The sequence below is a fragment of the Panthera pardus genome, unplaced genomic scaffold (genome assembly GCF_024362965.1).
Source record: "Panthera pardus isolate Hobbes unplaced genomic scaffold, ASM2436296v1 HiC_scaffold_27, whole genome shotgun sequence".
NCBI classification, from domain to species: domain Eukaryota; kingdom Metazoa; phylum Chordata; class Mammalia; order Carnivora; family Felidae; genus Panthera; species Panthera pardus.
In genome coordinates this window covers 66,167,179-66,311,357 of record NW_026526843.1, presented here as the reverse complement: position 1 = coordinate 66,311,357, position 144,179 = coordinate 66,167,179, and the positions used below count along the sequence as shown (strand labels likewise).

General features: G+C 37.5%; 1 protein-coding gene across 3 annotated transcripts; it reads left to right on the top strand.

Annotated features, from left to right (window-relative positions):
* The first annotated feature begins 33,322 nt into the window (after positions 1-33,322).
* On the top strand, positions 33,323-101,654 carry CHIC1 (cysteine rich hydrophobic domain 1). Of its 3 annotated transcripts, XM_019438469.2 has the most exons (6): positions 33,324-33,758; positions 51,453-51,507; positions 62,705-62,860; positions 93,523-93,579; positions 93,837-93,896; positions 95,460-101,654. In XM_019438469.2, exons 1-6 carry the CDS (start codon positions 33,472-33,474, stop codon positions 95,508-95,510), a joined length of 666 nt encoding a protein of 221 aa, XP_019294014.1. In that variant the 5' UTR covers positions 33,324-33,471; the 3' UTR covers positions 95,511-101,654. The 3 variants fall into 3 exon arrangements, with proteins under 3 accessions (XP_053747457.1, XP_019294014.1, XP_019294016.1); XM_053891482.1 differs by lacking the exon at positions 93,837-93,896 and having other exon boundaries at positions 33,323-33,758; XM_019438471.2 differs by lacking the exons at positions 93,523-93,579; positions 93,837-93,896; positions 95,460-101,654 and adding an exon at positions 65,857-66,634 and having other exon boundaries at positions 33,325-33,758.
* The last annotated feature ends 42,525 nt before the right edge of the window (positions 101,655-144,179 follow it).

Genomic DNA, 144,179 nt, shown 5'->3' with positions numbered 1-144,179 from the left:
ACTATATTCCAACGCTAAAGTAATTAAAACAGTGTGTTACTGCCATAAAAACAGACATGTAGAGCAATGGAACAAAATTAAGAGCCCAGAAGTAAACCCATCCGTGTATGGTCAACTTATCTGACAAGGAGGGCAAGAATACTTGATAGAGAAAAAAAGGTTTCTTCAATAAATGGATATTTAGGAAAATTGGATATTCACATACAAAAGAATGAAATTCACAACAGTTTACTTAAAACGAATTGAAGGCTTAAATGTATGACCTGAGGGGCGCCTGGATGGCTCAGTTGGTTAAGCATTCAACTTCTGCTCAGGCCATGATCTTGCAGTCCATGAGTTCAAGCTCCATGTCAGGCTGTGTGCTGACAGCTCAGGGCCTGGACCCTGCTTCAGATTCTGTGTCTCCATCTCTCTGCCTGCCCCTCTCTCTCAAAATAATAAATAAATATTTTAAAAATTTTTAATTAAAAAAATGTATGACCGGAAACCATAAAACTCCTAGAAGAAAAAAGGGAAAATATACTTGACATGGATCTTCACAATAGTTTCTTGGCTATGATACCTAAAGCACACAGAACAAAATAAATAAATAAATAAATAAATAAATAAATAAATAAATAAATAAACAAACAAATGGGAATATATCAAACTAAGAAGTTTCTGCACAGCAAAAGAAGCAATCAATGAAATGAAAAAGCAAACTATGGAATGGGACAAAATATTGCAAACCATATATTTGATAAGGGATTAATATCCTAATATAAGGAGCTCATAAACTCAGTAACAACAAAAATTATCCGATTAAAAAATGTACAAATAACTTAATAAACATTTTTACAAAGGAGATATGCAAATGACTAATGGGTACATGAAAACATGCTAAACATTACAAATCATCTGGGAAATGCAAATAAAAACTAAAATGAGGCATCACCTCACAGTTGTTAGAATGGCTACCACCAAAAAGACAAGAGATAACAAATGCTGGCAAGAGTATGAAGAAAAGGGAACCCTTGTACATTGTTGCTGGGAATGTAAATTGGTGCAGCCACCATGGAAAACAGTATGGAGGTTCCTCAAAAAATTAAAAATAGATCTACCATATGATCCAGCAATCCCACTTCTGGATATATATTCAAAGGGAATGAAATCAGTGTCCTGAAGAGATATCTATACCTACATGTTTATTGCAACATTATTTACAGTAGCCTAGATATGGAAACAGGCTAAGTATCCACTGATGGATGAATAAATAAAATGTTGTGGTATGTGTACACAGCAGAATACCATTCAGCCACAAAAAGAAGGAAATATTGCCATTTGTGACAACATGGATGGCCCCTAAAGGCATTATGCTTAAGTGAAATAAATCAGACAGAGAAAGACAAATACTGTATAATCTCCCTTATATGTGAAATCTAAAAAACAAAAATAAAAAGTTAAAAGCCATAGATATAGAGAACAGATTCTTGGTCACCAAAACAGGAGTCATGGGTGGGGAAATTAGGTGAAGATGGTCAAAAAGTACAAACTTCCACTTATAATATAAGTAAGTACTGGGAGTGTAATGTACAACATGATGACTATAGTTAACAATACTGTATTTTATATTTGAATGTTGTTAAGAGAGTAGATCTTAAAGTTCTCAACTGAAGGGAAAAATTGTAACTATGTGAGGTGATGAATGTTAGCTAATTTTATTGTTGTAATCATTTTTCAATATATACATATATCAAAGCACTATATTTGTATACCTTAAAATTGTACAATGTTATGCATCAATTAAATTCCAATAAAACTTTTAAAAATTAAAATGTATGTAACATCCTTTCATGATAAAAAAAAAAAACCTTCAACAAATTTGGTATAGAAGGAATATACCTCAACATAATAAAGACCATGTCAACAAACCCACAATTAACATACTCAAAGGTGAAAGGTTTATAATGTTTCCTCTAAGATCAAGAAGACAAGGGTGCCCACTCTCACCACTCTTATTCAATATGGTACTGGAAGTCCTAGTTTGACAAGTGTATCAAGATGAATAAATAAAAGGCATCCAAATTGAAAAGGAAAAGTGAAATTATATTTTTGCGAATGACATAATCTTCTATAGAGAAAATCCTAAAGACTCAACCAAACAAACCACTGGAAGTAACCAACAAATTCAGTGAATTTACAGAATACAAAATCAAAACAAAGAAATCAGTTGTGTTTCTACCCACTAATAAGGAAATATCTTAACAAGAAATAAAGATGCTTCACAATAGCATTAAAAATAATAAAATGCTCAGAAATAAATTAACCAAGAAAGTGAAAGATCTGTACATAGAAACAATGAGATTTTGATAAAAGAAATTGAAGAAGACAAAACAAATGAAAAGATATACTGTGTTCATAAGTGAGAGGAATTAATATTGTTAAAATATCCATACTACCCAAAGCCATCTATGGATTCAATGCAAACTTTATCAAAATTCAAATGGTATTTTTTCACAGAAATGGAAAACAAAACCTTACAATATATATTGAACCACAAAAGACCTTGAATAGCCAAAGCAATCCTGAGAAAGAACAAAACAGGAGACATCAGACTTCCTGATTTCAAACTATACTACAAAGCTATAGTAATAAAAATATTGTGGCATAAAAATAGAACAATGGAATCAAGAACCCAGGAATAGGGGCGCCTGGGTGGCTCAGTCGGTTAAGTGTCTGACTCCTGATTTTGGCCCAGGTCATGATCTCACAGTTGTGAGATCAAGCCTTGTGATAGGCCCTATGCTGGGCATGGAGCCTGCTTAAGAGTCTCTCTCCCCCCTGCCCCCGCCCTCTCAACTCTCTCTCTCTCAAAAAAAAAAAAAAAAACAGAACTCAGGAATAAACACCTACATATACGATAAACTAATATTTGACAAGGGAACCAAAAATATTCAATGAGAAAAAGATAGTCTCTGAAATAAATTGTGTTATAAAAATTGGATAACCACATGCAGAAAAATTAAATTGAACTCCTATATTACATCACTTACAAATATTGATCTGAAGTAGATTAAAGACATAAAAACATAAAACAATGAAATTGTAATACTCCTAGAAGAAAAGAGAAACTCTCCTTGATTGGCAACAATTTTTTGGATATGACATCAAAAGCAAAAGTAATTAGTAGGATTACATCAAACTAAAAACCTTCTCCATAGCAAAAGAAAAACAATCAACAAAATGAAAAGTCAACCTACGTAATGGGAAAAAATATTTGCAAATTATGTACCTGATACATGTTTAGTGTCCAAAATATATTAAAAACTCATACAGCTCAATAGCAAAAAACAAACAAAGCCATTTTAAAATGAGCAGAAGACACATTTTTTCAATGAAGACATACAATTGGAGAACAGGTACATGAAAACATGCTCAACATCACTAATCATCAGGGAAATGCAAATCAAAACCACAATGAGATGTTATCTCACACCTGTTAAAACAGCTATTATAAAAAAGGACAAGAGATAACAAATATTGGGGAGGATGTGGAGGAAAAGGAACCCTCGTGCACTGTTTGTGGGAATTTAAATTGGTACAGTGACTATGGACAGCAGCATGAAGATTCCTCAAATAATTAAAAATAGAAATACCAATATTTGTGGGTATAATCCAAAGGGAATGAAAACAGGACTCAAAATTATATATGCACTCCCACATTCATTGAAGCATTATTTACAAGAGCTAAGATATGAAAACATCCTAAGTGTCTGTCAACAGATGAGTGGATAAAGAAGATATGATATTTAATGAATTATTATTCAGCCATAAAAAAGAAGGAAACCCTCCCATTTGCAACAACATGGATAGACCATTTAGGGTATTATGTTATGTGATATAAGTCAGACCGAGAAAGACAATGTATTATATCATTTATATGTAAAGTCTAAAAAAGCTGAACTCACATGGAATAGAATGGTAGTTACCAGAGGCTGGGGGCTGAGGAACATGGGGAGATGTTGGTCAAAAGTTACAAAATTCCAGTTATAAGATAAATAATGCCAAATCTAATTTGTAACATGGTAATTATAGCTAACAATATTATGTATTTTAAAGTTGCTAAGAAAGTAGATCTTAAATGATCTTACCACAAAAACAGAAATGACAATTATGTGACAGGATGATGGTGTTAGCTACCACTATGATTGTAATCATTTTTCAATATATAAGTGCAACACATTGTGCACCTTAAAGTCGCACAGTTTTTTTTTGTAATTCATATATCTCAAATATATTTTAAAAAATAAAACGATTGCACCACCAAGATGACAGTGATATTAGAACTATCTAATTATTTTATTTTATTTTTAAAAATTTTTTTTAACGTTTATTTATTTTTGAGACAGAGAGAGACAGAGCATGAATGGGAGAGGGCCAGAGAGAGGGAGACACAGAATCTGAAACAGGCTCCAGGCTCTGAGCTGTCAGCACAGAGCCCGACGCGGGGCTTGAACTCAATGATCGCGAGATCATGACCTGAGCCAAAGTCGGCCGCTTAACCGACTGAGCCACCCAGGCGCCCCGAACTATCTAATAATTTTAAACCAGCTATTATTAAAATATTCTTTTTAAAAATTTTGTGTTGTTTTCATTTTTATTTAAATTCCAGTTAATTAACATACAGTGTAATACTAGTTTCAGGTGTAGAATTTAGTAATTCATCACTTACACACAATACCAAAGTATTCTTTTTTTAATTTTTTAATGTTTATTTATATTTGAGAGAGAGACAGTGCATGGGCAGGGGAGGGGTCAGAGACAGAGACAGAATCTGAAGCAGGTTCCAGGCTCTGAGCTGTCAGTACAGAGCCAGATATGGGGCTTGAATTAACAAACTGTGAGATCATGACCAGAGCCAAGGTCAGATACTTAACCAAATGAGCCCCCAGGTGCCCACAACACCAAAATATTATAATGAGCAATTAGGAACATGCTTTTATTCTTTTTTAAAAATTGTTTTATTGTTTATTTTTGTGAGAGACAAGGAAAAAGAGATTGTGTGTGTGAGCAGGGGAGGGGCAGAGAGAGAAGACAGAGGATCTGAGGCAGGGTCTGCGCTGACTGCCGTATGTGGGGCTTGAATTCACGAACCATGAGATCATAACCTGAGCCAAAGTCAGATGCTTAAATGACTGAGCCACTTAGGTGCCCCCAACACCAAAATATCCTAATGAGCAGTTAGGAACATGCTTGAGAAAAGTGAAGAAACAAAAGTACCTGCAAATAAATAGAAAATTGAGCAAAGAAAAAAGGGTGGAGGCAAACCAAGAAACAGACTCTTAACTATAGAGAACAAACTGATGGTTATCAGAGGGGAGGTGGGTGGAGGGATGCATTAAATAGGTGATGGGGATTAAGGAGTGCACTTGTGATGAGCACCAGGAAGTGCTCAATCATGGAAGTGTTCAATCACTATATTGTACACCTAAAATGAATATAACTCTGTATGCTAACTGGAATTTAAATAAAAATTAAAAAAAAAAGAAGTACAAGATATAAAGAACAACCAAACTGAAATTTTAGAACTGAAAAATATAATAATTAAAAGTTAAAACACAATGTATAAACTCAAGAGCATAGTGAATGAGACAGAGGAAAGCATCTGTGAACTGGAAGATAGAACAATAGAAATTACCAACGTGAGCAACAAGAGGAAATAGACTTTAAAAAAAAAGACTAGATTCTCAGGGACCAGTGAGACTACAACATTTTGGTTACCAGAGTTCTAGAAAGAGAGAAGACAGAGCATGGGCTGAACAAGTAATCAAATTACAAATATTCATAAATTGGGGAAAATATCCAAACTTACAAATTCAAGAAGCTGATTAACACTTTGTGGAAGTCCACAACAGGACACATTATAAACTTTCAATGATGAAAGGTAAATAAAATTAAATAAAATCATAATAAAAATCTTGAAATCAATGTGAGAAATTTCTCCTTACCTATACAGGGAAAACAATTCACATGAACCATTTTAGAAACTATGGAGGCTAGACTTAAGAAGTGGTACATTTTCAAGTGCTAAAAAAAGTCAATGCAGAAAACCTATATCCAGCAAAAATATTCTTCAGGAATGAAGGAGATCAAGACAGTTTCAGAGAAAGAAAATCAGGCAGAACTTTTCATCAGCAGACCAACTCTAAAAGAATGGCTAAGGGAACTCCTTTAAACAAAAAGGACATGATAAAAGCAGGAACCTAAAAATATCAGGAAAAAAGAAAAAAGCATCATAGGCAAAAATATGGGTAAATCCAATATACTTTCCCTCTCTCTGGACTCTTTTAAATTATGTTTAATGGTGGAAATAAAAAGTCCAACACTATCTGATGTGGTTCTAAATGTATGTGGAGAAAATATTTAAACAATTATATTTTATGTGGGAGGTATATATTTTGTGGGTAAAGAGAGGTAAAGTGAGGTAAGGTTTCTCTACCTCACTGAAACTGTAAAATTTCAAAGAAAATACACTTTGACAGTTATGTGTGTATAATACAATACCAATAGCAACCACTAAAAAAGCTATACTAAGAGAAACACTTCAGAACACTATAAATAACAAAACAAAACTCTACAAATATGTTCAAGTAACCCAAACAAGAAAGACAGAAACAAAAAGCAGAGAACACGGGGCACCTGGGTGGCTCAGTTGGTTAAGTGTCCTACTTCGGCTCAGGTCATGATCTCACAATTTGTGGGTTTGAGCTCTGCATCAGGTTCTGTGCTGACAACTCAGAGCCTGGAGCCTGCTTCTGATTCTGTGTCTCCCTCTCTCTCTGCCCATCCCTCACTAGTTCTCTCTCTCTCTCTCTCTCTCAAAAATAAGTAAAAATGTTAAAAAAATTAAAAACAAAAAGCAGAGAACATACAGAAAACAAAAAAATAAAATGGCTGATTTAAGCTGAAACATATCAAATATTATAAGAAATATAAATTATCAAATTATACCAATTAAAAGACTGAGATTGACAGAGTGGATTAAAATATATTATCCAGGGCCACCAGGCTGGCTCAGTCAGTAGAGCATGCAACTCTTGATCTTGGGGTTATGAGTTCAAGTCCCATGTTGAGTATAAATATTATATATGTATGTATGTATGTATATATATATATATATATATATATGTGTGTGTGTGTGTGTGTGTGTGTGTGTGTGTGTGTATTCCAACTATATGCTGTTTACAAGACACTGACTTCAAATATAATGATATCAGCAGGTTGAAAGTAAAAGAATGGAGAAAGACATATCCTGTAAACATTAATAAAAAGAAAGCAGGAGTAGCTATATTAACATCAGGTAAAGTTGATTTCAAAACAAAGGAGTCTATTAGATAAAGGGAAATTTTACAATAATAGAGAGGCTAATCCACCAAAAAGATATAACAATCCTAAATGCCTGTGCACCAAACAGCAGAGCTGCAAATCATGTGAAGGAAAAACTGACCGTTTTGAAAGGAGAAATAGGTAAATCCACAATTTTTTTTTCTAGTGTGGTTTTTATTTTTTTATTTATTTTCTTTAATATATGAAATTTATTGTCAAATTGGTTTCCATACAACACCCAGTGCTCATCCCAAAAGATGCCCTCCTCAATGCCCATCACTCACCCTCCCCTCCCTCCCACCCCCCATCAACCTTCAGTTCGTTCTCAGTTTTTAAGAGTCTCTTATGCTTTGGCTTCCTCCCACTCTAACCTCTCTTTTTTTTTTGTTTTTGATAAATCCACAATTATAGTTGGTGCTGGAGGAAGCAATCTAGAGAACCTGACTGCCAGTTGACATGGAAGCTGGACCTACACAATTGGAGGCTCCAGACCCCCTCCCCTGTCCTTGGAATATATATTCTGCCCACCATTTTCACAGTGGGAGCCATTTTCAAGCACATAGTATTGAGAGAGAATGTGTTGTTGAGACCATCAATGGTATGTGGAACTGAACACAGCTAAGACCTCTATATAAACTTTTAAGATTCTGGCAGGGGGGTGCAGAGATTTTTAATCTTGCAGTCACTCAAGACAAGCCTTGTATGTAAGTTCCTTTTTTTATTAAAACTGCCACCAAAGCCTGGAGTAGTCTGCCTCTTTCTTCAGTCTTTTTTTGCCTTCCATATGCAGGTACCAGTTTGCAAACCCACAATTGGCAAGCCAGGCAGGAGATCAGAAAAATGAATCTTGGGAAGGGCTATCATTGAGGGAAATCCTGAGTTGGCCATCAACCTCTGTGTGGGAAAGGATGGCACATATGTTAGATGCTTGTAGTCCAGAGATTCCTTGAAAACATCAGCAGATTTGATGTGCTTGTTTGAGGACTGCATAGAGCACACTGTGGCCAAACAGGAAAGCAAATGGCTGCCACGGTGTGTTGTCCTCTACTGTGGGCAGTTCAGTTGGCCACCGATGCCCAACTAGAGGCAGAAACTTGAGTTAGAAAGTTGGAAAAAGAGTTGAGGCTAGAGAAGGATATGTGTTTATCCACTGCTCTCCTAGCTTCAGGGCTGGCAGACAAGGTGGGAAAGAAGAACAATAAGTTAGAGATCTTGGTGTGCCATTTTGAAAACCTAGAAGGGCACAAACCTGATAAGGGATACTAAGAGGTGGAATCTCTGGGAAAGGGAGGGAGACAGAAGTACATTGTGGGAATTGAGAATGAAATACACAAAATTCCCCTGCTGTTCAAGCCCCAATACAAAGGAAAGAAAAATCAAAGCAACAACCCCAACTAGCAGTGCAGCTCCCAATTTAGGAAATGTTCATGATGAGAGAATATACTCCTACTGAGCTTATTGATATAGTTACCATACTCCAGCGAAAGGCCAGGGAAAGTATCCAGGCATGGTTAGTGCAGCTATTGGATCCAGAGGTCAGGGAATCAGAAATGCAAAGGCATTTCTCTGACAGGGCAGGAAACAGAGAAAATGACCAACATCACCACATATCCTGCATACCACTAGCATGGTGCTTAGGAAGTTCAAGGTACTTACTTCCTTATAGATTGGATTATTCTAGCCTGCAGGGAATCTTGGCCCAATAAAGGGGAATCTCCATGAGTACAATCTATAGATGAGTTAGAACAAATTTTTAGGGAGTTGAAAATGAAACAAGCAATCTAAGCCCCCATCTTTGAAGGCCCTAATTGGGCCACATTCACTGCAGAAATTAAAAGCCAAAACACAACAGAACAAACAACAACAACAACAAAAAGAAATGAAAGCCAAGATATTCCAGTTTAATCCTAGCACCTGGTATAGGATGCTGATATCCATGCTTAGCCCAGTAATGATGCAAGAAATTTATGATATTGGGTAATCAACTACTGTTATGAGGGAAACTGACAAATTCCAGGAATGAATATGGGCTGTGGGAAAGACCTGAAACAGAAAGGGAGCTTGGAAAGTGAAAAGGTTATTCCAATCAGCTGTAAAGTATCCATTAAAAGTAACACAGAAGTAAATGTGATTTACCTTGCTACTAAAACCCTACCTGAAAAGATAGACCAGCACCTGTTGGGATGAGCACCAGGTGTTGTATGGAAACCAATTTGACAATAAATTTCATAATAATAAAAAAAAAAAAGAAAAGAAAAGATAGACCAGCAACCCAACGCTGTGTTGGTTAGTCTCTGGAAAGCCTTAAAACCTGAACAACAGTTTAGACCTGTTCCACCTGCCCTTACCATTCCTGATGCCCTACCTTCTCTAGGAGAGGCCTCAGAGATACAGTCCTATTCTAGGTGAGTGCCTCACATGCCCCAGATAAAGGATACAGGTCAAGACTGCCTCCAGGTGAGGACCATTGAAGGTGATGGGAGACTTCATGTTAAGTTCACCATTCACTGGTCCCCCAGAAATAAACAAAAGGTGACATTTGAGCCAAGTATACTCTAATACATGTCCATAGTGCTTTCAACAGCCTGGTATGGCCAGTTAAAGGTAAATGACTCATGGCAGATAACCATGGACTACCAAGAACTGAACAAGGGAGTGCCCCACATCCATGTGGCTATGCCCAACACTGCATCCTCCAGAGTATGTTCTCTAACTACATCTTAGATAATTTGGCCATGGTCCTAGGAGTATACCATGTTGTCCTGGACTTGGAAAGGGTTTTTTTTTTCAGTATACCCTTGGCCACAAGATCAATTTGCCTTCATGTAAAAGGAGCAACCATAAATCTTTCAACTGCTTCCCCAAGGCTACTGTATATCCTTACAATGTGTTATGTGATGGTAGCTCAAGATTTGTCCCCATTCTCCTTCCCTACATCAGTAAAATGGACCCATTACATTGATGATATAATGTTAATATGTGAGGACTTGACTCTGCTGCAGGACACTCTGCAAACTTTGCTGGAACATCTGCAAAGGAGAGAATGAACAATAAACCTACAGAAAATGCAAGGCTTATGCACCTCCATAAAGTTTTGGGGAGGAGTATGGTTGGCTAAGATATGCATTGTCGTTAAGCTGTAATTGACAAGATGCAAGTCTATACATCCCTTAAGAATGTGAAAGAGGTATAGCTTTGGTCGGGATTTTGAGGCTGGGAAGGACTTTTATTCCCCACCTGGTACAGTGCCTCCATCCCTTATTACAACTGGTGAAGAAAGGTCACATGTAGGTCTGGGGATCAGAGCAAAAATTTTGTATTTTGAGAACACAAAAATACTAGTGAAGCTGATTAAAGCTCTGGGCATCTCCCAAGGAGGGCTATCATTTGAGTTAGATGTATCCATGACTCCAGAAGGTATGAGTTGGGAACTGTGGCAGAGACAACAGAAAACAATGCCCCTAGGATTTTGGTCACATCTCTGAAAGGGGGCAGAAATTCAATATACCCCCATAGAGCAAACAGCTTTTCCACAGCGTACTTAGAACTTCCTCAGGTAGAGCCTCTCACGAAGGAAGAGTTTGTCATAGTAAGAACTCACTTCCTATCATGGAGTGGGTTGATCCATGGCTCATCATGGCCATCAACCCACCTCTGTCATGGCTCAAACTCCCACTTTGACTAAGTAGCATGCCTATTGACAGCAAAAGAAGCACCATGTTCACCAGCACACTGTCTCTAGAAATTCAGGAGCTACTAGGCCCTGTGGAGTACATAAGTTTTCCAAATGCCCTCACATATTCCTGTGGTGGGAATCCTGTAGAGGGGAGTGGGGGAAATTCCTGCTGATGCCTGGTATACAGATAGATCTAGTCAGGGCATCTATCCACATGGACTGCAATCACTATTCAGCCCCAATACTGACACCATCTGAATGGAAACAGGAAAAGACCACAGCAACCAGTGGGGCTGAACTCAGAGCAGTTTGGCTGGTGATTGCTCATGAACCTTGGCCACTAACCCTGACTGACAACTGGGCTGATCTAAAAGAATTAAACCAATTTCTTGGATAAGGGAAGTTGAGGAGTGAGTAATCATGAATAATCCCTTGTGGGGATGTATATGTGGAAAAGACATCGGGTTTGCCTACAAGAGCCTGAGGCAGTCTTCATTGTCTCCCACATCACATCTTATAACGCATTCTCAATGTTGGAATGTACATTTGGCTCACCGTTCCCATGGTAGGAGTCATTATCAAGGACATAGCTTTGAGAGAGCAATGTGTAATTGAGACCATCTGGACAGCATATATGCCAAACCCTGTTAAGGCCTCTATATAAACTAAGATTCTAGCAGGTGGATGCAGCAATCTACTCATTTGCGGCCACCCAAGACAAGACTTATATGTAAGTTCCCTTATTATCAAAAATGTCACCTACTGATCTGGAGTGGTCTGCCTCTTTCTTTGATCTCTCCTTGCCCTCTAGGTATAGGGACCAGTCTACAAACCAACAGTTGAAGATTTCAATAGCTCTCTTTCAAAAACTGATAGAATAACTAGGAAGAAAATCAACAAGGTTATAGAATTCAACAACAATATCTAATCAAAGTTTACAGAACACTACAATCAATAGCAAAATGAATATTCTTTTCAACTTCCTACATAATTTATCAAAACAGGCTATATCCAGGGTCATAAATCAAACCTTGACAAATTTAAAGAAATCCTACAGAGTGTGTTCTCTAACTAAAATGGAAGCAAACTAGAAATTAATACCAAAAACTTAACAGAAAAAAACTCCAAATACTTGGAAACTGAAAAATACACTACTAAATAATCAATGGTTCAAAAAGGAAGTCTCTAGAGAACTAAAAATATAATGAACTATGCAGAAAATAAAATATTCTATATTAAAATTCATGACACAAAGTTAAAGCACTGATGAGGGGGAAATTTATAGCACTAAATGGATATATGAGAGAAAAATAGCAATCAATAATCTAAGCTTCTACTTCAAGAATCAAGAAAAAGAAGAGCAATGTAAACCTAAAGCATACAGAAAAAATTAAATAATAATAACAACAGAAATCAATTAAACTGAAACAGCAAAGCAAATAAAACAAAGAGCTCACTCTGAAAAATGTCAATAAAATTGACTCCAAGAGAAGAGTTAAGATGGCAGAATAATAGGGGGACCTATGCTTGCCTTGTCCCTTGAACACAAGCTAGATAAATATCAAATCTTTCATGGGGCACCTCGGTGGCTCAGTTGGTTAAACGACCGACTTCAGCTAGGTCATGATCTCACGGTCCGTGAGTTTGAGCCCCGCGTCGGGCTCTGTGCTGACAGCTCAGAGCCTGGAGCCTGTTTCAGATTCTGTGTCTCCCTCTCTCTCTGACCCTCCCCCGTTCATGCTCTGTCTCTGTCTCAAAAATAAATAAACGTTAAAAAAATTATAAAAAAAATATCAAATCATTCTGAATGTCAAAGAAATTGATCTGAGGACAGATTAGACTGCACATCTAGAGGGAGAAAAATGGCCACATAATGGAAGATAGGAATTGTGGAGAGTTGAATTGGGGGAGAAAAGAACTGCGGGTGCTGTGGAGGGTAGGGAGCCCTGATCACAGAGGGAGAGAGAGAGTGCCGTGCACAGGGGATTGCACAAGAAAAACACTTTCCCAAAATCATTGACTCGGAAAAGGGAGGGACTGATTATCACAATTTTTACAAGCAGTAGAGCTCAAAGTCTAAAGTTTTAGAAGTCCGTGCCATCACAAGAGTCAAGCCTGGTGGGCTCAACAGTGGTCCTATGGGGAAGGAGGGCAGAGACCTGAGAGTGGACAACATGGTCTGAGAATCACCTGGGTTTCACTGGGAAAGACAGTTCCCATTCTTGGAACATGTTTGGGAGAGGTGGCACTGCCTCAGCAGGGGACAAAAGAGACAGAGGGTGCCATTGAGCTGCACCATTAATTACCATAGCAGCAGAGGCACCTGCTGAAGGCAGCTAACCTGGAAGCGAGCTTTTGGCTGCACTTTACCATAAACTCGGAGCCCCTGCATGGTCGTGTGACTGCTTTTCTGGGAGAAATCAGTACCAGACACAGTACCAGACACAACTCTAAAATTTGGAGTTTTGAAACCCAGCCATGCACTAGAGATAAAACACAACATCACTATGCTGCCAGCCAGGCAGACAGCTTGAACAAAGATAGGGTGAAAGCAGGGTTCTGACAGAAGCCTGAGACACAAGAGGGGAGAATGTTCACTCTTTTGTGAGGGCTTCCTGAACAGTGGAAGGTGCAAACTCAACTTTCCAGGGAAAAGAGAGCAGGGTGACATGATTTCCCCCTGCCCATCAGCAAGTCCAGACTTCAGTGAGGTACACAGCACCCACAGTGGAGGCTGGAGATTCTTACACCAGGGCAAGTTGACCTGAGCACCAGTGCAGCAGGGCCCTCCCCAAGAGGACCAGCACAAATGCCCCTACATACACCAACTCTACTGATCATAGAGTGCTGCAAAGCTTCAGCTCTAGGGGAAATAGGATCTAGCCTTTTCTAACAAGCTGACCAAAACATATGTAGTTAAAACTCACCACACACTGGACAAGGTCCAAACACTCCCCATTGCAGGCAAGGAGAATCACAGCAGAGGATTGATCTGAGGGAAAGAGCAGCCAAAACACAATAGCAGAATGCACACAGCATACACCAATATGCTACCTGAAGCATCAGGCCTTGGACAGTACAAGACTTCTTTTAATATAACCATTAGTCTCAGGAGCAGGAAACATAACAGGCTTTCCTAACACATGAAAGACAGAGATCTAGGCAAAATGCCAAGACAGAGGAATTCATTCCAAAAGAATGAACAAGAAGTCCTAGCCAGGGATCTAATCAAAAGAGGTATAAGTAATGTGCCTAAACCAGAATTTATTTTTTTTATCTTTTTTTTTTCAATATATGAAATTTATTGTCAAATTGGTTTCCATACAACACCCAGTGCTCATCCCAAAAGGTGCCCTCTTCAATACCCATACCCAAAGGCAAGGGAATTAAAACCAAAAATGAATTACTGGGACCTTATGAAGATAAAAAGCTTCTGCACAGCAAAGGAAACAACCAACAAAACTAAAAGGCAACCAACGGAATGGGAAAAGATATTTGCAAATGACATATCGGACAAAGGGCTAGTATCCAAAATCTATAAAGAGCTCACCAAACTCCACACCCGAAAAACAAATAACCCAGTGAAGAAATGGGCAGAAAACATGAATAGACACTTCTCTAAACCAGAATTTAAAACAACAATCATAAGGACACTAACTAGGTTTGAGGAAAGCATAGAAGATACTAGGGGGTCCTTTTCTGCAGACATAAAAAGAATTAAACTAGTCAGTCCAAAGTAAAAAAAATGATATAACCAAGATGCAAAACTGGCCAGTGGTATTGACAACAAAGATTGAAGAAGGAGAGGAACAAATCAGTGATATAGAAGATAAAATTACTGAAAATAATGAATCTGAAAAGAAACGGAAAAGGAAAGTATTGGATCACAAATGTAGAGTTAGAGAACTCAGCGACCCCATAAAGTGTAATAACATTCATATCATAGGAGTCCCAGAAGAAGAAGAATGGGAAAAGGAGGTTTATTTGAGCACATTATAGTTGAAAATTTCCATAACCTGGGGAAAGAAATAGACATCCAAATTCAGGAAGCATAGAGAACTCCCATCAAAACCAACAAGAGCCGACCAACACCAAAACATATCACAGTAAAATTTACAATATACACAGATAAGGAAAGTATCCTGAAAGCAGCAGGGGGTGGTGGGAAGCCCTTAATCTACAAGGGAAGAAAAATCAGGTTCTCAGTAGATCTCTCCACAGAAACTTGGCAGGTCAGAAGGGAGTGGCATTATATATTCAATGTGCTGAATGGGAAAAATATGCAGTCAAAATACTTTATCCAGCAAGGATGTCACTCAGAATAGGAGAAATAAAGAGTTTCCCAGACAAAAACTAAAAGAATTCATGACGACTAAATCAGCCCCACAAGAAATATTAAAGTGAATTCTTTGAGTGGTAAAGAAAGACCAAAAGCAACAAAGACTAGAACAGAGAAAATCTCCAGAAACACTGACTTTATGGGTAATACAATGGCACTAAATTCATATCTATCAATAATCTCTCTGAATATAAGTGTACTAAATGCTGCAATTAAAACATATAGGGTGTCTGAACGGATAAAAAAAAAAACAAGATCTGAAGAGACAAATCATGAATAGGGAGATTGAAGCAATTAACACAAGCCTCCCAACAACAAAAAGCCCAGGACCAGATGACTTCACTGGTCAATGCTACCAATTTTTTAAGGAATTAACACAAAACTCCTCAAACTCTCAAAAATTGAAGTGGAGGGAACCCTTCTAAACCCATTCTTATGGTGATACCAAAGCCAGGCATGGACACTACAAGAAAATTGTAGGACAACGTCCCTGAATGAACATAGATGCAGTAATCCTCAAAAAAACCCAAAAAAACAAAAAACTAGCAATCAAAAATTACCAGCAGATTAAGAGGATTTCCCAACACAACCAACTTGGGTTTATCCCTTAAATGTACAGATGGATCAACTGCAATATTAATAATTGTGATACCACATCAACAGTATGAAGGATTAAAAGTTTATGACCTTCTTAACAGATGCAGAAATAGAATTTTCCAAAATTCAAAATCCATTCATAATAAAAAAAAATATTGTCAACAAATTACTTATAGAAGAAAAGTAGCTCAATATAATAAAGGCCATAATCTACAAACCCACAGCTAACATTGTAATCAACAGTGAAATACTCAGAGCCTTTTCTTTAGATCAAGAACAAGACAAAAGTGCCTGCTTTTGCCACTTCTATTCAACATAGTGTTGAAAATCCTATATAGAATTATCTGTCAGGGGGAAAAAAGACATCCAAGTCAGAAAGGAAGAAGAAAATTTTTTTGTTTTCTGATGATATGATCTTATATATAGAAAACCCAGACAACTCCATCAAAAAACTGTTAGAACTAGGGTGAGGAGATGGGAAGATGACAGAGTAGGAAGACCCTAACCTCACCTCATCCCATGGATACAACTAGATAACACTCATATCAGCATGAATAATCCAGAAAATGATCCAAAAACTGGCAGAACAAACTCCAAACTATATCTCTGAGCCTCCATTTCCTTGCTTTAAAATAATCATATAATAGTGTACAACTTATAAAATTACCATGAGGAGAAGGGGTAAAATGGTGGTGGAGTAGGAAGACCCTGGTCTCACTTAGTCCCACAAACACAACTAGATAACAATCAAATACCTCCAGAAATCTGCCTGAAGACTAGCAGAACTCCACAACTAAAGGTAGAGAAGATGCCACATTGAAGAAGGTAGAAAGGGCAAAGAGGTGGTTTCAGAGCTAAATGGACTATGACTGTCCATAGTGGGGAGGGAGCCAGTGGCATGGAGAAGGGTGGAAAGCAGAGCTTCACACCAGGGAGGCTGCATGAGGAAATTAATCCTTGGCTTTTGAAGCAAGATGGGTTGAATCTCATGACTTCTTACAATCTGTGGGACTTAAAGATTGGTACTTTAAAAATCAGTGGGCAGAGCTCTGGGAGATCCCAGAGAGTGATAGGAAGGGGAATTCACACCCTTAAAGAGACAACACAACAAACAGACCATGCAGATAGTGTATAGAATCAACAGTTTGAAAACATGGGGGGCATACAGGAAGGAGAGTGATTAACTCATCTCAGACCATGGCCTAGAGAGGCAGGGATCACAGGGAGATGCCTCCAGGAACAGGGGATCTGGTAGGCAATATTTCCCTCCCCAGCTCCCAGCATGAACACAAGACCATATGTGGGGACCAGCACAGTGCCAACACTCACTATATAACATGCTTATATTGAGCTTCACCCCACCCTTGTGCTTCCCAGTCATGTTTGCCTCAAACTCAGTGTTGTCGGCCCCCTCCCCCAGAAGACTCATACAAACACCATCAGCATTTCATCTCCAACCCATGTGTTTTGTTGAAGAAGCTCTACTGGCAGGAGAGGGTGGGGATGGTCTCATTTGTACAAGCAGACCAGCACACACCTTGTTAAAATGTGACCAACCAATCTGCAGAGCAAACACTGGCAAAAACAAGCAAAGACAGCCTCTGCAGACAATAGAACGGAAGGATAAAGAGGCCATGACTCAACAGCAGGGCACACACACACACACACACACACACACACACACACACAGGAGATACTCCATGCGGGCCTAGGTCCTGGAGAACAGGAGACACTGCACTGCAGGGCACTACAAGACATCTTCTTCATAAGGCCATTACCTTCAAAAGCCATAGACATATCTGATTTTCCTAACACAGAGAAACAGACACGGAGACTTAGACAAAATGAAGAGACAGAGAAATGTGTCCCAAATGACAGGATAGGACCAAACCACAGCAAGAGACCTAAGCAAAACGAATGTGACTAATATGCCTGATAGAGAATTTAATATAAAGATCATAAAGACACTCACTGGACTTGAGAAAAGAGTGGAGACCCTTGGCAAAGAGATAAAAAACAAAGAACCATTCAGAGATGAAGAACACAATAAACGAAATTAAAAATGCACTTTATAGAATAAATAGCAGGCTACATAAAGCAGAGGAACAAATTAGTGGCCTGGAACACAGAGTAATGGAGAGTAACAAACAGAGCAAATGAGGGGGGAAATATGCAAATTATCTTAGGGAATAGTCTTAGGGAATGCAGTGACTCCATCAAGTGAAATAACATTCGCATTATAGGCATCCCATAAGAACAGAGAGAAAAGGGGGAAGAAAATTTCAAGATACACTACAAATCTATAGTACTCAAAATAGTATGGTACTGATACAAAAATGTACATATAGACCAAAGGAATAGAATAGAGAGCCCAGAAATAAACTCACACCTATATGGTCAATTAATATATGACAGAGGAAGCATGAATATACAATAAGGAAAAGACAGTCTCTTCAACAAATGGTGTCAGGAAAACTGGACAGCTACCTGCAAAAAAAATGAAACTAAGCCACTTTCCTACACCATATACAAAAATAAACTTAAAATGGATTAAAGCCCTAAGTGTGAGACCTAAGCATAAAACTCCCAAAAGAAAACATAGGCAGTAATCTCAAACATAGGCAGTAATCTCTTGGACATCAGCCTTAGCAACATATTAATGGATTTGTCTCCGCAGGCAAGGGAAACAAAAGTAAAATTAAACTATTGGGACTACACCAAAACAAAAAGCCTTCACACAGCAACCAAAATTATCCACAAAACAAAAAGGGAGATGATACTTGCAAATTATATATCCTATAAGGGGTTAATATCCAAAATGTATACAAAACTTATACTACTCAAAATAAAAAAAAAAAACACAGCCAATTTGATTTAAAACTGTGCAAAGTCTTTCCAAAGAAGACATCCAGATGGTTAACAGACACATGAAAAAATTCTCACCTCACACCTGTCAGAATGGCTAAAAGTAGCAACTCAGGCAACAACAGATGTTGGTGAGGATACTGAGAAAGAGGAACACTTTTGCAGTGCTGGTGGGAATGCAAACTGGTGCAACCACTCTGGAAAACAGTATGGAGGGTCCTCAAAAACTTAAAAATAGAACTACCCTATGACACAGCAATTTCACCACTAGGATTTTATCCAAAGTATACAAAAATGCTGATTCAAAGGGGCACATGCACCCCAATGTTTACAGCAGCACTATTGACAATAGCCAAAGTATGGAAAGAGCCCAAATGTCCATTGACTAATGAATGGATAAAGAAATATTGTTTGGCGATCAAAAAGAATGAAATCTTGCCATTTGCAACAATGTGGATGGAACTAAAGTGTATTATGCTAAGCGAAATAAGTCAGTCAGAGAAAGACAAATATCATATGATTTCACTCATATGTAGAATTTAAGAAACAAAACAGATGAACATAAGGGAAGGGAAGCAAAAATAATATAAATGAAATATTGAAATATTACTTGGTGATCAAAAAGAATGAAATCTTGCCATTTGCAACAATGTGGATGGAACTAAAGTGTATTATGCTAAGCCAAATAAGTCAGTCAGAGAAAGACAAATATCATATGATTTCACTCATATGTAGAATTTAAGAAAGAAAACAGATGAATATAAGGGAAGGGAAGCAAAAATAATATAAAAACAGAGAGGGAGGCAAACTATAAGAGAATCTTAAATACAGAGAACCAACTGAGGTTTGCTGGAGGGGAGGTAGGTGGGGGATGGGCTAAATGGGTTATGGGTACTAGGAAGAACACTTGTTGTGATGAGTACTGGGTGCTACATGTAAGTGATGAATCACTACATTCTATTCCTGAAATCATTATTACACTGTATGTTAACTAACTTGGATTAAATTAAAAATAAATTTAAAGAATGTGCAAAGGCCCTGATAGACATTTTTTAAAAAAAGACATACAGATGACCAACAGACATATTAAAAGATGCTCAACATCACTAATCACCAGGGAAATGCAAATCAAAACCAGAATGACTTCACACCTTTTAGAATGGCTATAATCAAAATGACAAATGATAAGTTGGCGAGGACGTGGAGAAAAGGGAACTTTCATGCACTGTTGGTGGGAATGTGAATGCAACCACTGTGGAAACCAGTAAAGAGATTCCCAGAAAATTAAAAATAGAAATATCATATGATTGAGAAATTCCAATTCTGGGTATTTTTCCAAAGAAAACAAAAACACCAATCTAAAGAGATATATTCATATGTTCACTGAAGCATTATTTATAATAAATGAGATATGGAAGCAACCCAAGTAACCATCAAAAGATGAATGGATAAAAAAGATTTGGAATATACACACACACACACACACACACACACACACACATACATACATACACACCAAATAGGGATACATATATAACATATATTACATATATATTTATTACATGTAGCAATATATGGAGTATTACTAAGCCATAAACAATAATGAAATCTTGCCATTTGCAATAACATGGATGGACCTAGAATGCATTATGCCAGGTGAAATGAGTCAGATAGGGAAAGAAAATACTGCACCGTATGGTTTCACTTATGTGGGAGGAATCTCAAAAACAAAACAAATCAACAAACAAACAAAGCCTTAATTACAGAGAATAAATTGGTGGTTGCCAGAGGGGAAGTGGTTGGGTGATGGGCAAAATAGATGAAGGGGATTAAGGGTTACAAACTTCCAGCTATAAAATAAATAAGTCATGGAACTGAAAAGGATAGCATAGGGAATATCATCAATAATATTGTAATAACGTTGTATGATGAGAGATGGTGACTACATTTATAATGATGAGTAATATATAGAATTGTCAAATCAATATGTTATAGACTGGAAACTCATATGACATTGTATGTTAATAATACTTCAATAATAGGTTTAAAAACTTGGGAAGGATGGGTAAAATAGATAAAGGGGATTAAGAGTACACTTATCTTGGAGAAGATGGCAGCGTAGGAGGACGCTGGGATCACCTTGTCCTGCTGATCACTTAGATTCCACCCACATCTGCCTAAATAACCCAGAAAAATGCCAGAAGACTAGCAGAATGGCCACTCCAGAGCCAAGTGCAGGCAAGAGGCCCATAGAAGAGGGTAGGAAGGGCGAGAGGCGGTGCATGCTACACAGACTGGTGGGAGGGAGCTGGGGCGGTAGAGGGACAGCCCGCCAGGCAAGGCAGAGCCCCCAAAGTCTGGCTTGCAAAAGCAGAGGGGCTGGACTCTGTGAGTTCTGACAGCCAGCGGGACTTAACATCTGGAATGTTACTGTGCTCTTGGAGAGCGGGGGTGGGGGGGGCGGTGAGAGGACACCGGGATGGAGAGTTGTTGACCCCCAGAAGACAGAGCTCAGCTCAGCAGGGGAACAAAGATGCTGGCAAGCACCATTTCCCTCTCCCATCCCCCAGCCAAAATTCCAAAGGGAACCTGTTCCCGCCACTGAACTTTCTTGCACCCTGCAAATGCCCAACACTGTGCTTCTGTGGATTCATCCCTCTGAAGGTCCTGCCTCCTTCCTGGTGCTACAGGGCCCCTCCCCCAGGGGACCACCATCAGGAAAGCAAGCTAAGCCTGCCCCTCCTGCCCCTGTGCACCTTACAGATCCACCCCAGCTAATATGCCCTTGGACAGATCCCATCAAAGCAGCACCACAAACCTGGCAGTGTGCAAGCAGCCCAGACAGGGGCCACACCACTCCACAGTGAGTCCTACCCCTGGGAGAGGGGAAGATAAGGTACACACCACACTGACTGTGGCCCCAGCAGTGGGCTGGGGGAAGACATCGGGTCTGACTGTGGCCCTGTCCACCAACACAAGTTACTCCGGCCAGCACAGGGGAATTGCCCTACAGTTTGGATCTACTACAGGGACTACCCAAAATGACAAAATGGAAGAATTCTCCCCAAAAGAAACTCCAGGACGTAGCAACAGCTAATGAATTGATCAAAACCAATTTAAGCAATATAATGGAACAAGAATTTAGAATAATAGTCATAAAATTAATCGCTGGCTTGAAAAAAGCATAGAGGACAGCAGAGAATCTATTGCTACAGAGATCACAGGACTAAGAAATACTCATGAGGAGCTAAAAAAAAAAAAAAGCTATAAATGAGGTGCAAAATAAAATGGAGGTGGCCATAGCACGAATTGAAGAGGCAGAGGAGAGAATAGGTGAACTAGAAGATAAAATTATGGAAAAAGAGGAAGCTGAGAAAAAAAGAGATAAAAAAAATCCAGGAGTATGAGGGGAGAATTAAAGAACTAAGTGATGCAATCAAACGGAACAGTACCCGTATCATAGGAATTCCAGAAGAAGAAGAGAGGGAGAGAAAGGGGCTGAAGGTGTACTTGAAAAATCATAGCTGAGAACTTCCCTGATTTGGGGAAGGAAAAAGGCATTGAAATCCAAGAGGCACAGAGAACTCCCTTCAGACATAACTTGAATCGATCTTCTGCACAACATATAGTGAAACTGGCAAAATACAAGGATAAGGAGAAAATTCTGAAAGCAGCTAGAGATAAACAGGCTCCAACTTACACAGGGAGACCCATAAGAATAGTAGCAGACCTACCTACTGAAACTTGGCAGGGCAGAAAGGAATGGCAGGAAATCCTCAAAGTGAGGAACAGAAAAAATATGCAGACAAGAATCCTCTATACAGCAAGCCTGTCATTCAGAATAGAAGGAGAGATTAGTTTTCCCAAAGAAACAAAAACTGAAGGAATTCATCACCACTAAACCAGCCCTACAAGAGATCCTAAGGGGGATTCCTTGAGTGAAATGTTGCAAGGACCACAAAGTACCAGAGACATCACTACAAGCATGAAACCTACAGACATCACAAGGACCCTAAACCCATATCTTTCTATAATAACACTGAATGTAAATGGACTAAATGAGCCAACCAAAAGACACAGGGTTTCAGAATGGGTAAAAAAACAACACCCATCTATTTGCTGTCTACAAGAGACTCATTTTAGACTTGAGGACACCTTCAGATTGAAAGTGAGCGGATGGAGAAGTATTTATCATGCTACTGGAAGTCAAAAGAAAGCTGGAGTAGCCATACTTATATCAGACAAACTAGACTTTAAATTAAAGGCTGGAACAAGAGATAAAGAAGGGCATTATATAATAATTACAGGGTCTATCCATCAAGAAGAACTAACAAATATAAATGTCTATGTGCCAAATAAGGGAGCCCCCAAATATATAAAACAATTACTCACAAACATAAGCAACCTTATTGACAAGAATGTGGTAATTGCAGGGTACTTTAATACCCCACTTACAACAATGGATAGATCATCTAGACACATGGTCAATAAAGAAACAAGGGCCCTGAATGATACATTGGATCAGATGGACTTGACAGATATATTTAGAACTCTGCATCCCAAAGCAACAGAATATACTTTCTTCTCCAGTGCACATGGAACATTCTCCAAGATAGATCGCATACTGGGTCACAAAACAGCCCTTCATAAGTATACAAGAATTGAGATCATACCATGTGCACTTTCAGACCACAATGCTGTGAAGCTTGAACTCAACCACAGGAAAAAGTCTGGAAAACCTCCAAAAACATGGAGGTTAAAGAACACCATACGAAAGAATGAATGGGTCAACCAGGCAATTAGAGAAGAAATTTAAAAAATATACGGAAACAAACGAAAATGAAAATACAACAATCCAAACGCTTTGGGACGCAGCGAAGGCAGTCCTGAGAGGAAAATACATTGCAATCCAGGCCTATCTCAAGAAACAAGAAAAATCCCAAATACAAAATCTAACAGCACACCTAAAAGGAATAGAAGCAGAACAGCAAAGACAGCCTAAACCCAGCAGAAGAAGAGAAATAATAAAGATCAGAGCAGAAATAAACAATATAGAATCTAAAACAAACTGTAGAGCAGATCAGTGAAACCAAGAGTTGCTTTCTTGAAAAAATAAACAAAATTGATAAACCTCTAGCCAGGCTTCTCAAAAAGAAAAGGGAGATGACCCAAATAGGTAAAATCATGAATGAAAATGGAATGATTACAACCAATCCCTCAGAAATACAAGCAATTATCAGGGAATACTATGAAAAATTACATGCCAACAAACTGGACAACCTGGAAGAAATGGACAAATTCCTAAACACCCACACTCTTCCAAAACTCAATCAGGAGGAAATAGAAAGTTTGAACAGACCCATAACCAGAGAAGAAATTGAATCAGTGATCAAAAATCTCCTAACAAATAAGAGTCCAGGACCAGATGGCTTCCCTGGGGAATTCTACCAGACATTTAAAGCAGAGATAATACCAATCCTTCTCAAGCTATTCAAAAAAATAGAAAGGGAAGGAAAACTTCCAGACTCATTCTATGAAGCCAGCATTCCTTTGATTCCTAAACCAGACAGAGACCCAGTAAAAAAAGAGAACTACAGGCCAATATCCCTGATGAATATGGATGCAAAAATTCTCAATAAGATACTAGCAAATCGAATTCAACAGCATATAAAAAGAATTATTCACCATGATCAAGTGGGAATCATTCCCATGCTGCAGGGCTGGTTCAACATTCACAAATCAATCAACGTGATACATCACATTAATAAAAGAAAAGAAAGAACCATATGAACCTGTCAATCGATGCAGAAAAAGCATTTGACATAATTCAGCATCCTTTCTTAATAAAAACCCTCGACAAAGTCGGGATAGAAGGAACATACTTAAACATCATAAAAGCCATTTATGAAAAGCCTGCAGCTAATGTCACCCTCAATGGGGAAAAGCTGAGAGCTTTCCGCCTGAGATCAGGAACACGACAGGGATGTCGACTCTCACCACTGTTGTTTCACATAGTGTTGGAAGTGCTAGCATCAGCAATCAGACAACAAAAGGAAATCAAAGGCATCAAAATTGGCAAAGATGAAGTCAAGCTTTCACTTTTTGCAGATGACATGATATTATACATGGAAAACCCGACGGACTCCACCAAAAGTCTGCTAAAACTGATACATGAATTCAGCAAAGTTGCAGGATACAAAATTAATGTCCAGAAATCAGTTGCATTCTTATACACTAATAATGAAGCAATAGAAAGACAAATAAAGAAACTTATCCCATTCACAATTGCACCAAGAAGCCTAAAATACCTAGGAATAAACCTAACCAAAGATGTACAAGATCTGTATGCTGAAAACTATAGAAAGCTTATGAAGGAAATTGAAGAAGCTATAAAGAAATGGAAAAACATTCTGTGCTCATGGGTTCGAAGAATAAATATTGTCAAAATGTCAACACTACCCAAAGTTATCTACACATTCAGGGCAATCCCAATCAGAATTGCACCAGCATTCTTCTCAAAGCTAAAACAAGCAATCCTAAAATTCATATGGAACCACAAAAGGCCCGAATAGCCAAAGTAATTTTGAAGAAGACCAAAGCAGGAGGCATCACAAACCCAAACTTTAGCCTCTACTACAAAGCTGTCATCATCAAGACAGCATGGTATTGGCACAAAAACAGACACATAGACCAATGGAATAGAATAGAAACCCCAGAACTAGACCTACAAACGTATAGCCAACTAATCTTTGACAAAGCAGGAAAGAATATCCAATGGAAAAAAGATAGTCTCTTCAACAAATGGTGCTGGGATAACTGGACAGCAACATGTAGAACAATGAAACTAGACCACTTTCTTACACCATTCACAAAAATAAACTCAAAATGGATAAAGGACCTGAATGTGAGACAGGAAACCATCAAAACACTAGAGGAGAAAGCAGGAAACAACCTCTCTGACCTCAGCCGCAGCAATTTCTTACTTGACACATCCCCAAAGGCAAGGGAATTAAAAGCAAAAATGAACTTTTGGGACCTCATGAAGATAAAAAGCTTCTGCACAGCAAAGGAAACAATCACCAAAACTAAAAGGCAATCAACGGAATGGGAAACGATGTTTGCAAATGACATATGGGACAAAGGGCTAGTATCCAAAATCTATAAAGAGCTCACCGAACTCCACACCCAAAAAACAAATAACCCAGTGAAGAAATGGGCAGAAAACATGAATAGACACTTCTCTAAAGAAGACATCTGGATGGCCAACAGGCACATGAAAATATGCTCAACATCACTCCTCTTCAGGGAAATACAAATGAAAACCACACTCAGATATCACCTCACGCCAGTCAGAGTGGCCAAAATGAACAAATCAGGAGACTATAGATGCTGGAGAGGATGTGGAGAAACGGGAACCCTCTTGCACTTTTGTGGGAATGCAAACTGGTGCAGCCACTCTGGAAAACAGTGTGGAGGTTCCTCAAAAAATTAAAAATAGACCTACCCTATGACCCAGCAATAGCACTGCTAGGAATTTACCCAAGGGATACAGGAGTACTGATGCATGGGGGCACTTGTTCCCCAATGTTTATAGCAGCACTCTCAACAATAGCCAAATTATGGAAAGAGCCTAAATGTCCATCAACTGATGAATAGAGAAAGAAATTGTGGTTTATATACACAATGGAGTACTATGTGGCAATGAGAAAGAATGAAATATGGCACTTTGTAGCAACCTGGATGGAATTGGAGAGTGTGATGCTAAGTGAAATAAACCATGCAGAGAAAGATAGATACCATATGTTTTTACTGTTATGTGGATCATGAGAAACTTGACAGAAGACCATGGGGGAGAAGAAGTGGAGAAAAAAAGTTAGAGAGGGAGGGAGGCAAACCATAAAAGACTCTTAAAGACTGAGAATAAACTGAGGGTTGATGAGGCATGGGAGGCAGGGGAAAGTGGGTGATGGGCATTGAGGAGGGCACCTGTTGGGATGAGCACTGGGTGTTGTATGGAAACTAATTTGACAATAAATTTCATATTACAAAAAAGGGTACACTAATCTTACTGAGCACTGAGAAATGTATAAATTGTTGAATCATTATATTGTATACCTAAAATTAATATAACACTCCTGTTAATTATACTTGACTAAAAATTTTAAAAACATATATAGCATGCAAACTGTAACCAAAAGAGGGTGAAGGTGGCTATACCAATAACAAACAAAAGAAGCTGTAAGTCAAACATGGTTGCAAAAGACAAAAAGGAAATTATATATTGCCAGTAGTCAATTCGCTTAGATGTTATAATAATTAAAAACATATATATAGCAACTATCGAGGCTCAAAATATATAATGCAAACATTGACATAATTGAAAGAAAAAATAGACAGCCCTAAGTATAATAGTTGGAGCCTTTAATACACCACATTCAGAATGCATAGAATAATCAGACATTGTGTAAGTAAGGAGATAGAAGGCTTGAAGTGCACAGTAAATCTACTAGACCTGGCATATATATAACACTCCATGAAACAACAGCAGGACACACATTCTTCTCATGTGCACTTGGGACATTTCCCGAATAGATGTCTTCTAAGTGCACAAAACAGTATTAACAAATTTAAAAGGACTGCAATCATGAAAAGTATTTTTCTGGTCACAAAGGAATGATAATAGAATCGATAGCAAAAAAAAAAAAAACGTGAAAAATTTTCTAATATATGGAAATTAAATAACACTGAAATAACGGGCACAAAAAGACAACACAAGAAAACCTTTTAAAATATTTTGAGAGAATCAAAATAAAAGACATGATACAAAAGCTTAGAGGATGTAGTGAAAGCAGTATTCATTCACAGATTATGTAAATTTATATGTAGAAAATCCTAAGAATTTTACAGACACAGGCACAGATACATACAGACACAAAAAAACACATACATTGGAACTAGTAAATGTGCTCAGCAAGTAAGAGGCTACACATCAATATACAAAAACAAATTGTGTTCCCATAAAGTAACAATGTGCAATCCAATAATGAAATTAATTAAATAATTCCATTAACAATAGTATTAAAAATAAGAAAGACAGAGATAAATTTAACAAAAGAATTGCAAGATTTGTGCACTGAAAAGTATAAAACATTATTGAAGGAAATTTTTAAAGCTTTAAATAAATGGCGAAATATCCCATGTTCAGGATCAGAAGACTTAACATTGTTAAGTTAGCAATATTGCCAAATTTATCTACAGATTCAATGTGATTCCTATCAAAATTCCAGCTGGTTTTTCTAAGAGAAATTGATGATATGATCCTAAAATTTATGTAATAATGTGAAAGATTCAGGGAGGTCAAAATAGTAGTCAAAAGGAGCAAATTTGTTGGATTTACATATTCCAATTTAAAAACTTACTACAAAGCTATAGTATTCCTGATGGTGTGGTACTGACATGAAGATAGACCTAGAGATCAATTAAATAGAATTAAGAGTCCAGGAACAAACCCATAATTCTGGTTAATTGATTTTCAACAGAGGTATCAAGGCAATTCAATTCAGAAAAAGGACAGTCTTCAACAAATGGTGCTGGGACAATTCAACAGCCACATGCAAAAATGTGAATTTAGGCCCTTATACATACCATAAACAAAAACGAACTCAAAATGGATCACAGACCTAAAAAATTTTTAGAAGTAAGCATAAGAGCAAATCTTTTTGATATTGTGTTAGGCAAAAATTTCTTAGATACATCATTAAGGGCACAAGAAGGGGTGCCTGGGTGCCTCAACCAGTTAAGTGTTCAACTTCAGCTCAGGTCTTGTGGTCCATGGGTTCGGCCCCATGTCAGGCTCTGTGCTGACAGCTCAGAGCCTGGAGCCTGCTTTGGATTCTGTGTCTCCCTCTCTCTCTCTGCCCCTCCCCTGCTTGCTCATGCTCTATCTCTCAAAAATACATAAACATTCAAACAAAAGGCACAAGCAATAAAATTTGATGAATTGGATTTCATCAAAATTGAAAACTTTTTCAGTTCAAAAGACACCATGAACAACATAAAAAGGCAAGCCACAGACTGGGAGAAAATGTGTGTACACCATATATCTGATAAAAGACTTCTATCTAGAACATGTAAAAAGCACCTTGTAACTCAATAAGTAGACAATCCAGTTTTTTTTTTTTAAGTAAAAAAGCTGTACACAAATGTTCATGGCCATTTTATTTATAAAAGCCAAAAATTAGGAAAAAACCCAGATGCCTGTCAGTGGGTGAATTGCTAAATAAACTGTTGTACATCTGTACTATGAATACTATATGGCAATAAAAAGGAATGAACCATGGATACACCCAGTAATGTAGATGATTCTCAGAAGTATGCTGGGTGAAAAAGGCCAACTCTCAAAGGTTACATACCATATAACACAATTTACATACTATTCGTGAAAGTGCAAAAATTATAGACCATAAACAGTTTAATGGTTGTCAGGGATGGAGGGAGAAATTGTTATAAAAAGATAACAGGAGGGGCGCCTGGGTGGCTCACCTGGTTAAGCCTCCAACTCTTGATTTTGGCTCACATCATGATTTCACAACTGAGCCCTGCTTCACTTGGGATTCTCTCTCTCCCTCTCTCTCTTTCTGCCCCTCCCCCAATGGTTCCCCCCACCCTCTCTCTCTCAGAATAAATAAATATTTTTTTAAAAAGACAACAGGAGCAATCCTTGTGGTGATGTAACCGTTCTTTATCTTGTCTATAGTGGTAGACATATAAACCTACACCTGTGCTAAATTTGCATAGCACTAAATTCACACACACACAAATGAATACATGTATGACTACAGAACTCTGAGTAAGTTGGGTAGATTCTATCATGTCAGTTTTGTGGTTGTCATAATGTACTAGAGTTATGCAAGATTTTAACATTGAGGAACACTGAATAAAGAGTAAATAGGACATCCCTGTGTTATTTTCTATAATTATATATGAATCTTGAATCTATGTATAATTATCTTGAAAAAAAGCTTAAGTTAATAAATAAGACAAAAGATTTGAATAGACATTTCATCAAAGAAGGTATATAAGTGAAACAAGCACATGAAAAGATGCTCCACATCATTGTTCATTAGGGAAATGCAAAATAAACCTACAATGTGAGATATTTCATACCCAGAAGAATAGCTATAATAAAAATGAAAATAACAAACGTTGGAAAGAATGTGGAGAAAATGGAACTCTCATACATTGCTGGTGGGAATGTAAACCGATTGATCCACCTTGAAAAAGTTTGGCAGTTATCTTAAAATCAACAGTCTTACCATATGACCCAGTAATTCCACTCATAGATATCTACCCTTGAGAAATTAAAACATATGTTCACACAAGGACATGTATGTGAATTTTCATAGAAGCATTTTCATAATATCCAAACTGTGGAAGCAGCCCAAATATCATCAATTGGTAAATGGGTAAACAAAATGTGATATATCCTTACAATGGCATACTATTTATCAATTAAAAGTAATGAAGTACTCATACAAGACACAACATGGATAAACCTCAAAAATATTATGCTAAGCAAAAGAAATTAAACAAAAGACTCCATATTGTATGATCCACTTTATTTGAAATGTCCAGAAAAGAAATCTATAGAGACAGAAAGTAGATTAATTATTGCCTGGGGCTAGGGGTCAGAATGGGGAATGACTGAAAATGGGACAGTGATTTCTTTTGGGTGTGACAGAAATGTTCTAAAATTAGTTTGTGGTGATAGTTGAACAACTGTAGATTTACGAAAATCACTGAATTGCACACTTAGAAAAGGAAGAAAGGTGTCTTTTAAGCTACAGTCCCTTTCAGCTGTTCTAGATTGTAACCCCCTCAGATGGCTAAACCTGTGACCTCTGGCTTCAGATCCCCATTCAGACAGGGTAATTACACCCATGCCCTGCTTACTTCATCAGATGGAAGGTTATATGGCCTGCTTTCTTCTCCACCCACTGCTAGCTTTAGTATTCTTGATGCTTGCTAAAGTATTATTTAAAAAGCATGTTGTTCCTTGTGTTTACTGATAAAACGTGTTTTTCTTGGCTTCCCCGATTCCAAATTCTCCGTTTAGAAAAAAAAAATACTTCTGGAATTATATATGCATTTTCAGCACACTGTATATGCAAGAAAGCAGACAAGCAGATTTGACTAAACTTGTGAGTTTCTTGAAGCATAGCACTCCTTTGTTCTTTTGACATCTGACTAAATGTCAGAGACCTGTTTCTATTTTGACAGTGTAATTTCCCCCTCCCTATCCTTCTCTCCATCCCCCACACCCATCATTTCTTCATTTTTACCATAGTTCCAATATCTCACTTGCACTTATCACAAAGTCCACCCCTTATATTCCTTTCCCTTTCTCCCTTTCAAATATCCCTTCCTAGCCTAATCCTGACTGGTGAAAAAGAGAAAATACCATTTAAGTAGTAATCAGCAAAATACTTCTTTCTAGAAAGTAATTTAGTGGAACTTTATGGATAATATAGTATGTTTGGAAAATTTTTAGTATTTCCTATGGCTTTTTTTGCTGTTGTTTCAATGTTTACTTATTAATTTTTGAGAAAGAGAGAAAAAGAGAGCACACACACAAGCAGGGGAGGGGCAGAGAGAGACACACACAGAGTCTGAAGCAGACTCCAGGCTCCAAGCTGTCAGTGCAGAGCCTGACACAAGGTTTGAACCCACTAACTATGAGATCATGACTTGAGCTAAAGTTGGACACTTAGCCAACTGAGCTACCCAGGCACCCTGGCTTTTTTTGCTTTTTGAAAGGGAAGAACTGGTGTGAAATACTGATTTGATCTCAAGTCTAAGGTATTTCATTTCCATAAATGACATATGACATGTTTTTATTAATATCCAAGAAAACAGATATATTTTATCTGTCTTATCAGAAGGCAAAATTATTATAAAAATTTTTAGGCTAGCAGATTAAGTTCTCTATACTATGAAAACTAGATTTTATTGCTTATTGATAGTGTTTCAGCTTATTTTTAAGGTTTCTAAATAAACAAGGTATGGAATACAAAACATTTTCTTCACTTTAGTAACATAAACTTGTTGATAATGATCATGGTTTGATCGGCGCCTCTTCCAAGCTCATTTCTTTGTCCTTCATACATCCTAAATGCTTTGTTTATATTGCTATACTGCTAATGTAATGTTTACCTTAAAGTGCAGTTATGTCTGTTTCCTCGGTCTCACCATCTGATGGGGATGGAGCTGTGGCATAGCAGTCAGGATTTGTTTTATTAATTAGCAGCTATGTGACTTTGCTGTCTTAATGATCCCTGAATTATGACATGGATTTCTGTGCTGCTGCTAAGTATTAAGTAGTTTGGGACATGGATTGCAAACTCAAATATGTGATCTCTGCAACGTTTTAGCAGTTGTGGAGAAGATAGGAAAAATATTTGAATGGAAACTTTTGGACAAAATGTTACCACAGACCTTAACAAATTACTTAAACTTCCTGAGACTCAGTTTTGCCATCTATAAAATGGATATGATAATGCTTACCTCGTAGGAGTGTTTAAGGGTTAACTGAGATATCGTCACGTGAAAGAGTCTAGCTCAGTGTCTGGAAGATGGATTATATTAATTAATGTTTCTTTAGGTTGGAATTTTCCCTGCACCTCCTCCATGCCCCTCTCACCTGTAAAACAAACACCCTCCGAACTTCAAACATCTTTCAAGAAACATCCCCAAATGCACCACACTACAAAGCCTTTGCAAACGACTTCAGGCAGGGTAGCCCTTTGTTTAAGAGCACTGAGCTTTTAAAATCAGAAGAGATTCCCAAGTTTAAAACCAGGTCTGCCAAATATTTAGTAACTCCGTGACCTTGGGCACGTTACTTATCCTCCCTGCTGCTAAGTCTCCCACCTGTCAGGCGAGATCATCCTGGTATGTAACCTCATGCAGTTGTGAAGTATTAAATGAGATATGCCCAAAGAGTGCTTAGCACAGTCCCAGACACTTAGTAAATCCTCTATTTAAAGTATTACATAGTAGGCATAGAAGTAGTAATAGAAAAATTTCCACTTCAGCGAAGTGTTTATAAAAATGCCTCCCAGGGTTGCAAAATTCTGATGCAAAAGTCTTTTAAACTCTAATGCTGAACAAAAGTAAGGGATTGGTATATACCTTGCGATATTTGAGGCAAAGTTCTAACCTCACGTTATGGAATATGCATTCCCTGTACGGGGTGTGGGGAGGGAAATGATAGCTACTACTAATTAATGGGAAATAAAACCAGAAAATACGTCCCAGGGCACAAGCAACAGAAGCCCAAAGAGCAGTATTAACCACTGCACCCGCAAACCGGGCCTCAATAATTCCCTGGAGTTCACCTCTAACGCCCCCCTTCCTTTGGAGCCGCGCAAGCGTACACAGATTTTGTTCCTTTCCCCCTCATGCCCCCGCCTCCAACCCTCATCGTCTGCCTCAACACGCAGGCGCATCTCTTCAAATCCTGTCCCTTCCCCCGTCCGCTTTCTCTTCATTTCGTTCCCCCTCCTCTTCCACCACCTCGGTAGGTTCAAACTCTTCTCCGTGAGGGTGGCGGCGATCGAGAGGTCACGTGATGAGCATCCTGCTGCCCAACATGGCGGAGTTCGACACCATCTCGGAACTAGAGGAGGAGGAAGAAGAAGCGGCAACGTCGTCGTCGTCGCCGTCGTCGTCGTCGTCGGTATCGGGACCTGACGACGACGAGGAAGATGAGGAGGGGGAGGAAGAAGAGGAGGAGGAGGAAGAAGAGGAGGAGGAAGAGGAGGAGACGCCTCCCCCACCGCGGGTAGTGAGTGAGGAACATCTGCGGAGATATTCCCCCGATCCTGTATTGGTGCGGGGAGCCGGCCACATCACTGTGTAAGCAAGAGGGGACCATAGGGTTTGAAAACGCTGAGATTTGTCGACAGAGTAATGAGAAGGTGATCGAGGGGCCTGTGGAGTGGGGGAGGGCCGACTGAGGCATACAGTTAGAAAAGGACACTTCGTCTAAATGGAGAAACCGAGGGTGGTAGGTGCAAAGGGAGTGAGGAGCATGCAAATGTGATGCACTGACATCAGGTAAAGAGTATATATAGGACGGGGAAGTTAGAGGTTTGAGAGCCAGAGGGATAGGAGTAAAGGTGAGTCTACTTCTTTCTGTGTTTGCTGGCAAGTAAATAGTCTTTAAACTGCAGGATGTACCAGAGGATTCTTTACTGCTAAGATTGGTGTGTAGTGCAACACAGTGACTGCTGTGACAAGTGACAAGACCTAGACTTTCTTCAAAACAGAAACGTGATATGTTTTGTGAATAATATTATAGAATATCCACCTACCCATACATTCATTCATCCATTCTTCCTATCTAATCCGTATATGAATGAATACCATTATCCTTTCGATGTCTTGATAATTCCTCATTCTGACGTTCTGTAAATATCACAGAGGTTCATATTAAGAGGCAGTTGTGAAAAGTAAAAGAGCAATGGATTGAGAGTAGGGACTCTTGGATGTTAGTCCCAGCTTTGCCTCTTACTGGCCCTGTGACCTTGCTCAGATTACTTCCTATTTCTGGGCCTTAATTTCTCCATCTGTAAAATGAAGGGTCGGGGTAGGTGGCTTCCGAAGCCTTTCAGCTCTGAGATAATTTAAGATACCTACAGGAGATTTTGTATGCCCAAATATTAAATATGCAGACATTAAATACTTATGGAAATGAGTCCCCCAGGAGCTGAAGTTGATTTTTTGAAAACTTATGCAGAGTGACTTTTTTAAAAAATTGAAATCTTGGATCATATTTAAGAAAATAAAAGGAGGAGCAATCTCATAGCATTGTGGTTGCAAAGCAAAAGAAAATTTTAATGGCTCTCTGGGCTTTGGAGAGTGCTTTTTCTTTTTTATGTGCTTGGGCTGTAAATACTTGGAAGTTTGAGTGTGTGTCATGTTCATCCTCTTAATTATGCTGTCTTTTACTGCATTTTCCTATCATTGCCTCTAATTTTGATAATGGTTCACCTGGTCCCTTTGTCTTTCAATTGAGTTCGTATCATCAGAAATCATATAATATGCAACACCTCCCCCCATCATGTTAGCTTTTAATTTTAACATGTCACTTGTTTTGATTATAATATACTTTTGTGATATTTGCATAAAATATGTTAAGAAATATTTTGAAATTGTGGAAGGGGAGATTTTTAGACCTGCTTTTTGGTAGGGAATTATTTTAACACAGTTTTTCTTGGTCCAAGAATTTTGCAGATAGCCTACAATGATCAGATGCCAGCTTACTGCACTGTTTTACTTTTATTCCTTTCATTACTAGGGAGACAATTCATTACTCAAACTAATTATAATTCTGGCACCAAACATTATTTTCATGCAGATTATTTCACATGACTGAACAGAAAAAGGGTTTTTATTCCAGTCTATAATTTTATATTTCAACATTCCACCCCCTCTTTATTTTCTAACATTCAGAAAACAGAGGAGGGGCAAGAAAACAGAATTTAAGTTACCAGAAACTTATTTGTGGTTCCATTCTATTCTTCACACAATCATGGTGAAGCACTTATCAACCAACTTTCAATTAAAAGCAAAGCACTGACACTTGCCATATCCAAGCCCTTGTGATGGTGTAATGTCCCTCCCAGCTTAAAAATTCTGGAATTGGGAGTGTGAAGTAGTGGTGCTGGTAGTAACTATTGGTATTAATGGAAGCCAAAACCTGAAAAGCAGCAAACCAGTACTTGAATCACTAACCCATGTATATAGTTTGAAAAAATTGTTCAGTTGTATTCTATAAATTCTCTCAACTAAAAAGCACACTTAATGTTAAATGTCTGGGATTCGAAAAAAAATAAATGTTTAGGAGAAAGTTTTGCTGAATCTGAAGAACTGGCCTTTGTATAGTAGTAAACCTTTCCTTATATCAGGTAAATTAAGATCCTTATGAAATAGTTAATCTAATTCTGAAATGTCTAAAATAATCAGCTTCTGTTAAATTTTTTCTGGCATGAGAGAGTTGTCCTGTCTGAATGACACTATCCCACCCCCTTTTTTCCCTATTTTCTGTGCAGTCGTCTAATCTCTAGAGGACTTTGTTTCTTTTTCAAGGTTCAAATTTGAGAACCATTGCTTCAAACTCAATATATCTTAAGCCATAATTTTCCCTCCCCACATTGGCTGTGCATTCCACTTGCCCCTTTACCACCACTCTAATCTTTTGGGGTAGGTTTTCAAATCCTGGAGTCATTTTAACTCTTCCTTGTCCTTGACTTTTCCAGTGCTACTCTGTCCCAGAATTATGTCATATCTTTTAAAATGTCTATTAGATTTTTCATTTTCTCCATTTCTACCGGTACCACTCTAGTTTAGGTTGCCATCATCTCCACAGTCTTCCACCTCTCTTCAATTCATCCTGCATGCTTGTGCCAAACTAATTTTCTTAAAACACAGTTTGATCATGTCACTTTCCTGCTGAAAAACCTGCACTAGGTCTTAATTAGGTCTGAATTCTTATTCTGTCTTCTTCCAGCCTCAGAGGTCAAGGAGTTCCTTCACTTGTCCAAAGCTCACCACTCCACTTGTACCTTCTATACCCTTCTCTTCCAGCCTCCTCCCAAATCTTGCTCCATCAGGTAGCCCCATCTCTCTAATATTACCTCTCTCTGCATCAGCCTATAGACATATTCAGAGTCTCTCTCATTCTTTAAAAACAAAATAAAACAAAGCCTTCCTAGACCTATGTTCCCTTTTAGCTACTGTCTTGTCTTTCTTCCTTCCCTCTCCAAATTTCTTAGGAATAGCCACATTCACTATATCTATTTACTTTTCACCCCTCTCTAACCTGGATTTTGCCATCATGACCACAGATGGGGGTAACTATCCTTGTTAAGATCACCACCATGACCCTCTGTTGCTACATTAGTGGGCTTTTCTCATTCCCTGTCTTTCTGGTCCTCTCTGCTATATATATGACACTTAAAATGACTCCCTCTTTTTTGGAGGCTTCTATTCCAGGGGCCACAAACACACAAGCCTTCAGAGGTAAGACAGGCCACAGAAAATGGTGCAGCATGAGTAATAATGGGGCTTTAGTTGAACTGGAAGATGGTATGTGTTTTGCCTAAAGGTATTCAAATTCTGATTTTGTAAAAACATTTTGCCAAACAAACCTAGGAATTCCTTGGCCACTTGATTCTCCTGGGCTCCCTGTATTTTTCTTGCTATTCTTTAACTCTCTCATTCACGGGCTTCTCTTATTCTGTTGACCCTTGAATACCAGTGGTCTCTGAGGTTTTGTTTTCACCTTACTATTCTTCTCATTCCTTACTGTGCTTAGATGATCTCATCTTGATTCTCATGGTTTCAATTATCTGACATCTCCCAAATATGTATCTCTGTGCCAGACTTTGCTCAGACTTTCACCTGGGCTTTCTCACCTGACAGCCCATCATCATCCTAAGTTCAACATATTCATAACAGAACTCATCCCCCCCCCAACGCCTCCTTATACCTCCATCCCAACCCTTTAAAAAAATCCCTTCTATATCTGTTTTTTCCATCTCAGTTAAATGTACCTCCACCTATCCCGTTATTTATCCTTGGTTCCTCTTCCTCACATACACTTATCAGCAAGTAAAATAATATTTGACCTAAATTTTTTTTCTTTTCCTCCCTACTGACACTTCCCTGATTCGGGCCCCTTTCACCACCCTAACTAATCAACTTGCCTTCATTGTCATCACTTCACATCCATTCCGCAGCCTGCTGCTAGATTAAGATACCACTTTACTGCTTAAAACTGTCCTGTGGTTTTCCCCTTACCTGCTGGATAGAATCCAAGTTCCATAACATGGCATATAGAACTGGACCTTGCCTATCTGTCAGCCTAATCTTCTGATATTTTCTCTGTGGCTTGTATTTTCCTCTTTTTAACGTGCTGTTTTTTTATTTTGAGAGAGATAGAGAGAGAGCTAGGAAGGGGCAGAAAGAAAGGGAGAGAGAGAATCCTAAGCAGGCTCCACACTGTCCACACAGAGCTCACCGCATGGCTCAATCTCACCAACTGCGAGATCACAACCCGAGCTGAAATCAAGAATCGGACTCTTAACCGACTGACTGAGCCATCCAGGCGCCCCTGTAGCATGCTGTTTCTTATCTCGTTGCCTCTACTCAATCTAGGACCTCCATCTAGAATTCCAGTACCCACCACCCTTACCTCAGCTCTCCATATGTCACCACCTCCTGCAAGTCTTCCCTGCCCCCACTAAATTGTAAGCTGCAATAGCAGGAACAAGTTTTAGTTCTCTCTGAATCTTCATTGCCTAGCACAATGCTTGCCCTGAAGTAGGCAATCAATAAAAGTGAGTTGAAGGAATATTGGTTTGCTTTAGTAACACTCAATATGCCTATCATAATGCATACTGTATTATAGGTCCTCAACAAATACTGGTTACTTGACTCACACTGTAGAGAGTACTTGTGATTCTGAGCAAAGATACATATGGCTACAGTAATGTCACCAGTCCCAGTGATGGGTGTTATGGCATGGCCTTACCTCTGAAATCTTTGTTAAGATGTCAGAATACCCCTGTCTATTTGTATCATCTTAACGTATTGGCTTTCTTATTACTTTAACAAGATACTAATTTTTTAACATGGAATTAATTATAATTTCTTAAGAAATAGAATGAGCTAACCACACTAATTGTAATTCCAATTCTCAGAGGATGATGATGATGAATGGATATTTGGGGATTTTTTTCCCAACTAAAAAATTATATAACAAAATTAACTGCACAGATTTGAGTTTATAGAAACTGACATAATGAAATATCTCTTAGAAATATTAAGCGTTTTAGAAATAATATACATCTGAGGAATATAACTTAGTATCTACCAATTTACTTCTTGATATTCTAGGATAAGTGTTTGGATCCAGTATTTTGAAATAATAAGGAAAATTCTATCCCATGAGATATTTTATTTTTAGGCATTATCACACTGTTTATATTACTTAAAACATAGAGATATTTACCTTTGATAATATATCTGTATAGAATTTAGTAGAGAGTTACCAATTCTCAGGGACTTATAAAATTGTCTCATAAAAGTTAATTTATTAAAGCTAGAGTTGTTGCATATAGAATTGAAAAAAGATGGCCACATTTGCCAAACAGTGCATTTCTGAAAAAAGTTAAACAGCACTACAATTATTGATACTTCTCAAATCAGTTAATGGAATGCTTTTTCATAAACAGCTGTCTTTGAGGAATTACAGTGATGCATTGTTAATACGTATTTGTATAAGGTAAATATTTTATAAGATTTTAGGCTTTCAGAATACAGAAATATGGTAACTTGCCATTTTACAGTGTGGCAAGACATGATTCTTTTCATATAAAAGATTAAAGAGATTTAACTATAATGTTTTTGAAAATATCTTTGAATTTTATGGCATAGACTTTTCTTTTTCATGGTATAGTAAATAAAGTTCAATGCACACACTTCAGAATTGTTACTATACATGCAAAGTTTTCTAGTGAAATCATGTTTCTTGTTGGCAGAATTTTACTAGCTTGATCTGTTTCCTTAAATAATCTGAACACATAAACTTTAATTTGTATAGGGTTTTCAAAGGTTGGTATGTAGCCATTTCCAAAAGGATTAAAAACAGGGTTCTAGAGAGGGAGAGAAGAGGGAAGAGCAACTAAGAGGACCCATCCTTCTTTGCCTCAGTTTCCTTTACTCCAAAGAATCATCCAAGAAATTAAAATTTTGAAGCATTGAAGATGCTTGACAAATAAAATATGATCATTAGAAACCATCAACTAGGACAGCTTCAAACACATAATAGGTTCTATATTTAATGAGGCTGATAAAATGGAAAGTGTGAGAAGTTCCCAAGTGCCTATTTGTCTAATGCTGAAAACCCCACATCTTGACTAATGCCTATCAGTAATCAGTAATGGGTAGATGATCTTGTGGATTCACAGTTCTTAATAGTTTGTTTATGAAATAGAGCTGAGGTGTTTATTCAGCAGCAGCCATTTCAACATTTCCTAGTAGCTATCAAGTGAAATGTTGTGCCTAAGATTATTTGAGTTAAGTATTCTTTTTAAGTGCTGAGTCTCTTAATGAAGAAAGATAAAAGAAATTCCTGGTAGACAGGAATAGGATTGCTACTGCCTTTTACCCAAAATTATGAGAGTATATCAGGCCTGGTTTGCCTGTCTTTACACATTTATATATATATATGTGCCATAAAGGAGTATTTTAAAAAGTAAAATTATATTTCCTTACCATTTTTAATATACTTTTTATATTTTAGAAAAGACAATCCCTTTATATATTAAAGAAGAAAATTAGTAATGAGAATATAGCAAGTATATATTGAGAACTTGAGCACTGGCCTAAGTACCACAAAAAAAACACCGAAAATAAAAAAATAAAGTACAAGCCATGCTTTACAAAACTAATAGGAAAATTGCTTTTAAGATACTGATATAGAGCAGCAAAGAATAATGGAAAATATTTTATTAGCTGTTGAATTGTATAGTATGGATTTGAAGTGGCTGAGAGTATTCAGAGAAAGGGGGAATCCATGACAGTTTAAACATTCAAGGCATTACAGCAGGGATTGGGACTTGACTTGAGCCCTGAAGGTTGACTAGGATTTAAACCAGGGAGGGGAAGCAAGGGAAACCACCTGAGCAAAGACAAGAGCCAATATGGCAGTTGCAATGGAAAGGAAGGAATCATTATGAGAATGATTTCAAAGGAACAAATAACAGGACTTGGAGCCACCTCAGAGCAAGCAAGGTGCAAAAAATAGGAGAAGGAAGGTGCAAAACCAATACCAAGGTCTAGGTTAAAGGGAATCAATGTGCCACTGATAGAGACGAGAAATTTGAAAAGGGGTCTAGTTTCCAATGAAAAGATAACATTTAATTTTAGGCATGGTTTACTTGAGGTGGTATTATTTTAGTAAGATATCCAGGTGGAAACTTTCAGTATGAAATTAGAAATGAGGGACCAAAGAATGTTGGAAAATATAGAACTAGAGATATAGATTTGATGGTCATCAGCATAGAAGTGATGTCAAAGCTATTAAATATAGAAAAATTGTTAAAGCTCCCTTAGAAAGACAAGCAGTTGACTAAAAGGTAAATTTTAAGAAAAGGCAAGAATGTTAGAGAGTGAAAGGATGGGAGAGTATAAAGCTGCAAAGTCAAGGGAAAATTTTCTAAGAAGAGGACATAAAATTGGCAATAAATAATACTTGATGAACTTGTCTTTCTGAATAAATTTACTCAGAGATTATTTTCAGTAAAGTGACAGCATCATAAGGCAAATTCTGAACGGTTAAGAAAGGGAATATTAAAGAAATAAAAACAGGAAAGGAAAATCCACTTGCCTGGTGACAAATGCAACAAGAATAGCAAAACTCAGAAGTTTTAAAATAATAAAAATATTCCATATATTTCAAAGGATACATCTGTCTATATCCTCTACTTATTTGCCAAGAATGGCAGCTTGGAAAAGCTATAATGGCAGCAATCTCTAATGAGGTAGGAATGTGGTTTTTTTTTAATTGACATATAATTACCATACATTGTTATATTAGTTTCAGGCATACAATACAATGATTCAGTTCTGTACATTCTCAGTACTCATCAAGGTAAGTGTACTCTTAATCCCCTTTATTCATTTTACCCATTCCCCGCCCACCTCCCCTCTGATATCCACCAGGTTTTTTTCTGTGTTTAACAGTCTGTTTTGGTTTGTCTCTTTTTTTCCATGTTCACTTGTTACATTTCTTAAATTCCACATATGAGTGAAATCATACGGTATTCTATGACTTATTTCATTTAACATTATATCCTCTAGGTCTTTCCATGTTGTTGCAAATGGCAAGATTTCATTCTTTTTATGGCTGAGTAATATTCCTGAGAGAGAGAGAGTGTGAGTGTGAATGAGAGAGAGAGAGAGTGCTTCCTTAGCCATTCATCTATTGCTGGAAATGGGTGCTTCCATATCTTGGCTCTTGTAAATAATGCTACTATAAACATAGGGTGCATATATCTTTTCAAATTAGTGGTGGTTTTATTTTCTTTGGTCAAATACCTGCTAGTGGAATTACTAGATCATATGGTAATTCTATTTTTAATCTTGTGAGGAACCTCCACACTGTATTCCACAATGGGTGCACCAGTGTACATTCCCACCAACAGTGCATAAGGGTTCCTTTTTCTCCATATCCTTGCCAACACTTGTTATTTCTTCTCACTTTGATTTTAGCCACTCTGACAAGTGTAAAGTAATATTTCATTGTGGTTTTAATTTGTATTTCCCTGAAGATTGGTGATGTTAACCATCTTTTCATGTGTCTGTTGACCATCTAATGTCTATTTAGGTCCTCTGCCTATTTTTAATCTGATGATTTGTTTTCCTGGTGTTGAGTTGTAGAAGTTCTTTACATATTTTGGATATTAACCCCTCATTGGATATATCATTTGCAAATATCTTCTCCCATTCAGTAGGTTGATTTTTAGTTTTGTTGACAATTTCCTTCACTGTGTAAAAACTTGTTATTTTGGTATAGTCCCAAAAGTTTAATTTTTCTTTTGTTTCCCTTACCAGAAGAGACATATCTAAAAAACTGTTTCTATGACCAATGTCAAAGAAATTACTGCCAATGTTTTCTTCTAGGAATTTTAAGCTCTCACATTTAGTTCTTTAATCCATTTCGAGTTTATTTTTATGTATGGTAGAAGTAAGTGGTCTAGTTTCATTCTTTTGCATATAGCTGTCTAGTTTTCCCAGCACCATTTCTCAAAGAGTCTTTTTCCCATTTTATATTCTTGCCTCCTTTGTTGGAGATTAATTGACCATGCAAGCATGGGTTTATTTCTGGACTCTGGTTCTTTTCCATTGATCTATGTGTCTGTTTTTGTGCCAGTACCATACTGTTTTGATTACTACAGCTTTGTAGCATATCTTGAAATCTGGGTTTGTGATGACTCCAGTTTTGTTCTTGTTCAAGATTGCTTTGGCTACTCAGGGTCTTTTGTGGTTCCATACAAATTTTAAAATTATTTGTTCTACTTCTGTGAAAAATGTTATTGGTATTTTCATAGAGATTGCATTAAATCTGTAGATTGCTTTGGATACTACGGACATTTTAGCCATATTGGTTCTTCAAAGCTGAGCATGAAATATCTTACCATTTGTTTATGTCATCTTCAGATTTCTTTCATCAGTGTATCAGTTTTCTGAGTATAGGTCATTCACCTCCTGGGTTACATTTATTCCTAGCTATTTTATCCTTTTTGGTGTAATTATAAATGGCATTATTTTCTTAATTTCTCCTTCTGTTACTTTCATTACTAGTGTACACATGCAACAGATTTCTGCTTATTAATTTTGTACCCAGTGACATTATTGAATTCATTGAGCAGTTCTAGTAGTTTTTGGTGAAGACTTTAGGGTTTCAGTATATATAGTAACGTATCATCTGCAAATAGGGAAAGTTTTAAGTCTTCCTTACCAATTTGGATGCCTTTTATTTCATATCTGATAGCTGTGTGTAGAACTTCTAGTACTATGTTGAATAAAAGTGATGAGAATGGACCTTCTTGTCTTTCTTGTTCCTGATCTTAGAGGAAAAGCTCTTAGCTTTTCACCATTGAGGATGATATTAGCTGTAGACCTTTCATATATGGCCTTTATTATGTTGAGGTATATTTCCTCTAAACCTACTTTGTTGAGAATTTTTATCATGAGGCATGTTCTCCTTTATCAAATGCTTTTTCTGCATTTATTGAGATAATCATATAGTTTTTATCTTTTATCTTGCTGATGTGATGGATCACCTTGAGTGATTTGCAAATATTGAACCACACTTACATCCCTGGAATAAATCCCAATTGATTGTGGTGATGATTTTTTTAAGGTATTGTTAGATTCAGTTTGCTAATAATTTTTTGAGGATTTTTTGCATAAATTTTCATCAAAGATACTGGTTTCTTTTTGTTTTGATTTGTTTTGTTTTTTGTAGTGTCATTATCTGTTTTGGTATCAGGGTAATATTTGCCTTGTAGGATAAATTTGGAAACTTTCCTTCCTCTTCTATCTTTTGTAATACTTTGAGAAGAATAGTATTAGCTCTTCTTTAAATTTTTGGTAGAATTCACCTGTGAATCCATCTGGTCCTAGACTGTAGTGTATTAGAGGTTTTTTGTTTTGTTTTGTTTTTTTTTTGATTACTGATTCAGTTTCATTGCCCATAATTGGTCTGCCAAATTTTCGATTCCTTCCTGCTTAAGTTTTGTAGAGCTATGTGTTTCTAGGAATTTTTCCATTTCTTCTAGGTTGTCCAATTTGTTGGCAAATAATTTTTCATAATATTCTCTTATAATTCTTTGTATTTCTGTGGTTTCAGTTGTTATTTCTTCTCTTCATTTCTGCCTTTATTTAATTATACTCTCTCTCTTCCTTTTTCAATGAATGTGGCTAAAGGTTTATCAATTTTCTCGATATTTTCAAAGAACCAACGCTTGATTTCAATGATCACTTCCATTATTTTTTTAGACTCTATTTTTTTTTCACTTCTCTACTCTTTATTATTTCCTTCCTTCTACTGACTTTGGACTTTGTTCTTGTTTTTCCAGAATGTTTAGGTGTAAGATTATGTTGTTTATTTGAGATTTTCCTTATTTCTTGAAGCAGGCCTATAAGAGCTATAAACTTCCCTCTTAGAACAGCCTTTGCTGCATCCCAAAGATTTTGGACTATTACATTTTCATTTTCATTTCCTCAGTGTATGTTTTTATTTCCTCTTTGATTTCTTGGTTGAACCATTCAGTGTTTAGTAGCATGTTATTTAGCCTCCATGTATTTGTATTATTTCCAGATTTTTTTCTTGTGATTGATTTCTAGTTTCATAACCTGTGATTAGAAAAGTTGCATGATATGATTTTAATCTTTTTTAATTTACTGAGACTACTTTGTAGCCTGCCATGTAATCTATTCTGGAGAACGTTCCATGTGCACTTGAAAAGAATGTGTTTTCTACTGTTTTGGGATAGAATGTTTTGAATATCTGATAGGTCCATCTGGTCTGATGTGTCATTCAAAGCTATTGTTTCCTTATTGATTTTCTGTCTGGATGATCTATCCATTAATGTAAGGAAGGGGGTGTTATAGTCCCCCACTATTGTATTACTGTCAGTGTCTTCCTTTGTGTCTGTTGATTTTTGCTTCATGAATTTAGGTTCCTCCACATTGGGTGCACAAATATTTACAATTGTTATATTATCTTGTGGCATTCCCTTAATCATTATGTAGTTTCCTTTTTTGTTTCTTGTTACAGTCTGTTTTAACATCTATTTTGTTCAATGTAAGTATTACTACTCCACCTTTCTTTTCATTTCCATTTGCATGGTAAATGTTTTTCCATTCCTCCACATCCAATATTCATGTGTCTCTACGTCTAAAGCGAGTTTCTTGTAGGCAGCATATAGATGGGTCTTGATTTTTTATCCATTCAGAGACCCTGTGTCTTTTGATTGGAGCAGTTAGTCTATTTATATCCAAAGTAATTATTGATAACTATGTACTATTTATATCCAAAGTAATTATTGATAAATGTGTACTTACTGCCATTTTATTACTTGTTTTATTGTAGTTTTTGTAGTTCTCTGTTTCTTTTCTTGCTTTCTTCCTTTGTGGTTTGGTGGCTATCTTTAGTGATATGCTTGGATTCTTTTCTTTTTGTTTTGTGTGTATCTATTATAGATGTTTGATTTGTGGTTACTGTTAGGTTCATATATAACATACACATAGCAATCTGTATTAAGTTAATGTTTGCTTAAGTTTGAAGCCATTTTATTTATTTTTTTTCAATATATGAAGTTTATTGTCAAATTGGTTTCCATACAATGGAAACCCAGTGCTCATCCCAAAAGGTGCCCTCCTCAATACCCATCACCCACCCTCCCCTCCCTCCCACCCCCCATCAGCCCTCAGTTTGTTCTCAGTTTTTAAGAGTCTCTTATGCTTTGGCTCTCTTCCACTCTAACCTCTTTTTTTTTTTTCCTTCTTCTCCCCAATGGGTTTCTGTTAAGTTTCTCAGGATCCACATAAGAGTGGAACTATATGGTATCTGTCTTTCTCTGTATGGCTTATTTCACTTAGCATAACATTCTACAGTTCCATCCATGTTGCTACAAAGGGCCATATTTCATTCTTTCTCATTGCCCTGTAGTACTCCATTGTGTATATAAACCACAATTTCTTTATCCATTCATCAGTTGATGGACATTTAGGCTCTTTCCATAATTTGGCTATTGTTGAGAGTGCCGCTATAAACATTGGGGTACAAGTGCCCCTATGCATCAGTACTCCTGTATCCCTTGGGTAAATTCCTAGCAGTGCTATTGCTGGGTCATAGGGTAGGTCTATTTTTAATTTTTTGAGGAACCTCCACACTGTTTTCCAGAGCGGCTGCACCAATTTGCATTCCCACCAACAGTGCAAGAGGGTTCCCGTTTCTCCACATCCTCTCCAGCATCTATAGTCTCCTGATTTCTTCATTTTGGCCACTCTGACTGGCGTGAGGTGATATCTGAGTGTGGTTTTGATTTGTATTTCCCTGATGAGGAGCAATGTTGAGCATCTTTTGAAGCCATTTTAATAGCAGTAAATTTGTACTCCTCCCCCCATGTTTTATGTATATGATGTCATATTTTACATCTTTTGATTTTGTGAATCCTTTGACTGATTTTTATTGATAATATTGATTTTACTGTTTTTGTCCTTCAACCTCCATAGTGGTTAAAATACTTTTATTATGTTTGTATTTACCTGTGAAATTTTTTCCATTCACAATTTTCTTACTCCTGATAATGGCCTTTTCTTTCCATTCAAAGAATTCCCTTTAATGTTTCTTGTCAGGCTGGTTTCTTTGTAATGAATGAACATCTTTGAGTTTTGTTTGTCTAGGAAACTGTCTCCTTCTATTCTACATGATATCCTTGCTGGGTAAAGTATTCTTGGTTGCAGATTTTTTCCTTTCAGCACTTTGAATATATCATGCCACTCCCTTCTGGCCTGCAAAGTTTCGGCTGAAAAATCAGCTGATAGCTTTATGGGGTTCCTCTTGTATATAGCTCTTTTCTCTTTCTTTTAAAATTCTCTCTTTGTCACTAGTTTTTATCATTTTAATTATTATGTGTCTTGGTGTGCACCTCCTTTGGTTGATTTTGTTCGGGACTCTCTATGTCTCCTGGATCTGGATATCTGTTTCCTTCCCTAGATTAAGGAAGATTTTAGCTATTATTTCTTCAAAGAAGTTTTCTGCCCCCTTGTCTCTCTTTTCGCCTTCTGGAGTCCCTATAATGTAAATGTTATTATACTTGATGATGTCACTGAGTTCTCTTAACCTATTCTCATTGTTAATTTTTTTTTCTTTTTGCTGGGCACCTTGGTTGCTTTCCATTATTCTGTCTTCCAGGTTGCTGATAAATTCTTCTGTCTCTAATCTGCTATTGATTCCCTCTAGTGTATTTTTATTTCAGTTATTGAGTTTTTCATTTCTGATTAGTTCTTCTTTTGGTTCTGATTGGTTCATTTCTGATTGGTTCTATCTCTTTGTTGAAGGTCTCACTGAAATCCTCCACTCTTTTCTCAAGTCCAGTAGATATTTTTATGACCATTACTTTGAACTGTTTGTCAGGCTTATTGCTTATCTCCTTTCATTTAGCTCTTTTGTCCTGTTCTTTCATTTGGGACATATTCCTCTGTCTCCTCATTTTGTCTCTCTGTATTTATTTCTGTGCATTAGGAAAATTAGTTATGTCTCCTGATCTTGAAAATAGTGGCCTTATGAAGAAGAGGTCCTGTTGTGCTTTGTAGCAATGTCCCCTGTTTACCAGAACCAGGTACTTCAGGGATCTCTCCTATGTGGACTGCGTGCAACCTACTGTTGTTTGTGGCTGGATGAGCAGCATTTGCCTTCAGTCCACTTGGCCACAGTGGCCCGCTTTGCCTGTTGTGGGCACACAGAGGGCAAGGTTTGGTCCCTATGCTGTTAAAGGACCAGTCTGGAGCTACCCTGGGCTTATAGTTGGTTGGTGTCACCAGTAAAACCAGAAATCTGCCCTCAGCTTGTTTGCTGGTATTGTGATCGCACCAAACTTCAGGATACTCTCCCTGTGTTATCCCTGGAGAGGCTTTTGTTGGTAGGAGGAGCCTGCATTCAAACCAAATGCCTGCTCCAGTCCATGTGTTGGGGCTGCAGTGACCACAAACTACAGGACACTCTCTCTGTGCTGCCCCCTGACAGGTTTCTGTTGGTGAGCAGGGCCAGCAGTCAGATCAGATGCCTATTCCTGGTTCATCTGCTGGGGCTGCAGAGGCACTGATCAACAGAGCACTCTTTCTTTCCTGCCAGTTACAAGGTTTGGCTGCTGGGGCTACATTTGAACTGGTGTGTGGTTATCTTTCCCTCTCCTCAAGCAGGAGTCATTTTGGAGTGCAGGTGGTCCCTTCCAGGGCTGCTTACAGGATAAAATGTGGCAGGAGCTGCTTTGGAGAGTAGCCCACCTAGTGGGGCAGGTTGGATGGGGGTAGATCCACAGGAGAACACAGGGGCAGGGTGCGTGGTGTTAGTAAGGTAGGTGGAGGACGTTCTCACTGGTTCCCACAGGTGTCCTGCTATCTAGGCTGGGGATAGGGTGGGGGTGGGGATGGCAACCACCAGCTTTTTTGTTCTTGGAGAAGTCTCCTAAAGATCCCTGCCCCAGATTAGTAAATAAATCTCCTTCCTGTATATCGCAGGTGCTTTTCAAACTTCTGTTTCAATGCCTTATCTCAACAGGGTTTTTTGTTATGCTATGCTTGTCTCTTTAAGGGCAGGAAGTCAGTTTCCTATTGCCTTCTGGTTCCCTCAGAGCTAAGCCTGCTGATTTTTAAAGTACCCAGAATTAAGCCCCACTGTGTTTCAAAGCCAAATATTATGGGGGCTTTTTGTCTTACCAGTGTAGTTCCCTGTGTCTGAGGTGTTTAGTATGCGTTCTGCTCCTCTCCCTTCTCTGTGCTTGTGGTGTCCCTTCCATTTGTGGTTAGTTTCACTGGGAGTTTGGTTCCTGACCATGTGTCTGCCCTTCCTACCCTTTCCAAGTGTGACCTCTTCTCTACAGTTAACTGTGGAAAGTTTGTTGTGCCAATCTTCTGGTTGTTTTCTGTGTTCGTTGCACTGATATGGCTGTTATCTAGGTGTATCTGTGCGATGAGGAGGGCTTAGGATCCTCCTACTCCGCCATCCTCCCAGACTCTAAATCAGGAACATATTATTGACATTGCATTACATCTAAAAGTGTTCAGAGAAGATATGGAAATAGAGCTCTAGTTTAAAATGTATAATATCTCCTTTTAAAATGAAATGTGTCTATTTTTGTGTTAAACAGTAAGAATTTACTCTGTGGAATAATGAATTAAATTACATCTTTTTGACTAGTGATGAGGTTACTATTTAGCTAAATGTAACTTAAATGAAGTATGTTCCTTGGTCTATTATATATTTGTCATGTTATTGATTGGTGAGTTAGTAGATAGTTGCAAATATATATTTAATACTAGACTCAGTTTCTCAAACAGCACATGAAATTTGCCATAAAAATTCATGTACAGGGGTATAGCATCTTATTTTCAAGTTTGGCTATATTCTATGTCTATGTATAGATTTAAAGAAAATGTTATTATGAGAATATTATGTTCTCATTACATTATGTACTGATACCTGGAAAAGTAAGTAAGTATTTTTAATAAAATTAAGGCCTTTTTACAGTTGCTAATTAATTTTCTCAACTATTTTAACAATAGAATTTGTTTTAAAATACATTTTAAATACACAAAGTATATGTGCAGATGTATACCTTGCTACTAGCTGCCAAGCATAGAGAATCTTTGTGTTTAAGATGGGCTTGTGTCCCAGAAAAGGAGCTATTAGCATAAATGATACAAGGATTACATGGTATTCCCACATAGAGTTTTAATAGGACATTGGATTCCTGACATGTCTTTAATGTGACCATAAGACCAAAGTGCCATAAACCAGTTGAAACAGTGTAACAGCTTATTATTCACCAAACTTTCATTAAATACCTACTAGATTACATTATGCTACTAATAAGCAAAATGGAAGATAACAAAATAAATAAGCCATAGTTTCTGTTTTCAAAGAGCTTAATACAATACAGAAAGAACTTAGGGATCAGAATTTGAATTTTGGTCTTCCCCATCTTATTAGATACATGACTTGGGGCAAAGTCATTTAATTAGTTTTTGGAAAAAAAAGTTCTGAGTGTCAGCTTCTTTGTTTATAAGAGGGGGATGACAATACCATTCTTGCAGGGTTGTAAACTTTAGAAGTAATGTATTTATGTAGCACAGTGTCTATCTAGCCCATGGTAAGTGGATAGTTAATGGTAACTGTTACCATTATTAGCTACCTCACCAGGAGTTCCCAATAAATATTCCTGTTTTTTTCATTTTTGCTTACAACCCATCATCCACTAATATTCTGTTTCATTCCATTCCTACACTATACTCTACTATACTATACTATACTATACTATACTATACTATACTATACTAAAAATTGTAGTCACCATGATATATCATCTAAGATACAGAAAGTGACCTTTGTTATCCCTACTGAAATCAATCAGTAGGTGAATGATGGCTCATGAAATTCATCTTGACTTCTTAAAACAGACTTCAGTGGGCTTACTTGAAGAGAGAGCTTTCAAGACTGAGACCTGTTTTTTTGAAAATTAATTGAGCATTTGTTTACATGAAAACCATTCATAAAGATCAAACTTTGAGTATCTGAATACTAACTGATCATAAGTTTTCAAACTATAGTTCCAAAGGTTATTCACTTTTGTTAGGAAAATTCTCATATATACATAAAAGTAGAAAGAATAGTACAATCCATTCCTACATACTACCAATCAGCCAGTTCTAATAGTTATCGACTGAAATGGGGTTTAACAGAAACATTTTAATCAAAAATTTTGGTTCCATGGGTGCCTGGGTGGCTCAGTTGGTTGAGCTTCCGACTTCGGCTCAGGTCATGATCTCACAGCTCATGAGTTCAAGCCCCGCATTGGGCTCTGTGCTGACAGCTTAGAGCCTAGAGCCTGCTTCAGATTCTGTGTCTCCCTCTCTCTCTGCCCCTAACCCACTTTTATTCTGTCTCTGTCTCTCTCAAAAACAAATAAACATTAAAAAAATTTTTGTTCCAGTTTGTGTTATTATTTAATCCCATAATGTGCATGGATCTAGTTAGAATCCTACTTTAAGATTTGCACCTTAAGTTTCTTTTACTATTAATTCAGATTAATAGTTAAACATTTATATTCTGTAAGTATCACAAAGTTATTTTTAGGACACATTTTTAAATCACAGCATCAAAATAGAAGTGCATGGCTTTGTAACTTAAAAAGGGAGGGGGTAAAAAGTTAAATATGCTGGGTAGAATATATTTTTTTCTTTGTTTTTAAGGTTTGGCTTGAGCAACAAGTTTGATACTGAATTTCCCTCCATTCTAACAGGGAAGGTAAGTGGGAGTTTGCTTTGAACTTTTCGATTCTAAAAGCATTGTTTTATAGCTTATTCAGTGTTATGATAAATGCTTTGGCTCACAGGTAATGAAGTCTAATAACGAGGCCAGAGTACCTGGAGACTGTGTCATTAGTGACTGAAAGCTGTCACCATGACTACTAGTCTATCTTGTTCATTGTCCATTAATGCCAGCCATTATTTATTTATTAATTTTTCCCAGTTTTGCCTTTATTCTCAGCACTAGTAGCTATAATTCTTCTCATTTATGTCAGTAATCCCAATGTTTTTAGAGTTAACTAAGTTATCATTGTTTAACTTTGTATCAATCTATTATTTTTAAAGTGTCCTGCAGTATGATTTGTTACTATCAAAAGAATCAGATGTTTCGTTAGACATTTTTCTGCCTTTTAGATAGTTTGAGTTTCTAAAATTGGACTCACTGCAATAAATTACTACCTTTCGGTTCCCTGGCTTTTCTACATTCAGTAGTATGTTCAAGCTTGAGGCTCAGTATTCAAAGACTTCCTAGGATTTAAAACTATGTTTAGAAAATCCTCTTACAATAGTAATGCTAACTTGTAGGTCCAAAGGAAAAGGCTCTAAGGCAAAAAGTTATTTTCACATTTGTTACTGGAGGGAATGTAGATGAAAGAGAAAGGCAATTATATTACAAAATACTCAATAATTTCCAAATGGTTAATAGCTGAATGCTTGATAGCTAAAATGATGATTTGGGGTTAAAAATAAACTAACTTTTTTGTATTTTGAAGCCTGTGATTTAATACTGTTCTGTTCAGTTTTAGTACTAGAACAATGCTGTTTGTCAGTGTAGATTTGGGTCAGATTTAAAATCATTCAATTCCCTAAAGGGCTTTTATTGTTAATTTGTATTTTTATTGTTAATTTTTCTCATATTGTTAACGAGAAGAGCAAGGTGCAAATCAGTGTCTACAGTGTGTGTAATAAAGGAGAGAAATAAGCACATTGATAATTGTATAAAGAAATTCTAGAAGGGTACACAAGGAACTAAATAAAAGTGGTTACTTTGAAAAAAAAAGTGGTTACTTTGATGAGAGAAAGGGAATGAGATGGATGGAGGCAAGGGTAAGGATCAGACTATTTTTCGAGTATCTTTTAGTGTTGTTTTGATTTTTGAACTATGTTACTATATTACCTATTCAAACCCTAACTTACTTTAATTTGTCCTCTCATTCTAAACTCTCTGAGAACAGGATACAATACATCTAATATTGGCTGCTTTTAATCATGATACGTTTTCCAGCTGCTTACTTTTCACTTTTGGCTGAATCCCAGTCTTCTCCCCAGCCTTATTAGAAGGTGGACGGGGAGAGAAAGACAGCAGACCTACTTCTTTCTTCAAGGGTTATCACTAAAATTATAAGAAATTCTATTTGATTTAACCCTGAAAGGTATTTTATACTTTATTTTCTTCCTTTACCTGCTGAAAAATGGGAGCTAGTGAGAGATGGTATAGACTGGTTATACTTTGACATCAGATCTGGGTTGGAATACAAGTCTGTCACTTTGTTGCCTTGGGCAAGCCACTTCTCTGAGCTTTAGTTCTTAATGTGAAAAATAGAGATGATGATAATAGTACCTCAGTTCTTGCCGTAAGGAGTAATTGAAAGAGCATATATAAAACTTCTAGTATGTCAGGTACTTATTAGCTTCCCAGTGTAAGTTTGTGGTTGTTGTTGACCAGTTTTTAGCAGTGTATCCCAATTTCAAACCTGATTATTTATTTCTCCATTTTTTTCTTACCAACTGTCAATTTTTAACTGCTTTTGCTACTTTTACATTCTTTATTTGAATAATAGTTTATTCACTGGTCCCACTAATAATCTGACCTTTTAACTGTTGACTCTTTCTATTTCTCCTGAGGTATCAAAATTAAGCGGGTGGAAATAGTCCCTAGCCAAGTTAACAGAAATTATGTGTCCTTTTACCTTTTTAGGATAAAAGAGCCCTTTGGTTTGAGGTTTTGGCCTCACTCTATAGAATGTTCTACCTTCCTATCCTGATCATTTAGAATAATTTGCCAATTGAAGCAGCAGTTCAAACTTAGATTTGTTTTATATGAATTAATCATAAATGTTTTCTCTAAAAAATAGCTGTGGAAAAATCTCTTGAATAATAATATATTTGTGGAAAGATGACAAATTCAATATTAAAAAACTGTGAATTAAAACATCTCCAATGGAAAACTTGTTCTTTATATTTCTCTGGTGTTGCTGCATGTGTTGTCTGGGCAGTTACATCCAGTTTTATTACTGGTTTGGTTTTTAAAAGCTTGAATTACAAGTCAAAGGAATTATAGAAGATGAATAATCAAAAATATGTCAGAGAATGGAGTTCCCAGGCACAAAATTAATCCATCTTTGAAACTGGCCAGTTTTATGTGCTCAAGCAATCTTCTGAATATTTCTTCACACTTCATTTTTTTCCAAGCCTTCTAAAACTACAAACTCCGCCATCGCAAAAGATAGTCTAGTTTTTCTTCTTTACAACTAGAGTAAGAATGTTAAGCTGCTTTTAGTATTCATTTACAAAACCTAAATGATCTGGACATGAGCTGTTCTTAAAGATATCCTGTCTTTTCAGGTGACCGTTTTTGTAGCACATATCAATGATTCGATATTTATTCTAGTGTGCATTATTTAAAACATCCAAGATTTCTCATATATTAGATGAGGTATAAGTGATACTGTGATGTTTTTTTCTTGGTTTAGTTTTTGGTGATGAAAACAGTAAAAGAAATTCTGAAAGTCTGATTTTTAAAAGTCACAGGGTGATAACATTAGCTGTATTCATTTTCCCTTTAATGAGACCATTTTTGTCCCATAGGCACTATTGTATTTGTATAGGTTATTATGAATTATCAAAATGCTTTTCTGATAACTGGAGGAAGAGGCAAGAAGAATTATATGAACCAGAAAAAAAAAACTAAAAGGATTATCTGAATTTGAAACTTAATAGTCTTTGTGTAAAATATTTAAAAATGAATAAATTGCGGTATCTAAAATAGAAAAATAAATCTACCTTTTACAAAATCAGTCTTTTGGGGTGAGTGGGATTCTAAGTAGCTTTTATGCCTAAACTAAGCAAAATTGCAGTTAATTCTGAAAACCTAAAGAGTCATTTTGACAAGCTTTGTGATTCAGTATTAATTTTGTACTTATGTGTTAATGCTTCTAATACAAATAAAAAGGTAGCCTTATATTTTAAGTTCAGAAAAGATTGTTTCCCCTGTTTCATTTAAGATAAGTCTTCCTGTCATGATAGGACATACCAAACAGGTACATACACACAAGATTATGGTGACCAGAAAATGAAAGAACCACAGAACTTTAGAAAAGAAATAAAGCTTCCAGCCCTCAGCTTGAAACAATTAAATGGTATTATGGGGAGATTAGTGTGTGTGTTGGGGGAAACCTAAGCCATAAAATTGACCATTGCCATTGTGATCCAATATGACAAGTGAATGATAGAGTTGTGTTCCCCATGGTTGAAGGAGGCAAAACAGTCTTGCTGGGTTTTGCTTATATTGTCTTCTGTTTGCAGAGTCTCTTGCATCCTGTTATAAAATATTATGACCCTTTCCCCCAACTTTATGATGTGGTTTTCTTTTTTCTTTCCAAGAAAGTCAAAAGGAATCAAATATTTCTTTACAACCTGCCATTCAGCTAGAAAGTAAATGGCTCCCATCTAACCTTCATTACTAAAGGTTCTCAATTATGTAGAAGTAAATGAGTAAAACTCTGATTCCACACAGTTAACTAAACCTTTTTTTCACAATGTTTAAAATTGAGTTAACCAATTCTCATTTCCTATGCTTTTATCATTTGTTTTATGACTTTTACTGTTATTCAAATACAGATTTTTTTTTTCAGAGAGAATCCTAGCATTCTTTTAAAGTCAAAATGCAGATTTTATTTTATTGTTTGAAATTCTGGTAAAAGTTTTCTTTTGAATATATTTATCTTTTGACCTCAAAAACTCTGAATTCTCATTTGTAGTGACTTCAATATTGTAGTTTTTAGTTTGCCCATGGTAACAGAGCACTAATGGATACTATTATGTGTTAAAGGTGGAAACTATTGGCAGGAAAGAAAGAAAATTACTGCATTTTTTAAAAAGTTTTGGTTAATTCGTTTACAGAAGCATGTAGTAAAAGAAAACTTATATAACAAATGTTATATACCTTGGCATATAATTTATTCACAATATTTTAAACAAAAAGCAAGTTTTACATTTTGGACTGATTCATTTCTGGCTTAGGCTTCATGCTTTACTTTTATTTTTTTATCTGTGCTTATACACTTCTAAATAAATATCTTAAGTAAAAATTTTACTTCATTTTTTAAATTTATTTTTTAATGTTTATTTATTTATTTTGAGAGAGAGAGAGCATGAGCAGAGGAGGGCAGAGAGAAAGAGACAGAGGACCCGAAGTGGGTTCCACATGCTCTTTCTCTCTCTATCTCTAAAATAAAACATTAAAAAAATAAAAATTTTTTAAATAAGGATTTAAAAAATTTGTGACTAGACAGATTTAATAATTTTGTGATTTACATGAGCTTATATCAAAATTTACCATATTTCAAAAATGTGTTTCTGGATATACAATTTAAAGAAAATTGATAGTAATGTTATATTAGACTAGAGCTAAGTATATAAATATATTTTCCTTATTTTAATTTCTGTTTGGTTGCTCAGTAATTCACTAGGAAAAAAGTTGAGTCTCACTGTTTGAGAGCTAAATCTTTTTTTTTTTAATTTTTAATGTTTATTTATTTTTGAGAGAGAGGGAGACAGAGAGCACACATGTGAGTAGGGGAGGGGCAGAGAGAGTGAGACACAGAATCCAAAGCAGGCTCCAGGCTCTGAGCTGTCAGCACAGAACCCGACGCGGGGCTTGAACCCAGAAACAGTGAGATCGTGACCTGAGCCGAAGTTGGATGCTTAACCGACTGAGCCACCCAGGTGCCCCTGAGAGTTAAATATTAAGATAGCAACTTGGCACCTTGTACTTTAAAAGGACATCTCTTTTTCTTCCTCTAAAGAATTGAAGAACTAAAGAGCATTGAATTTGCATTCAAAATATAGCTAATTGACCATCGAGTGCCATACCTACCCATGGACCTCTCTGGATACCTTCCATTGCCCCTAAGTGCCCACAGGTGTCTTTGTGCACCACACTTAGTCATGTTCCCCTGGCAGCCCTTGCATGCTGTGCCCAACCATGCACCCTCAGCCACTGTTGCACACCATGCCCAGCGTTGTGCCCTTGGCCACCCCTGCAAACAGCCCCCAGCTGTTGCAGTGCTTCAGGGGATCCAGCACAGGACTAGTGGCCCAGACCAAATTTTGGTAACACCGCCCTTCTGCTCCTATCACTGCTTCCCCAGTGATGCCCCCCGACCAGAGCTGGCCTGCTAAGTCCCACTAGCACCACAGAAAGCAAGCACAGCCCACAACATGCCAAGACTCAGTGCAAATATCTGCACTGAAAGGAAAATTGAATCAGACAAAACAGCAGGGCATAACAACACCATAGGATACTCTCCTAGAGTACCAGGTTCTGGTGAACAGGGGACACCACTACATGGACTCCAGGACTTCTTCATAAAATCACTACTTTCAAGAACAGAAGAAAAAACTGACTTTCTTAACAAACAGAAAGAGACACAGGGAGGCAGGCAAAATGAGGAGACAAATGGAAGAACAGGACAAGGCCATAGCCAGAGATCTAAGCAAAACAGATGTAAGTAACATGCCTGATGGAGAATATAAGCCATGATCATAAGGATACTCACTGGACTTGAGAAAAAAAGTGGAAAACGTGAGTGAGACCCTTAACACAGAGATGAGGAATAACATAGCAGAGATAAAGAGCACAATATAAATGAAATGAGAAACATGCTTGATGTAATGAACAGAGGATGGAAGAAGCAAAGAAATGAATTAGTAACCTAGTAGACAGAGTAATGGAAAGTAATCAAGCTGAACAAAAGAGGGAGAAAAGAATTATGCAAAAACAAGAATAGACTTAGGGAATTCAGCCACTACATAAAATAAATAGCATTCATATTATAGGAGTCCCAGAAAAAGAAGAAAGAGAAAGAGGGAAGAAAATTTGTTTGAAGAAATAATAGCTGGAAACTTCCCTAATCCGGGGAAGGAAAGAGATTTCCAGATCCAGAAGGCACAGAGAGCCCCCAGCGGACTCAGCAAAAGCAGATGACACATAGACATATTGTAATTAAATTTGCAAAATATAGTGATAAAGAAAAAAATACTTTAAAAAGCAAGACAAAAGTAGTCATTAAATTACAAGGGAAAACCCATAAGGCTAACAGGAGATTTTTCAACAGAAACTTGTAAACCAGAAGGGATTAGCATGATATATTCAAAATGCTGAATAAGAAAGGTCTGCAGCCAAGAATATTCTACCCAGGGCAGCTCTTTCTGCCCACAGGTCCTGTTCCCATGCTTTAATAAAATCACCTTTTTTTCACCAAAAAAATATAATAATAATAATAATAATAATAATAATAATAATAATACCCAGCAAGGCTCATTCAAAATACAAGGAGAAATAAAGAGTTTCCCAGACAAGCAAAACTAGAGGAGTTCATGACCACTAAACCATCTCTACAAGAAATATTAAAAAGGACTCTTTGAGTGGAGAGACCAAAAGTGACAGTGTAAAGGTAGGAAACACAAAAACAGTAAACAAAATTTTTTCTGTGAAAAGTAAAGGAACTCTCAAAAAAGATATAAAATAAATAACATATACCTAAAATGTGGGGAGGAGAGGAGAAAAGAATGTGCCCAAACTTAAATAACCATCAACTTGATATAGATGGCTATATCCAGAAGAGGTTATATCCAAACCTAATGGTAACCATATGTCAAAAACCACTAATAAATATGCAAATAATAAAGAGAAAGATATCCAAATATATCATTAAGGAAGTCCAGCAAACCATGAAATAGAGAAAGACAAAAAAGGATCAGAGAAAATCTTCAGTAACAACCACAAAACAAGTAATAAAGTGGCAATAAATATCTATCAATAATTATATTGAATGTAAATGACTAAATGCTGCAATCAAAAAACATAAGGTGACAGAATGGATTAAAAAAAAAAAAAAGACGTGTTTATTTGCTTGCTATGTGCAAGAGACTCATTTTAGACCTGAGGATACCTGCAGGTTGAAAGTGAGATGAGGGAGAAACATTTATCATGCAAATGGATGTCAAAAGAAAGCCAGAGAGCAACATTTTTATCAGATAAAATAGACTTTAGAACAAAGACTGGGGGCACCTAGGTGGCTCAGTCAGTTAAGTGTCCAACTCTTGGTTTGGGTGTGAGCCCCACATCGGGCTCTGCACTGGCAATGTGGAGCCTGCTTGGGATTCTCTCTCACCCTCTCTCTCTGCCCCTTCCCCACTTACACTGTCTTTGTCTCTCTTAAAATAGACTTTTTTTAAAGTAAAATAAATTTTTAAAAAAAGACTGTAACAAGAGACAAAGCAGGATACTATATAATAATAAAGGGCATAATCCAACAAGAAGATATAACAATTGTAAATATTTATGCACCCAACATAGGAGCACCCAAATACATTAAACAATTATGGCCAAACATAAAGGAACTAATTGGTAATATAATAATGTAGTAGGGGACTTGAACACATCACCTACATCAATGGACAGATCATCTAAACAGAACATCAACAAGGAAGCAATGGCTTTGAATGACACACTAGAACAGAGGGATTTAACACTTATATTCAGACATTTTATCCTGAAACAGAGTACATTCTTTTCAAATGCACATTCATGATAAAAACCCTCAACAAAGTAGGTTTAGAGGGAACATACCTCATCATAATAAAGGCCATCTATGAAAAACCCACAGTTAACATCATCCTTAATGGGAAAGAAGTGAGAACAAGACAAGGATGTCTGCCCTCACCACTGGTATTCAACATAGTACTGGAAGTTGTAGCTGTAGCAATCAGACAACAGCAAAAACAACAAAAATAAAAGGCATCCAGATTGACAAGGAAAAAGTCAAAGTTTCACTATTTGCACATGACATGATAATATATATAGAAAATCCTAAAGGCTCCACTTTGCTAGAACTGATAAACATAAAGTCACAGGATACAAAATTAATATACAGAAATCTGTTGCATTTCTATATACAGATAATGAGGCAGCAGAAAGAGAAATTAAGAAAACAACCTCTTTTACAATTGCACCCAAAACTATAAGATCCCTAAGAATAAACCTAACTAAAGAGGTAAAAGACCTAGACTCTGAAAACCATAAAACACTGATGAAAGAAATTCAAGACGGCACAAAGAAATGGAAAAACATTCCATGCTCATGGATTGGAAGAACAAATATTGTTAAAATGTCTTTACTATCTAAAGCAATCTACACATTTAATGCAATCCCTATCAAAATACCAACAGCATTTTTCACATAGCTAAAACTAACAATCCTAAAATTTGTCTGCAACCACAAAAGACCCTGAATAGCCAAAGCAATCTTGAGAAAGAAAAGCAAAGCTGGAGGCATCACACTTCCAGACTTCAAGTTATATTTCAAAGCTATAGTAAGCAAAACAGTATGGTAGTGGCATAAAAAGGATGTGGAGAAAAAGAGAACACCCATGTACTATTGGTAGGAATGCAAACTGGTGCAGCCACTGTGGAACACAGTATGGAGGTTCCTCAAAAAAGTTAAAAATAGAACTACTATATGATCCAACAATCGCACTACTGGGTATTTACCCAAACTCTACAAAAACACTAATTCAAAGGGATACATGAACCCCGATGTTTGTTTATAGCAGCATTATTTATAATAGCCAAGGTTTGGAAACAGCCCAAGTGTCCATCAACTGATGAATGAATAAAGAAGATGTGATATATATCTGTATCTATAGGAATATCATTCAGGATATTGCCCTTTGTGATGACATGGATGGTGCTAGAGAGTATATATAATGCTAAGTGAAATAAGTCAGTTGGAGAAAGACAAATACCATAGGATTTCACTCATATGTGGAATTTTAGAAACAAAACAAGCAAAGGGGAAAAATGAGAGAGAAAAAGCAAGAAACAGACTCTATTATAGAGAACAATCTGGCGATTACCAGAGGGGGTGTGGGGGATGGGTTAAATAGGCGAAGGGGATTAAGGTGATGATCACTTGCCATGATGAGCACAGGGTGATGTATGGAACTGTTGAATTAACTCTATTGTACACATGAAACTAATACAACACTGTATGTTAATTTACTGGAATTAAAATTAAGAATTAAAAAAAAAGTGTAGCTAATTATCCTTTTGTTTATAATAAAATGTGTAGCAAGTCTGTGGATTATTAATGGTTGCCAGATCAAACCCCTTGCCTTAAGGTGAGACTCCACGCAAACAAGAGCTTTGCTTTTCTTTCTCCAAATCTAGTCAAGAGATAGGATTCACTGGCTTCCCTTTTCATAGCATTCTGGTCATGAGGTTCTTTTTAAGTTATGATTTCCATTTCCTGTGAGATATGTAAAACAAAGGGTTTTATTGTCATTTTACTAGGTGGGAAACTAAAACTCAGAAATTAAAATGAATTTTCCTAGGATTTTTCATAACTAATAAGTAATTAGAATCCAAATCTTGATTTATTGTCTAATATGCTTAGCCTGTTATCATGTTCTGTTTTTCAGTCATAAGGCATGGTTCTCTGAATTTATTTTCATATTTATCCCAAGAAGTTAGTCATTTAATTGGAATTCTTTTTACTCAGTGATTGTCTTTAGGTCATATTGCTGACAATTTAGGTGGAGAATAGATTAACTTATTTACCCTTTGTAAATACAGTTTTGAGCCTTGCAGTTTTACAGCTGTTGTTGGTTAACATATTAGGAGGAAAATCAAATTTATGGGTTAAGCAATTAATTTTATTGAGTGGCATGAACAATTCTAATAAAGCTAGTATAATTAATGTCTTAATCATAATGGTGCTGAATTCTTTGATCATGTATCTTTATAACATCTGCTAAGGAGTATATGTTTTGTAGTGTTGATTCTAAGACATGTTTATTAAAAGATAAAGTGTAATAAATTGATTCCTCTAGTACAATTTTTACTTGAAAGAGTTGTAAAACTATTTTTTATACCAAACATTCTAAAGGGGTTTTTATTTAATGGCAACTTATTTTTTCTAGTATTTTCATAATTTTTGCTTTTACAGCCAGATGCTGGAATTTTTCCCTATAGATTTTACAGTCTAACAGTTTTTTAAATGAAAGGGAATAATTTTTGTGATCCAGAAATGTGATTTCACTGAAAGCAAAATATTTTTAGTATGGCTTTGAATTGTATAACCTTCAAGCAGAATTTTTGGTATTAATCTTATGTCTGTCATGCTCTTTCCTTTGAACTGACTTTATCATTGTTTACAGAGAGGCACAAGCAGCCACTTCCAGGAATGGAGGTAGTGATTTAAAATATTAAATTTGTATATTTAAAGACCTTTCAAATCTGAAAATTTACAGCAGTTTTGAGTCCATTTTATGCTGAATATTAAGGCCTTTTTTTTTTAATATAATCACTCCTCACTGTCTTGTTACTGTAGCTTTTCCCTACAAACAATGGCAAGTGTTAAAATTGTTACATTGCAAATTTGCCAGGGAGAAAAAGTTTCAAGAGCTGCCTTTTTAAAAGTAATCCAGGAATATTGCCAAAGTCTCATTTTATTCCATTTCCTCTTGTAGTATTTAGAATTTTATTGTTATATTATGCTTCTAGTCTTACTAGTCAGAATGATTAGAGACCGTAATATTGCCTGAATAATGAGAATATTTGGTAGGAAAACTGCTTGACAGGTATTCTTACCATCAATTTTGTTGTCATTTTATTGTTGGTAATTTCAGAAGATTATTTTTGAATATCAGAATAAATTCTATAAACACGAAATTATATTGTTTTGCTTTCTAATGTCATCCAGAGTATGTAATATGTATACAGAGGAAATATTTTTAGACATGTAATTCCTTAAAGCCTTTGTCATAATACAGACATTTCCTTTAAGTTTAAAGATAAATAGTGGAAAGCTTCCCACAAACTGTTAAATAAAGACTGTGCCCTTGTTGTAGGTGGCCCCAGAAGAATTTAAGACCAGCATTGGCCGAGTGAATGCATGTTTGAAAAAGGCTCTCCCAGTCAATGTGAAATGGCTGCTCTGTGGTTGTCTCTGCTGCTGTTGCACACTGGGTTGCAGCCTGTGGCCTGTTATTTGTCTCAACAAAAGAGTAAGTAACCATTTTATTGTGTAACCATAGGAGCTAACATTTATTGAACACTTGTATATGCTAAGTACTTTATATGATTTTTTAAATTCTCATAACAGTGCTATCCTGATTCAAGAGGCAGACTTGGGGACAGAGCTAAAGTCATTTGCCCAGCCTTTATTAACACTTTGTTAGTTAATATGAGTTCCCACTATTTTAAGTAAGTGAAATATAAATGGAGTACAGGAGTAAATACAAATGTAACTAGGCTACTTTCTCCTTTTACAAAACCCAAAGCTGTGATTTGAAGTATTTCTAAGCTACAAATAGGAGATCGTGTCTTCAGATCTAAGAAAAAGCAAAAGTGAGAGTCACTGTACAGAGCTGGGAGGAGATCCTGCTTAGTTTTGAACATGTTGAAATAACATTATAACAAGACATTACTAGTTACATCATGGATTTAAGACTAATATCTTATTTCATCTTCTTTACAACTTTATTTTTGTCTTCAGAATGTTTTTATTTTCAGTGGAAAGAAGGAAGCCACCCTGTATCACATTGATGACTTCATTTAAACTTTTAAATAATAATTAACCTACTGAACCATCTTCAAAATTACAGCACCTTGTACAGCTATAATTAATGAATGATACAGTTGTTTCATAAAGGCCAAAAATGTTACCAGTTATTTTTTTTTCTCCATTCTTTCTCCTGCCCTTCTTAATGTGTATTTCAAAAAGGAAAATAATGAAACACTGCCATCCCTATGACTTTTTGAATGGAAAAGTTAAACATTTTATTGATTCTTAAGTACCAGTAGGTCAGAGCTTAACTTTAAGTAAGGCTTAGTTTATTGTTTGTCAAAGCATGTACTGTATTTTCAAATGGCTTTCTAGAAGTTAAAAAAATTGACAACATAAATTTCTTTCCCTGTCATATCTTTTGACAATTACAAAATAGTGATTCCTGTCCATTCCCATTATTTTAAAGCCTCAGTGTGAATTAATTATGATTTAGATTTTCTATCACACAAATACAGCTAATTTTAATTACTTAAGAACAGATTTTTTTGGTTTTAATATTATCCAGGATCTGTCTTTTTTACTGATGACCTTACTCTTGGCCTGTTTATTGATACTTTCGCCACAGGTCCTGAAATAGAAGCATTTTTTTCAGTCATGTGGCTTTACTTTGAGAACTTTTGATAGTTCAATGGAAAGTGAGATATTCAATGGAAAGTGAGATTAATACTGATGCTGTGATTTCACCCTAGCCCCCATTACTTTGGTTAATTAATTATTCATATTGAAGTTGAGGTGTCAGTGCACAGATCTTCTTCAACTTACAGTGGGGTTACATCCAGATAAATTCATCAGAAGAAAATATCATAAGTGGAAAATGCATTTAATACGCATAATACACATTTAATACACATAACCTACCAACCAACAATCTAGGCTAGATTAACCTAGCCTACTTAAATGTGTTCACAGCACTTACATTAGCCTGTAGTTGGGCAAAATCATCTAATACAAAACATATTTTATAATGAAGTGTTAAATAGCTTATATAATTTATTGAATACTGTACTGAAAGTGAAAACAGAATAGTTGCATGGGTACAGAATGGTGGTAAGGGTATCAGTTGTTTATCATTGTGATGACATGGCTGACTGGGAGCTGTGGTTTGTTTCCACTGTCCAGCATTACAAGAGAGTATAACATTGCATATTACTAGCCCAGGAAAAGATCAAAATTCAAAATTTGAAGTATGGTTTCTACTGAATGTTTACAGTTTTCACACCTTCAGGAAGTTGAAACATAGTACGTATAACCATTGTTGGTCAGGGACCATCTGTATTCTTAGACCACTAATCTGTCAGTTTAAAAACATTTATTTAGTACAGATTTTCAAACTGTCATCCTGTGGGCCAAATCTGGACCATTCTGTTTTTTAAACATTTGAATCAGTTGCCAACATTTAAAAATTGGAATATTTAGGGTCACCTGGGTGGCTCAGTCAGTTGAGCATCCAACTTCAGCTCAGGTCATGACCTCACAGCTCATGGTTTCAAGCCCTGCATCGGGCTCTGTGCAGACAGTTAGAGCCTGGAGCCTGCTTTGGATTCTGTGTCTCCCCCTCTCTCTGCCCCTAACACACTTGCATTCTGTCTCTGTCTCTCTCAAAAATAAATAAACATTAAAAAAATGTTTTTAATTGGAATATTTAGGGGAACCTGGGTGGCTCAGTTGGTTAAGCATCTGACTTTGGCTCAGGTCATGATCTCACGGCTCATGAGTTTAAGCCCCCCGTCAGGCTCTCTGCTGTCAGCTCAGAGCCTGGAGCCTGCTTCGGATGTGTCTCTGTCTCTCTCTGCCCCTCCCCCGGTGGTGCACTGTCTCTCTCTCTCTTTCTCTCTCTCTCTCTTACCCTCTCTCTCTCTTTCAAAAATAAAAAAATAAACATTAAAAAAATTAAAATAAAATTTGAGATAGCCAGCCTCTTTTTTTAAGATCTAAAGATCTGACCAATTGGACCCACATGCCTATATTTCAGCAGTTGGCCCTAGCTGAGTGTTGGTTTCTGCCTTTAAATAGGGCATGAGGTCTCCAATTCACCACAGAACCACCTAGCATTTATATTATCTGCCTTGCTCTCTACAGTTTATAGTTACAGCCTTTGATTTTGTACATGCTGTGTTGTTAACACACTAGAAAAAACACTACACATGTGTTGGTAACCTTGTGCAAGATACTGCCCTTTCTAGAGCCTCAGTTTCCTTACCTGCAAAATTGGGATAATATTACTTAATTTTAAGATAGTGTGATGATAAAGAAATTTAAGGTGCCCACTGCTTTTGTGTCCACAGGGAGAAATTTTTAAAAATAAAATACAATAATTTAAGAACTTTTATGCTTTCACTACTGATTCCTGATCTGTAAACTAAGTTGTATAGACTCTAATAGTTTAATTGTAAAGATGATTAGCATTCATTTGCCAAATCCCTTATTTTACAGGTATGGAAGCAGATCCAGAGAGATGTAGTGACTTTCTCAGTGTCACATAGTAAATGGCACACCCAGAAAAATATTTTTTTCTGTTTGGTTTCTGTCTCTTGTAACACTGTATTTTCTTGACTACATCATGTTTCCTAGGTCATATTTCCTATTGCTGGGACAAGAAACATTAGGATAAGTGGTATAATAAATAGCCCACTGAGTTTTAATTCTTTAGCAGGGGTTGGCAAACATTTTCTTAAAGGACCAAATAGTAAATATTTTAGGCTTTGTGGGCCAGAAGTCTCTGTTGCAATTACCCAGCTCTCCAGTTTTCATATGAAAGCAGCTATAAGCAATATGTAAATGAGTGAGCATTGCTGTATTCCAGTAAAACTTTATTTACAAAAACTTGCAGCAGGCCAGATTTTGTGGGCTAGTTTGCCATCCTGCTCTAGCCAACTCTAATGGGGTATCTAGCTTTATGAAAGTCATGTCTGTGTTTATCCACAAAATAAAATGGAAATAATGTAGTTACATTGCCCTATGTCACAAGGTTGCTTTGTAAACTGATTGTAAAATGTTCCCAAGAAAAAGGCCACCTGGATGGCCCAGTCAGTTAAGCATCCAACTCTTGATTTCAACTCAGGTCATGATCTTACAGTTTTGTGAGTTTGAGCCCCACATCGGGCCCTGTGCTAATTGTGCAGAGTCTATTTGGGATTCTTCCTCTCTTTCTGTCCCTCCCCTGTTCGCACTCTTTGTCTCTCTCAAAATAAATAAATAAACTTAAAAAATGTTTCCAAGAAAAGAACTTTGTAAACTGTCTACCTTAATGAACATTTTTTTTTCAGCCAGTATACTTCATGGATATATTTTCTAGTAAATTAGATGAAAGAAAAGAAATACACATTAGGGTGTCCTGAGTTCTTCCTAGTCACTTTTGGCTCTGATAGGATACTATGACTGAATGGTATATGAACTGAAGGTTTTCATTTACCCATTCTTACATTTAGCACTGAAACAACTGTGATATTATAATCAATAGGCCTATTCATGCCACCATGTTTAAATTTGAAATTACTTTTTAAATGTTACCTTTTTTTGCTATAATATTTGCTAAGTTTAAAGGGTTGTTCAGATGAAAGGGACTGTTCTCTCAGTCTTGCAACATGAATATGATGTTGTTTTCCTTCTCTTACAATTTCATACTTTGTATGACTTTACTCTTTTTAAATTTATTGTGACTTGTTTAGTGGCATAATATATGGCCCATTCTGGAGAATACTCCATGTACACCTGAGAAGAATTTATATTATATTGTTGTGGAACAGAGTGTTCCATATATATCTGTTAGGTATAGTTGGTTGATAGTGTTGTACAAGCCTTGTATTTCTTTTGAAATTTATATGTTGAAGCTCTCCCGCCTAACCTGATGATATTTGGAGGTGGATGGTATATTGGTCTTTGAGAGGTAATTAGGTTTAGATGGAGTCGTGAGGGTGTGATTCTCATGGTGGAATTAGTGCCCTTATAAGAAAAAACCAGAGCTTGCAGCGCCTGGGTGGCTCAGTCGGTTAAGTGTCTGACTTCGGCTCAGGTCGTGATCTCACGGTTATTGAGTTCAAGCCCCATGTCGGGCTTTGTGCTGACAGCTCAGAGCCTTGAGCCCATTTCAGATTCTGTGTCTCCCTCTCTCTGCCTGTCCCCCACTCAGGCTCTCTCTCTCTCTCTCTCCCCTGCAAAAATAAATATTAAAAAAAAGAAAGAAAAAACCAGTGCTTGCACTTTCTCCACAGTGAAAGGTCACAGCAGTAAGGCAGCTGTCTGCAAGCCAGTGGCCAAGGAAACCAAGGAAGAAGGCTCTCCCCTGAACTCAACAAACTGTGCTAGCCCTCTGATCTAAGATTTCCCATCCATTAGAATTGTGAGAAATAGATTTCTGCTGTTTAAGCCATTGAGTCTATGGTATTTTGTTATAGCAGCCTGAGCATAGTTAAACATATACTGTCCATCTTTTTTCTCTTGTAACACTTTTTTTTACTTAAAATCTATTTTGTCTGATATTATAGCCACCTCAGCTCTTTTTATTGTTGTTGTTTTTGTTACTGTTTACATGGAGTAGCTTTTTCTATCCTCTCACTTTCAAACTATTTTGGTCTTTGAATATAAATGGATTCTTATGTAGACAGGATATAGATGGATTATGTTTTTAAATTCATTCTGCAAATCTCTGCCTTTTAATTGAGAGTTCAGTCTATTTACATTTAAAGTGATTAATGGTAATATTAGTTTGCTAGGACTACCTTAAAGTACCACAGACTAGGTGCCTTAGACAACAAATTTATTTTCTCACAGTTCTAGAGGCCGTAAGTCTGAGATCAGCGTGTTGGGAGAGGTTGTTTTTGTTTTTTGTTTGTTTTTTTTTTCTAAAGTATCTCTCCTTCGTTTGTAGATGGCCATTTTCTGAGTCTTCATCTGGTCTTCCCTCTTAACATGTCTGTGTCCTTATCAGAAGTGATCAGTCATAGTGGATTACAGCTCACCCTGATTATCTCATTTCAACTTAATTACCTCTTCAAAAACCCTGTATCCAAATATACTCCCATTCTGAGGTACTGGCAGTTGTGACTTCAATGTATGAATTGGGGGAAAGTAGTTCAGTCCATAACAGATAAGGAAGGACTTCTGCCATTTTGCTATTTGTTTTCCATATATCATACATATTTTTACTCAGTTACTCCATTATTTCCTTATTTTATATTTAATTAATGTTTGTAATGTACCATGTACCTTCTCATTTTCTTTATATATATATATATATATATATATATATATATATATATATATTAGTTATTTTCTTAGTTGTTACCTTGCAGATTATAATTAACATCATAAACTTATACTGGTTTGAATTACTGTTACCTTAGCTTTGGTAATACACAAATTCTGCTTCTATGCATATCCATACCTCCACATATGTTATTTTTTAAGTTTATTTATTTATTCTGAGAGAGAGAGAGAGAGAGAGAGAGAGCGTGCGCACAAGCAGGGGAGGGGCAGAAGGAGAGGGAGAGAGAAAGAATGCCATCCAGGCTCTGCATGGAGCCAGATACGGGGCTCAAACTCACAAACCATGAGATCATGACCTGAGCCAAAACAGTCGGGCACTTAACCAGCTGAGCCACCCAGGCCCTCCTCCCCATATGTTATTATCACAAATTATATCTTATATATTTGTGTGTCCATTAACATAGATTTATAATTATTATTTTATGCATTTTTTAAATCACATAGGAATAAAAGAGGAGTTCCAAAACAAAAACACAAAAATATTGTCTTTTACATTTATTTATGCAGTTACTTTTACTGGTGTTATGTCCTCATATGACATGAGTTATTGTCTAAAGTTCTTTTATTTCAACCTGAAGGACTCTCCTTAGCATTTCTTACAGACAATTCTAGTAGGAATGAACTCCCTTAGGGCTTATTTATCTGGGAATGTCTTAATTTCTCCCTTTTTTTTTTTTTGAAGGATAGTTTTGCCAAATCTAGAATTCTTGGATTACAGATTTTCTTCTAGCACTTTAAATACACCATCCCACTGCTTTGCGACCTCATGGTTTCTGATGTGAAAACAGCAGTTAATCTTAGTGGGGATCCCTTGAATATAGCAAGTCACTTCTCTCTTGCTGCTTTTAAGATTTCCCTCCTTGTTTTTGGCCTTCGAGTTTGATTATAATTTCTTTCAGAATGGATCTCTTTGAGTTTATTCTGCTCGGAATTCTTTGAGCTTCTTGGAATTTTCCTTTTTTATGTGTGTTATAGACTCAAATTAATATCTGGTGTCCCTTGATTTCAGCCTGAATAATTTCCCATAATATTTCTTGTACACTGGGTCTGCAGGGAACAAATGTTGTCTGTATTTATCTACAAATATCTATTTCATCTTCACTTTTTAATATATAATATTTTAATTAACTTACTATTTTTGAGCAATTTTAGGTTTACAGAAAAAATTTAAGACAAAGGTACAGAGTTCCCATATACCCTCCTCACCCAACCCCCAACTTACCCTATTAGTAACATCTTGCACTATTGAGGTACAATTGTTAAAACTGATGAGGCCAATATTGACACATTGTTATTAACTAAAATTCATGGTTTATATTAGAGTTCACTCTGTGTTGTACATTCTATGAATTTTGACAAATTTATAATGACCTGTATCCATTGTTACAGTATCACAGAATAATAATTTCACTGCTTGAAAAAGGTACCTATTCATTTCTCTCTCCCACCCCAAAATCCCAAGGAATCCCTGAACTTTAACCTGTTTCCATAATTTTGCCTTTTCCAGAATGTCATATAGTTTAAATCCTACAAGATGTAGTCTTTTCAGATTGGCTTCATTCACTTAGCATATGCATTTAAGGTTTCTCCATGTCTTTTTGTGGCTTGATAGGCCCTTTTTGTGCTAAATAATATTCTGTTGTTTTGTTGCACTACAGTTTACCCCTTCACCTATTGAAGGATGTCTTCATTGTATTCAAGGTTTGGCAATTATAAATTAGGCTGCTACAAACATTCCATGTACAGGTTTCGTGTCAGGAAACTTCAAGTAATTTAGGTAAAAAAAAAACAACAAGGAGTATAATTTCTGGATCATATAGTAAGATTATGTTTAATTTTATAAGAAACTGCCAAATTCTCTTCTAAAGTGGCTATACTATTTTATATTCCCCACCATCAGTGAATAAGACTTTGTGTTGCTCCATGTTCCTGTCAACAGCTGGTGTTGTCAATATTTTGAATTTTGACCATTCTAAGAAGTGTGTAGTGGTATCACTGTTTTTTTTTTAATTTGCAATTCTCTAAGGTTATATGATACTGAGCATCTTTCTATGTATTGATTTGTCATCTATACATCTTCTCTGGAGATTTTTCTGTTCATACATAGTCCCATTTCTTAATTGGGTTTTTGTATTATTATTGTGGAGTTTTAAGCACTATTTATATATTTTGGGTACCAGTCCTTTATCGGATATTTGTTTTGAAAATATTTTCTTCTAGGGGCGCCTGGGTGGCTCAGTTGGCTGAGCGACCAACATCAGCTCAGGTCATGATCTCATGGTTTGTGAGTTCGAGCCCCGTGTCGGGCTCTGTGCTGACAGCTCAGAGCCTGGAGCCTGCTTTTGATTCTATGTCTCCCTCTCTCTCTCTGCCCCTCCCCCACTCATGCTCTGTCTCTCTCTGCCTCAGAAATAAATAAACATTAAAAACAATTTTTTTAAATAAAAAAATATTTTCTTCCAGTGTGTGTCTTAGCTTTTCATTTTCTTAATAACATCTTTTGCAGAGTAGAAGTTTTTAATTTTAATGGAGTCCAGCTTATCAGGTTTTTTCTTTTATTCCTTGTGCTTTGGGTTGTATCTAAGAATCCATTACCAAAGCCAAGGTCACTTAGATTTTTCTCATATTATCTTCTAGGAGTTTTATAATTTTGGATTTTACATTTAGGTCTGTGATCCACATTGAGTAATTTTTGTGAAAAGCCTAAGTCTGTCTCTAGATTCATATTTTTGCATATAGGTGTTTAGTTCTAGCATAATTTATTTTTTCCTTTTTTATGAATATAATTTATTGTCGAATTGGCTTACATACAACACCCAGCGCTCATCCCAACAAATGTCCTCCTCAATGCCCATCACTCATTTTCCTTCTCCCCCACCCCCCATCCACCCTCTGTTTGTTCTCTGTATTTAAGAGTCTCTTGTGGTTTGCCTCCCTCCCTCTCTGTAACTATTTTTCCCCCTTCCCTTCCCCCATGGTCTTCCATTAAGTTTCTCAAGATCCATATATGAGTGAAAGCATATGATATCTGTCCTTCTCTGACTGATTTATTTCACTCAGCATACCTTCCAGTTCCATCCACATTGCTGCAAATGGCATGATTTCATTCTTCTCATTGCCAAGTAGTATTCCATTTTATATATAAACCACATCTTCTTTGTCAATTCATCAGTTGATGGACATTTAGGCTCTTTCCATAATTTGGCTATTGTTGAAAGCGCTGCTATAAACATTGGGGTACACGTAGCATGATTTGTTAAAAAGACTACTCTTTTCACATTAAATTGCTTTGATCATATGTCAAAGATCAGATGACTTTATTTGTGTGGGTCTATTTCTGTGCTCCCTATTCTGTTTTATATTCTTTGGCCAATTCAAAACTGTCTAGAATATTGCATCTTTACAGTAAGTCTTAAGATTGGGTGGTGTCAGTCCTCTGACTTTGTTCACCTTCAGTATTGTTTTGGCTATTCTGGGTCTTATGCATATCCATAAATATTTTAGAATTTGTCAGTATCCACAAAATAACTTGCTGGAACTTTGAATGGAATTGTTTTGTATCTGTAGATCAAGTTTGTAAACAATGACACCTTGACAACATTGAGTCTTTGTACCCAAATTCATGGATTATCTCAATCATTTAGGTATTCTTTGATTTCTTTTATCAGAGTTTTGTAGTTTTCTTCATATAGATTTTGACAATCTTATTAGATTTATGCCTGGGTATTTCAGCTTTCTGGACACTAAATGGTATTATATTTTTCATCTCAAATTCCATTTGTTCTTTGCTCATATAAGAAAGCAAATTACTTTGGCATATTAACATCGTATCCTGCAACCTTGCCATAATCTCTTATTAGTTTCAGGGGTTTTGTTGTTTATTCTTTGGGATTTTCTACTTATGCAATCATGTCATCTATGAAGTAAGACAGTTTTATTTCTTCTTTCTCAGTGGATATACCTTTTATTTCCTTTTCTTGTCTTAGTACATTAGGTAGGACCTCATGATGTCAAAAAGCAATGGTGAGAAGAAAGAAATATCCTTGCCTTGCTCTTCTGATCTTAACAGGAAAGCTTTGAGTTTCTTACCATTAAGGATGATATTAGCTGTAGTTTTTTAGTAAGATGTTCTTCAGGAAGTTCCTCTGTTCCTAGTTTACAGGAAATGAATGGGTGTTGGATTTTGTCAAATGCTTTTTCTGCATCTATTGATATGACCATGTGATTTTTCTTTTTTTAGCCTGTTGATGTGATGAATTACGTTAATTGATTCTCAAATGTTGGACTAGTTTTGTATAAATCCCACTTATTGTGGTATATACATTGTTGTATTTGTTATGTCCTATTCAGGATTTTTGCATCTATGTTCATGAGGATATCCATATTAGTTTTATTTGATTAATAGTCCCAGTCTGATAATTTCAACATCTCTGCCATTTCTGAGTCTGGTTCTGATGTTTGCTATTTCTTGTAGTATGATTTCTACTTTTTGTTTGAAAGCTACACATAGATGAAAGAAACTGAGGTAAATAGGCCTTTAAATAAGATTTTATGTTGTCAGGCTAGGCATTTGGCTTTACTTACTATTCGCTATAGCTGTCAGTGTTGGAGGCTAAACTTTCCCCAGTGTCCTTGTTTTTGTCTGGCCTGTTTTTAGATTTTCCTAGAGATTTCTTTTTTTTTTTTTTAATCTAACATAATTTATTTAACAAATTGCCTGGTGTAGGGGACCATAAGTAAATTATCTTCATTTTTTTGCTTGTTTTTATTCTTTATTTTTTGAAGTATAGTTGGTGTACAGTATTATATTAATTTCAAGTGTACAGCATAGTGATTCAACAGTTCTCTACATTGCACAGTGCTTACCACAGTAAGTATAAAAGTATAATTACCATCTGTCATCATACACAATTATTACAATATTATTAACTATATTCCCTATGGTGTACTTTTATCCACATGATTTATTTATTTTGGATATTGTCTGACATGCAATTCTTTCAGTTGTATTCCCATATTGTAAGAAGCCTTATTGATGTAGTGGTAAGGTGTTGGAGGATGGGAAGTGTTCTGTAGTACTATGATTTGGCCTGAGTTCTTTAGCAACCCTGTGCCCTGAGCTGTGTCCTTCACAAGTGCTTCTCAATTTGTTTTGTTTTGTTTTGTTTTTCCTTTTAGGTGGGACAGGAAGGCTAGAGGGTGCTGGTGTTGTATATTTCCCTTCCCCGAGATTGGTTAGGCTCTAGCACAATAGTTTCTCTTAAGAGCAGGCTTTAAGAACAGAATGTTCTGGGCATATTTAAAAGTATCTGTTTTTTCCCTTTCCTTCCTAGAAGGATGAGAGGAGTTTTCTCCAATCACTGTGAGAACCTGATAGGGCTCCTTGTAATAAAACTCAAAAGTGTGAGTCTTCCCTGGGACTGGAGCCCTTTGGAATTTTTAACTCTCAAACTTGTCCCCACTGAGCTTCCAGAAATTCGTCAAGTTCAGGTCCTGCTACCCTAGTCCTGGTTCCCAGAGTTTTCCCCTCCTGGGTTTCTACTCCGGTAAATTGTGCTTATATGTATTCATTTGTATCTCTGCCCAGTCTTGGAGGCACTAATATGTCTTATGACCTCACTTCTATGATGAATCTGTAAGGAGTTGGTTTTCAGGTTGTTCTGGGTCTTTTTTTCTTCTTCATATGTGGGCAGGAGAGACAACTTCCAAGCTCTTTACATGCCTAAATGGATTACCTTCATTTTTTTAAGTTAATTTTGATGCATATGAGATTCTTGGTTGACAGTCTTTTTTTTCTTTCATCACTTTTGATTTGTTATCCTACTGACTTCTACCCTACATTGTTTCTAATCAGAAGTCAGCTATTTATCTTATTGTAGTTTCCTTGAAGTAATCAGTCAATAAGTACTCTCAGTGAGAGCAATCAATCAGTCTCACTGCTTTCATGATTGTCTATTTTTCTGTGGCTTTCAACATTATACTGTTATGTATCTGCTATGGATCTCCTTGTGGTTTTTTTCCTGGTTGGACTTCTTGAGCTTCCTAGGTGTGTAGATAAACATTTTTCATTGAATTTAGAGGTTTTCACCATTATTTCATTTATTTCTTCTGTTTTGCTCTTGTCTTTTTCTGGTACTCCCAGTGTATGTATGTTGGTGCCCTTAATGATGTCTAACATTTCTCTGAGGCTGTTTTCATTTTCCTTTATTCTGGTTTTTTTTTTGTTTTTTGTTTTGTTTTTTTTGCTTTTGAGATTGCATATTACCTTTTGATCTTTCTTCGGGTTCACTGATTATTCTAGCTCACATCTACTTTGTGTTCTTTTACTGAATTGTTCATTTCAGTTTTGTACTCCCCAACTCCAGCATTCCATTTGATTCTTTTTAATAATTTATATCTCCTTGTAGTCTTCACTTAATGAGCCATTGACATAATTTCAGTTTTTTAATTTATGGTCATAGCATGGCATATTTTATTCCTTTATGTGAGAATCTTTATTCCATTTTTGGTCCATATATCCTCCTTGCTGCACACATATAAAGTTACTTCAGGGTCACCTGGGTGGCTCAGTTCATTAAGAATCCAACTCTTAATGTTGGCTCAAGTCATGATCTTACCATTTGTGAGATCGAGCCCTACATCAGGCTCTGCACTGACAGCATGGAGACTGTTTGGGATTCTGTCTCTCCCTCTCTCTATGCCCCTCTCCTATATGTGCACGCTCTCTCTCTCTCTTTCTCTGTCTCAAAATAAATAAATGAAAACATTTAAAAAATAAAGTTACTTTGGGTCATCTGAGTAACTCAGTCAGTTAAGCCTCCAACTTCAGCTCGGGTCATGATCTCACAGCTTGTGAGTTCGAGCCCCACATCGGGCTTTGCTGACAGCTCAGAGCCTGGCACCTGCTTTGGATTCTGTGTCTCCCTCTCTCTCTACCCCTCTCCTGTTTGCACTCTGTCTCACTCTCAAAAATAACTAATAAACATTTAAAAATAAATAAATAAATAAATAAATAAATAAATAAATAAAGTAAGTTACTTCAAATTCATCTCTGCTTCTTTTTCAGGCTCCTACACCTTCTTAACAAGATGTCTGCAGTCTATAATTTTTTAAAGTTCTGTTTTTTCATTTGAGGGTAGGGTCATCTATCATAAAGAAATTCCTTATATTTTGGTCAGCTAATGACATCCTTTCTTGGTTTCTAATGTGTTCGCTGGATTTTTCTGAAAAATTTTTATAGTAGTAAAATACATATAACATAAAATTTACCATTTTAAGCATTTGGGGAGGGAGTAGGGGGGAGGGGGAGATGGAGATAGAGAATCTTAAGTAGGCTTCACACCCAACACAGATCCCAATGCAAGGCTCAATCTCACGACTGTGAGTTCATAACCTGAACCAAAATCAAGAGTCAGATGCTTAACCGACTGAGCCACCCAGGTGCCTCCATTTTAAGTGTTTTTAACCATTCAGTAACATTAATTACATTCAGAGTGTTATATAACCATTACCATTACCTATATTCAAATTTTTTTCATTACTCTTTCAGAAACTCTGTAACCATTAGATAATAATTCCTCATTCGCCTTCCCTGTAGACCCTGGTAACCTCTAATCTATTTTCTGTGTCTACACATTTGCCTAGCCTAGATACCCCATATAAATAAAATGATTCCATATTTGTTCTGGTATTATTTCACTTAGTTTATTTCACTTAGCATAATGTCTTCAAGGTTCACCCATGTCATAGAATGTTTAAGAACTTCATTCCTTTGGGGCACCTGGGTGGCTGAGTCGGTTGAGTGTCTGACTCTTGATCCCATGCAGGTTATGATCTCATGGTTCATGAGATGGAGCCCTGTGTCAGACAACATGGAGCCTGCTTGGGACTGACTCTCTCCCTCACTCTCTGCCCTTCTGCCACTTGCATGTGAGCTCTTTCAAAATAAACTTTTTTTAAAAAAGAACTTCATTCCTTTTTATGGATGAATAACAGTATATTATTATATATATTCCACATTGTTACTCCACTCATCATTTGATGGATGCCTGAATTCTTTTCACCTTTGTCTATTGTAAATAGTACTGCATTTTCGACATTGCCATACAAATATCTGTTCAAGTCCATGCTTTCAATTCTTTTGGAAGTATACCTAGGAGTAGAATTGCTGATAATTGTTTAGCTTTTTGAGAAACTGCCAAAATTTTCCATTGGAGCTACACCATTTTACATTCCCATCAGTAATGCACAAGGATTCCAATTTCTGCAGGTCCTCACCAACATTTGCTACTTTCTATTTTATTGCTAATAGCCACTCTAATATGCATGAAGTAGTGTCTTACTGTGGTTTTGATTTGTATTTCTATAATGGCTAGTTTTGAGCATTTTTACATTTGCTATTGGCCATTTCTAATATTAGGTACTTTGCTCATTTTGCAACTTAAGTTGTTTATTGTTGAGTTGTGGGAGTTTTTATATATTCTGCTTATTAATCCCTTATCAGATGTGTGATTTGGAAATATGTTCTCCCATTCTGTACATTATCTTTTCACTCTCTTGATAGTGTCATTTGATGCATAAAAGATGAAAATTTTGATGAAGTCCAGTTAAACTATTTCCCCCTTTTTGCCTGTCCTTTCAGTGTCATATCCAAGAAAATATTGCAAAATCCAATGTCATGAAAATGGTCTCCTATGTTTTCTTCACAGACTTTTATAGTTTTCACTCTTATGTTTGGTTCTTTGATTCATTTTGAGTTAATTTTTATATATTGTGTAAGTTTAGAGTCAAACTTAATACTTTTGCATGTGGATATATAGTTTTCCTTGTAGCATTTATTGAAGACTATTCTTTTTCCCCATTGAATAGTTAGCACTCTTGTAAAAAAATAGTTGACCATATATGTTTTGAGATTTATTTCTGGGCTCCATTGGTCTCTATATCTGTCTTTATTCCAGTACCATATTTTTTTTTTTGGTTGCCATTACTTTGTAATAAATTATGAAATCAGGAAATGTGAGTCCTTCATATTTGTTCTTCATTTTTAATTGTTGCCTAATAATGGTCTCTTGATTCCATATGAATTTTAGGATGGGTTTTTCTATATCTACAAAAAAGTCACTGGGATTCTGATAAGGATTACATTGAATCTGTAGATCATTTTGGATAATATTGTCATCTTGGCAATACTAAGTTTCGTAATCCATGGACACAGAATGTCTTTACATTTACTTAGGTCTTTAAATTCTTTTAACAATGTTTTGTAGTTTTCTGTGTACAAGTCTTTCACTTCTTTGCTTAAGTCTATTGTTTATTAAGTATTTTACTCTTTTTGGTGCTATTGTAAACATAATTACTTTCTTAATTTCTTTTTTGAATTATTTACTATTGTATAGAATGCAACTGAATTTTGAATCCTGAAATGTTGCTGAATTTGTTAGCTCTAACAGATTTTGTATACATTCTTTTGGGTTTTTTACATATAAGATAATATCACTTGCAAACAGAGATAATTTTACTTCTTCCTTTCCAATTTAGATGCCTTTTACTGTTTTTCTTGTATAATTGACCTGTCTAGAATTTCTAGTAGTATACTGAATAGACATGGCAAATGTAGGCATCGTTGTCTTTTTCCTGTCTTAGAGGAAAAGCTTTCAGTCTTTGGTATAATTTTATGATTTATGATTTCGTATTATTTGGTATGATGTTAGCTGTGGATTTTTTTTTTTTTTTCCCCAGAGCCAGGAAAGGTGACGTCTGGTAATATTCACCATCTATCAAATCTACCCAGAATATTTCTGCCCTAGGAAGCTGGGAAGATGGGAACTGCTACTCAGTTGTCAAGCCAAGTATATCAGCTTTCCCACAATTCAGATATGTGCCAGAAAGGGGAATTGAACTTTTTACCAGTTGTTTTGCCTATTTTGCAGAAGTTGGGGGTAGAGAAGTGGGTGGTGCCCTGCTACCACAACCCACATGATGCAGACTTTCTGTAACACAGAGTTGTGGAAAAATGGGATTTGCCTATTTTCACCATGCCAAACCTACCCAGGAAAACAGTTCCACTCCAGGTGTTGGAGAAGTAAATAAAGTACACCAAAGATAGCTGATGGGGCTAAAAACAGACTCGGGTCTCTAGCTTAGAGACCCCTCCTCCGGGTTCTTCTTCCTTTGCTGCGCGCCGCGAAAAACCCCCACAGATATGGAAGCTGACAACTATAAATTACCCTCCCCACTTGCATTCGGCGCTCAGATCTTTGGAGAAACGGTCTCCTCTGAGCCCGCCGATGTTAAATAAGTCTCCGATCCACCAAGATCTCTGAGTGCTGCTTGGTTTTTCCACCAGCCTTCCAGCCTGGATCTGTAACATACCTGGTTCCCTGACCAGGAAACCCAACCACGCTGGCCCATTGTTGCCACCGTTTTGGCAGAACAGCGAGGCGGTGACGGAGCAAGAGATCGCAAGGGAGAAGGCATGCGCCCTGCCTAAATTTCGGCAGTCTCCTTCTCGGTTGCCTCGGGCCGGCCCCGCTCCGTTGTTCCCGCTAGACTCAAAGAGACCTGGTAGGTGAGGACCTGGACCCGACGTCGGAACCTGTAAGGCCAGGGCCCCAAAGAAGTTAGGCCCACCCAAAAGGGTGGAAGGAGGACCTGATCAATCCCCGGAGGCCTTAATAGGTCTCACAGGTAGAAAATCTTCCGGGAGGGAATGTAATAGACTCTGGTGTGTGTGTGTGTGTGTGTGTGTGTGTGTGTGTGTGTGTGTGTGTTTGTGTGTGTGAATGTGTGGCTCGGCCAGGCTTGCCAGTTGAGTTGGAGTTTGTGGCTCCACAGACGGGCATCCTTAAGGTCCCCAAAAGTCTATGAAGTCTGGGCTCTCCTGTGTCATGGTGAGAGTGTAAGGTCTAGAGTAGTATCGGATCAGATTCCGATCACAAGTCACAAAGCTGAGTCTGCTACGGCCAAACCTCACCTAAAGTTTCCCTTGGGAATGTGACCAGAGGAATATCTGATTGTCCTCTCATCCAAGGGGATACCCTCTCTTTGTCTGTCTTTGCGATACCGAACACGAGAAAGAAATGAATAGTGGGATCAAAACAGAGTAAGCCTATGATTTTAGAGGTCATGCTCAAAAATTTTAAAAAGGGATTTTCAGGTGATTGCGGGGTGAAAATGATGCCCAGGAAGTTAAGGACCTCTTGTGAACTAGAATGGCCCATATTCAATGTAAGATGGCCCCCAGAAGGGACATTAGATGCTCAAATAGTGCAGTGGGTTTGGCTCATAGTCACTGGGAATCCAGGTCACCCTGATCAATTTCCATACATCTACTCCTGGCTTGAAATTGCCCGAAATACCCTGCCTTGGGTGTGATTCATCGTTACCAAACAGAGCCAGGCAAAGGTTTTAGTCACTTTATCCGGAGGCTCACCCAGGGAGCCAAAGAAGCGACCCACAGCTCCTCTAATATTGACAGGAGACACGGAGAAGATTTTGTCTTTCTGCCTTCTTATGACTCGCCAACCTCCTCCCCGCTCCCCCTGAGCTTGAAACTCCTCCCCCATCTGTCTCTCCTCTGGCGGCCGCGGCAGCCACAGTCGCCACTGCCACTGCCGCTGGGCGCTGCCCATATCCCCGCCCCTCTCGGCCCAGAGAACCCTCCCCAACAGGGGCCAGCCACCAAACTGCGCCCCAGACCCAGACCTAATGCTCTACAAATGTCTGTAAGGGAGACGAAGGAGCCTGAAAGGCAGAATGAGGATGGAACAGTCCAGCCCAGCCATTCCATGATGTATTATCAACCTTTCTCTACAACCAACCTCCTCAATTGAAAACACAACACTCCATCATACTCTGAAAAGCCACAAGCAATGGTCGACTTGATGGAGTCCCTCTTCCAGACCCACCGACCCACTTGGGAAGATTGTCAACAGTTACTCCCTACTCTGTTTAATACAGAAGAAAGAAGAGGAATGAGAGAAACATGACAGTACCTAGAAGATCACACACCTCCAGGGATCAATGGCCCTGCTGTCTGGGCTCAAGCTGCTGCACCTGTAGAATTCCCAACATGGGATTTCACCACAGAAGAAAGACAGGCCCATATCCAATGATACCAGGAAGCCCTCCTTCAGGGTGTCTGAGCTGGAGCCAAAAAGCCCATGGACGTGACTAAAATACTGTCAGTCACTCCGCACCCTGGGGAGTCTCCCGGAGACTACTATGAAAAATTATGTGAAGCATACCGAGTATACACCCAGTTTGACCCCGAGGCACCAGAAAGTCAACAGATGGTAAACACCTCTTTTGTGGCACAGGCTAGATATCAGAAGAAAACTCCAGAAGTTGGAGGGCTTTGCCGGGATGAATATCACTCAGCTGATAGAGGTCGCCAATAAAGTTTTCATGAACAGAGAAGTCGCAGCCAAAAGAGAGGCAGAGAGAAGACTGAGAAAGAAGACCACCCTTCTCACAGCAGCACTAAAAGAAACAGACGCCGAGAAGACGGGAAGACTCCAACCACCAAAACGGGGGAAGCCCAGAGCCCCCTTAGCAAGGGACCAATGTCTATACTGCAAAGAGTAGGAACACTGGAAAAATGAATGTCCGAATTGGAAGGGGCCCTCAAAACCCAGCCGATATCGGGAGGAACCTCCAGGCGAGAACCTCGTTGGTCTGGCCAGGGTACAATCGGACTGAGGGGGACCAGGCCCTTTCTCTCTTGGCCCCCATGAGCCCACAGTCGAAATGAAGGTAGGGAGCTGAACAATAACTTTCATGGTTGACACTGGGGCTGAATACTCCGTTGTTACTTCCCCAGTGGCGCCCTTAAGCCAGAAGACAGCAACCATACTTGGGGCTACTGGGACATGGGCGGTGCAGCAGCCCTTCTGTCCAGCTCAACAATGTGAACTTGGGGGTCACAAGGACTGCCATGAGTTCCTCTACTTACCTGACTGGCCAATTCCTCTCCTGGGCCGGGATCTGCTCTCCAAACTTGGGGCCCAGATAACTTTTGAACCCACTGGACACACTAGCCTCCAATTAAACCCAAGGCAGAAGGAAACCCTGGTCTTGGTGATCACCCTGCCAAGGGAGGAAGAATGGAGACTATTCTGTGCCCAGGCCTTACCCTATAGCCCCTCAGAATCCAGGCTTACATTCCCCTCCGTGTGGGCTGAAGATAACCCACCTGGACTAGCTTGGAGTTGGGCCCCCATCGTTGTTGACCTGATCCCTGGAGCCCAACCTCAGAGACAAAGGCAGTACCCCCTTCCACTTGAGGCTAGAATGGGTATACAAGAGCACCTGACCAAGCTCAGAGAAGCAGGTATTCTAATTGAGTACCAATCGGCTTGGAATACCCCACTCTTGCCAGTCAAGAAGCCAGGAGGAGGATACCAACCAGTACAGGATTTGAGGGCCATTAACAAAGTGACTGTTTCCTTACACCTAGTGGTTCCAAACCTGTATACTCTCCTCAGCCAAATTCCAGGGTCAGCCAGATGGTTTACATGCCTTGACCTAAAGGACGCTTTCTTCTGCCTCCACCTGGCTCCTCAAAGTCAACCATTGTTTGCCTTTGAATGGACTGAGCCTGTTACAGGGCACTAGATGCAGCTGACCTGGACACGACTTCCCCAAGGTTTCAAGAACTCACCCACTCTTTTTGGGGAAACACTAGCTGCAGACCTCGCTGACATTACGAGGGAAACCACAGAGTGTGCCCTCCAATATGTAGATGACCTCATCCTTGCCAGTGACACCCAAGAAGACTATATGAAAGGTACCAAGGCCCTCCTGCAGCTCCTATCCTACTCGGGGTACAGGGCCTCTTGGAAAAAGCCACAGATTTGTCAGCAGCAGGTCCGATACTTAGGCTTCCTCCTCACAAAAGGAAAAAGAGAACTAGGACTGGAAAGGAAGAAAGTTATCACCACACTGCCACAGCCCCAAACAAAACAAGGCTTCCGTGAATTTTTAGGGGCTGCAGGGTTCTGTCCCATTTGGATTCCCGGATTTTCAGCCATAGCGAGGCCCTCTATGACCTGTTGGGAGGGCCAGACCGGGAACCCCTTGCATAGACTGAGGAGGCAGGGGCCACTTTCACAGAAATAAATCTGGCTCTGGGATGAGCCCCAGCCCTGGGTTTGCCAGACATAGAAAGGCCCTTTAACCTCTTTGTACATGAAAAGGACAAAATAGCCCTTGGAGTGCTCACTCAGAGTATGGGGCCTTGGCAATAGCCAGTGTCCCACCTGTCGAAAAAACTTGATCCTGTGGCTACAGGATGGCCACTGTGCCTCAGAACGCTGGCAGCCACAGTCTGCTCATCAAGGAGGCAGACAAACTCACATTGGGACAAACACTTAAATGTTAAGGTCCCACACGCGGTCATGTCCCTCATGAGCACCCAAGGATATTGTTTCCTCTCCAATTCTCTGCTGACACAATACCAAGGCCTTCTCTGTGAAAATCCAGTGGTCATTCTCGAAACAGTAAGAACACTAAACCCGGCCACCTTCCTTCCCATGGAGGAGGGAGAACCTGACCATGACCATTCCGAAGTAGTGGATGAAGTCTATGCCAGCCGCCCAGACCTCTAAAACCAGGCTATTAAGCCTGGAGATCACCCTGTTCAGCGATGGGAGCAGCTATTTACAAGAGGGCAACTGAAGAGCAGGATATGTGGTAACCACAACCACCAAAGTTCTGGAAGCCAAGGCCTTGCCAGAAGGATGGTCGGCACAATGAGCCCTCATCCTTAGCAAAGGTAAACGAGTTAACATCTACACTGATTCCTGGTATGCCTTCGCTACTGTGTATATACACGGGGCCATTTATAAAGAAAGAGGTCTCCTTAGTGCTGTAGGGAAAACTATCAAAACCAAGGAAGAAATACTAAAGCTTCTTGAGGCCGTATGGCTGCCAGACAAGGTAGCTATGCTACACTGTAAGGGACATCAGAAAGGAGATGACCCCATAACTCAAGGAAATTGCCTGGCCAACAAAACAGCCAGAGCGGCCACCTGTGGTGAGCTAGGTGAAGTTCCTACCTACACTATGACTCTTGCACCCCAGAGGGAAGCCTCCCTGCTGCCCCTGTACACAAAGGAAGAAAGAAGTTGGGCCTCGACAGAAGGGGGCACACTAAGCAAAGAGGTATGGTGGGTCATGCCAAATGAACACATCTTTGTCACATCGTCTATGAGAAAACATCTAGTGAAGGAATATCACCAACTCATGCACCTAGAAAAAACTGCACTAGAGGCCCTCTTCAAAAAGAACTACTGTGTCAGCCAGTTGCCCACATTATGCCGAGCTGTCAGTGAACAATGTGTAACGTGTAAAAAACAATGCTTGGTCTGCCTCACGGCCCCCAGCCAGCACACATAGGATGGGACTGCACCTTTTGAAGACTTAGAGGTGGACTTTACCAACATACAACCAAATAAAGGGTTTAGGTACCTTCTTGTAATAATCTGCACATATTCGGGATGGGTCGAAGCATTCCCGACCAGAACGGAAAGAAGTTGCAAGGTGGCCAGAGCTCTTCTACGGGAGATTGTGCCTCGGTTTGGTCTACCCTTAACCATACACAGTGATAATGGACCTACATTTGTGGCAGACATTATACAAACCCTGACAAAGTCCCTCAACATTACCTGGAAACTGCACTCTGCTTACCGACCACAGAGCTTAGGGAAAGTAGAGCAGATGAATTTCACCCTCAAGGAAACCCTGGCTAAGTTCCACCAAGAGACTAATCCTCCCATGGCCAGATTTACTACCGCTGGCCCTCCTGCATGCCCAATGCATGCCTGGGGCACTAGGATTCTCCCCTTTTGAGTTATTATATGGGCGACCCCCACCCCCATGTTTAGGAAAACTCCCAGGAGACCTACACCAGATTGGAGACAAGGGAATAAGAGAACAGCTCCAGACCTTGGGGGCTGAAGTCCTAATAAGTTATAGAGATACACCATAGAGAGGGCCCCAATTTCCTTAGGGACCCCCGTTCACCCCTTTCAGCCAGGAGACTCTGTGTGAGTCAAAGATTGGAAGAGGGAACCTCTTAGACCACGGTGGACTGGGCCTCATACTGCTATTCTAACAACTCCTACAGCCCTTAAAGTTTCAGGTTATCACCCCATGGGTCCATCACTCCAGAGTTAAGAAGGCCAACTCAGAAGAGCCCACAACCTGGCAAAGTGATCCAGATCCAGTCAACCTGCTTAAACTGACCCTCAAAAGGGAAACTGGCCCCTGAGACCTCCAGCCCTGCTCCAGCCACACCCCAGAAGCTGGCTGGCCTGTCCACGGCAGAAGCTTAAGGAATCAACGCGTGAACATAGCCCAGAGGTTTGGATGCAACTCTGCCAGCCCTTGCCCCTTACTGGTATCTGCCAGCCCATACTGTTGGGCTGATAGAGACTGCACCAACAAGCTGGAGATGGGACAAAAGATGCATGCTGGGCCTCATATACCTCCTCTGGATGGGAGGATTATTATGTATTGCCTGTATATTATGATAACCTCTCTCACCCTCTCAACTGCCACTACCCACTTTGCCCCCAGGATTGTTATATGACAATAAGAGGGTCAAGGGCATTCAGCGCCTTCACCTCCCTCCACAAAGATTGCTACAAGGTAAAAACACCCACTCTCTGTCAGTCACCCGGTGCCCCAAGGACCGGGTATTGTTACAGTATTGGACTGTAGAGATAACCCAAAATGTCAGGAACCCATGTCACAACAAGGGCCTCCAGAGTGGGGAGTGAGTTTGCTACACTTAACTTCCTCAATGGGGGATCTCGGACAGGGGAGGGGTGCAAGACAGGGCCCTTCAAAAAGTTATAAAGGATACCCAAGATAGGGTAATACAAGCCATAAAGGTGACCACTACCCCGGCAGCCTACCAAGGTTTGAACCTTTGAGCCCTCAATCAGATGCTTACCAATTTCCCACTCCAGTGTTGGGCCAACACTACTCTACAAGTCCTCCATAAAATAGTTAATCACACCCAAACCTGCTGGATGTGCTTGCCCCTCAGCTGGAGGGCTTACTTAGCCACTCCCATCCCTTTGACCTGGGAAGCTCCTGAAAATCTGAAAACCAACACCTGTCTTAATTGGACCCCTGGCCACTGGGGTCCATCTCACAAATGCCAACAATCTAATCTGTACAGTCCCTGAAGGTATGAACGGTACCTCTCTATGCAGAAGAAATATAACCTTAAAGAGGAATACAACCCTATGTTCAACCCCTGGGGTGTTCTATCTGTGTTCTAATTTGGCCTACTGATGCTTAGAGGCCAACTGGACTCAGATATCAGATATGTTATTCCATCTTCCTAACCCCAGAGATATCCGAATACCCTGAAGATCAGCTCCTAACAGCCTTTAGCCCCAAGTCCCGGGCTAAACAAGCAGTCCTGCTACCTGTTCTGATAGGAGCAGGAATTGCGACAGGAATAGGAACTGGAATAGGGGGCATAGGTTCATCCATAGGACTATACCATAGACTATCTCAAGAGATAAATGAAGACTTGGAACGGGTGGAAGATTCTCTGGTAACCTTACAAAACCAAATAAACTCTCTGGTGGCAGTGACCCTCCAAAATTGGCAAGCCCTTCACCTCCTCACTTCAAAAAAAGGAGGGACATGCATCTTTCTGGGGGAGCAATGTTGCTATTTCGTAAACCAGTCAGGAATAGTTACAACTAAGGTTAAGGAACCCATCTGCTCACAGATTGGGCATCCTGGCTTCCTGCCCTGGTGGGGCCCCTCCTCTTCATAATTTTACTTGTATCCATTGGCCCCGGTATACTGAATGCCATGGTATGTTTTATTGAAAACACTGTTACTCACCAAATTACGGCACGTGTCTTAGCCTTCCTATAGTACCAGCCTGTAAAACTGAAATGTGATGCCTACTAAAAGTTTTTTTAAAAGGCGTCAAAAGGGGGAATGTTGGAGAAGTGAATAAAATATGCCAAAGATGGCCGATGGGGCTAAAACAGACTCTAGTCTCCAGCTTAGCGACCCCTCCTCTGGGTTCTTCTTCCTTTGTTTGCTGCGCACGTGAAAACCCCCACAGATATGGAAGCTGACGACTATAAATTACCCTCCCCACTTGCATTTGGCACTCAGATCTTTGGAGAAATGGTCTCCTCTGAGCCCACCAGTGTTAAATAAATCTCCGATCCACCAAGATCTCCAAGTGTCGTTTGGTTTTTCCACCAGCGTTCCAGCCTGGGTCCGTAACACAGGGAGCTGAGAGATATGGAGAACTGCCTGTCACTCAGCTCCCAAGCTTGCTAAAATAGTTCCTCCACAAAGCAGAGCAGTGGAGATATGACTAATACTGCCTAGCTTCATTACCAAGGCTTCCCAGTGTTCTTACCTATTGTCCATAAATGCTGTTGAATAAATACTTCTCAATCTGTTGTAATCCTTTGTTCAATCTCTGGAACATTTGACTGATTATCCTTGCTAATACTGATCAGGTTAATAGTTCTCTCTCTACAAGGAAAAGATTTCCATAAGGTCCTTACTTGGCCACTCTCACTTTCATGATGGTATCTTTGATGCACAAATTTTTTTTAATTTTGATTAGGTCATATTTATCACATTTAAATTTTTCTTGCTTGTACTTTTTGCATCATATATAAGAGGACTTGGCCTAACTCAAGATCACAAAGATTTATCTCTATGTTTTCTTATAGTTGTTTTAAAGTTCCACCTTTTATGGTCAGAACTTTGATCTATTTTGAATTAATTTTTGTGCATGGTGTGAGACAGGTGTTTGAGTTCATATTTTTTTCTCTTGGATATCCAATTGTCCCAGCCCCATTGTTGTAAATGCTATCACATGAGTCTTCTGATTCATGAACATAGAATATCTCTCCATTTATTTACCTGTTCTTTAATTTAACAGTGTTTTTAGTTTTCAATTTACAAGTCTTATATTTCTTTTGTTGAATTTATTTCTACATATTTTGTTCTTAATTCTACTGTAAATGGTCTGTTACTCATTTTCAGATTGTTCATCGCTAGTAAATACAATTGATTTTTATATGTAGATCCTCATACTACTTTTCTGTCTAGTGTAACAAATTTCCACAAAATTAATGGATTAAAACAACACCTTTTATTATCTCAGTGAAAAGCCCAAGCGTACGTAGCTCAATTGGGTTCTCCTATTAGGGTCTAACAAGGCCAAAATCAAGGTGCTGGCAGAACTACATTCCTTTCTAGAGATTCTGGGAAAGAATTTTCTTCCAAACTCATTCAGATTTTGGCAAAAATTGTTTCCTTCTTAGACTTTCTCTGTGTTCCTTTCTGTCTGAAAGCTAGCAATGATTGTTTGAGTTCTTGTGCTTCAAACCCCTCCGGATGTCCTTCCATCTGCCAGAAAATGTCCTCTACTTTTAAGGGCCCTTGAGATTACATTGGGTCCACCAAAATAACCCAGGGTGATCTCCCTATTTTAAAGCCACATAATTAGTAACTTTAATTATATCTGCATCATCCCTTTTGCAATGTAATGTAACATGGTCACCAGTGTAACTCCAGGAGGTAAAGATCTTGGAGGCCAGAATTCTACCTACCAAAATCTCATTTCCTGCAAACTTGCTGCACTTACTTATTCTAGTAATGTTTTAATAGATTTGTAATCTAACAACTAACTAACATGAATTCTCCCCTTGGTGAGTTACAGATAGAGACTACACCAGGTGGAGCTGTCACACAAAGAAAACTTTACTTCAGCAAATGAGATCACCAAGGGGAATAACTTCCAAAGCCATGACTCCTAAGTGGGGGTAAATGGGTTTCTTTTATTTAGTGTTAGAGTGAATATTCAGAAAGGGAGGTTTTGTCATTACATGTAGAGGTATAACATCACCTGCATATATTTAGGAAACTTGCCTATACATGCATCATATGTTGTTAATGAGGTTTGTACTCCTCCTTGGCAGAGATTATAATGAGGTAGAAGTTACTGTCAGACACTCCATGGTCTATCTGCGCAGATGTGAGCTTTGGTCAAGCTCAAACTGGTCTAAGCCTACCCGAGCTCTTTTGTTGTTTGCCTCTAAAAGATAAGGTTAACATTCTTGTGAAGAAGAGTGGAGTCAGTGAGGGTCTTGCTGGTGGCAGTTTTGACTTCATTAACTCTGGGGCACGTTTTCAGATTCCTTAGGGTTTTCTCTATACAAGATCATGTCTGCAAATGAAGATGGTTTCACTTTTTCTATTCCAATCTGGATACCTTTTCTTATTTTTGTCTATTCTTGTATACTTATGAAGGGCTGTTTTGTGACCCAATATGTGATCTATCTTGGAGAATGTTCCATGTGCACTCGAGAAGAAAGTATATTCTGTTGCTTTGGGATGCAGAGTTCTAAATAGATCTGTCAAGTCCATCTGATCCAATGTATCATTCAGGGCCCTTGTTTCTTTATTGACCGTGTGTCTAGACGATCTATCCATTTCTGTAAGTGGGGTGTTAAAGTCCCCTGCAATTACCACATTCTTATCAATAAGGTTGCTTATGTTTATGAGTAATTGTTTTATATATTTGGGGGCTCCAGTATTCAGCGCATAGACATTTATAATTGTTAGCTCTTCCTGATGCATAGACCCTGTAATTATTATATAATGCCCTTCTTCATCTCTTGTTACAGCCTTTAATTTAAAGTCAAGTTTGTCTGACATAAGTATGGCTGCTCCAGCTTTCTTTTGACTTCCAGTAGCATGATAAATAGTTCTCCATCCCCTCACTTTCAATCTAAAGGTGTCCTCAGGTCTAAAATGAGTCTCTTGTAGACAGCAAATAGATGGGTCTTGTTTTTTTATCCATTCTGATACCCTATGTCTTTTGGTTGGCGCATTTAGTCCATTTACATTCAGTGTTATTATAGAAAGATATGGGTTTAGAGTCATTGTGATGTCTGTAGGTTTCATGCTTGTAGTGATGTCTCTGGTACTTTGTCTCACAGGATCCCCCTTAGGATCTCTTGTAGGGCTGGTTTAGTGGTGATGAATTCCTTCAGTTTTTGTTTGTTTGGGAAGACCTTTATCTCTCCTTCTATTCTAAATGACAGACTTGCTGGATAAAGGATTCTCGGCTGCATATTTTTTCTGTTCATCACATTGAAGATCTCCTGCCAATCCTTTCTGGCCTGGCAAGTTTCAAGAGAGATCCGTCACGAGTCTTATAGGTCTCCCTTTATATGTTAGGGCACGTTTATCCCTTGCTGCTTTCAGAATTTTCTCTTTATCCTTGTAATTTGCCAGTTTCACTGATATGTCGTGCAGAAGATCAATTCAAGTTACGTCTGAAGGGAATTCTCTGTGCCTCTTGGATTTCAATGCCTTTTTCCTTCCCCAGATCAGGAAGTTCTCAGCTATTATTTCTTCAAGTACACCTTCAGCACCTTTCCTTCTCTCTTCCTCCTCTGGAATACCAATTATGCATAGATTATTTCTCTTTAGTGCATCACTTAGTTCTCTAATTTTCCCCTCATACTCCTGGATTTTTTTTATCTCTCTTTTCTCAGCTTCCTCTTTTTCCATAATTTTATCTTCCAGTTCACCTATTCTCTCCTCTGCCTCTTTAATCCGAGCTGTGGTTGTCTCCATTTTATTTTGCAGCTGATTTATAGCATTTTTTAGCTCCTCCTGGCTGTTCCTTAGTCCCTTGATCTCTGTAGCAATAGATTCTCTGCTGTCCTTTATAGTGTTTTCAAGCCCAGCGATTAATTTTATGACTATTATTCTAAATTCACTTTCTGTTATATTGTTTAAATCCTTTTTGATCAGCTCATTAGCTGTCGTTATTTCCTGGAGATTCTTTTGAGGAGAATTCTTCTGCTTCGTCCTTTTGGGTAGTCCCTGGAGTGGTGAGGAACTGCAGGGCACTTCCCCTGTGCTGTCTTGAATAACTTGCGTTGGTGGGCGGGGCCACAGCCAGACTTGATGTCTGCCCCCAGCCCACCACTGGGGCCACAGTCAGACTGGTGTGTACCTTCTCTTCCCCTCTCCTAGGGGCAGGATTCACTGTGGGGTGGTGTGGCCCATCTGGGCTACTTGCACACTGCCAGGCTTATGGTGCTGGGGATCTGGTGTATTAGCTATGGTGGATCAGCAAGGTGCACAGGGGTGGGAGGGGCAGGCTCAGCTCACTTTTCCTTTGGTGATCTGCTTCAGGAGGGGCCCTGTGGCACCGGGAGTGAGTCAGACCTGCTGCTGGAGGGATGGATCCGCAGAAGCACAGCGTTGGGTGTTTGCGCGGTGCAAGCAAGTTCCCTGGCAGGAACTGGTTCCCTTCGGGATTTTGGCTGGGGGGTGGGCGAGGGAGATGGCGCTTGCAAGCACCTTTGTTCCCCGCCAAGCTGTGCTCTGTTGTCCGGGGCTCAACAACTCTCCCTCCCGTTGTCTTCCAGCCCTCCCGTTCTCCGAGCAGAGTTGTTAACTTATAACCTTCCAGATGTTAAGTCCCACTTGCTGTCAGAACACACTCCGTCCGGCCCCTCCGCTTTTGCAAGCCAGACTCAGGGGCTCTGCTTTGCCGGCAGGCTGCCCCTCTGCCCCGGCTCCCTCCCGCCAGTCCATGTAGTGCGCACCTCCTCTCCGCCCTTCTTACCCTCTTCCATGGGCCTCTTGTCTACACTTGGCTCCGGAGAATCTGTTCTGCTAGTCTTCTGGTGGTTTTCTGGGTTATTTAGACAGGTGTGGGTGGAATCTAAGTGATCAGCAGGACACGGTGAGCCCAGCGTCATCCTAAGCCACCATCTTTCCACCACCACCTCTTATTTTTGTCTATACCTTCTAGTACAACATTGAATAAAACTAGTGGGAGGAGACAGTCTTGTCTTTTTCTGATCTTAAGAGAAAAAGAGTCTCTCTCCATTAAGTATATTAACTGTAGTTTTTTGTAGGTGCTCTTTATCAGGTTGAGGAAGTTCACATTAATTCCTAGGGTTTTTTAGGATTTTTATTATGAATGAATATTGGATTTTGTCCAATGCTTTTTCTAAATCTATGAAGATGATGATGTCATTTTTGTCCTTTATTCTACTAATACAATGTATTGCACCAATTTATTTTTATGTTCCTGAAATAAATTCCACTTGGTTATGATGTATAATCTTTTTCATATGTTGTTAGATTCAGTTTGCTAGTATTTTGTTGAGAATTTTGCTTTTATGTTCATGGTATTATTTCCTCTATGACTATTTGGTAGAATTCATCATTAAAACCATCTGGGCCTGGATTTTTCTTTGTGGAAAGATTTATAATTACTAATTCAATCTCTTTATTTGTTACCCATCTGATTTTGTTTACAGAGATTCTATCAAGTATAGTAGTTCCAAGGTATACTCTAGCTGGCATTGTTGCTGATCTGACCCACTGTGAATTAGCTGAATACAATTGCCATTGATTGTTAACCTACATAGTTGAATGAATAGAAGTTTCTTATGTGTTGGTGCTTTGGAAATCATTTCAGATACTGGTTTGTAAATCATTTAATTTTAGGAAGTAATTTTAAATTTTAACAGTGCCTTTTATCAGAAACCTACTAAAAGTCTTCCAATTAAGAGTTGAAAATGTGGGGGTGCCTCGGTGGCTCAGTTGGTTAAGCGTCCAACTTTGGCTCGGTTCATGATCTCATGGTTTGTGGGTTCAAGCCCTGCATCAGGATCTGTGCTGACAGCTCAGACATCTGGAGCCTGCTTCAGATTCTATGTCTCCCCCCTCTCTGCCCCTCCCATGCTCATGCTCTGTCTCTCTCTGTCTCTCAATAATAAATAAAAGTTAAAAAAATAATAAAAATAATAGAGTTGAAATGTGTAATATTGTTCTATTTTAATTATCTTGAAGGTTTTATAAACTTTTCTTCCTCTCTACAAAATACATACAACTCCAAATAGAGAAATTCAGCCTCTGTCCCCTTGTTTAGGACAGTGCTACTTCTCATTCATATTTTTTCCTCTAAGTACAAGTTTTCTGACTGGCTCTTTGTTGTTTTATTTTTTTAATTAATTAATTAATTAATTAATTTTGAGAGAGATAGAGCATGAGCAGGGGAGGGGCAGAGAAAGAGGGAGAGAGGGAGAATCCCAAGCAGGCTCTGCACCATCAGCATTGAGCTTAACACAGGGCTTGAACCCATGAACCATGAGATCATGACCTGAGCTGAAACCAAGAGTCAGATGCTTAACCAACTGAGCCACCCAGGCAACCCCTGACTGGCTGTTTTTAATATGTTCTTTTCAATGGAAATTCTGATATATGTTGACTTGCTTTATTCAACTTGTAGACCTCTAGTGACTAATGTATCCCAGGCATTGTGCTAGGAGCTCTGATAGGAAAACTCTGTAAAGACTCAGATTAGCTTGGTATATTACATGTATATTGAAAAAGTAACCCTATAAAAAGGTATATGAAAGTCAAGATTAGGTCCATAAATGGACTGCTAGCAACATTGGTAATGATTTCACAATAGTCCAGTGAATGGACTCACCACACAGAACAATTTGTACATATTTCATTTTGAAAAGCATATATTAAAAATCCATATACACGGATGTGGGTGTGTGAAGAGGTGGGGAAAGAAAGAGACCTCATAATAACAGTATAATAATTGCTCAAAATATTACTCCTCTTTTGGAAGTTTCTGTTACTTTGTTTTTTTTTTCTGATTCCAATAGAAAAACAAAAGGAGAAAATAATGGGATTTTACAAACAAGCAGAAAAATACAGATACACATAGTTTACAAAGTTCTTCAGTTCATCTTGTAACAAAGTCTTCATTCTTTCTCTTAGACCAGAAGATCAATTCAGAAGTTATTAGAATGGGAAAATAACAGATTATATCACAAGGTAAGAAAGTTTAAACAAATAAGTGCCCCATTTATATATTTGCATTATTAAGTTGAAAAAAATGGGATTTTTTTCAGGCCACAAAAGAATGAATTAGAGAATTGATATTCAATTTTAATATATATTCTTTACAAGTTATTTTTAAATGCTATGTTATACATCTTATGCTTATACCTGGATGGTTTTCAGTGATTTATTCAAATGTTATAGGTAATATAAATTGATATAGAAATTCTTAACAAACTGTACTTTCTTAGCTTGCTTTGCACTGGAAGTTGACAAAAAGGAAATGCGAAACTAGCAATATGATGGAGTATGTAAGTATGCAGTTGTTTTTAGTTACTTTCTTTTGGATTCCATTCTAAATTTTTTTAATGTCTTTATTTATTTTTGAGAGATAGAGTGTGCGCATGAGCCAGGGAGGGGCAGAATGAGAGGGAGACAGAATCCAAAGTAGGTTCCAGGCTCTGAGCTGTCAGCACAGACCTGGATTCAAGGCTCGAGCTCACGAACCTTGAGATCATGACCTGAGCCAAAGTCAGACGCTTAACCAACTGAGTCACCCAGGCGCCCCTGGATTCCATTCTAAATGTTACATTTCACTATGCTTATCATTTGTCAGTTCTTCTTTCTACCTTTTTCTCCTCAGCCTGAACTTTTGTCAGTTGAAACATGGAGGTTTCCTTCCATCTTCTTTAGATCTGTAGGCAACATAAAATATCTTGAAACCTAGGAATTACTTAGATCTTAGAAAAATTTCAGTTTGTATGCTCCAGTGAAAACATTGCACAGCCTTAATCTTCTTTTAATATAAGTGCAGACCATTACATGATGATGGACACAGCTGCTGTTGAACAAAATATTTCTAAATGTTATCTTGTCAAAACTTGCATAAAATAAGAATTGACTTCTGAATTCTGGATTCATGTTCCTGGCTTTTTTTCTAAGCTGACATTTAATTTTTAACAAAGAAATTATAGGTTCTATTTTTTTTAATGAAAGCTATGCAGTCTTAATCACAAAACACAAATTCACACATAGCCAAAGTGACAACTACAACATCATTAACACTCAAAAGAATATGAAATTTGTCTAAGCTTCAAGTTGCTGACATGTAGTCTGTATTTAATACATAAACGTTCCATTTCCGTTTCATAAATAACGATTATTACATTATCTTTCTCCACTTTGAATAGCTTAGGGAAAAAAATGTGCAAATGACTGACCACAAATCTCAAATCCACTATAGGCAAAAACCTTATATAAAATATTACAAATTTATACATTAAATTTATAAGTAAAATATTAAATATAAATTTAACATATACATTTATACAAGTTTATAAATATCTTAGGTTTTTATTACTGTGTTTTCAACCTTTAATTAAAATATTTTAATCAATCCATTTGGATATTTCATTATTTTTTATAAACAACTTATAAAAGATAGTAAGAACCAATAGCAGTTGCTTTAATTGAAAATATGTACATGTAATATATAGAAAAGGTATTTTTTCCAATCTATATAAGTTTTAACCTCTTCTACTTTGTTAAAAAAAAAAGAGGGTAGGAGGTGAAGAAGGACATAATAATGTAAGAGGGTTTGCTTTTCTGCAGTTAAACAAATAATTATTGTAAATTAAGTCATAGAAACTGTTAGCTACAATAAGTAGTTATGTTTGCCAGTTTAATTTAATTGCCACTGTAATGATAACTTGTAGTAAATCCTTTTTATAACTGTTTTATATATTTAACTTACTTTATGCTAGAGGACCAAAACACAGTCCTGTGAAAAATGATTATAGACTTTCTGGGTTATATATGTTATAGTAAATGCAAATTATTTTATCAATATATTCTTGTTTGTTTTTATTTTACAGGTTATACTAATAGAATTCCTACCAAAATATCCCATATTCCGACCTGACTGAGGAATTTTATTCAGTCACTTCTGTGTTACTTGTCATTTCCTACCCTTAGTGCCTTGTAGATGATTTTGGAATGAAGATGGTCTCCTTTGCTCTGTTCAACTTATTCTTTATTTCTTATTCTTATTCTTTAGAATATTCTCCTTACTCTTTTATTTATGTTGGTTTTAGAAGAAAATTTGCACATCTTTTTTTGTTGTTAAATGAGGCTTGTGTTTTGCACTTTCAATTTTTAAATAAATACACAGAGACTTATATGTATATATATAGTTGCCACTAAAGATAAAAGACATCAGTGCCGGTGTTTCAAAAAAACAAAAATTTGTTCTGAGCATGCTGCCTTATAATTTTCATACTCACTGTTTCTTAAATATGCATCATTTTTCTAGGCTATTTAATGCTCTGTAATCCCTTACTGGACATAAGTAAATACGCTTTTGGTAGCTTTTAGAAATGGTTTTACTCTTACTTGCTTTTAAAGGACATGTGATTAATAGCACTGGTTTTGTCCTGCACTTTGCTAAATTATCACTTATGTTAGTGGATAAAATATTTAAACTCTTAAAAGACTTGTAAATATTGTCTCTTTGCATAACAAAATGTAATATGCCATGGTTTACAGAATGTAATATTACTCTTACTGTATTGCCAACAAATCTGCATAGATTTTAATATGAATGAAGTTTGCAAGCATCCTTTTGAATGTATAGACTGTTAACATGTTTTATAGCAGAGCCATGAGTTTGTTAAAATTTCAGGTGTAGGGCAGGATTGCCCTTTCTAATGAGTAGATTAAAATTGAAGTTGTTGTCTGAGATATTCTGCATTGCACCTGAAACCAAGAACCTTACTTTTTCCATTTAATTTAATAATATCCATTTTGTCCTCCACTCCCACCCCCCAAAAAATTCATTTGATATCCAACACATTTCACAGCCTCACTGTACTTATTTCCTGTTATGTATCCTTTCCCCCTTTTGAAAATACACACAGTTATCTTTAAGGAGTATTTCAAGATTTCAGATATCTTGGGAGGTGTCTAGATCTTCATGAAAGCCACTGCTAATCCCTTTTTGGAGTTCTGATATTCTGCTTTGGGAAAGAGGGAGAGGTAATTGAGAAGCTGTACCTAAAGAATACATAGTGGCTGATTCATAATTGATAAAATATTCTTTATATTTTTGATGATCTTTTTTAAACATTTAGATATTATTAATGAGGAAAGACAAGTACTTATACAAAAAGTATTTTAGTTTATAAATTCACCACACATGTAGCCTTTTCACTGACATGTACATATTTCTCTTTCTCCTCCCAAGTAAGATGAGTGAGAACACCACACTTAATTTGAATTTTTAACACAATTAAAGCTTTATATTGTGTTAATTCAACTGCAAATGTATGCCTGTATATAGGCATTATTTGTAATTCCTATTGCTAAAAAGAAATTAAAAGTATCTGAGACTGAATAATATCCTATTTGTCATCTTACTAGTTTTAGTAAAACTTTTTAGACAAACGTTTATCCCAGTGAAGAGAACAGTCATTTCTTCATAAAAGGTCAAGTCTTTAAAGCCATTTTTAAAATTTATGCCTAATTTGAAATCCACGGTCCTGGACCAATAAAAGAAGAGGGGAAAAAGCAACACTGTTTGATCTATGACTGTAATTGTTTGCACACTTTTCCACCTCCCTCTGTAGAACCCCATTACCCCCATGCCACCAAGCCATCCAGAATCTTTAACTTTTAATATGTGTGCCTGTAAATATCATTTGTCTGTCTGCTGCAAAATTAAATATGTATTTTTATAGACAAGGTGGAAACCTCTAAAAATGCATACCAAATGTCTTGTTTTATAGCTAAGGTCAGGGAAAAATTGTATCTGTGGTTTATGCTCCAGCTAATATTATCAGGTTTATGCTTCAAACTGTGATTGTGTAATACCAAATTGATTTCCAGAATACAACATTTCTAATTACCAATGATAGAATAATTTTAAGTGTCAATCCTTAAAAATTTATTTTTTTCTGTATACTTAGAATCTGGCCATGTGATGGTCATAGTGACTTTTCTGCCATGTATAAATCACACTTGGTTTTGCTCAAAGAACAGCACAAAGTGGTGAACTGTTTCCATGAAACAAATATTGAGACAGAAATTGAGTGCATCTGGAGGTGACAGAATATAACTTGAGTTACAGTAACATTTGTCATAAAAAATCATTTCCCAGCATTTGTAAACTTTTTTTTAATACCTCCTCTAGTTGCTTTTAAATGTATTATTTTATTGTTCATTATGCTGGTTGACTCATCTTATTTTCTTGAACTACTCAGAAAATACACAATTTTCTTTCTTCTTTCTTATATGACTGCTTTTTCAAACTATTTTCCTATGAAGCAGGCTGATTAGCAGTTGGGGATTTTGGAGTGCTTTGGTGGAGGGTGTTTTCTTTTCAATGAAATTGGCAGCAGTGAATGATGAAATGGCAAAGCACAACATGTGGTCATTAATTACTCCCCCATTGACCTTTTTTTTCTTTTATCCTCAGGATAGAGCATACTTGGATATTTCTGTCAAGTTAGCAGAATATTTTTGTGAAAGCTTTTTTTAGGTTGAATAAAGTAATTGGGAATTTCTTTGTTACATGATATTCTTTTATGAAACCTGCTGTGGTAGTTTCCAGAGAAAATAACATCTAGTTGCCAAAGTATATAAATCTCGCAAAGCTTTGAAGTTGTAAGCTAAAACCATTGCTTCTTTGACTTCTGTTATGCATCTCCATCCCAATGCCCCTTTAAACAACTAAATTATGTAGAAAATGAAATTAAGCCCTAACCTTCTTCAGCTACTCTCTGTTCCCTCCTACCCACTCTATTAATTTAGGAAAGACACCATTGTAGTTGAACATTAGAAGTAGATGGAGAAGTGCCTTGTCTTTTTTGAACAAAGATAACATTTTATGTTGAAGGAACCAGAATGAATGAATTGGTAGATCATTAGATTTAAAACCATCCTTTTCAAGTATTAGAATATTTCACTAGCATATTATATTTCTTCTATTTATTATTTAAAGCATGTTTCTTTGTTTTCCCCTAATCATATTATGTTAGTGTTAAAATATTACAGGACTATCAATCACTTACAAAACTGGTATAATTCTAATGTTAGTAAATATGTAATTCAACATGGTTCTGAAAAAACAATGGTCTTTGAAGCCCTACAAAAACCCCCTTAAGTATTCAATATACATGCTATTTATATTATGACCTATAAACACTAATGTCTGATCAGTTAATCTGTGTTAGCATTTGGCACTCTGCCATTTTTAATGAAATTCTTATTTTTTCATAATTTGACTGACATTACATAACATTTGTAAGGCATAGAACAAATAAGGTTTTTCCAAGTGTATGAGAGCTTTTAAAAATTATTAGCATTTTAATTTTGTTTACAAATAAACTACCACTTAAAAAAATCAAACCTCACTACTTGAACATAATGCCCCAAACAATATTTCATTAAAATGAACTATGTTGACCTAGGGGGATGTAGAAATTATATACACTCATTTAACTGGAGTAGTTTCACATATGGAAATACTTTTTGCTAATTGGATTATAAGATGCCCAAATTCATTGAAGCTAAGTCCTCTTATGCCTATAAAATTCTGCTTTAAAAAAATTCATTTTGCAACAATTGTCAAATTGTTCAGGCCCCTTTAAATGATGAACTATTGGGAAATTTTCCACAGAAAAGGAATATATTTTGTTAATAATACTTGTTCATGTAATATGGAGACTGAAAAAAGGGATATGTATATCCTTATCTTGCCCCAAATTTCTCTTTTGTGATTCTGAGCCAGGCTTTTCATTTTGATAATGGCAACATGAGAATATATTCCATTATATGTGGACTTCATCAGATTCATACTATATGAGGAAATTATCTATTATGGGCTTTGGACAAGTCACTTAAATTACGTGTCAGTCTCTATCTATAAAGTCATGGGGTTGAACTTAGAGCTGGACAGAAAATTAGAGATGACCTAACATTCTGTGATTCTAGGAATCCTTAGGAAAATTTTATTCTACAGAATCTCAGAATGATTTTTCTCAAAACTACTACCCTTGGTGGAAATTCTCACAGTGCCTTGCACACAATAAATGTTTGATTTGCCAACTGGCTCCCAGCTCATATGTGTTCATGTCACACAGACTCAAAGAACTGATGCCTGCTAGACCTCAGCCCCTCTATGGTGATAAAAATAAGTGTAGTTTCCCTAGGAACCGAGGACTAAGGTCTGTGAGCTTTGCATATGTGGAATCTGATTATGCATTTGGTATCCAGGCAAGAATTATAACTGTGACAATAATGGAGATATGGGAGGACCTATTTTGACAATGATGTGAAAAGTTTCATATCATATCCAATATTTGCTTCAGTGTCTTAACCAATTTCCACATCCTCAAAAAGATTTATTGGAACAAATTGATGTTAGATGGAAAGAAAAGTAGTATGGAATTCAAACCCAAATCACTTCTGGTTTAATTCTTAGCTCTGCTGCTTAATTCCTCTGTACCTCATGTCCTCATTGTGGAAGTGGGGACAATAATCTGGACCTACCTCACAGGGGAATTGAGGATTTTTCTCATATATTAATGTGCTTTTGAAGTTGACTGAAAGATATACTGAATATCATAATTTTGTAATTTCTAAACACATTCCTTTAAATCTATGTTGTTATGTTTTCTTTCTCAGTCAAACCCTACAGAACGAGTGTTGCAGTTAATCTATTTTATCAGTAGTAAATTTTGTTATTAATCCCCTATATGTTAACACGAGTAATTGTGTTATGTTAATTAACACTTGACTTAGGGAGGAAAAGCAGGTGGATGTAAACCAATGGTTCCCAACTTGGGAAAGATAAAGATAGCAGTGAGGACATCCTTGAACCTTTTTTATATTTCAAAAAGTATACCAGGAATCATACATTTATCCATAATATTTCTGCTGCACAAGCCAACTGAGTCATTGAATTTCCATGCATTTTGTTTATATTTTTTCAATCCTGCCTAACATACTACTGGTTATCCCACACTAATCAGAAGTTGTGAATGACAATTCTTTTGATTAGTAAAAGAATGAAAAAGTCTATTATTACATGCAGTTTAGTAAATAAAATACTTGAAAGCATGGGGAAGGAATAATAAAGGGATCCCTATGGTAAAAATATTGGAAGCCACTTTTATAAAGGAACTAAGATTATTTGGCCCTCTCCACCAGGTTACTACCCAGTCCCTAAATAATGAAATGCTAGACATGTGTGTGTGTGTGTGTGTATGTGTGTGTGTGTGTGTGTTGGCTAGATTGAGCTACATAATTTCAAGTTAGAATCTGCCTTCTGTTTTCTTCTGTTTCAGGATGATAACTGAGCTAATTTATTTGGATTGCAAATGTGGAAAGTGTTATAATATGTTCTAGCATTGGAGTAAATATCAACTTCTGAGTCTCAAAGTAGTTCTGTATATAAACTCAACATTATGAGTCTAGGCAATAATTTCTCAAATGTCCCTTTTATTCCTGCTTATTTGTTTGCTTTTATCTTGGCTTAATTTTCTTAATTTTCCATTTTTCTAGTAAGCAAATAGTGTAAAATTGTTTTAATGCCTGAACTTCGAACAAATTACAGATGTTTGAAATTATATAATCTACAAGCTAGTTCACCCTCCTTGGATTAACCACATACAAATATGAATCTCAGCTACAAAAACAGGAAATTCTGATAGCTGGAAGGTGGGCATCGATCCAAAACATCTATTTGAAAAGCCTAAGATTTCTTTTTGGCAGAGGATTCCTATGGAGACAGCTTTATCAGAAAAAAATACAAGTGGATATGTCCATTCAAACCAAGAACATTTGTGCATCTTGTATTGTTACATAGCCTGTGGAATGAATTTATTTTTCTTCCAAGTTTGAGAGTGACTCCCCTGAAAGAACTCAACCTGTATACATACAGCTGTGCCAAAATGAAGGACACCTGCCTCTCTGAAACTTTCACTGCTGCTTCTGTTGTTCACTTGTCAGATATAAAATTTTATTATCTCAGGATGCAAAATTACAATAAAGCGCAAATCTATGTTAATGAATTGTGTGTTCTTTGGTGCATCCTTCCTTTCTTCCTACTCTTCCCTGTTTTCACCATTCTAAGGCTTCTTTTTCAAAGCCTTACTTAAGGCTTCCTTTTAAAAATTGTATTTTGCATATTGCCTCTTCCTGCATTTGCTAGTATTATGTCTGACCCTGTAAGTACTTCATGCTATCTATTGGCTTTGGGGGCCTTTATTGTGCCCAGTGCTTGGTATTTAGGTAAGTAGGAATTCATTTCTAAACTACTTTGCATGCCTAGCTGTGAACTACAAAATTAAAAGTAAAGTGAAGTGGTATTCCACCTTAGCATAATTTTTAGTGTAAGAAATGTTGACATGTGTCGGTACTTGGCAAAAATTTTGACTCCTTTTGTCATCAGATTGTTATACAAAATTCAAGTGTTAACATCTTCTACTTGAGTTACTACTCAAGCTATCATGCAACATTAGATTTTTTTAAACTATCCCAAACTTTTGCAAATTCAGCAAAGCACCAAAATGTAACATAACAAGAAAAACTTAATGTTTCCCATCATCTTTGATAATTAGACTGAATATTTTTTAAAAGACTTTAAATTTTAATATGTTAAAGTAGAGATGACACACTTAAACCTACAGGGAAGTTTCATGTTTTGTTTTAAAGTTCTTTTTTGGGGGGGGGGGGGGCGCCTGGATGGCTCAGGTTGGAGCCCCGCATCGGGCTTTATGCTGGCAACGTGGAGCCTGCTTGGGATTCTGTCTTTCCCTCTCTCTGCTCTTCCCCTGCTCACTCGCTCACTCTCTAAATAAATAAATATACTTAAAATTCTTTTCTCAAACTTTATGAATGGAGCAAAAATCTATACTTATTCATAACTTCTTGGGTGTGGTGTAGGATGCACTCTATGGGAAATACTTTCACATTACATTTTCTATTATTGAAGACAGAAGCCACACATGTCATTAAATAATATTTAACACGTGGGATATTTACCTACCTAAATGTAGGAAATTCTCTGGGGGATACTAGAATTCTCCAGTTGCAATTACCATAAATCGGAGTTGTGATCCCTTTTCTGTCATCTGAGTGACCTCTAGCAGAAATCAGGACACTCAGTGAGTTTGATTTTATCCATCATCCCCAAGGTCGGTTGTTAGATCAAGGTTGCAAACTAAAATGTAGTCAGTCCTCTGACAGATATGTTTTTTTGACTTGCAGAATTTTTTCACACATTTTGAATTAGTTGCCAGCACTTAAAATTAAGAGACTTCACATAGAAATCCAGATTTCTGACTTCTTTGAGAAATTTCATGTGTGAACAATTAGCTAGCACTGAGTAGCAGCAACCTGCCCTTTTTGGAAGGAGCATTTACTTTTTGTTTTACCATGGTCATTACTGTTTTCTCTTGTCTCCCTGAAACTCAGGTTGTGTTCTTCTTATGGTATAGTTAAAAAGAAAGCAAAATATTCCATGTCTCTTTCAAAATTGAGGAAAAAATACTGACCATGATAGCTACATATATTCTTTCTAAAAATTGGTAGGGAGGGGATGGAGAGTAGGGTTATTTTTTTTTGTTTTGTTTTGTGTTTTTTTGGTGGAGGGGAGCTGTTTTCTTACAAATGACCGGCTGATTTCATGATTCCTGAGCTAGACAATCTCTAAAGCCTCATTTAATTCTGACATTGCAAGTTTCCATGAGATGATTTTATAACAATGATGTATTTCAAATTATTATGCCTTTGAAGATCAGTGTATGATAAATGGATAGTGGTTATAAATCTAGTCAGGCTTCCAAATGGAATAGGGGCATCAAAGACCCTCTAGTGAAACACAGCCACAAGCAGGGAGGACACACACATTATTTTATTTTATTTTTTTGAATAAGTTTTTTTTAATATAATTGATTGTCAGATTGGTTTCCATATAGCACCCAGTACTCATCCCAACAAGTGCCCTCAACACACATTATTTCAGAACTAATTTTTGCTCAAAAGCTTTTCAATGAAGGTTTGGTCAAGCACCCAAAGCAGTGCCTACCTTATTTCCCAAAGGTGATACTGCCCAAGGTGACACTACCATGATAAAACCTCTAGGTAGGAATCCATAAAACCTATCCTATGTTTTGTTATTTAGATAGGACTACTGATTGTTTCTCTTTTTTATGCTATGTTGAACCAAGATGATATTAATCTAAAAGAAAATTTAGACTTATTTAAAAATTAGGCTATTGTTTTTTCCCTTCTGTAAAAAAATACTCAAAAAATAGATTAATATTATTTCACTCCTATGTGGAATCTAAAAACAAATGAATAAACAAAAAGAATCAGAACTATAAATACAGAGAACAAACTGATGGTTGCCAGAGGGAAGGGGTTTAGGGAATTGGGAAAAATGGGTGAAGGGGAATGTGAGATATAGGCTTCCAGTAATGGAATGAACAAGTCACTAGAATAAAAGGCACAACATGGGGAAGATAGTCAATATTGTAATAGTATTGTATGATGACAGATGGTAGGTACACTTATGCTAAGCACAGTATAACATATAAAAAAGTTGAATCGGTATGTTGTACACCTGAAACTAATGTAACATTTTGTGCTAACTATACTAAAATAAAACATTTTAGAAAAATAGGTTAGAGACTCAATATGTTTAGATTCTGCAACCAGAACTAACTCAGGTTTTGCTTTAATGGGACCTGTATTATGGTCTGATGGATGAAAAATATGGCCATTAAGATATTTTTTCTTTATTATAAAAATATTGTCTTCCACTAGAAAGTAAAAGAAGCATGAAGAAGAGAATAAAAGTTTCCCATAACCCCATCATCCACAACTTTTTAACATGTTTTAAATATTACTACATAACATTTTTATGTGTATGTGTAGTGGATTTTTAAAAAGAAAAATTTTAATTACATTGTATGCCGTGTGCTGCTTTTACAGTTTCATATTTTCCCATATCAATACATAATCTTTGAAACTAAATCATGTTTATATAAACGTACGATGGTTGCATATGCCATAACTTCCCATTGTTTGTATTTAGTTTGTTTTCAGTGTTTTGCTATTATAAATAATGACTTCATGAGCATTTTTATACATAAATCTTCACTTGAATCTGGTAATTTCCTTCAGAAAGATTCCTATAAATAATTAGGTGAAAGCATATGAAGTCTTTATAGCTCTTGATGTATATTGCAAAATTGCTTTAAGAGAGGCATGGGAGATGTGACACCCATAAACAGTATTTCTGTCTTCCTCTGAATAGATGGGGGAAATTAAGAGCAAGAATTAATATAGACACAATACTTAGAGGTGCTGAGGTGCAGTACTGCGAAAATTGGAAGGATCAAACTGGCATCCCCAGCAGCTAACAGTAGAACAGAGGGTCCTTGCTCTTCCACTTAAGGGCATGTGGGACACCATCCTCAGCCCTGCAGATCTGTCCCTACAAGTCAGTGCTAAAGGCCTGACCCCTTGAAAACCCCTGGCTCTCATATTCTATAATTTATAGAGCTCTGATAGCTCAGTAAAAAAACACCAGCAAATACGATTTGTGGCTGTCTGTAATTATACCCATCTTCCTATATTTCAGCAATCAGATTTACTACTTCCCTTGATGGCTTTTTAAATTTGACTTTATGAAAGAGACCCTTCCTCACATATTATTTGCCATATTCTGTGTTCCTACATGGTTATTTTTCACTCTCCTAAAATGGCTGCCTCTTACCTGATTTACCAATTCTGTAAAGGCAGTCATAATTCAGGGAAAGAAGCACTGGATTTATATTACATTTATTGTAAACCTGGCTTTATACTTTCCTGCCTTCTATTTTTCTGTAGACAATCTTGAGAAAGTAGCTTAACTCTTTTAGCCTTTGTTTCTTTGGTAAAACAAATAATTACACCTAACAGAATTGTTACGATTAAGTAAGGTAATGTGAAAGGGCTGGGAAGCTATCAAATCACAGTATTTTTGTTCTAGGGAAGAATAATTTCATAATCTATGCCTTCTGGGAGGGAAATAAATTAATCACATTCTTTCACCAGGATTGTCTACTACTGCTTATGTTAAAAATATTGATCATTCAAAACTCTGCCAAGGTAGAAGTAGTGGGTCCTTTCTCAGTTCTTTTTACTTAGGGTCACGCCTCAAGTTCTTTTGGCAATCTTTGTACACCCATTGTGTGTGGCCCCTGCCACTTCTCATTTCTCTTATCTGAGAAAACATTCTGGAATACAGTTGACCCTTGAACAACACAGGGGTTAGGGGCACCAATCCCCCATGCAGTCAAAAATCCATGTATAAATTTGACTCCCTAAAAGCTTTACTAGTAACCTACTGTTGACTGAAAGCCCTACTGATAGCATAGTCAGTTATTGCACTTATTTTGTAGGTTACATGTATTATATTCCGTATTCTTACAATAAGGTAAACTAGAGATGTTATAAAAATCATAAGGAAAATACATTTATAGTACTGTACTTAAAAAAATCTATGTAGGGACACCTGGGTGGCTCAGTCGGTTAAGCGTCCGACTTTGGCTCAGGTCATGATTTCACGGTCCATGAGATCGAGCTCCGTGTCGGGTTCTGTGCTGACAGCACAGAGCCTGGAGCCTGTTTCAGATTCTGTGTCTCCCTCTTTCTCTCTCCTCCCCTGTTCATGCTCTGTATCTCCTCAAAAATAAATAAACGTTAAAAAATATTTTAAAAATCTATGTATAAATAGACCCATGCAGTTCAAACCCATGTTGTTCAAGGATCAACTGTACTTAGAGTTTGATGAGGGGTTTCACAAATGAAAAGTAGGCAACAATGCAGATATTCAGACTGGCATAGATGATCAGAATGAAAGGTAGAGGAAGATCAAAGGAGACCTCCAAATGCTTTCAAGAGAGAAATTTCCCATGATTAGTGATTTTTCAATGAGCTCAGATAGGATATACATAAAGGGGCCAAAGAGCAAGCATGATGAATCACAAACAAGGACTTGATACTTTTGGATGTTGAAGAAAAATTCTGGGACACTTTTTCCTCCATCTGATTATTTCAGGTGACTAAAGAAGGGGAAAATTCAAATAAACAAACTTTTCAACTGGATGCTCTTAACATCCATATTGAAGGGAAACACATCTGCCCTCTGAACCCTGTTTTCCATGATATCTGTAATGTCAGTCTTCTACTCTATAAGAGCTTAATGAGTAATCAATTATAGTATTGTGTTATACAATCCTTAATTTTATTTGTCTTTCTGTTTGGCTTTTATCTCTATCTCAGCCTTGGCTTTTATTCATCTCTGTCTCAAACTTTTGTTTGTTCAAAGTGATGGAAGCAGTCAACAAATAAATCTGTGCTTGAAAATGACAATGGGAACTCTACTGGCCACCCCACTGAGTTCATCTGAGTCATGTTAGTGTTGGCTTGGCCTCTAGGCATATTTCAGGCACCAAGTCAGAGTTAAGTCTCAGTTGGGAAGAATGAGTACCTGGTTAAAAGATACCAGAATGCCATACCATAAGATTAAGAAAAATGGTTTGATCACTCAGAACAGGACTATACTGGCTCCAGAAGTTGAATGAAGAGAGAAATGGGGTCAAGACCTACCATAAAGAACAGAGCAATGGGAGGGATGTGTGCTGTTGGATCCAAATAAGTCTGACACTGTCATCCAAAGACTATGTTCCACTTTCTCCTCAACTCAGTAATAATCAGCTGACAGAGACAATTTATGCTTATATTGTCAAGATGTTTAAAAGAAAAGATAGGTAATGGGACATGGCTTGTAAAGAGGTTTTGAGATGTTCTCTCTTGGAAAAAAATGATTTATAACTTGTGAAAATGAATAGTTCCTCAAGACATGTGAGCAACTAAGTCTATAACACACTCACAGTCTACTTTAAAATTTCTGTTTTCTAGGTATGCAATGGGTCTTTTCCACTTTCTAGTCTGTTGAGCCACAACAGAATGGAAAGCAAAACTAAAGACAAAGATTAAAAGAGACCATGGACCAATGGGTAGAAAAAGAAAGATTAGGTGGCTTTTGGAGACTGCTGTGAGGCCTCACACCTGAAGTAGAGGAAAAGCGATTTTGTGGAAAGAGCACTGAACTTGGAATCAGATTATTTGGATTCAAATGCTGGCTCTCCTTTTTTCTAGCTTTGAGATCACTTAAAGTCTTTGGTATACTTATGAAATGGGGAGAATATAACAATCCTTGCCTCATAGGGCTATTGTGAGGATCAAAAGAGATCATGGATGTGGAAGAGCTTTCTAAACTGCAAGTGAAGGAGAGAATTGCTGTTGTCCAGGACATCTCCACACATACTGGCTACCAGAGCACAGATGAAAAAGAAAGGAACTCCCCCTTAGGGGAGATGTGGCCAGTGAACTCCTACAGCTGTCAGCTGTATTCCCTTCAGATATTCAAAGTTTGTGTGAAAACTTAGTGGCATATAGTACTAAAGATTACTAATCTATTTGCTTTTCTCTTCAAACATAGTCTCTTAAAGATGCTTTGCTTTCTTTTTATCTTTTCAACTGACTTCCAACACACTAACATAATGGTTTTAAGCAGATCATGCACTGTTTTCTCCAAGTTCAGGTTAACATTACCTTAGTACTTTTTATACTAGTTTTGAGAATGTAGCACACATACTCTTGTTCAGGCCTCTCCATAATCAGTAGCACATATTTGTGAGACTACTGGCTAGGGTTGAGGAGGTAATCTGTGACAATAGAACAAGGGGATCTAAATTTATTGGCTTAGCCTCAAGAGCATGATGTTTTCAACCCAGATTTGCATTTAAATTTTAAGCTTCCAGGAAACACAGAATGATAAAGTGTTAGATGTGAAAAAGATCTCTGAGGGGATCTACTCCAATAAAAATGAGAAATCAAAGTTTTAAATTGGGGACAGAGAATTGTTTTTAGTGACAGTGCTGGAACTGAAGCTAAGGTTGCTTGATTCCCTTTGCAGTATTATTTATTCTGTTTTCTTTGGATTCTCTTTACATTGCTAACAACAGGAGCACTTGCTTTCTCTCCTCCCATCTCTAGATAAATGATCTCTGAATTAGGCAAATGCATGATGCAAGCAGCATGATGCAAACTTCAATAATTTAGAGATATCAGATGGCTGTCAAGGATTGGGTCTAAAAATTTGACTTTTCACTGGCTTTTTTCTTAAACTATTCGTTACATTTTCATGCGAAGCTATGACTACAATATTTTATTTATATATTTTCCTATATTTTATGGTCTTTATCATGCTTGATGGTGGTAAAATATCATTCCAGTTGATACCAGAGTTTACTTGAGTTCAATTGCTTTATATGAAAATTAAGGTGGGGTGACAAAGAAATGGCATTTGAATAAAATGACCTCAAATATTCTAGTTTTAGCATTCTACGATTATGAAATTTAAACATTTCCCCACTGGGGACTTTTGAACAATTCCTCAATTTTCCACTAATAGAAATATCAATGGTATTACACAAATTTCTTTTAACTTATTCTTAAGTATTTCCCTAGGATACATCCCAGAAGTGGAATTGCTAGTTTAAAGGGCAGGCTAACTTTGCAACTTTTGATGCATAATGCCAGATTGCTCGCTATAAAGATTTAAACTGACAAAGTATATCACTATCAGCAATGTGTAAATGCAGCCTCTTTATCATTGAGATCCTTTATTATTATTATTAACTTAAGGGGAGTAAAATGTATCTAATAATTCAGTTTGCACCTATTTCTAGTGAGGCTGAGTATTCTTCAAAGTATGGCTTACTATTTTTATACAGAGGAGCATAATTATAAAGACAATGAGCTTCAGTGCTAGAAAGAACTCAATTAAACTACCTTGTAGCTCTTTGACTTAGAACAAATTAACCTCTCAAAGCCTCAGTTTCCTCATTAATATCACCATATTAATAGTACCAGATTCTTAGTGTTCTTGTGCAGATTCAGTAAGACAGTGCATATAAAGTACTTAACCCAGAGTCTGGCATAAAGCAAAAATTCAATAAATGTAAGACATTCTTATATGATTTGTGGGTGACAACATAGTATGATGGAGAGAACACCGGACCACTTTTTTTTGTTTTGTTTTGTTTTTTTAAAGCCAAGATTCTAGTCTTGCCTTTGCCATTCACTAACTATGAGATCTTAGGCAATCTGGGCTTCAATGTCTCTGCTGTCAAATAAGAGACTTCAAGGATCTATCATGGTTATTCCAGTTCTAAAATCTTATCCCAATATTGTTTTATCATGCATACATTGTAGGACCACCCCATACATCTTTGTAAGTTCTTTATGTGAAACTTTCATTTGTTATTTATCAAATAAATTCACTATTCTATGAGATAGAAAAATCTCTTGGCTTTCTCTTGATTGAACTTAGCATCTTGAACCACTTATTGTGCAGTTGTCAGTTGCATAGAAAAAAAAACTGATCTCTGTAAACACAGAGAATTCCTTGGAGAAACAATCAGGAACAAAACTGAGAAATGAAGTTTATCTGACCTTAGTAAGCTACTATCTGTCAGGATCTGGCATTTTGATTCATCTATACACTTTGTAGATATTGTTAAGTTAATGTATTTCCATACAAGTTGAGATATTTCTGGCATTTCCATATCCCCTTCATTAGTTGGAGGTTTGCTTTCATTCCATTTGATACCTACCTCTGATGAAGACCCAAAGGGTAATTTGCTGCTCAGGGTAAAATGGAGTCAGATTACAACTTTGAGTTAAGTGGACTTTGGTTTGTTACTTAGGTCACACCAGAAATTTTTTTTTTTAGTTGTGATAACAACAGCTGCCCAGTACTGAATTCTCTCCAATATGAAAAGTTTTGCTATTCTGACAATCATCATGTTCATGTTTAGAATGCCTTTTCCCTCCTTTTCATAAGCTTATACATCTTGCCTCTTCAGTGAAGGTTTTCTTGACCACCTCATATCAAAGAAATCTTCCTTTTGGCATACTGTCTCTGTCACTCCTTTAACACTTAACTAGCAATTGTATATAGTATATGTTATTTCTGCATGTATGTGTATTTCCTATTATAACCAAACATCCTGATCCCTTTAGTGCAGTACAGATTTTAAAAAGTTGTTCCAATATCTCCATAAGAACATGTGTACTTACACCATAAATCTAAATTTTTGATATGGAACATAGGAATAGAGTATCTTGCCCCAAAAGTTAAGATATGGTGTCATCAAGGGAAGAAGATACATTTCAGAATTTTAAATTCTTCTATCTTGCTGAAGGTCCCTAGTACAGAATTAGAAACAAAGTAGTCATTAAGTAAGAGAGGTTGATCAAGAGTTGGGTCAGTATGAGCCAATTGAACATATACAATTCCTGCAAGTAAGCAGACTTCCAGATGTGGAGTATGCTAAAGTTCCATGAATCCAAGAATGCTCCTCAACAGATGACTTGTATATAGTGTGTAAACAGTACACACATAATTCACTGCAAAAATGCTTTGTAATCCCTTTTCCTTTCATTCCTTTCCCTTCACTAAACTGATCTAACCAGTTTTTATATATCTAACCACCACTTTCATATATACAGGACTTTTAACACTTTGAAAGATTTTTCACTTCTGTCAATTCTCACAAAAAAAATATGCTAGATAAGTCAATCAGACATTATTGTCTCCAGTTTAAAGATAAGAAAATCAGGAGAGGGAGGATGGCAGCTGAGTAGGAGGATCCTAGGCCCATCTCATTCCATGAACACAACTAGATAATATTAAATAATCTTAAATACCCCAGAAATCTACCTGAAGACTGACAGAATAAAGTCCACAACTAAAGGGAGAGAAGAGGCCACATTGAGGAAGGTAGGAAGTGCAGAAGTGAAAAGATGTGGTACAAGGGAGAAACAGATCACAGGTGCTGTGGAAGGGAGGAATCCCTGTTTGCAGAGAGGAGCAAAAGAGAAAGGAGGACACAAGAAGGTTTCCACAAAGCCATTGGCTTGGAAAATAGGGGCTGTTTTTTGTGACTTCTTGCAACCAACAAAACTTAAAGCCTGGAGTTTTAAAGGTCAGCAGACTTAGCTGGGATAGAGCCTGGAGGACACTGCTCTGTTCCTGGACAGAAGGGGAGGAAACAGCCTAGGGGCAGACAACATGGAAATAGCCTTCCGAAGAATGCCTCAGACACACAGAGAAGAGATTATTTGCTCTTCTCAGAGTGTATCCTTGAGAGGCAGTATTCCCAAAGACACTTCTCTGGGAACAAAGAAGGTGGTTGGTGTAATTTTCCTCCTCTACCCCTCAACATAAGCACAGAGGAACCTGCAGGAAGCAGCAGACTGCTGAAACTGGCTGCCTAACATGCTTACACGAGGACTCACCCCTCTGCCCTCTGGCAAACCTGCCCATCTCAATCAAGTTTGCCTCAGTCCCACCATGGCAGTCCCCTTCCCCAAGAGACAAGCACACTAGCTGACACCATGTTTACCAACCAGAGTTCTGCAGGAAAGTGCTGTCAGGTCTAATTTCACAAGCAGACCAGAACACAACCAGTTACAACTTGTCACATTCAGGCCAGGGACCAAACACTGCTCACTGCAGGCAAAAGGAGCCTCTGCAGACAAGTGGGATGAAGGATAGGGCAGCTAAAACACAACACCAGAGCACATGCAGCACACAATGGAGACACTCCCTGAAGTGCCAGGCAATGGGCACTACATAATCACTTCTTCATAACGCCATTATTTTCAGAAGTAGTAGACATAACTGGCATTTCTGACATCCAGAAAAAAATCAAAGACTTGAACAAAATGCCAAGATGGAGGAATTAATCCCAAATGAAAGAACAAGATAAGGCCATGGCCAGAGATCTAAGGGAAAAAGATATAGCTAACATGCCTGATGGAGTATTTAAAGCAACAATCATAAGGATACTCACTGGACTTCAGAAAAAAATAGAAGACATCAAAAAAGAATAGAAGACATCAGTGAGACCCTTACAGAGATAAAAGAGCTAAAAAAGAATCAGAGATAAAGAACGCAAAAAAAAGAGATTGGAAACAGGCTTGATGCAATGAATAGCAGTCTGGAAGAAGTAAATGAATGTATTAGTGACACAGAAGACAAAATACTGGAAAACAATGAAGTTGAACAAAAGAGAAAAAGAATAATTATGCAACATAAGAATAGATTTAGGAAACTCAGTGAGTCCAAAAAACGTAATAACATTCATATTATAGGAGTCCCAGAAGAAGAAGAGAGAAAACGGGGCAGAGAATATATTTGAGGAACATAGCTGAAAACTTCCTAATCTGGGGGAAAAAATAGATCCAGATCCAGGAAGTACAGAGAATTCCTATCAAAATGAACAAAAACAGGGGCACCTGGGTGGCCCACTCTGTTAAGTGTCTGACTTCGGCTCACGTCATGATCTCACAGCTTGTGAGTTCAAGCCTCACGTTGGGCTCTGTGCTAACAGCCCGGAGCCTGGAGTCTGCTTCGGATTCTGTGTTTCCCTCTCTCTCTGCCCCCCACCCCCGCTCACACTCTGTCTCTCTCAAAAATAAATAAACATTAAAAACAATTTTAAAAAGAACAAAAACAGGCCGATACCAAGACATATCATAATCAAATTTGCAAACTATACTGGTAAAGAACAAGTCTTAAGGTCAGAAAGAAAAAAAGAAGTTCTTAATGTACAAGAGAAGACCCATAAGGCTAGCTAGGGATTTCTCAACAGAAACATGGCAAGCCAGAAGGTACTAGCGTGATATATACAATATGCTGAATAGACAAGTCTGCAACCAAGAATACTCTATACAGCAAGGCTATCATTCAGAATAGAAAAAGAGATAGTTTCCCAGACAAACAGAAACTAAAGGAGATTGTGACTACTAAACCGGCCCTGCAAGAAATATGAAAAGGGACCCTTTGAGTGCAAAGAAGAGACCAAAAGGGACAAAGAAAGGAAAGCAATTGTGAAAATATCCAGAAACAATGGCAAGTAATAACATGGCACTAAATACATAGCTATCAGTAATTACTTTGAAAGTAAATGCACTAACGGTCCAACCAAACCACAGAGGGTGTCAGAATGGATAAAGAAACAAGACTCATACAGTCTACAATAGACTGATGTCAGACCTAAAGACACCTGCAGATTGAAAATGAGAAGATAGAGGACATGCTCGGAAGGTGTTAAGATGATGGAGTAGTATGGGGACCCTGAGCTTGTCTCATCCCTGAAAGGCAGCTAGATCGGCATCAAACCACTTTGAACACCTAGGAAACCGATCTGAGGATTAATGCAACAACCTGCATAATTTGAGCCACAGACTTGGCAGGTATGTGGTGTGGAGAGGTGAATTGGGGGAGAGAAAAGCTGCGGAGCCACGAAGGGTAGGGAGCTATTTATGCAGAGAGAGGACAGAGAGAGAAAGAGAAAGGGGGAGAGTGCAACACTTCAGGACTGCACAAGAAAGCACACTCCCCAAAAGTACTTGGAAAGAAAGAGAGAGAGAAAGAGTAAAAACACTCACAGGGGACTAGACAAGAAATCTGTTCCTAAAAAATCATTGATGGGGAGAAAGGACAGGGTTTCAATACTATCAGAATTCTATAAACAGTGGAGGGCAGAGTCTGAAGGTTCAGAGCTTAGTGCCTGGTAGTGTTCTGGTGAGAAAATAGGGCAAATCCCCAGAAGCAGGCAGTGTGGTCTTAGGGGTCCAAAGGCCATACAGGGAGAAGTGGTTCCCATGCTTGGAGGGCATTTGGCAGAAGCCATACAGCCTTCCCACAGACAAAAGTCCCAGTGGACCTTGGAGAGTGGCCATGTTTGCTGGTATTGGGAAAAAATGCCAGAGTGTGGTAAAACTTGTTGCTGGCTGTGTGTTATAATTTGCCATAATCTCCGAACCTCTACCACTGCATGATCACACGAAGGTTCTCTGGAGCAAGCTGGTATCCAGCCGTTGCTCAGTGAGACCCTCCCCCAGAGAGTCAGCACAGGCCTAAGCCAAGGCGGCTCTGAAGTGTGGGATTTTGAAACAGAGCCCCATATGAGATAAACCTCTGGAGGAAGGTGCCGCCTGGCAGGTGGACAGCTTGGACACAGACAGGGTAGAGGCTGGGAATGGACAGAGGCCTGAGGGGGGCAAAGTAGGGGTGCTTGATCACTGGTTGGTGAAAGCACAAAGTTCCTGTGCCAGAGACTAGGGAGATGGGTGAAGCCTTTTACACCTCTCCCACACACTCACATAGGCGCACACATGCTGATCCACCCCGATAAGCTAATCACTGCCACTTAATGGAGAATGGAGGCTTTATACCCAGACCCACCCAACTGCATCCTACAAGCACATATTCCAGAAGACCAGCACAAGTCAGTCCACCTGCATAGTGTAGGGACTATAGAGTACTTCATAGTTTCAGTTGTGGTGTAAACTGAATATAACTGCATATGGGTTTCATTCTGTTTGCTGGTTCATTTATTTGTTCATTTTCTTTGCTTCTGTTTTTGCTTAAATTGTTTTCTTTTTTCTTTTTCTTTCTCTTTGAATACAGAAAGAAATTTTTATTTTTTTACATTATTTTTATTTTTAAAATGTTATTCTATTTCATTTTATTTATTTCATTTTATTCTATGTTATAACTTACTTAAGTTTTTAAAAATTTTTACTGTTTTTTTTTATTCCTTCCCCTTTTATTCTCCATTGTATCAAGCTTCTTTCAACAAACAGATGGGAACATACCTAGGATCTAGCTTACTTTATTTGATTTTTTGTGTTGTTTTTAATTTTTTAATTTTTATTTTTGTTTTATTATTATTTTTCTTCTTCCAAAATGAAAAAATGAAGGAACTGACCCCAAAAGGAAAAACAGGTAGACATGACAGCCAGAGACTTAACACAGATACAAGTAAGATGTCTGAGCTACAATTTAGAACCACAATAATAAGAATATTAGCTGAGGTTGAAAAAAGCATAGAGGACACCAAAGAATCCCTTTCTGTGGAGATAAGAAGTAAAATCTAGTCAGGCCAAAATTAAAAATTCTATACATGAGATGCAATCTTGAATAGATGCCACAATGGCAAGGATGGACAAAGCACAGCAGCAAATCAGCAATAAAGAAGATAAAACTATGGAGAATGATGAAGCAGGAAAAAAAAGATGGAAATAAAGGCAAACAAATGCATACAAGACTTAGAGAACTCAGTGACATAAAAAAAGAATAACATCTGAACCATAGGAGTCCCAGAAGATAAAGAGAGAGAAAAGGGGGTAGAAGGTTTATGTGAGCAAATTAGAGCAGAAAACATTCCTAATCTGGGGAAAGATACAGACATCAAAATCCAAGAAACCCAGAGAATTCCCATCAGATTCAACAAAAACCAACCATCACCAAGGCATATAATAGTCAAATTCACAAAATACACAGACAAGGAAAGAATTATGAAAGCAACAAGGGAATAAAAGTCCTTAACCTACAAGGGAAGACAGATCAGGTTCACAACAGACTTATCCACATAAACTTGGCAGACCAAAAAGGAGTGGCAGGATATATTCAACATGCTGAATCAGAAAAATATGCAGCCAGGAATTCTTTATCAAGGCTGTCATTCAAAACAGGAGAGATAGTTTCCCAGACAAACAAAAACTAAAGGAGTTTGTAACCACTAAACCAGCCCTGTAAGAAATCTTAAGGGGGACTTTTTGAGTGGAGAAAAGACAAAAAAAAAAAAAACCAACAAAGACTAGAAAGGACCAGACAACATCACCAAAACCACCAATACTATAGTCAACACAAAGCAGTAAATTCATATCTTTCAGTACTCACTCTAAATGTTAATGGACTAAATGCTCCAATAAAAAGACATAGGGTATCAGAATTGATAAGAAAACAAGACCCATCTATATTCTGCTTGTAAGAGACTCATTTTAGACCTAAAGATCCCTGCAGTTTGAAAGTAAGGGGATGGAGAACTATCTATCATGCTAATGATCATCAAAAGAAAGTTTGAGTAGCCATACTTACATGGGACAAACTAGATTTTAAAATAAAGACTGTAGCAAGAGAGGAAGAAGGGCATGATATCATAATCAAGGGGTCTATTCACGAAGAAGATCTAACAATTGTAAATATTTACACTCCCAACATACAGCACCCAAATATATAAATCAATTAATCACAAACATAAAGAAACTCAATGATAATAATACCGTGATAGTAAGGGACTCCAACACCCACTTACAACAATGAACAGATCATGTAAGGAGAAAATAAACAAGGAAAAGGGGGTTTGAATGGCATACTGGACCAGAAGAACTTAACAGATGTATTTAGACATTTCACCCTAAAACAGACTACTCATTTTAGTCAAGTGCACATGGAACATTCTCCAGAATAGATCACATAGTGGGTCACAAAACAGCCCACAACAAGGACAAAAAGATCAAGTTCATACCATACATATCTTCATATCACAACACTGTGAAACTTGAAGCCAATCACAAGAAAAAGTTTGGAAATCCTCAAATACATGGAAATTAAAGAGCATCCTCCTAATGAATGAATGGGCTAACCAAGAAATTAAAGAGAAAATTTTAAAGTACATGAAAGTCAAGGAAAATAGAAACATGACAGCCCAAAACCTCTGGGATGCAGCAAAGGTGGTCATAAGAGGGAAGTGGATAGCAATCCAGGCCTTCCTTAAGAAGGAAGAAAGTTATCAAATACACAACCTAACATGACATTAAAGGAGCTGTAAAAGAACAGCAAATAAAGCCCAAAACCAGCAGGAGAAGGAAATAATAAATATTAGAGCAGAAATCAATGATGGATTAAGAAAAAAAAAACAGGGGCACTTGGGTGGCTCAGTGGGTAAACCTCTGACTTTGGCTCAGGTCATGATCTCACAGTTCATGAGTTCAAGCCCCACGTCTGGCTCTGTGCCGACATCTCAGAGCCTAGAGCCTACTTCAGATTCTGTGTGTGTGTCTCTCTCTCTTCCCCTCCTCCAACTCACACTCTGTCTCTCTCGCTCTCAAAAATAAACATTTTAAAAAACACAGTAAAACAGATCAATGAAACCAGGAGCTAGTTCCTTAAAGAAATTAACAAAATGGATAAACCCCTGGCCATTTTGATCAAAATGAAAAAGGACCCAAATAAATACAGTCACAAATGTAAGACAAGACATCACAATCAACACCACAGAAATACAAACAATAATAAGAGAATATTATGAGCAATTACATGCCAACAAATTGGGCAATCTGGAAGAAATGGACAAATTCCAAGAAACATATAAACTACCAAAACTGAAATAGGAAGAAATAGAAAATTTGAACAAACCCATAGCCAGTAAAGAAATCTCATCAGTCATCAAAAATCTCCCAAAAAACAAAAATGCAGGGCCAGATGACTTTCTGGGGGAATTCTAACAAACATTTAAAGAAGAGTTAACACCTCTTCTTTTGAAGCTGTTCCAAAAAATAGAAATGGAAGGAAAACTTCCAAACTCATTCTACGAGGCCAGCATTACCTTGATTCCAAAACCAGGCAACGACCCCACTAAAAAGGAGAATTAAAGACCAATAATCCTGATGAACATGGATGCAAAAATCCTCAACAAGATACTATCAAACCATATCCAACAACACATTAAAAGAATAGTTCACCATGATCATGTGGGATTTATACCTGGGATGCAGGGCTGGTTCAATACCCACAAATCAATCAAGGTGATACATCACATTAATAAAAGAAAGGATAAGAAACACACTATCCTCTTAATGGATGCAGAAAAAGCATTTGAAAAAATACACCATCCTTCTTAACAAAACCCTCAAAATAGTGAGGAAAGAAGGAATATACTTCAATATCATAAAGGCCATATATGAAAGACCCACAGCTAATATCATCCTCAATAAGGAAAAGCTGAAAGCTTTCCCCCTAACATCTGGAACATGACAGGGATGTCCACTCTCACCACTGTTGTTCAACATAGTGTTGGAAGTCCTAGCCTCAGCAATCAGACAACAAAAAGAAATAAAAGGCATCCAAATCAGCAAAGAAGAAGTCAAACTTTCACTCTTTGCAAATGACATGATACTCTATGTGGAAAACCTAAAAGACTCCACCAAAAAAAACCCGCTAGAACTGATAAAATCAACATACAGAAATCAGTTGCATTTCTATACACCTCTATAGAAGTTGGTTGCATTTCTATCATGAAGCAGCAGAAAGAGAAATCAAGGAATTGATGCCATTTACAATTGTACTGAATACCATAAAATGCCTAGGAATAAGCCTAATCAAAAGGGTAAAAGATTTGTATGCTTAAAACTATAGAAAACTAACGAAAGAGGATGGTGGAACAGCATGGAAGTTTTTTGTGTGTCTCGTATCCATGAAATACACCCAGACCAACACTAAACCATCCTGCACACCTAGAAAACTGATCTGAGGATTAACACAACAATCTGCACAGCCTGAATCACAGAATTCAACAGGTATGTGGTGTGGAGAGGTAAACTTGGGGAGAGAGAAGCCACAGAGTCTGCAACTCCGCAGCTTGATAACTGGCAGTGCTCTGGTGGGAAGGGAGAATCCCCAGGAGCAGAGTGGGGTCCGGGAGGTTCTTGGGCCACACGGGGAAAACAGTTCCACTGCTGGAAGGATATTTGTTAGAGATTGTTGAGGCCACCTGGTCCCAGCAGACCCCAGAGATCTCTGGTGCTGGAACAAGGTCGTTAAGGGTGAAGCCTGGTGCCAGATGTGTGTTGTGCTTTTTTCCATAATCCCTGAAACGCTGTTGCTACACTATCTCACAAACATTTTCTGGGGCAGGCCTGCAACTGGCCACAGTCTCTGGGCACCAGCAGCAGCACGGTCTCGCAAACTTTCCTGGGTGCAGCCACCATTCGGCCATTACTCAGTGAGACCCTCCACAGAGGGGCAAAACGGGTCAAAGTCGCAGTCCCTCAGAAGTAAGGGGCCAGGGAAAACAGCCACATCTGAGACAAAACTAGGGAGAGAGGTACTGCCTGGGGCTTGGTCATGGACAGTAAAAAACCAGGGAGTGGACAAAAGCTGAAGACAGAGGATGTGTACAATTGCTGACCAGTGAGAGCAGAGTTCTGATACTAGACACTGGGTAGCTGGGGGACGCCATTTTCACCACTCCTGCGCATGTGCATACACACCTATGAGCTACAAAACAATCCACCCCAGTAGGCTAGCAGTGCCATCTAGTGAAGAATGGAGCCATTACACTAAGTCCTGCACAACTGGGCCGACCTTGCTCTTCAAGAACATAAGACTAACTGCCTGCTTGGTTGATGGACCATAAAGTGCTTCATAGCTTGATTTCTACGGAGAAACGTACTAATTTCAGTCATATTTCAATCTCTTAGCAGGTCCATCTATTCAATTTTCTTTCTTTTTTCCCCTCTTTTTCACTTCTTTTCTTTTTCTTGACTACAGAAAGAGAAAAAATTCATTTTTATTTTCAATTTTTATTAAAAATATTTTTCTTTAATTTTTTTTCTATATTTATTACTTTTGTGTAAATTTTACATTCTATTTTACTTCCATCATTTTATTTTAGTCTACTTCAGTGTATTCACTGTTTCAAATTTTCAAAAAATTTCCTTTTTTTTCTTTTTTTTCTTTTTCATTTCTTTTCTTTATCTTGAATACAAAAAGAGAAAAATCCATTTTCATTTTTAATTTTTATTAAAAATATTTTTCTTCAATTTTTTCTACTATATTCTTTACTTCTGTGTAATTTTTTTCAAATTCTATTTTACTTCCATAATTTCATTTTAGTCTACTTCAGTGTATTCATTTTTTTCAAATTTTCAAATGATTTTCTTTTTTTTCTTTCCCCCTTTTTTCTCTAATCTAAACCACTTTCAACACCCAACCAAAACACACTTAGGATCTAGCATCATTTATTCAATTTTTGTGCATGAGTTTTTAATTTTTAATTTTAATATATTTTTAATTTTAATTTTTTTCTACCGCTTTAATTCCTTTTCTCCATTCAAAATGATGAAATGAAGGAATTCACCCCAAAAGAAAGAGCACAAAGAAACGACAGCCAGGGATTTAACCAACACAGACACAAGCAAGATGTCTGAACCAAAATTTAGAGTCACGATAATAAAAATACCAGCTGGAGTCGAAAAAAAATTAGAATCCCTTTCTGCAGAGATAAAAGAAGTAAAAACTAGTCAGAATGAAATTAAAAATTCTATAACTGAGCTGCAATCACAGATGGATGCTGCAACAGCAAGGATGGATGAGGCAGAACAGAGAATCAGTGATACAGGGGACAAACTTATGGAGAATAATGAAGCAGAAAAGAGGGAGATTAAGGCAAAAGAGCATGATTTAAGAATTAGAGAAATCAGTGACTCATTAAAAAGAAACAACATCAGAACATAGGGGTCCGAGAAAAGGAAGAGAGAGAGATAGGGGTAGAAGAGTTATGTGAGCAAATCATAGCAGAAAACTTTCTTAACCTGGGGAAAGACAAAGACATCCAAATCCAGGAAGCACAGAGGACTCCCATTACATTCAACAAAAACCAACCATCAACAAGGCATATCATAGTCAAATTCACAAACTATTCAGGCAAGGAGAGAATCATGAAAGCAGCAAGGGAAAAAAAGTTCTTAACCTACAAGGGAAGACAGATCAGGTTTGCAGAAGACCTATCCACAGAAACTTGGCAGGCCAGAAAGGATTGGCAGGATATATTCAATGTGCTGAATCAGAAAAATATGCAGCCACAAATTCTTTATCCAGCAAATCTGTCATTCAAAATAGAAGGAGAGATAAAAATTTTCCCAAACAAAAATAAAATAGTTTGTGACCACTAAACCAGTCCTGCAAGAAATTTTAAGGGGGACATTCTGAGGAGAGAAAATATGAAAATTTAAATAAATAAATAAATAAATAAATACCAAAACCAACAAAGATTAGAAAGGGCAAGAGAACACCACTAGAAACTCCAACTCTACAAGCAACATAATGGCAATAAATTCATATCTTTCACTACTTACTCTAAACGTCAATGGACTCAATGCTCCAATCAAAAGACATAGGATAACAGAATGGATAAGAAAACAAGATCCATCTATATGCTGTTTACAAGAGACCCACCTTAGACCTAAAGACACCTTCAGATTGAAAGTAAGGGGATGGAGAACCATTTATCATGCTAATGGTCAACAAAAGAAAGCCAGAGTAGCTATACTTAGACTATCTAGACTTTAAAATAAAAACTGTATCAAGAGATGCAGAAGGGCATTAAATCATAATCAAGGGGTCTATCCACCAAGAAGACCTAACAATTGTAAACATTTATGCGCCAAATGTGGCAGCACCCAAATATATATATATATATATACATATATATATATATATATATATCAATTAATCACAAACATAAAATCATTGATAGTAAAACCATAATAGTAGGATACTTCAACATCCCACTCACAGCAATGGACAGATCATCTAATCAAATAATCAACAAGGAAACAAGGGCTTTGAATGACACCCTGGATCAGATGGACTTAACAGATATATTCAGAACATTTCATCCTAAAGAAGCAGAATATACATTCTTCTCCAGTGCACATGGAACGTTCTCCAGAATAGACCACATATTGGGACACAAATCAGCCCTCAGCAAGTACAAAAAGATCGAGATCATACTGTGCATATTTTCAGACCACCATGCTATGAAACTCGAAATCAACCACAAGAAAAAATTTGGAAAGGTAACAAATACTTGGAGACTGAAGAACATCCTACTAAAAAATGAATGAGCTAACCAAACAGTTAAAGAGGAAATTAAAAAGTATATGGAAGCCAATGAAAATGATAACACAACAACCCAAAACCTCTGGGACGCAGCAAAGGCAGTCATCAGAGGAAAGCATATAGCAATCCAGGCCTTCCTAAAGAAGGAAGAAAGATCTCAGATACAAAACCTAACCTTATGCCTTAAAGAGCTGGAAAAATAACAGGAAATAAAACTGAAAAAGAGCAGAATACAGGAAATAATAAAGATTAGAGTAGAAATTAATGCTATTGAAACCAAAAAAACAGTAGAACAGATCAATGAAACCACAAGCTGGTTCTTTGAAAGAATTAACAAAATTAATAAACTATTAGCCAGTATTATCAAAAAGAAAAAGGAAAGGACCCAAATAAATAAAATCAAGAATGAAAGAGGAGAGATCACAACCAACACAGCAGAAAAAAAAAATAATAAGAGAATATTATGAGCGATTATATGCCAATAAAATGGGCAATCTGGAAGAAATGGACAAATTCCTAGAAACATATACACTACCAAAACTGAAACAGGAATAAATAGAAAATGTGAACAGACCCATAAACAGTAAAGAAATCAAATTAGTAATCAGTAATCTCCCAAAACACAAGAGTCCAGGGCCAGATGGCTTTCCAGGGGAATTCTAAGAAACATTTAAGGAAGAGTTAACACCTATTCTCTTGAAGCTGTTCCAAAATATAGAAATTGAAGGAAAACTTTCAAACTCATTCTATGAAGCCAGCATTACCTTGATTCCAAAACCAGACAGAGACCCACTACAAAGGAGAACTATAGACCAATTTCCCTGATGAACATGGATGCAAAAATCCTCAACAAGATGTTAGCCAACCAGCTCCAACAATACATTAAAAAATTATTTACCATGACCAAGTGGGAATTACACCTGGGATGAAGGGCTGGTTCAATATCCACAAAACAATTAAAGTGATTCATTACATCAATAAAAGAAAGGACAAGAACCATATGATCCTCTCAGTCGATGCACAGAAAGCATTTGAAAAAATACAGCATCCTTTCTTGATAAAAACCCTCAATAAAGTAGGGATAGAAGGAGCATACCTCAAGATCATGAAAGCCATATATGAACGATCCCATGCTAATATCATCCTCAATGGGGAAAAACTGACAGCTTTCCCCCTAAGGTCAGGAACAAGAGAGGGATATTCACTGTTGCCACTGTTATTCAAAATAGTATTGGAAGTCTTAGCCCCTGCAATCAGACAACACAAAGAAATAAAAGGCAAAAGAAGAAATCAGCCAGCAGGAGGTCAAAATTTCACTCTTCACAGATGACATGATACTCTATATGGAAAACCCTAATGATTCCACCAAAAAAACCTGCTAGAACTGATTCATGAATTCAGCAAAGTTGCAGGATATAAAATAAATGCACAAAAAATGGTTCCATTCCTATACACCAACAATGAAGTGACAGAGAAATCAAGGAATCGATACCATTTACAATTGCACCAAAAACCATAAAATACCTAGGAATAAATTTAATCAAAGAGGTGAAAAATCTATACACTGAAAACTATAGAAAACTCATGAATGAAATTGAAGAAGACACAAAAAAATGGAAAAAGATTCCATGCTCTGGGATAGGAAGAACAAATATTGTTAAAATGTCAATACTACCCAAAGCAATCTACACATTCAATGCAATCTCTATCAAAATAGCATCTGCTTTCTTCACAGAGCTAGAACAAATAATCTTAAAATTTGTATGGAACCAGAAAAGACCCCGAATAGCCAAAGCAATCTTAAAAAAGGAAACCAAAGCAGGACATCACAACTCTGTCTTCAAGCTATACTACAAAGCTGTAATCATCAAGACAGTATGGTACTGGCATAAGAACAGACACTCAGATCAATGGAATAGAATAGAGAACCCAGAAATGGGCCCACAAACCTATGGCCAACTAATCTTTCACAAAGCAGGAAAGAATATCCAACAGAATAAAGACAGTCTCTTCAGCAAGTGGTGCTGGAAAAACCGGACAGCAACATGCAGAAGAATGAACCTGGCCCACTTTCTTACACCATACACAAAAATAAACTCAAAATGGATGAAAGACCTAAATGTAAGACAAGAAGCCATCAAAATCCTAGAGGAGAAAGCAGGCAAAAACCTCTTTGATCTTGGCCACAGCAACTTCTTACTCAACACGTTTCTGGAGGCAAGGGAAACAAAAGCAAAAATGAACTACTGGGACCTCATCAAGATAAAAGCTTCTGCACAGCAAAAGAAACAATCAGAAAAACTAAAAGGCAACCAATAGAATAGGAGAAGATATTTGTAAATGACATATCAGATAAAGGGTTAGTATCCAAAATCTATAAAGAACTTAGCAAACTCAACACCCAAAAACCAAATAATCCACTGAAGAAATGGGCAAAAGACATGAATAAACACTTCTCCAAAGAAGATATCCAGATGGCCAACCGATACATGAAAAAATGCTCAACTTCACTCATCATCAGGGAAACACAAATCAAACCCAAAATGAGATACCACCTTACACCTGTCAGAATGGCTAACATTAACAACTCAGGCAACAAGAGATGTTGGTGAGGATGCGGAGAAAGAGGATCTCTTGTGCATTGTTGGTGGAAATGCAAGCTGGCACAGCCACTGTGGAAAACAGTATGGAGGTTCCTCAAAAAACTAAAAATAGTACTACCCTACTACTGAGCAATTGCACTACTAGCTATTTATCCAAGGGATACAGGTATGCTGTTTTGAAGGGACACATGAATCCTGATGTTTATAACCGCACTATCAACAGTAGCCAAAGTATGGAAAAAGCCCAAATGTCCATCGGTGGATGAATGGATAAAGATGTGGTATATATATACAATGGAGTATTACTCGGCAATCAAAAAGAATGAAATCTTGCCATTTGCAACTACGTGGGTGGAACTGGAGGGTATTATGCTAAGTGAAATTAGTCAGTCAGAGAAAGACAAAAATCATATGACTTCACTCATATGAGGACTTTAAGAGACAAAACAGATGAACAAAAGGGAAGGGAAACAAAAATAATATGAAAACAGGGAGGGGGACAAAACAAAAGAGACTCATAAATATGGAGAAAAAACTGAGGGTTGTTGGAGGGGTTGTGGGAGGGGGGACGGGCTAAATGGGTAAGGGGCACTAAGGAATCTACTCCTGAAATCACTGTTGCACTATATGTTAACTAATTTGGATGTAAATTTTTTAAAAAATAATAAAAATAAAATTTTTTAAAAAATTAAAGAAATGAAAACTTATGAAAGAAATTGAAGATGACACAAAAAATGGAAAAACATTCCATGCTCATGGAGTACAAGAACAAATATTTTTAAAATGTTGATACTACCCAAAACAATCTCATATCCCATGCAATACCTATCAAAAACAATACCAGCATTACTAGAATTCTTCACAGATCTAGAACAAACAATTCTAAAATTTGTATGGAACCAGAAAAAGACTCCATATAACCAAAGTAATTTTGAAAAAGAAGAATAAAGCTGGAAGCATCACAATTCTGGACTCCAAGCTGTATTCCAAAGTTGTAATTATCAAGACAGTATGTACCTGGCACAAAAACAGACACATAAATCAATGGAACAAAATAGAAAATCCCTAAATGGATCCACAATTATATGGTCAACTAATCTTCAACAAAGCAGGAAAGAGTATCCAATGGAAAAAAGACAGTCTCTTCAGCAAATGGTGTTGGGAAAACTGGACAGTGACATGTAGAAGAATGAGCCTGGGCCATTTTTTTACACTATACACAAAAATAAACTCAAAATAGGTGAAAGACCTAAATGTAAGACAGGAAACCAACAAAATCTGAAGGAGAAAACAGAGAACAACCTCTTCGACCTCGGCCACAGAAACTTCTTACTAGACATGTCTCCCCAGGCAAGGGAAACAAAAGTAAAAAATGAACTATTGGGACCTCATGAAGATAAAAATCTTCTGCACAGCAAAGGAAACAATCAACAAATCTAAAAGGCAACTGTCAGAATTGGGAAAGATGTATTCAAATGAAATAATGGATAAATGATTAGTATCCAAAATCTATAAAGAAGTTACCAAACTCTACAACTAAAAATCAACTAATCCAGTGAAGAAATGGGTAGAAGACAAGAATGAACACTTTTCCAAAGAAGACATCCAGATGGCTAACAGACGCATGAAAAGATGCTCAACATCACTTATCATCAGGGAAATACAAATCAAAACACAATAAGATATCAGCTCACATCTGTCAGAATGGCTAAAATTAACAACTCAGGAAACAACAGATGTTAGCAAGCATGTGGAGAAGGGGAACACTTTTGCACTGCTGGTGGGAATGCAAACTGGTGCATCCACTCTGGAATATAGTATGGAGGTTCTTCAAAAAATTAAAAATAGAGTGTCCCTATGACCCAGCAATTGCACTACTAGGTATTTATCCAAAGGATACAAAAATGCTTATTTGAAGGGGAACATGCACCCCAATGTTTATAGTAGCACTATAAATAATAGCCAAATTATGGAAAGAGCCCAAACGTCCATCAAATGACGAATGGATAAAGAAGGTGTGGTATATATATACAATGGAATATTACTCAGTGATCAAAAAGAATGAAATCTTGCCATTTGCAACAATGTGGATGGAACTAGAGTGTATTATGCTAAGCAAAATAAGTCAGTCAGAGAAAGATAAATATCATATGATTTCACCTATATGTGTAATTTAAGAAACAAAACAGATAAACATAGGGGAATAGAAGGAAAAATAAGATAAAAACTTAGAATTAAGCAAGCCATAAGAGACTCTTAACAACAGAGAACTGAGGGATGTTGGAGGGGTGTTGGGAGGGAGGATGGGCTAAATGGGTGATGGCCATTAAGGAGGGCACTTGTTGGGATGAACCCTGGGCATCATATGTAAATGATGAATCACTCACTGAATTCTACTCCTGAAACCATTATTACACTATATGTTAACTAACTTGTATTTGAATAAAAATTAAAAATATAAATAAATGACTAAGACCTGCTAAAACTGATAAACAAATTCAGTAAAGTTACAGAATACAAAATGAATGTACAGAAATCAGTTTCATTCTATACACTAATAATGAAGCGACAGAAAGAGAAGTTAAGGAATCAATGCTATTTACTATTTGACCAAAAACAATAACATACATAGGAATAAACCTGGAGCACCTGGGTATATCAGTCAGTTAAGTGTCTAACTTCAGTTCATGTCATGATCTCACAGTTCATGAGTTCAAGCCCTGCATCAGGCTCTGTGCTGACAGCTCAGAGCCTGGAGCCTGCTTCAGATTCTGTGTCTCCCTCTCTCTCTCTCTGTCCGCCCCCAACTCATACTCTGTCTCTCTCTCATAAATAAATAAACATTAAAAAATTTTTAAAAGGAAGAGCAAATATTGTTAAAATGTCTATACCACCCAAAGCCATCTGCACATTTAATGAAATCCCTATCAAAACACCAACAGCATTTTCCATGGAGCTAGAACAAACAATCCTAAAATAGGTATGGAACCACAAAAGACCTCGAATATCCAAAGCAAATTTTTATTTATTTATTTATTTATTTATTTATTTATTTATATTTTGTGGAGAGTGACAGTGGGGGAGGGGCAAAGGGAGGGGGACAGAGGATCCTAAACAAGCTCTGTGCTGCCAGGCTGACAGCAGTGATCCCAATGTGGGGCTTGAACTCACGAACTGCGAGATCATGACCTGAGCTGAAGCCAGACAGTCAACTGACTGAGCTACCCAGGTACCCCTCCAAATCAACCTTTTAAAAGAAAAGCAAAACTGGAAGAATCACAATTCTGGACTTCAAATTATATTACAAAACTGTAGTGATTAAAATAGTATGGTACTGGCACAAAAATAGACACATAGATCAATGGAATAGAATGAAAACCCAGAAATGAACTCACAGTGATATGGTCAGTTAATCTTTTACAAAAAAAGAAAAGATATCCAGTGGAAAAAGATGGTCTCTTCAACAAACGGTGTCAGGAAAACTGGACAGCAACATGCGGAAGAATGAAACTGGACCACTTTCTTACACCATACACAAAAAATAAATTAAAAATTGATGAAATGGGAGACCTGGAACTATAAAAATCCAAGAGGAGAAAAAGGCAGTAACCTCTTTGATGTCAGCCATACCCACTTCTTTCTAGATATGTACCCTAAGCAAGGGAAACAAAAGGAAAAATAAACTATTGAGACTTCATCAAGGTAAAACGCTTCTGCACAGCAAAGGAAATAATCAACAAAACTAAAGGGCAACCTACAGAATGGGAGAAAATAACTACAAATAACATATCTGAGGGGCACCTGGGTGGCTCAGTCAATTAGGCATCTGACTTCAACTCAGGTCACGGTCTCACAACTCCTGAGTTCAAGCCCCATGTCAGGCTCTGTGCTGGCAGCTCAGAGTCTGGAGCCTGCTTTGGATTCTGTGTCTCCCTCTCTCTCTACCTCTCCCCCACTCATGCTCTCTGTCTCTCTCTCCTTCAAAAATAAATAAACTTTAAAAAATTAAAAAAAAACAAATAACATGTCTGATAAAGGATTAGTATCCAAAATATATAAAGAACTTCTACAACTCAACACCCAAAAAATAAATAATCCAATTAAAATGGGCAGAAGATATGAAGAGACATATTACCAAAGAAGACATAAACATGGCCAACAGACACAGGAAAAGATGCTCAACATCACTCATCATCAGTTAAATACAAATCAAAACTATAATGAGATAGCACCTCATACCTGTCAGAATAGCTAAAATCAACAACACATGAAACAACAGGTGTTTGCAAGGATGTGGAGAAAGGGGAACTCTCTGCACTATTGGTGAGAATGCAAACTGGTGTGACCACTCTGAAAAACAGTATACAGGCTCCTCAAAAAGTTAAAAATAAGAATGGCTGGATGGCTCCGTCAGTTGGGCTTCCGACTTTGGCTCAGGTCATGATCTTACCATTCATGAGTTCAAGCCCCACACTGGGCTCTGTGCTGACAACTCAGAGCCTGAAGCCTGCTTTGGATTCTGTGTCTCTTTCTTTCTTTGCCCCTCTCCTGCTCTCACTCTGTCTCTCTCTCTCTCTCTCTCTCTCTCAAAAATAAATTTAAAAAAATTTTTAAGTTAAAAAAAATAAAAGTTAAAAATAGTACTGTCCTAGGATCTAGCAATTGTGCTACTAGTTATTTATCCAAAGAATATAAAAATACTAATTTAAAGGGATACATGCACCCCAATGTTTATAGCAGCATTTCTACAATAACCAAATCATGCCAACAGCCCAGCCCATGTGTTCATTGACTGATGAATGGATAAAGAAGATGCGGTATGTGTGTGTGTGCGTGCGTGTGTGTGTACAGGAATATTATATATACACACTATATATATATATATATATATACACACACACAATGAAATATTATATATAATATAACATAAATAATATATATTAATACATAATATATATTATATGCAATGTAATATATTATATATAATGGAATATTAATATATATTATATATATAATGGAATATTACTCAGTCATGAAAAAGAATGAAATCTTGCCATTTGCAATGAGATGGATGGGGCCAGAGAATGTTTTGCTTGCTAAGTGCAGTCAGTCGGGGAAAGACAAATATCATGTCATTTCACCCATGTGTGAAATTTAATAGAAAAAAAAAGAAATGCATAAAGGGAAAAAAAGGAGACAGAGAGGCAAACACAGAAACAGACTCTTAACTATAGAGAATATAATCTTGGTTACCAGAAGGGAAGTGGGTGGGGGGATGGGTTCAATAGGTGATGGGGATTAAGGAGTGCATTTGTGATGTACACTAAGCATTGTATGGAAGTATTGAATCGTTATATTGTACATCTGAATCTAATATTACACTGTATTTTACCTAACTGGATTTTAACGAAAACTTACAAAAAATAAAAATCAAGATGAAGAAATCATCCCTGAAAGGAAAAGTGATTCACCCAAGGTGACACACCACAATCATGATCTTCCTACTAATGTTGACCTCACTTTGGTGTACTTGTTCTGAATTGCCCATTCTCAGTGTTTTCTATCGTCCCTATTTTGAAGCTCTGATTTTTATAAGGCAGAAATATCCTGGTTTATCTTTACAATGGGAATTAGAGTATCAGAGCTAGGAGGAAATTTAGAGGTTCTGTAGTCCTGCTGTCTCATTCTACAAGCAAAAACACCTAAAGATTAAGATGGTGAAGCCACATTCGCAGGGTAAAAAATTTAGGCAACCTTTAACCTGCAAAAGGGCCAGTCAGCTGCTTTCCTCTTCCTTACCCATCTCTATTCACCTAAAATCTTTGTAAGCAATCTCAGATTTGTTTCAGCCTTCTCAGGCTCTAAAATTGACACAACATAAATTCAGATCAGATAAGGGTAAAGGTCATGTCAGTGTTGATATACCATTGTTTATCCTGGGCTAATAAATATCAGAAGCAAGAGAGCCTGAAGGGGAGAAAAAGGAAACTGGTAAATTTCTGCACACTTTTCACAATGTGTACATATTCATAAAATGATGTGCCAATTAGTTCCTATTACTTTATATTACACAGATATCTCAGATCTCTTTCACAGTCTGGCATAGAATCTAGAACCTGAGAGAGATTGTAATGAATTTTCAGAAGGGCTGATTGAGACTGGAAATGCTGAGCCATAAGTGGCAATATTCTGTAGACTGTTAAAAGGTGAGCTAACCATCCCCCACTTTATCTCTAGAGTCTGGTCCACTCTTTATCTCTAGAGTCTGCTCTGCTGATAACTTTCAAGTTTTAGAGATCTAGCATTTTACAAACATGGAAAGTAGAGCTACAGAGTTTAGAAAATGAAGTATTACATTCAAGGCGAGTTGAAGGAGGAACGAGGTATGTCACATACTGGATAACAAGAAGGAAAAATGGAGAACCACTGATATAATACACACGTTATTTTCATTCTATTCTCTGCCCTACAATCTGTTCCTAGTGTTTCTTTCAGAAACACTTTTGAACATATTTTGTTTGTCTTTATAACTTTTTTTGGAAGAGTCAATTCATAGAAACACATTTAGTGCAGTGGCTCTCAACCACAGCTTTTTAGATTTACATGGGAAATATAATAAACACCAATGCTTTAGCCCACCTCCCAAAAGTCAGAATTTCTTGAAAGTAGTCATCTAGCATTTATATTTTTTTCACTTGTATTTTAAAGTCAGGTGATTCTGGAGACGGTTGGGTGGCTCAGTTGATTGAGCATCCAACTCTTGAGTTTGGCTCAGGTCATGATCCCAGGGTCATGAGATTGAGCCCCATGTTGGCTTCACACTGAGTGTATAGCCTGTTTAAGATTCTCCCTCTTTTATCCCTCTGCCCCTCTCCCACCCCTGCTCATGCACTTTCTCTCTAAAATAGATGATTGATAGATAGATATATAGATAGATAATAGATAGATACATAGATACATAGATACATACATAGATACATAGATACATAGATACATAGATGATAGATAAAAATAAAGTCAGGGGATTCTGATTTATAGAAGGTTGATAACCATTGATCTTGTCCAATCTCCTCCTTTTGCAGGTAAGAAAACAGGCCCAGAGAGGGTCAGGTGTCAAGCCCAAGGTGATAACATTAGTTAATGAATGAAGTAGTAACATACTCGAGATTTCCTGACATCTAGTCTAGTGGTCTTTCCATTAGACCATGCTAAAGGAAGCAAGGTATATGAGATCAAGTGACATAACTCTAAGCCCATGAGGTGTCCCAAAATATGATAAAGAGTCTATATCATTCTTTATTCTTCATGTACCTCCAGATTTGAAGAGAGAAGGGCTGGTAAAGTTGGAGAATTATGTGACTCTATCAACTGTAAAGATCTTTTTCCTTTACCTCATAGTTCTGGACCTGAATGTAATACCTTAAGAGACCACTCACACAGTATGACTTGAGAACATTACAAGGTAGCATTATCCCTAAATATCCCTCTTGCTGACCTTTCACAGTGCCTGAAGCTTATACTAGTAACAATTCTTCTAGTTTAGGTCACTTCTGCCAGAAGACTAATTATAAATACAGAGATAGAGTGTTGGAGTGCTGTTAACTAAACATCTGTCACCTGGAAAAACAGCAAACAGAACTCTAAAAAGCTGATCCCAGAGTAAAGACATATTAATGAATGATGGGAGGAAAGGGAAACCCCAGAATATAGGGTAAGCTCCCAGTAAGAGCCTCGAACAGTGCCAAAATCAGGCTCTCCTTTTTCAAAATGGAAGCTAGATACTTTTCATGTGTATATTTGATAAATATAAGCAATATAATGAAAAGAGAACTGGGTTGGGAGACAGAAGACCAGAGTTCTATTAGTAGCCCAGGTTTTGTGGCCTGAGGCAGAATACTTTCCCTTATTTTTCTCATAAGTCAAAAGTGAAAATTAAATAAAATGGTATCAAAGATCTTAACTAGTTCTAAATCTTTGATTCTTACAATGGATCATTCAATTACTTTGATGCCTAGTACAGATGACATAAGCTAATGCTTTTATTCCTCTCCCTTATGACTGTGGCTAGTAGTGTTGAAAAACATCCAAGAACCTTTTGGCCAAGTAAGAACCAAAGCAGTTGGAGCAGCCAAACTTTAAAGAGAGACACAGAGGCTCCTGGGTAGCTCAGTCAGTCAAGTATATGACTCTTGATTTTGGCTCAGGTCATGATCTACAGTTCATGAGATCAAGTCTGCCCTGTGTTGGGCTCTGCACTGACAAAGCAGAGCCTGCTTGGGTTTCTCTCTCTCCCTCTCCTCCCTCTCTGCTCCTTCTGTTTGTGCTCTCTTTCTCTCTCTCAAAATAAATAAACATTAAAAATAAAGAGAAACACAAAGAAATCACATAGGATTAAAGAAAGTCCATCAAGGGGCGCCTGGGTGGCTCAGTCGGTTGGGCAGCCGACTTCGGCTCAGGTCATGATCTCGCGGTCCGTGAGTTCGAGCCCCGCGTCGGGCTCTGTGCTGACAGCTCAGAGCCTGGAGCCTGTTTCAGATTCTGTGTCTCCCTCTCTCTGACCCTCCCCTGTTCATGCTCTGTCTCTCTCTGTCTCAAAAATAAATAAAACGTTAAAAAAGAAAAAAAGGTATAAAAAAAAAAAGAAAGTCCATCAAGGTAATTTAAAGGGAAGGATCTTGGAGTGACATCAGGAAGATGGCTAAATAAGATGTCTCTCACTTGTATATCTCCCTCAACACAGCAATTTGGTGTCTGTTCATGAAGAAAAATGCCTTTGTAGGACCTGTGGGATCCAGCACCAGATGCCAAGGGGCTCAAGAGGAGTCTTGCCCAACTTTATGTCAGGTAATAAGCATACAGACTTCAGTCCCAGCTGTGGACCCTGAAATGCACCGTGAACCAGCTCAGGTGTTCCAGGCCATGGTATGTGAACCTCTGGAGAACAGAGTTATATAATCATCTACACATGAGAGAGCCTTTGTGGAAGACCAAGAATCCAGCAGAGAAGTTCTAGCACATTGTTGGAGAAAAAAAGAAAAACATAGATGGGATGCATTGAAGAGGGTGAAATTAACACCTTGATTTTACCTGCATTGACATAGGTAGGCAAGGTCTGAGGACCCAGAGGGGTTCTCACAGGCCCAACCAAGAAGATCTTTGGCTTCATACAGGATAGAAGTCAAACACAAGCTAGGAGGAAGTGAAAGAAGAGTTTATTGACTAGCATAGGTGATTGAGTATAGGAGATGGAGAGGCTTGGAGTTTGGGAAAGGAAAAGTGAGTCTCCTCATAACTTGGGGTTAGGGGTTATATTGAAAAGAGGTCCAGGGTACATGTTCCTTCAGGAATAGAGGGGAGAATCTGATCAAAGGTGAGTGTTTGGTAAATGATAAGTGTGTTATTCCATGAATCACCAAAAGTAGTGAGTACTGATGCAGTTTTGACTATGGTTTGTTCAAAGCTAATGTCCTGAAACATGTTTGGGATCTGGTTCTTTTAGATATTATCAGGTGTTTGAAGCACTAGGACAAAATTGGAGAATGATTAATTTTCTTGTCTCTTCTTGCAGTGGGAACATAGATTCTTGGTTTACTTGAATGAAAAATATACAACATGAGTAAATGGGACTTAGCAGAGAATGAGTATAACTAGAGTCTTTCTAAAATGGAGTCTCTTCAGATAACAGAATTAGGACCCGGGAAGATGTCAGCGTAGGAGGACACTGGGCTCACCGCATCCTGCTGACCACTTAGATTCCACCCACATCTCCCTAAAGAACCCAGAAAACCTCCAGAAGCCTAGGAGAACAGATTCTCCAGAGCCAAGCATAAATGAGAGGCCCACGGAAGAGGGTAGGAAGGGTGGAGAGGCAGTGCCCACTACATGGACTGGCGGGAGGGAGGTGGGGCAATGGAGGGGCAGCCTGCCCAGCAAGGCAGAGCCCCTGGGTCTGGCTTGCAAAGTGGAGGGGTCGGACGGAGTGTGTTCTAACAAGCAGCGGGACTTAACATCTAGAATGTTATAAGTCAAAAGCTCTGCTCCGAGAGCGGGAGGGCTAGAGGACAATGGGAGGGACAGTTGTTGAGCCCCAGAGGACAGATCTCAGCTTGGCCTGGAACAAAGGCACTAGCCAGCGCCATCTCCCTCACCCATCCCCCCGCAAAAATACCAAAGGGAACCAGTTCCAGTCACAGAACTTACTTGCACTGCGTAAACACCCAACGCTGTGCCTCTGTGGATCCATCCTCTGATGGGTCTGCCTCCCTCCCGGTGCCACAGGTCCCCTCCCGAATCAGACCACCAAAGGAAAAGCAAGCTGAGACTGCCCCTCCCGCCCTAGTGCACCTTGCAGATCCACCCTGGGTAACACTCCAGATCCCATCGAAGCAACACCACAAGCCTGGCAGTGTGCAAGTAGCCCAAACAGGGGCCACACCACTCCACAGTGAGTCCTGCCCCTGGGAGAGGGGAAGATAAGGTACACACCACATTGACTGTGGCCCCAGCAGTGGGCTGGGGGAAGACATAAGGTCTGACTGCGGCCCCGCCCACCACTGCAAGTTACTCCAGACAGCACAGAGGAAGAGCCTTGCAGTTCCGCACCACTCCAGGGACTATACAAAATGATGAAATGGAAGAATTCTCCTCAAAAGAAACTCCAGGAGTAGCGACAGCTAATGAGCTGATCAAAAACGATTTAAGCAATGTAACAGAAAATGAATTTAAAATAATAGTCAAAATCAATCGCTGGGCTTGAAAAAAGTATACAGGACAGCAGAGAATCTATTACTACAGAGATCAAGGGACTAAGAAACAGTCAGGAGGAGCTAAAAAATGCTATAAATGAGCTGCAAGATAAAATGGAGACAACCACAGCTCGGATTGAAGAGACAGAGGAGAGAATAGGTGAATTAGAAGATAAAATTACAGAAAAAGAGGAAGCTGAGAAAAAGAGAGATAAAAAAATCCAGGAGTATGAGAGGAGAATTAGAGAACTAAGTGACACAATTAAACGCAGTAATATATGCATAATTGGGATTCCAGAGGAGGAAGAGAGAGGGAAAGGTGCTGAAGGTGTACTTGAAGAAATCATACCTGAGAACTTCCCTGATCTGGGAAAGGAAAAAGGCATTGAGATCCAAGAGGCACAGAGAACTCCCTTCAGACGTAACTTGAATCGATCTTCTGCACGACATATCATAGTCAAACTGGCAAAATACAAGGATAAAGAGAAAACTCTGAAAGCAGCTAGGGATAAACATGCTCTAACATATACAGGGAGACCAATAAGACTCGTGACGGATCTATCTACCGAAATTTGCCAGGCCAGAAAGGAATGGCAGGAAATCTTCAATGTGATGAACAGAAGAAATATGCAGCTGAGAATCCTTTACCCAGCAAGTCTGTCATTTAGAATAGAAGGAGAGATAAAGGTCTTCCCAAACAAACAAAAATTGAAGGAATTCATCACCACTAAACCAGCCTACAAGAGATCCAAGGGGGATCCTGTGAGACACAGTACCAGAGACAACACTAGAGCATGAAACCTACAGACATCACAAGGACTCTAAGCCCATATCCTTCTATAATAACACTGAATGTAAATGGACTAAATGCTCCAACCAAAAGACATAGGCTATCAGAATGGACCAAAAAAACAAGACCCATCTATTTGCTGTCTACAAGAGACTCATTTTAGACCTGAGGACACCTTCAGATTGAAAGTGAGGGGATGGAGAACTATTTATCATGCTACTGGAAGTCAAAAGAAAGCTGGAGTAGCCATACTTATATCAGACAAACTAGACGTTGAATGAAAGGTTGTAACAATAGATGAAGAAGGGCATTATATAATAATTACACGGTCTATACATCAGGAAGAGCTAACAATTATAAATGTCTATGTGCCAAATACGGGAGCCCCCAAATATATAAAATAATTAATCACAAACAGAAGCAACCTTATTGGTAAGAATGTGGTAATTGCAGGGGACTTTAATACTCCACTTACAACAGTGGATAGATCATCTAGACACAGGATCAATAAAGAAACAAGGGACCTGAATGATACATTGGATCAGATGGAATTGACAGATATATTTAGAATTCTGCATCCCAGCAACAGAATATGCTTTCTTCTCGAGTGCACATGGAACATTCTCTAAGATAGATCACATACTGGGTCACAAGACAGCCCTTCATAAGTATACGAGAGTTGAGATCATACCATGCGCACTTTCAGACCACAATGCTATGAAGCTTGAAATCAACCACAGGAAAAAGTCTGGAAAGCCTCCAAAAACATGGAGGTTAAAGAACACCCTACTAAAGAATGAATGGGTCAACCCGGCAATTAGAGAAGAAATTAAGAAATATATGGAAACAAATGAAAATGAAAATACAACAATCCAAATGCTTTGGGATGCAGCAAAGGCAGTCCTGAGAGGAAAATGTATTGCAATCCAGGTCTATCTCAAGAAACAAGAAAAATCCCAAATACAAAATCTAACAGCACACCTAAAGGAAACAGAAGCAGAACAGCAAAGACACCCCAAACCCAGCAGAAGGAGAGAATTAATAAAGATCAGAGCAGAAATAAACAATATAGAATCTAAAAAAACTGTAGAGCAGATCAATGAAACCAAGGGTTGGTTTTATGAAAAAATAAACAAAATTGATAAACCTCTAGCCAGGCTTCTCAAAAAGAAAAGGGAGATGACCCAAATAGATAAAATCATGAATGAAAATGGAATGATTACAACCAATCCCTCAGAAATACAAGCAACTATCAGGGAATACTATGAAAAATTATATGCCAACAAACTGGACAACCTGGAAGAAATGGACAAGTTCCTAAGCACCCACACACTTCCAAAATGCAAACAGGAAGAAATAGAAAACATGAACAGACCCATAACCAGAGAAGAAATTGAATCAGTTGTCAAAAATCTCCCAACAAATAAGAGTCCAGGACAAGGTGGCTTCCCTGGGGAATTCTACCAAACATTTAAAGCAGGGACAATACCTATCCTTCTCAAGCTATTCCAAAAAATAGAAAGGGAAGGAAAAATTCCAGACTCATTCTATGAAGCCAGCATTCCTTTGATTCCCAAACCAGACAGAGAACCAGCAAATAAAGAGAACTACAGGCCAATAGCCCTGATGAATATGGATGCAAAAAATTCTCAACAAGATACTAGCAAATCGAATTCAACAGCATATAAAAAGAATTATTCACCATGATCAAGTGGGATTCATTCCTGTGCTGCAGCGCTGGTTCAACATTCACAAATAGTCAATGTGATGCATTACATTAATAAAAGAAAAGATAAGAACCATATGATCCTGTCAATGGATGCAGAAAAAGAATTTGACAAAATTCAGCAACCTTTCTTAAAAAAAAAACCCTCGGGAAAGTCTGGATAGAAGGAACATACTTAAACATCATAAAAGCCATTTATGCAAAGCCCACAGCTAACATCATCCTCAACGGGGAAAAACTGAGAGCTTTCCCCCTGAGATCAGGGACACGACAGGGATGTCCACTCTCACCGCTGTTGTTTCACATAGGGTTGGAAGTGCTAGCATCAGCAATCAGACAACAAAAGGAAATCAAAGGCATGAAAATTGGCAAAGATGAAGTTAAGCTGTCACTTTTTGCAGATGACATGATATTATACGTGGAAAACCCGATAGATTCCACCAAAAGTCTGCTAGAACTGATACATGAATTCAGCAAACTCGCAGGATACAAAATCAATGTACAGAAATCAGCTGCATTCTTATACACTAATAATGAAGCAACAGAAAGACAAATAAAGAAACTGATCCCATTCACAATTGCACCAAGGAGCATAAAATACCTAGGAATAAATCTAACCAAAGACGTAAAAGATCTGTATGCTGAAAACTATAGAAAGCTCATGAAGGAAATTGAAGAAGATATAAAGAAATGGAAAAACATTCCATGCTCATGGATTGGAAGAATAAATATTATTAAAATGTCAATACTACCCAAAGCTATCTACACATTCAATGCAATCACAATCAGAATTGCACCAGCATTCTTCTCGAAGCCAGAACAAGCAATCCTAAAATTTGTATGGAACCACAAAAGGCCTGAATAGCCAAAGTAATATTGAAGAAGACCTAAGCAGGAGGCATCAAATCTCAGACTTTAGCCTCTACTACAAAGCTGTAATCATCAAGACAGCATGGTATTGGTACAAAACAGACACATAGACCAATGGAATAGAATAGAAACCCCAGAGCTAGACCCACAAAAGTATGGCCAACTAATCTTTGGCAAAACAGGAAAGAATATCCAATGGAAAAAAGACAGTCTCTTTAACAAGTGGTGCTGGGAGAACTGGACAGCAACATGCAGAAGGATGAAACTAGACACCTTTCTTACACCATTCACAAAAAGAAACTCAAAATGGGTAAAGGACCTGAACGTGAGACAGGAAACCATCCAAACCCTAGAGGAGAAAGCAGGAAAAAATCTCTCTGACCTCAGCTGCAGCAATTTCTTACTTGACACATCCCCAAAGGCAAGGGAATTAAAAGCAAAAATGAACTATTGGGACCTTATGAAGATAAAAAGCTTCTGCACAGCAAAGGAAACAATCAACAAAACTAAAAGGCAACCAACAGAATGGGAAAAGATATTCGCAAATGACATATCGGACAAAGGGCTAGCATCCAAAATCTATAAAGAGCTCACCAAACTCCATACCTGAAAAACAAATAATCCAGTGAAGAAATGGGCAGAAAACATGAATAGACACTTTCTCTAAAGAAGACATCCAGATGGCCAACAGACACATGAAAAGATGGTCAACATCGCTCCTCATCAGGGAAATACAAATCAAAACCACACTCAGATATCACCTCATTCCAGTCAGAGTGGCCAAAATGAACAAATCAGGAGATTATAGATGGAACGGGAGAAACGGGAACCCTCCTGCACTGTTGGTGGGAATGCAAACTGGTGCAGCCACTCTGGAAAACAGTGTGGAGGTTCCTCAAAAAATTAAAAATAGACCTACCCTACGACCCAGCAGTAGCACTGCTAGGAATTTACCCAAGGGATATAGGAGTGCTGATACATAGGGGCACTTGTACCCCAATGTTTATAGCAACACTTTCAACAATAGCCAAATTATGGAAAGAGCCTAAATGTCCATCAACTGATGAATGGAAGAAATTGTGGTTTATATACACAATGGAATACTACGTGGCAAAGAGAAAGAATGAAATATGGCCTTTTGTAATAACGTGGGTGGAATTGGAGAGTGTTATGCTAAGTGAAATATGTCATACAGAGAAAGACAGATACCATCTGTTTTCACCCTTATGTGGATCCTGAGAAACTTAACAGAAGACCATGGGGAAGGGGAAGAAAAAAAAAAAGAGGTTAGAGAGGGAGGGAGCCAAAGCATAAGAGACTCTTAAAAACTGACAACAAACTGAGGGTTGATGGGGGGTGGGAGGGAGGGGAGAGTGGGTGATGGGTACTGAGGAGGGCACCTTTTGGGATGAGCACTGGGTGTTGTATGGAAACCAATTTGACAATAAATTTCATATTTAAAAAAATATTTTATTTATTTTGAGAGAGAGAGACAGAGTGCAAGCGAGGAAAGGTCAGAGAGAGAGGGAGACACAGAATCTGAAGCAGGCTCCAGGCTCTGAGCTGTCAGCACCGAGCCGGTTGCAGTGCTTGAACTCACACACCACAAGATGACCCGAGCTGAAGTCTGACGTTGAACCGACTGAGCCACCCAGGAGCCCAAAATTCTTTTTTAAATTATCTTAAATATTTCTTCTACATTTATTTAGGACTACACTGACAGTGGTACAATTTTTGCATCAGCCATCAAACATGACCTAGAAAACTCAAGGAGACATAGAAAGTCTGTTGTATTTACCCACATATTTTTTCTTTCCATTGTTTTTCTTCCTTTATGTCCCAAGATTCCTTCTTTTATCATTTCTCTTTGTTTCAAGAATTCCCTTTTGCCATTGCTGTGATGCTTCCTCTGGCTCTAAAGAATTTTGATGAGAAATCCATTATCATTACAATTGTTTTCACCAGTAACTGTTTTGTTTGTTGCATTTTTTCTTTTCTTTTTCCTTTTTTCTTTCTTTCTTTCTTTCTTTCTTTCTTTCTTTCTTTCTTTCTTTTTTTGTCTTTAGTTTTCAGAAGTTTGACTGTGATGTGTTTCAGCATGGATTTTGTTTTAGTTTGTTCTGTTTGGGCTTTACTTGGCTTTTTGAATCTCTGTTTTTATGTCTTTTGCTAATTTTTTTAATTCGCCATTATTTCTTCAAACACTTATTCAGCAGTACACACATTCTCTTTTCTTTCTACACCACCAATGACTTGAATGTTACATTTTTGTTATAATTGTACAGATTTCTGAGACTCTGACTCTTGTTTTGTTTTGTTTAATCTATTTTTCCTCTGTTGTTCAGTTTGGGTAATTTTGGTGATGGTAACTTGAGGTTCATTAATTATTTTATATGTCCACTCCATACTATGTCTAGCTCCATTCATTGAAGGTTTATATCAGTTATTTAATTTTTTCTAAAATGTTTACCATGGTTCTATTCACAGTTCTTATATATTGTAATTCTTTACTGAAATTTATTATTTTTAACTTGTTTCAAACAAGATAATTGGTGTCCACTCAAGGTTTTTATCATTTTTGTAAATGTCCTATATTTTATTTTAATTTTGTATGTATCAGCTAAACTACTCCAAACTATTTTTTAAGTTTATTTATTTATTTTTAGAAAGAGCACGCATGAGCAGGGGAGGCATAGAAGGAGAGAGAGAATCCCAAGCAGGCTCCACACTGTCAGTGCAGAGCACAATGTGGGGCTCAGTCTCACAAACCATGAGATCACAACCCGAGCCAAAATCAAGCGTCAGACACATAACCGACTGAGCCACCCAAATGTCCCCAAAGTAGCTTTCTTTTAATTGCAGGATTGGTTGGTACGTCTGTTTATTCAGGTAAACTTTGTGTGACATAAAATTAATCATTGTAATCATTGTAAAGCCAACAAATTAGTGGTTTTTAGAACATTCAGGTTGTAGAATTATCACCACAGTGTAATTTCAGAGCATTTTCATCATACTCTCCCAAAATTCTCATACCCTTTATTGATTTAACCTATTCTGAACATTTCATGTACGAATGGAATCATATATGGCTTTTGTGTCTGTATTCGTTCAGTTACCATAAAGTGTTTGAGATTCATCCTTGTTGTACCATATATCAGTAATTAATTCCTTTTATGGTTAAAAAACATTCTATTGTATGGATTTACATTTTGTTTATTCATTAATCAGTGGATGGACATATGGATTGTTTTCATTTTTGCTGATATGAATAGTACTACTATGAACTTTCACACACAAATATTTCTTTGAACATCACTTTTCAATTCTGGTTATATTTGTAGAAGTGGAGTTGCTGGGTCATATAATTCTACACTTAACTTTTTGAAGCACAGCTAAAAGGCTTTCCATAGTCTCTACAGCATTTTACATACCCACCAACAATATATCAGGGTATCAATTACTCCATATTCATGTCAAAACTTGTGTCTTCCATCTTCTTTACTATATAGCCATCCTAGTGTGTGTGAAGTGGTATCTCATTGTGATTTTGATTTGCACTTCCCTGATGATGTTGAGCATGTTTTCATGTGCTTATTGGCAATTTGCATATCTTCTTTATAGAAGTGTCTATTCAATTTCTTTGCCCGTTTTTAATTGGATTGTCTTTTATTTTTTGAGTTGTAGGACTTTGTTATATATACTAAATGTTAAACCTTTGTTGAATATAGGGTTTGCAAATATTTTTACCCATTCTTTGGCTTTTGTTTTCTTCACAGTGTCCTTTGATGAACAAATGTTCTTAATTTTACTGAATTTCAGTTTATCTAGTTTTTCTTTTGTGGCTTGTCTTTTAGATGTCATGTCTAAGAATTCATTGCCAAATCCAAACTCATTAGATTTACTTGAAAATCTTCTAAATTTTTTATACTTTTAGCTCTTACATTTGGGTCTTTGATCCATTTTAAGCTAATTTTGAAATTGGTTTGAGATAAGAGTCCAATTTCATTAATTTCAAGGATATATCCAATTATCTCAGCACCATTCCTTGATTGTTTAATGGTCTTGGCACCCTGTCAAAAACGGGTGTGATTCTGTATTCTCCATTCTATTCCATTAATCTATATGTCTATTCTTATGCTTATATTACAAATTTTTGATTACTGTAGCTTTGTAGAAAGTTTAAAAATCAAGAATTACAAGTCCTCCTTACAGATAGGAAACAAACTGAAGGTTGATGGTGAGGGGGGGCTAGATGGGTGATGAATATTAAGGAGGGCACTTGTTATGTGCACCCAGTGCTCACTGGGTGCTGAATGTAATAGATGAATGACTGAATTCCACTCCTGAAACCAATATTGCACTGTATGTTAAATAAATACATTCAAATTTAAATAAAAATTTGGAAAAAAAAAAGAATTATGAGTCTTCTAACTATGAGCATTGTTTTGGCTGTTTGGGGTCCCTGATAATTTAATATGAATTTTAGAATCAGCTTGTCCATCTATGTAAAAATGGTAGTAGAGGTTTTAATACAGATTGCATTGAATCTGTAGATCAGCTTGGGAAGTATTGCCATCTAACAATATTAAGTTTTACAATCCATAATCATTAAATATCCTTACATTCATTTATATTTTACTTAATTTTTTTCAATATTCTGCAGTATTCAATAAATAAGTCTTGCATCTCCTTGGTTAATTTTAATCCTAAGTATTTTATTTTTCTTAATGCTATTATTAATGAAGCAAATTTCTTAATTCATTTTCAGATAAGTCATTTCTAGCATACAGAAAAACAACTGATTGTTGTATGTAGATCTTGTATCCTGCAACATTACTGAACATGTTTATAATCTGAAATATGTTTTGGATTTTTTGAAGTTATCTATATATAAAACTATGTCATCTGTGAATTAAAATAATTTTACTTTTCCTTTTAAATGTTGATGCCTTTTATTTCTTTGGCTAATCTTGCTGGTTAT

What these genes read in the sequence shown, in the direction of transcription:
- CHIC1 (XM_019438469.2), top strand. Translation starts at nt 33,472, where the DNA reads ATGAGCATCCTGCTGCCCAACATGGCGGAGTTCGACACCATCTCGGAA. An exon ending in TTATTTGTCTCAACAAAAGA is followed by an intron (nt 62,861 to 93,522) that starts GTAAGTAACCAT and finishes TCTTTCTCTTAG; the next exon opens with ACCAGAAGATCAATTCAGAA. An exon ending in CTAGCAATATGATGGAGTAT is followed by an intron (nt 93,897 to 95,459) that starts GTAAGTATGCAG and finishes TTTATTTTACAG; the next exon opens with GTTATACTAATAGAATTCCT.